This window comes from Nicotiana tomentosiformis, chromosome 2, assembly GCF_000390325.3.
Source record: "Nicotiana tomentosiformis chromosome 2, ASM39032v3, whole genome shotgun sequence".
Taxonomy (NCBI): Eukaryota; Viridiplantae; Streptophyta; class Magnoliopsida; order Solanales; family Solanaceae; genus Nicotiana; species Nicotiana tomentosiformis.
The window spans coordinates 98,671,310-98,815,488 of NC_090813.1; the positions used below are offsets into that span (position 1 = coordinate 98,671,310).

The following is a 144,179-nucleotide window of genomic DNA, read 5'->3' on the forward strand; positions in this document are numbered from 1 at the left end:
CTTGAGGGAAGGCGATTTTTGATATATTTTCAAGGAAAACTTGAGGTAAGTCCCTTGTGATCATTTCTACTCCATAATATTGAATTATCATCGAATAATCCGACTAGATTACATGATTTTGAGGTGTAAATCAGAGATTGGAACTTAGAAATTTAGAAATAAGATTTGTAGATTTGAGGGTCGAGTTGAGGTCGGATTTTGGTAAAATTGGTATGGGTAGACTCGTGGTTGAATGGGCTTCCGGATTTTGTAGCTTTTGTCGAGTTTTGAGACGTGGGCCCCAATGGCGATTTTTTAGCTAATTTTTGGATTTTTATGGAAAAATCATTATTATCTTGTGGAATTAATTCCAATGAATTTTATTGACTGAAACGAATTATTTGTGACTAGATTCGAGGTATTTGGAGGCCGATTTACGAGACAAAGGCATAGCAAAGTAAAAAGTTTCACCTTTTGAGGTAAGTAACGATTGTAAATCTAGTCCTGAGGGTATGAAACCCCGGATTTCGTATCATTCTACTATTTTGAAGTGACGCGCATGCTAGGTGACATGCGTTTGGGTGTGCACTGTTGAGGATTTGTGACTTGGTCCGTCCCGTAGCAACTATAAAGTTGCATACTTTGTTGAAACCACTGATACTTATATGTTTTAGAAAGAATTTCTGTAAATTGGGCTAAATGCCATGTTTGGGCCTTGCACAATGCTGTTTGGACCCTTAGGGGCTATTTTTTACCATCCTCTCACTGTTTTCGATTAAAAATCTATACTCAGTCATGTTTATACTTGTTTACCGCATAACTCAGTTTTATGACTCTATTTTGATGCATATAAATGTTTTGGGCCGAATGCCCTGTTTTACTAAAATGCCCGAGTGGCTTGAGATATTTATGATTGAGTGAGGCCGAGGGCCTGATTGTGAGGATGAGTGTGGATCGGGGCTTCCCGCCTGCAGCATACTTTATGACTGAGTGAGGCCGAGGGCCTGATTTGTGAGGATGAGTGTGGATCGGGGCTGCCCGCATGCAACATACTTTATTATTATCGCACGTGAGTTATCCGTGCAGATTATAGTGCTTGGGCTGAAGGAGTCCCTCCGGAGTCTGTACACACCCCCAGTGAGCGCAGGTACCTACTAAGTGTGAGTGCCGAGTACCGAGTGCTGAGTGACTGGGAGGAAAGAGTTATTGTTATGTATGCCCGTGTGGCAAGAGTAATTGTGAGGTATGCCCAAGTGGCACGAGTGATTGTGAGGTTTGCCCGAGGGGCTGTATATGAGTGATGTTTTGCCCGAGGGGCTGTTTATGATTTCATCATTTTGCTCACCTTTGCATTGAGCCTTTGTTTGAAAAATTATTGGAAAAATGTCTTTAAATTATTTTTTTTACTGGAACTAGGTTTAAACGAGATATTTGATTCAAATCCTGATTTTTAAGAGCATGTAGTATTTTACTGAGATTTCCTGATATGAACGTTATATGCTTTATTGCTCGTCACTACTGCTCAGTCTTTATTTATTATTGTTACTTAGTGATTTTTAAGAACATGTGGTATTTTATTGAGATTTTAGTGATTTTTAAGAGCATGTGGTACTCACGTTACTCCCTGCACCTTCCGTGCAGATTCAGGTGTAGCTGGACACGGTAGCGGTTATTGAGTGTTCTGGTTGTAGATTTTCTTGGAGATAACAAGGTAGTTGTTTGGCGATCGCAACTCCCTACTCTTCTCCCTCTTATCTTCCTCTAGTTGTACTTAGCTATTTTTCAGGCTTGAGTTAGCCTTGATATTGTTAGACAGATTGTAGTATATGCTCATGACTAGTGACACCCCGATGTCGGGCTTTTCTTTTTCGCACTTCTGTTTTTCTTTGATTTGAACTCTTTAAATGGAGGTTTTATGTTAAATAACCTTGAAATTATCTTTGAAATGAAAATATCGGTTTGTTTTGGAAATGTGTCAGCTTGCCTAGTTTCACGATAGGCGCCATCATGACAGATGTTAGTTTGGGTCGTGACAGATTGGTATCAGAGCCTAGGTTACATAGGTCTCACGAGTCATGAGCGGGTTTAGTAGAGTCTTGGGATAGGTACAAAGACGTTTGTACTTATCTTCAGGAGACTGCAGAACCTTTAGGAAACTCCACATTCTTGAATTCTTGTCGTGTGAATCTGTTATTTCTAGTAACTAAACATCCGTTGTTTCATTCTCTCATAGATGGTGAGGACTCGTGCTACTGGTCAGGAGGGTCAGCTACCAGTACCACCAGCCAGGGCCGCGAGAGGCTGAGGCTATAGTAGGGGCAGAGGTGCAGCCCGTACAACAGTTGGGGCAGTACCTACAAATCCACCGGTTGTCCCAGATCAGGACCAAGTTCCAGTTGTCGATGCACCAACTCAGATACCACCTGTGCCTATTGTGATTCCAGGCCTTCAGGAGGTCCTAGCTCAGATTTTGACAGCGTGTACTGGCCTTGCTCAGGCGGTCTCTATTTCGACGGCCGCAGCCACTTCTCAGGCCATGGGGAGGCACTTAGACTCCCGTCGCTCGCACACCCGAGCAGATTATTCAGGGACTTCAGACACCAGAGGCACCACCAGCCCAGCCGATTGTTGTTGCTTAGGATTATGTGGTTCATGCTATGCCTGAGGATGATCAGCGCAGGTTGGAGAGGTTTGGGAGACTTCATCCACCACGTTTTAGTGGCACAGAGAGAGAGGATGCTCAGGACTTTTTGGACAGGTGTCAGAGAATACTCCGTACTGCTGGTATTTTGGAGACTTGTGGGGTCTCATTCACTACCTTTCAGTTTTCTGGGGCTATACTCAGATGGTGGGAGACTTACGAGAGGCGTAGGCCTGTTGGCGTAACACTCCTTACTTGGCAGCAGTTCTTTGTGGTTTTTTTGGCGAAGTTCGTGCCTCGATCCCGCAGAGAGGAGCTGCATAGACAGTTTGAGCAGCTTCGCCAGGGTGATATGTCAGTGATGCAGTATGAGATGCGATTCTCCGAGTTGGCCCATCATGCTATCTGGTTGGTTCCCACGGACAGAGAGAGGATCATGAGGTTTATTGATGGCCTCACTTATCAGCTACAGTTGCTCATGACCATGGAGCGGGTTTCGGGTGCTACCTTTGATGAGGTTGTCGACATTGCTAGGCAGATTGAGATGGTTCGCGGTCAGGAGAGGGTTGATCGGGAGGCCAAGAGGCATCGTGGTCAGGGTGGATTCAGCGGTGCTCCTTTTGGGGGTCAGTTCCAGCATGGTAGAGGTCGTCATTTCAGACAGGCTCAGTCAGCTCGGTCATTTCATCAGGGTGCATCATCTGGCCATGGTTCTCACAGTTCTCATCAGGGCCACTCATCACTTAGTTCCCTTACAGTTCAGAGTTCGTCCCGTGCTCCACCTGTTCAGGGCTTTTCCATGCCAGGTTCTTTTACCAGTCATCCCGGTGCTAGGGGTTCCCTTCAGTTTCCGCCGCTAGTACCAGGGAGTTGCTTTGAGTGTGGGGATCTTGGGCATATGTGGAGGCAGTGTCCTCGTCGTCATGGAGGTCTATCTCAGTAGAGGAGTCAGCCTCCAACTACAGCACCAGCTACCTCACCACCCGCCCAGTCAGCTCGGGGTGGAGGTCAGTCTGCTAGGGGTCGCCCTAGAGGGGGAGGCAGATCAGGGGGTGGTCAGGCCCATTTCTATGCTCTCTCTGCCAGACTAGATGCTATTGCTTCAGATGCTATGATTACAGGTATTGTCTCAATTTTCCACATAGATGCCTCAGTATTATTTGACCCTGGTTCCACGTATTCATATGTTTCCTCGTATTTCGCCCATTTTCTGGATATGCCCCGTGAGTCCTTAGTTTCATCTATACATGTATCTACTCTTGTGGGCAATACTATTATTGTGGACCGCATATATCGGTCATGTGTGGTGACTATTGGGGGTCTGGAGACCGAGTAGATCTATTGTTGCTCAGTATGGTTGACTTTGATGTGATATTGGGTATGGATTGGTTATCTCCATGTCATGTTGTTCTAGATTGTCACGCTAAGACGGTGACGTTGGCTATGCCGGGAATTTCGAGGGTTGAGTGGAGCGGTTCTGTAGATTATGTACCACGTAGGGTGATTTCATATTTGAAGGCTCAGCGCATGGTTGAGAAGGGTTGCCTATCTTATTTGGCTTTTGTGAGGGATGTTAGTGTAGAGACTCCTGTCATTTATTCTGTTCCGGTGGTATGTGATTTTCCAGATGTATTTCCTGCAGACCTACCGGGCATACCGCCTGACAGGGATATTGACTTTGGTATTGATTGGTGCCGGGCACTCAGCCCATTTCTATTCCACCGTATCGTATGGCACCGACGGAGTTGAAGGAATTGAAAGAATAGCTTCAAGAACTCCTCGATAAGGGGTTTATTCGGCCTAGTGTGTCACCTTGGGGTGAACCGGTTCTATTTGTGAAAAAGAAGGATGGTTCCATGAGAATGTGTATTGATTACAGGCAGTTGAACAAGGTCACAGTCAAGAACAAGTATCCTTTGCCTCGTATTGATGATTTATTCGACCAGCTTCAGGGAGCGAAGGTGTTCTCCAAGATTGATTTGAGGTCCGGTTATCACCAGCTGAAGCTTCAGGATTCAGATATTCTCAAGACAGCTTTCAGGACCCGATATGGCCATTATGAGTTCTTGGTGATGTCTTTTGGGTTGACCAATGCCCCAACAGCGTTCATGCATTTGATGAACAGTGTATTCTGGCCCTATTTGGACTCATTCATCGTTGTATTCATTGACGACATCCTGGTGTACTCTTGTAGCCATGAGGAGCACGCTCAGCATTTGAGGGTTGTATTGTAGAGATTGAGGGAGGAGAAGCTTTATGCGAAGTTCTCCAAATGTGAGTTTTGGCTTAGTTCAGTAGCATTCTTGGGGCATGTGGTGTCCAGCGAGGGTATTCAGGTGGATCCGAAGAAGATAGAGACAGTGCAGAGTTGGCCCAGACCGTCCTCAGCCACGGAGATTAGGAGCTTTCTTGGTTTGGCGGGTTACTACCGTCGCTTTGTGGAGGGATTTTCATCTATTGCATCGCCCTTGACCAAATTGACCCAAAAGGTTCTCCATTCAGGTGGTCGGGTGAATGTGAAGAGAGCTTTCAAAAGCTCAAGACTGCTTTGACCACAGCTCTAGTGTTAGTTTTGCCATCAGCTTCAGGTTCTTACACCGTGTATTGTGATGCCTCGAGGATAGGCATTGGTTGTGTTTTAATGCAGGAGGGTAGGGTGATTACATATGCCTCGTGCCAGTTGAAGACCCATGAGAAGAACTATCCTATCCATGATCTTGAGTTAGCAGCCATTGTTCATGCCTTGAAGATTTGGCGTCATTATTTGTATAGGGTTCATTGTGAGATCTATACTGATCACCGAAGTCTGCAGTATCTGTTAAAGCAGAAGGGTCTTAATTTGCGACAGCGGAGATGGTTGGAGCTTCTCAAGGACTATGATATCACTATTTTGTACCATCCGGGGAAGGCCAATGTGGTGGCCGATGCTTTGAGTCGCCAGGCAGAGAGTTTGGGGAGTTTAGCATATCTTCCAGCAACAGAGAGGCCTTTGGCATTAGATGTTCAGACCTTAGCAGGCCAGCTTGTCAGATTGGATATTTCGGAGCCTAGTCGGGTATTGGCTTGTGTGGTCTCCATGTCTTCTCTTTATGACCGTATCAGGGAGCATCAGTATGATGACCCTCACTTGCTCATTCTTCAGGACAGGGTTCGGAGAGGTGATGCTAGGGATGTGACTATTGGTAATGACGGGGTGCTGAGAATACAGGGCCGGATATGTGTGCCTAATGTAGATGGGCTTCGAGAGTTGATTCTTGAGGAGGCCCACAACTCGCAGTATTCCATCCATCCGGGTGCCGCGATGATGTACCAGGATTTGAGGCAGCACTATTGGTGGAGGCGGATAAAGAAGGATATAGTTGGGTTTATGGCTCGGTGTCTAAACTGTCAGCAGGTTAAGTATGAGCATCAGAGACCGGGTGGCTTGCTTCAGAGGTTAGAGATCCCAGAGTGGAAGTGGGAGCGGATCACTATGGACTTTGTAGTTGTGCTCCCACGGACTTTGAGGAAGTTCGACACTATTTGGGTTATTGTGGATCGGTTGACCAAGTCCGCGCACTTCATTCCATTTGGTACTACTTACCCTTCAGAGCGGTTGGCTGAAATTTACATCCGAGAGATCGTTCGCCTGCATGGTGTCCAAGTTTCCATCATTTCAGATAGGGGTACTCAGTTCACATCGCAATTTTGGAGGGTCGTGCAGCGAGAGTTGGGTACTCAGGTTGAGTTAAGCACATCTTTTCACCCTCAGACGGACGGGCAGTCCGAGCGCACTACTCAGATATTGGAGGACATGTTGCGTGCTTGTGTCATTGACTTTTGGGGTTCATAGGACCAGTTTCTGCCACTCGCGGAGTTTGCATATAACAACAGTTATCAGTCGAGTATTCAGATGGCTCCATACGAGGCTTTGTATGGGAGGAGGTATAGATCTCCAGTTGGATTGTTTGAGCCGGGTGAGGCTAGGCTATTAGGTACAGACTTGGTCCACGACACATTAGATAAGGTGAAATTGATTTAGGAACGGTTTCGCATGGCGCAGTCCAGGCAGAAGAGCTACGCAGATAGGAAGGTCCGTGATGTGTCTTTTATGGTTGGGGAGAAGGTTTTGCTAAAGGTATCACCCGTGAAGGGTGTTATGAGGTTTGGGAAGAGGGGCAAGTTGAGCCCCCGGTTCATTGGGCCTTTTGAGGTGCTTCAGAGGATAGGAGAGGTGGATTATAAGCTTGCTTTGCCACCCAGCTTGTCGAGTGTGCATCCAGTGTTTCATGTTTCCATGCTCCGGAAGTATATTGGAGATCCGTCCCATGTTTTGGATTTCTGCACGGTCCAGTTGGAGGGTGATATGACTTATGATGTGGAGCCGGTGGCTATTTTAGATCGGCAGGTTCGAAGGTTGAGGTCAAAGGATATAGCTTCAGTGAAGGTGCAATGGAGAGGTCAGTCTGTGGAAGAGGCCACCTGGGAGACCGAGCAGGAGATGCGGAGCAGATATCCACGCCTATTCAAGACTCCAGGTATATTTCTAGACCCGTTCGAGGACGAACAAATGTTTAAGAGGGGGAGGATGTAACGACCTGGCCGGTCATTTCGAGAGTTATAACCCCGTTTTCCCCATTCCTACTTCTTTTTGTGTTATTCAGTTATATTATGTTATATCAGGTTAGTGGGTTCAAGTTCGGAAGGAACTCGGAGTGAAAAGAGACACTTAGTCTCATAATTGAAAAATTGAGTTAGAAAAGTGTACCTGATATGGACCTATGTGTAACCGATCTCAGATTTAAATTTTGATGATTCCAATAGCTCTGTATGGTAATTTTGAGCTTAGGAGCGTGTCCGGAATATTATTTGGAAGTTCGTAGAGGAATTAGGCTTCAAATGCCGAAAGTTTTATTTTTGAGAAGTTTGACCGGGGGGTTGACTTTTTGATATCAGGGTCGGAATCCGATTCTGAAAATTGGAATACCTCTGTTATGTCATTTATGACTTGTATGCAGAATTTGAGGTCAATCGGACGTGATTTGATAGGTTCCGGAATTGTTTGTAGAAATTAAAATTTTCAAAGTTCATTAGGCTTGAATTGGGGTGTGATTCATGGTTTTAGCATTGATTGAGGTGATTTGAGGATTCGACTAAGTTCGTATGATGTTTTAGGACTTGTTGGTATATTTGGTTGAGGTCCCGAGGGCCTCGTGTAAGTTTCGGATGGTTAACGGATCAAAAATTGAACTAGAACAGCTGCTGCAATTTCCTTCTGTTGGAAATTTGCTTCTGCCCAAAAATTGAGCCTAGATGTGAGCCCAGATCGAGCTCAGGGTCGAGGGCCACGATCGAAGCCCAGATCGAGCTCAGGGTCGAGGGCCACGATCGAGCTCAGGGTCGAGGACACGATCGAAGCCATGATCGAGCCCAGAGTCGAAGGCCACGATCAAGAGCCATGATCGATCCCAGAGTCGAGGGCCACGATCGAAGGCATGATCGAGCCCAGGATCGAGGGCCACGATCGAGAACCAGGATCGAGGACCAGGATCGAAGGCCAATATCGAAGGCCAAGATTGAGGCAGAACCGAGGATGTCTGAGCAGAATTATAAAAATAAAGACTTCGTCCCATTGGCCATTTTTCACAAATTGGAGCTTGAGGGGAGGCGATTTTTGATATATTTTCAAGGAAAACTTGAGGTAAGTCCCTTGTGATCATTTCTACTCCATAATATTAAATTATCATCGAATAATCCGACTAGATTACATGATTTTGAGGTGTAAATCGGAGATTGGAACTTAGAAATTTGGAAATAAGATTTGTAGATTTGAGTGTCAAGTTGAGGTCAGATTTTGGTACAATTGGTATGGGTAGACTCGTGGTTGAATGGGCTTTCGGATTTTGTAACTTTTGTCGAGTTTTGAGATGTGGGCCCCACGAGCGATTTTTGAGCTAATTTTCGGATGTTTATGGAAAAATCATTATTATCTTGTGGAATTAATTCCAATGAATTTTATTGACTGACACAAATTATTTGTGACTAGATTCGAGGCATTCGGAGGCCGAGCGAGGCAAAGGCATAGCAGAGTAAAAAGTTTCACGTTTTGAGGTAAGTAACGATTGCAAATCTAGTCCTGAGGGTATGAAACCTCGGATTTCGTATCATTCTACTATTTTGAAGTGACGCACATGCTAGGTGACGGGCGTGTGGGCGTGCACTATTGAGGATTTGTGACTTGGTCTGTCCCATAGCAACTATAAAGTTGCATACTTTGTTGAAACCACTGATACTTATATGTTTTAGAAAGAATTTCTGTAAATTGGACTGAATGCCATGTTTGGGCCTTGCGTCAATGCTGTTTGGACCCTTTAGGGCTATTTCTTACCATCCTCTTACTGTTTTCAATTAAAAATCTATACTCAGTCATGTTTATACTTGTTTACCGCATAACTCAGTTTTATGACTCTATTTTGATGCATATAAATGTTTTGGCCCGAATGCCCTGTTTTACTAAAATGCCTGAGTGGCTTGAGATATTTATGACTGAGTGAGGCCGAGGGCCTAATTGTGAGGATGAGTGTGGATCGGGGCTGCCCGCCTGCAACATACTTTATGACTGAGTGAGGCCAAGGGCCTGATTTGTGAGGATGAGTGTGGATCGGGGTTGCCCGCCTGCAGCATACTTTATTATTATCGCACGTGAGTTGTCCGTGCAGATTATAGCGCTTGGACTGAAGGAGCCCCTCCGGAGTTTGTATACACCCCCAGTGAGCGCAGGTACCTACTGAGTGCGAGTGTCGAGTGCCGAGTGCTGAGTGACTGGGAGACAAGAGTGATTGTGAGGTATGCCTGAGTGGCAAGAATGATTATGAGGTATGCCCGAGTGGCACGAGTGACTGTGAGGTTTGCCCGAGGGGCTATATATGAGTGATGTTATGCCCGAGGGGCTGTTTATGAATTCATCATTTTGCTTACCTTTGCATTGAGCCTTTGTTTGAAAAATTGTTAGAAAAATGTCTTTAAATGATTTTTTTTTACTGGAACTGGGTTTAAACGAGATGTTTGATTCAAATTCTGATTTTTAAGAGCATGTGGTATTTTACTGAGATTTTCTGATATGAACGTTATATGCTTTATTGCTCGTCACTATTGCTCAGTCTTTATTTATTGTTGTTACTTACTGAGTTGGCATACTCACGTTATTCCCTGCACCTTGTGTGCAAATTCAGGTGTAGCTGGACACGGTAGCGGTTATTGAGTATTCCGATTGCAGATTTTCTTGGAGATAGCAAGGTAGTTGTTTGGCGATCGCAGCCCCCTGCTCTTCTCCCTCTTATCTTTCTCTAGTTGTATTTAGCTATTTTTCGGGCTGAGTTATCCTTGATATTGTTAGATAGATTGTAGTATATGCTCATGACTAGTGACACCCCGATGTCGGGCTTTTCTTTTCCAGACTTTTATTTTTCTTTGATTTGAACTCTTTAAATGGAGGTTTTATGTTAAATAATCTTGAAATTATCTTTGAAATGAAAATATCGGTTTGTTTTGGAAATGAGTCGGCTTGCCTAATTCCACGATAGGCACCATCACGACAGAGGTTAGTTTGGGTCGTGACACACAGTTTTCAAATTTACTCGTATTTTGGCATATTCGATAAAAAATTTGAGTTTTCAGTGAGATACCGCTTTTATTAGTATTATGCTGTTATGAACTATTATGGAATATTGGTACTGTACCCGACCTTGTGTTAGCTCGTCACTACTTTCAACCTAAGGTTAGGTTTGTTACTTACTGAGTACATGAGGTCGGTTGTACTCATACTACACTTCTGCACTTTGTGTGTAGATGTTGGCTGCTGATATTGCTGTGTTCGATGGGAGCTGGATTGAAGATGTACCTGCGTCCCGGTTGTAGCTGCCTCTTGTTCGTGGTAGCCTTAGATCTATAAAACCCTTTTTATGTACTTTTCAAACAGACTATGTATTTATCTCACTTCAACTTTGTAAACTTTATTCTTAAAAACTCATGATTTGTACTACCAGTCCTTGGTGAATGTATAAGATTCAGATATTTCTTTACTTAATCACTTTATTAATTGTTATTTAAATTGGTTAGTGGTTAATTAGCTTACCTAGCGGGTTGGGTTAGGTGCCATCACGACTAGTGGATTTGGATTCGTGACAAATATATTCCGATCATACCTATTTTTTTTTTAGTCTTTTGGATATTGCATATAATTGATAACTTTTTGTTGGTCAAATATAATAAATGATATTCTATGGATAAATAGCAATTTTTATTCTGGTACATTTCCATAACGTTCCCTACTTTCTACTCCAGTATTTATCAATAGGACAAAATAAAATGGGCGTAATGGCTTCCTTCCAACTTAAATTTGTCGGGTTTTTAAAAGTCGATACATTAACTTTCAACTTTCCCATTTGAACACTCGAACTCATTTTTCCCTTAATTAATAAACACATTTAACCATTAACCATGTGCGCGTGTATTAAACATACACATACGTGTCCATCCAGTCAGCAAATGACCAATTAATGTCTTACTTAGGTCCTCCCCTCTTTTATTCCATAGACCAACCCCTCTCATCTCATTTTACCTCTCTCCAACCAAACCCTTGACTGTTAAACCTAGGTTAGGAATGGCCTGAAAAATCACTCACCCTCTTCCAAAATCGGTCATAATCACTCACCCATTTATTTGTTTTCGTTTATTATCCGTTAATCTCGATCTGATCGAGCTTCGTTTGGTCCGTGCTTTCGATTCCAGTGTCGTTATAGGATCTGAAGGTTCGTTTGTCTCTTTTGATGTCGTTTTCTCTTTTGTCATCTAATTTCTTATAAATTATGCTTGATAGTCAAAGCTATTTTTTGTCTTCATGCACAAATTATTTTGTTATTTGGGATTTTAAATTATGGTTTTTGGGAAAAGCAGTCGAATCTTAACTTTACTTTATGGATTTTGTCTTTTCATGATTGATCTGGCATTTAGGGTTAAAAAATTTAGGGCTTTTTGGCATATCAAAATATTCTTGTCTTCCATTGTGATAAAGTATGGCTTTTTAGGGTTAAAGTGTATCTGACTTGGCTTTTTCTTCTTTTTTATAGGTTTCAATAGATGTATATGTCAAATTACAGTTTCACAATCTAGGGTGGTTGGTGGTTGGTGGCTGGCCCATTTATGAGGTATGTAAATTGGCAAATTTGGCCAGTTATTCTACAAGCTGACATAGATGAATTACATATAATTCGTTTTAATGAGTGGGCTAAGGATAAAGGGAACTTAACAGTAGATAAATATGCATGTAAAATTAACAAAAAAGGATAATTTCGATTTCTGAAATATGATGCTGATGTATTAGCTTTGTGTAAAGACCTTAAGGATGGATATTTTATTAATGTGTATCTATGTCATACAATTAATACACTAAATGTTGATTTGGACCTGGATGAAATGTTGAGTAGTGGTGGTTTAAATATGGACACCACCGATGTTCAGACATATGGCTTTAATGAAACGCACATGGGCAAACAAGTGGTGTTAATGCTAGGGCTACAAATTTACCTAACAATGATATAAATAGGGGTGATAACACGAATGGGAAGGGTAAAGAGAGGGTTGGTGGTATAGAAGAGTTAGTGAGGATAAAGTAAGTTCTACAACTTTCATTTAGCAACTGATTCTGAGGGTGATGAGAGAAGTTATGAGAGTGAAGATGGTGATCATGAGGCTATTTCTAATGATGATGATGACGATGATACGGATGAGTCATTATATGGTGCTGATGAGGATATTCTTGGAGAGACAAGTAATTTAGAACCTGAAGTTGTTGCTGCTAGACAGGCTAAAGCGAATCAAAAGAGTAGTAAATTAAGATATAGTGAAGTTAATACTGATGAGATACCTAGTGGACATGTAGGTATAAACCCTGGTTTTGAAGACATGTACAAAGATGTGGGTTCCAAATATGCTGGGAAGTTGGGAGGGGATTATCAATACCTGGACAGTTCAGATCCAGGTAGTGAGGATACAGATGATGAAATACTCGAAGAATATAGTGTACATAACCCTTATCTAAGAAGATCCAGCAGGGCTATACATTGATCATGCTTGCAAGGAAATTTGTTTCCAGCTGGAAATGGTTTTTGAAAGTATTAAACAGTTCAGAACTGCTTTGCAAAATTATGTTGTACAAACGAGAGTTCAAATTAAGCTGAGGCCTAATGAGAAACATAGGGTTAGGGCAACATGTGCGAACTCAATAAGATGCGGATGGCATATTTTGGGAATCTTGGAGGGACACACAGGGAATTTCATTATCAACAACTACTATCATATTCATAAGTGTTTCAGAGCAACAAGAAACAAGATGGCTAATACAACATGGGTAGCTAAACATTTAGGACAAGATTATCAATTAACATGACATAAAGCTTAGGAAGTTGGAGGGTTTGATTAGGATAAATTACAATGTGTATGGGGGAAAATTCATCTGTGCCAAGGCTAAACATCAGGTTATGGGTAAGTATCTGGGTATTATAACCTGGAGTTTGCTAAGTATCTGGCAGCACTGTTGTGTTGAAGACTTCAAAGAAAATAATACATGGTAAAGAGATTTTTGTGGGGATTTACATTTGTCTACATGCTTGCAGAGTAGGCTGGTTGAAGGATATAGAAATATTATTGAATTTAATGGAGCTTTTATGAATGAGGTGTGTAAAGGTGAGGTACTATCATATATTGGCAATGATGGTAACAACCTAATATACCATGTTGATTGGGCAGTGGTTGAAAAGGAGATAAAGAACACATGGTCATGGGTTTTTAGGTGCCTCATACATGATTTGTAGCTCACAAAATCTCAAGGTGAAAGGTTGGCCATCATTTATGATATGCAAAAGGTATATATTTCTTTTTATTCTTAATACATGACTTTATATATGTTTCTGATATAGTAACTCTTTTTCTTGTTGCTTAAGGGACTTGTTCAATTTGTAGCTGTGTTGATGCCAAATGCTGAAAAGACACATATGGAGCACCTGGGAACAAAATGGAAAGGTGAGGAATGAAGGAAGAAGTTCTGGGCATGTACAAAAGCTTCATTTGAAGCATAACTCAAGGCTAAGATATATGAGTTGGCAGAATTGGGTGACGTAAGATAATTAAGGATTTACTAAAATACCCCAAACAATATTGGTGTAGAGCATTCTTTAAATATTGGAGTAAATATGAATCCGTGAAGAACAACATGTATGAGACTTTCAATAATTTGATCGTGTCTGCTAGGCGCAAGTCTATCATAACTATATTAAAAGAGATTAGAGTGAAGGTTATGGAGAGGATGACTACCATGAGAGAATTTGCAACAAGGTGGTTTTTTGATATATCTCCTAGCAGTGGGATACATAGAGGAACAATCTTAACAAGCAGTTAGGCATGAATTTAAATGGACTGGGGACACTGGGTATGATATACAACATGGAGTATACAAACATATTGTTAACTTTGTCAATAGAGAGTGCACATGCAAATCATGGCATCGCGAAGGAATACCATGCTCCCATGCAATATGTGCAATGATTTTTAGGAAATTTGAGCCTGCTGACTATGTTGTTCACTGTACAGGAAAGAAACATACCTTAAGGCTTTCAGCTGTTACATTCAACCATTAACCAACATGGAGACGTGGCCATCAACTCATAATCCCACCATTGAGCCTCATGCATGGTAGACCTAAGAAAAATAGAAGAAAAACTCAAGATGAACCTAAAAAAAAGTTTGGTAAGAGATCAAGGAAAGGGACACCAATGACATGCTCTCATTGTAAGACAGTAGGCCATAACAAGAAGGGGTGTTATATCCTGGTAAAAGATCACATAATGCATTCATATGTTTTGTGTTTGTAACTTCTATTTTGTTTCTTTAACTCATTTTTTTTGGAAATTTCTGAAAGGACAAGGATCTAGAACAGCTAGCACCAGAAATGATAATGCTACTCAAGGAACAACTCAGCCATCAACTACTGCAAGTAGATCTGGAACTGCTGGTAGCAGAAATACTCAAGCTACTGAAGCTGCTCAAAGAACAATTCAACCATCAGCTGTTGCAAGTGGATCTGGAACTGCTGGTACCAGAAATACTCAATTATCAGCTATTGCAAGTGCATCTGTAAGTATTTATTTTTTACTTTAGTTAAGCTGTAACTCAACCATCATTTTTTACATTATTAGATAGCAACTTAGCCTATACATTATACTAGAGTATGAGATCAAGGACTTCTGAGGATATTCTATCTAGTGTTAGAGGAAGAACAAGAGCTACTGGACTTCAAGAAAAACTAAGAACTGCTGGATTTGGTATCTTGTTTAATGATTCAGGGACAATGATAGAAAGTACAAGTGATTTGGATTTAGAGTTTTATTTAGAAATTAGTAGTTTTGGTGCTAATTTGACTTTCTATGCAGTGTGGATCAAGAGATAGGGTATTTAATATTCCTACAAAAATAGTGGATGCTAGTCAGACTAATATTGATCTTGGATACAATGCACATGGACTAAGGTAGCAAGAAAGAAATGCAATAATACAAAGGCAACTTCAACAAAAATTGAGGAGAAGACAAACTCAAACAAGCCTTAGCCAACCTCAAGTCCATTCCCCATCTCAACCAAGCCAGTCTCCATGTCCCAACTTAAGCCAATCTCACCAAAACATCAACCACTCTCAACCATAATGATCTGCTAAATGTTTGTTTTTGTGATAACTTAAGTCTGTTAGTTGCATAACTTAATTTGTAGGTTATCTATGGATGTTTAAGTATGGCTTTTATTTTGGCCCAATATTTAAACTGTTTATGCTACTAGACAACTTTCAGCAGCTAATTTTGTCAACCAAGATGGTTGATCGAACTTAGTTGTTTATATATGTGTCACGCCCCAAACTCAGGGAGCGCGACCGACACTCAACCGAGAGAACCCGGCCGAGCAAGCCTATTAGACTTACTTCTACCCAAACTCATCTATGAATAAAGAGGATATGTACTCCATTAATCAATCACTGAAAAGATTTTATTAACAACTTCCTTTTCATTCCCATTAGTAGCTTCATTCATAATTTCTAAAATATTATAAGTTTATAGAATTAATGAAAAATATAATTTCCAAGTACCAACATTTCTAGTTCAATTTCCAACATCAACCATAACCCACAACCTGTATACGGAGCCTCTAAATACAATAGAAGAGTAATATAGAAATGCTGGCAACAAGGCCCCGGCTATACCACAAAATATTGTACATAAGAAACAAAATATACATGACCCCGAAATAAAGTGGAGCTCACCAAATCAGCTGAAAAGAGTGTAATGCTACCACTGATCAATGCCGCCTGCTGAAGAACCACCTGCATCCATTAAAGATGCAGTGCCCCCGACAAAAGGGACGTTAGTACTGTCGAATAGCACTAGTATGTATAGCTAAAAATCCTCTTTCAAAATAGAATGCCCATATAAGAAAAGACAACAAATAGAAACAGCAAGTCACAATCAACAATATCCAAACGTCAAGTTAAAACATAATAATTTTCAAAATACGAACTTCATATATAATTTTGGTTGGGAGATCATTAGTACCGATATACCACCGTCTTTGTTAGCACGGAGTTCGATCACGCCCGATCGGGTAGGCCATCTCCCCACGAACAATGTGGTTTGATATGTGATGCGAAATAAAGTTGTTACCAAGAGTAGTACCACCATATGCGCAATATGGCGTCTAATCTCCACTCGATCAGCTAGGCCGCCTTCCCACATATGCCGTGCGGGTTGAATTTTTCAATCCACAAAGGTTCTAGTTTCAACCCAATTAAAAGGAATAATATCACAATCAACCCCTACACCGGCACGTGTAGTTTCAGGTGTGGGCCTTATGACCCACCCTTCCTCGATATCGCTAATGATGCTCCCAAAAATAGTTTTGATTTGATTTGCAAACAGAAATATCATAAATACAATTGTACTCACCTAAACATCTTTCACATTGTATGAATTCTCATTAGTATTTTCAGTCATTCACAACGACAATATTTCCTTGGCTCATTAGGCCATTCATAAGATTCGTTATTCCTGGCACGATGGCCGTATTTCATATTCCACACTTTCACCTCTTTCAATTTCAAAGATCACCATCAAGTATCAACATATAGGATATTTTAGAAATCATATACTTCAAATCCATTTGAAATGAAAACTTCAAACACAAATGATTTTTTCCCAAAGAATGAAGCATACCAACCAACAATAGAAATACACATGAAAAATCATAAACAGTCAATACACCATTTACTCTTGCAATACTCTCCCCCAGAAATGACAATGTACAATTTCAATACATGAGTATATAGAACTCGAATCACACTGGATATATTTATAAATCAAAGCATTAGTTAAAGCAGCCACTAATGGGTATGAATTTAGTACAAAAGCTTTTAGACAATTCTATCTTTCATTGAAACACGACTCAAAGCCATAACCTTTTAATACGTAACCCACACTTTGAAACTTACAGAAACATTATGGAATTCAATTCCAAGAGAGAAAGTTTAGCCAACATACCTCAATCGCGCTTCTTTAGACTCTTCAATTATCCAAAACCCTTAGCAACCTCAATCTATTTTATCAATATACAAATTAAACCCAAAATTAGGAAAACGTTCATGGTTCTAGTTCACTTTTTATTTTTCCCACACTCTTTATCACATGCATGTAAGATGAACCACCCTCGTACCCATGAAGTATCATACTAATACCCCATTATAGCTATGTTTGATATTAAGAGGTGGGGTGATGAAGCCTTACCTTTTAGGGTGAAGAATTTTGGTGCTCTATTTCAATATTTCCAAGGCTTTGAGTGATGGTTGAAGATCAATTGATGAAAATTAGGCCCTCCCTCTAGAACCCCCTCTCTATCACACTAGAAATATCAGAAATGAGCTTCAAAATAGACTAAGGGGTTGTTTTAACGGAATGGGGGTCGGATTTTAAATTAACAAAATGGGTGCCCCGGCACAGGTCTGCAGTCGCATATGCGACCGCATAATAGTTATGCGGTCCGCAAAGTGACCGCAGAAATGGCCCTCAGGGGCCTAAACTTTCGGCCCAGGTATGCGACCAGTATGTGGTCCACATACTCGTTCTGCGGTCGCATAATGCACCGTAGAACTCCCTCCACAAAAACCCAAGAGGGATTATGCGACCGATATGCGGTCGCATAATCGACCGCAAAACGGACCTCAAGTTGGCCAAACTTACTACTTCACTCTGCGGCCATTATGCGGTCTGCAGAGTGATTATTCGGCCGCATAATGGGCCGCATAAACGCGCTTTTCTGCCAAATATTTTTCTTTACTTTTCGGTACATTGTTCAACCCAAAAAGTCCAAACCGCGGCGAGCAAGCTCGCCATGAAGATCTTATACCATCCTCAAACACGTAAGCCTACTCCGGCACCACGAAAACCTTGAATTCACTTGCGAAAATTACGTGGGTTTACACTGAAATACTTCAAAATTTTGCAGGGTGTTACATTCTCCCCCGCTTAGGATCATTCTTCCTCGAATGAGGGTCAAAATCCGTCATTAGCATTCAGTGTGGTTCAACTGTTGGTTCACACACATCAGTAGTTTCAAAATTTGGCTAACTCCTTAAATTTCCAAAAAAAAAAATCGCCAGAGTCTCCCCTGTAACTGGGCCTATCCACCTGCTAGAGCAACACCAAAATAATTCCTAACAACACATCCGCAACTTGACAAAACATCATCATGTATAACAACATCACTAATCTCATCATTACAGGTATTATACTATCAAGAGTGGTATCTGGACATGAGCTGCACATATTTAAATTATAACACACAGAAGTACCTTTCAAATCACAATCATTTAACTATACATTCAAGTGGGAACATTTTATTTCCTTTAACACGTTTTTTTCCTCCATGTGGTATGCTCAACTTACACATTTCGCCATAACATATTAGCGGACACAATCTCAACTCCCGGACTTTTCTAACACGAATAGCAAATAGTTGCTCCTCACAATCCCATTATTCCTTATCTTCACCTTATTAGACATAGACATATGAAACACCGGGTACACGAAGAACAATAATAGGGAAACATCATACTCATAGTTTTGCTTATTTCCTTTCAAAATTTTATAAGGCCTAATATGACTTCACATACTTTACCTTTATTGACAATTCACATAGCATCCTCATGCAGAAAATATTTAGAATAACCCATTTAATTTTATTCAACTCTAAATCTCCACGCCGAACACCCAAACTAAACCTTTGGCAACTTTCAACAATTTCTCTAAGATGTGTTAGCTTGACTATGACCATAAAATTTCCTATCCCATATATTTGATCATAGGATGATGCTTCTTGTTTGGCATGCCTGAACCTACAATACTCGATAGATTTGCTACAAACAGGAACAACGAGGTTCGAGATTTCGCTGGAAATATTCAAGAATCCATCAACGTACTGAGCACGACATTTCAGGAGGTTATATCCTAAGAGACATGAAGGTCACTACCAATAGCGCTGACATGGTGATTCGTTGTGGTGACACTATCGGTTCAACACACGAGTCATAGAGTTGCCTAGTAGGCATAGATAATGTAGGGATCAGGTTCATGATTAGGAGATTTAAATAAATGAGTCATTTTAGACATGTGGCATATGAGAGGCATGGTTTGGAGGATAAAGACATTAGCGTCAGTTATTCTTGGAATACTATGAGCCAGGAAAAGGACAACAACAATTGTTTCATTCCATACATGCCTTGTTTGGCAATAGTAAGCCTTAAAGAGAGATAACACTTATGTGACACCAGTCGCCTCTTGGTATGTAGGGAAAAATCAGTTTAACTCGAAATGAGAATATTCTAGCACCCTGAATATGATATGGGTTTCAAGATACACAAAGTTGCATTACACTCTTAACAGTAACTAGCACAAGGAATCTATGCCACAAGCTTACGAGGATGAAAAGAAGTTGAACACTTGTGAGATTATTATCATTCCCACAACTTAACCTTTGCCAATATTTGATCCTATGTGAGAGTACTAGAGATATGATGAGTTTGTCTTTCAATTCAATATGCTCATCATAAGGCTGTTCAACTTTCAATCTCACACAAGTGGAATCATATAACTAGGACATCTTAATATTGGATGAAATCATGTATTAGTTAGAGAGAATGAACACTTTGCCGTGAGCTAGACATGTTTTTGCCATAACAACTCTCAAGTTGCCACATCAGGCCAATTCATGGGCAACCATAATACTGAGAACAAGGTGAGTTACTCACTGAGGCATGATCTAGGTGGACATGAAAGTCATACTGAGATGGGTAAACAACAAGACCTCCCTGTGACAAATTTGTGATAAATCTCAAGTTGCTCAAAAACTTTTATGCGGATAAGTGGCCCCTTTCAATTGGCATGTACGCATATGATAAGTGCTAAGATATACTCTCATGTTACTAGACAATGAAAAGGATTCATGATTCTATTCATAAAGGAGTAAAATAATTGTTCCAACCATAGAAGTCACATATACCAGAGAGAAAAATAGTGACTCAAGAAGGATCTCAGCACTAGGCTGCTTTCCATTGGATATCATACCGCATAGGTAAATATTACGGTGATGCATGTATAGGCACAAATGAGCAGCTGTTATCCATTTGAATCAAAAGGTTCTGTACGAAATTCATCAGGTATTGTCCCTTGTTGAGAATTTAGGGAAGCAGTAGGAAGTATTAACCTAGGGTTATAACGCAATTCAGGGAACCCATTATAGAACTCAATTTCTCAAGAGGTTGTAAATATAAGAAATTGTGATAAAAAGGCTTCACGAATATTGTGCCTCGTTCTAAGAGTAGATACAGAGAACGACTCATAAAGTTATTTCGGTTCTATCCCAACTTCCATAGTAACATAAGAGGTGACATATGATAAAGTGGAACCGGGATCAATAAGAACATACACATCATGAGATCGGGCACTCAATATACCTGTAACCACATCTGGAGAAGCCTCAAACTTTTGACGTCTCCTCATAGCATAAAATTTGTTGGGCCCTCCCGAGCTCTGAATACCACCCCTAGCTATTCCACGCCCTGCAGGCGTTATAGTGCCTCTATCTGGGGGAGGCGTTGTGGATGTAGAAGCTACAGAACTGGCTGGCTGTGCCATACCCTTGCCCATGCTCTGGCGAGACAAATACAATCTCTTTGAAAGTGGCCCATCATACCACACTTGTAGCATACTTTTGTACCATAGTGACACACTCTTGGATGGCATCTCCCACACTTCGCACAACGGGGATGAGGTCCGCTGAACTGACTCGTCTCACTGACCTGATATTTACCCTTTTTGCATACATCATAAGCATACCCCTTATCCTTCCTCCAAGCTTCCAATGCAGGATTAACAATTCCAGCACCGGATTGCTGTGTGGGCCTTTGGAATTGCCCAAAGATACCACCTCTAGCGTGCTGCTAAGCATACTCACAACACGATACCAAATGTTCCTCCCCGCATGATGGACATAACTGGATGGGTGTACCCAACCTAGGGCATTTCCTCTTCTTGTGCCCCTTCTTTCCATAACCATAACATATTTCAAGGGTCATCCAACATGTTCCTAAGTGTCACTTCTTGCAAATCACACAATCTGGTTCATTAGCACCAACAACCTTCTTTCGTTTCCTAGATTCTCTCACCACTCGATCTGGTGGTGCGGTGACAGTGGTAGGAATAAGGACACTTCCCTTAGCAACAAGTTCTTCCAACCCCTCCACGCCCCCCCACGGCTCGACGCATTCTCCCAACGAACTCTTGTGTAATCTCCCCCAGATTCAATGGAGCGGTCACTCCTTCCTCGTTGTTTTGAACTCGTGGATTACTCATCTGAAAAATATCATGAGACATACTGAGGAAATTATCTTCCTATCTTGAGCTCTATCACACGATTCTGGAGTATCAAAGAAGTGTGAAATTCCTAAATGTCCAAGTAGCCTCCTCATTATAGATGTGGTCGACAACACACTGATAAGAATGACTCTACTAGACACGGATCCGAGACATCCTAGGACACTTTAAAACCTTAGGCTCTGATACCAAGTTTGTCACGCCCCAAACTCAGGGAGCGCAACCGGCGCTCAACCGAGAGAACCCGGCCGAGCAAGCCTATTAGACTTACTTCTACCCAAACTCATCCATGAATAAAGAAGAGATGTACTCCATTAGTCAATCACTGAAAAGATTTTATTAACAACTTCCTTTTCATTCCCATTAGTAGCTTCATTCATAATTTCCAAAATATTACGAGTTTATAGAATTAATAAAAAATATAATTTCCATGTACCAACATTTCTAGTTCAATTCCCAACATCAACCATAACCCACAACCTGTCTACGGAGCATCTACATACAATAGAAGAGTAATATGAAAATGCCGTCAACAAAGCCCCGGTTATACCTTAAAATATTGTACATGAGAAACAAAAGATACATGACCCCGAAATGAAGTGGGGCTCACCAAATTAGCTGAAAAGAGTGTACTACTACCACTGATCAATGCCGCTTGCTGAAGAACCACCTGCATCCATTAAAGATGCAGTGCCCCCGGCAAAAGGGACGTTAGTACTGTCGAATAGCACTAGTATGTATAGCTAAAAATCCTTTTTCAAAATAGAATGCCCATATAAGAAAAGGCAACAAATAGAAACAACAAGTCATAATCAACAATATCCAAACGTCAAGTTAAAATATAATAATTTTCAAAATACGAACTTCATATATAAATTTGGTTGGGAGATCATTAGCACCGATATACCACCGTCTTTGTTAGCACGGAGTTCGATCACGCTCGATCGGCTAGGCCATCTCCCCACAAACAATGTGGTTTGACATGTGATGCGAAAGAAAGTTGTTACCAAGAGTAGTACCACCATATGCGCAATATGGCGTCTGATCTCCACCCGGTCAGCTAGGCCGCTTTCCCACATATGCCGTGCGGGTTGACTTTTTCAATCCACAAAGATTCCAGTTTCATCCCAATTAAGGGGAATAATATCATAATCCACCCCGACACCGGCACGTGTAGTTTCAGGTGTGGGCCTTATGATCCATCCTTCCTCGGTATTGCTAATGATGCTCCCAAAAATAGTTTTGATTTGATTTGCAAACAGAAATATCATACATACAATTGTACTCACCTCAACATATTTCACATTGTATGAATTCTCATTAGTATTTCCAGTCATTCACAACGACAATATTTCCTTGGCTCATTAGGCCATTCACAAAATTCTTTATTCCTGGCACGATGGCCGTATTTCATATTCTACACTGTCACCTTTTTCAATTTCAAAGATCACCATCAAGTATCAACATATAGGATATTTTAGAAATCATATACTTCAAATCTATTTGAAATGGAAACTTCAAACACAAATGGTTTCTTCCCAAAGAATGAAGCATACCAATCAACAATAGAAACACACATGAAAAATTATAAACAGTCAATACACCATTTACTCTTGCAATACTCTCCCCCAGAAATGACAATGTACAATTTCAATACATGAGTATATAGAACTCGAATCACACTGGATATATTTATAAATTAAAACATTAGATAAAGCATCCACTAATGGGCATAAATTTAGTACAAAAGCTTTTAGACAATTCTATCTTTCATTGAAACACGACTCAAAGCCATAACCTTTTAATACGTAACCCACACTTTGAAACTTACATAAACATTATGGAATTCAATTCCAAGAGAGAAAGTTTAGCCAACATACCTCAATCGCGCTTCTTTAGACTCTACAATTATCCGGAACCCTTAGCAACCTCAATCTATTTTATCAATATACAAATTGAACCCAAAATTAGGAAAACGTTCATGGTTCTAGTTCACTTTTTATTTTTCCCACACTCTTTATCACATGCATGCAAGATGAACCACCCTCGTACCCATGAAGTATCATACTAATACCCCATTATAACTATGTTTGATATTAAGAGGTGGGGTGATGAAGCCTTACCTTTTAGGGTGAAGAATTTTGGTGCTCTACTTCAATATTTCCAAGGCTTTGAGTGATGGTTGAAGATCAATTGATGAAAATTAGGCCCTCCCTCTAGAACACCCTCTCTATCATACTAGAAATATCAGAAATGAGCTTCAAAATAGACTAAGGGGTTGTTTTAACGGAATGGGGGTCGGGTTTTAAATTAAGAAAATGGGTGCCCCGGCACAGGTCTGCGGTCGCATATGCGACCGCATAATAGTTATGCGGTCCGCAAAGTGACCGCAGAAATGGCTCTCAGGGGCCTGAACTTTCGGCCCAGGTATGCGACCATTTGCGGTCCGCATACTCATTCTGCGGTCGCATAATGCACCGCAGAACTCCCTCCTTGGCCAAATTTACTGCTTCACTCTGCGGCCATTATGCGGTCCGCAGAGTGATTATGCGGCCGGATAATGGGCCGCATAAATGTGCTTTTCCGCCAAATATTTTTTTTTATTTTCTGGTGCATTGTTCAACTCAAAAAGTCTGAACCACGGCTCGCAAGCTCGCTGCGAAGATCTTATACCATCCTCAAACACGTAAGCCTACTCCGGCACCACGAAACCTTGAATTCACTTGCGAAAATTATGGGGCTTTACACTAAAATACTTCAAAATTTTTCGGGGTGTTACAATATGCTGCTTGTTTATGTCAAACATTGCTTTTCATTCCACAAAAGTTCGTCATACATTTTGTCATTTTCATTGTACATAGGGTTATGAAGAAACATAAAATATACGTTGATAACTAACTAGACTAAGAAGGAAATTACAATGATTAGTACCAATACAACAACTAAAGTTACAATGTTCTTCACCCCTCTCCCTATGTAGCCGATCTCTCTCTCTCTAGTTCTTGATAACAACCCTGACATCACTTATTTATAGTGATCTGGAAGAGGTGGGTCAAACTACCTAAAAATATTGCAACAATTTCTTCGACCATAATTTGAGCACTCATAAAACCTTATTACTGGATTTATTAGCTTCCAAGTGATGCAAAACTTAGATTCAACTTCACAATGATAAAATATACGACTTTCCGTCATTTTCATGGTCTGGAAAAAGAAAAAAGAAAAAAAATTAGGAATGAAGCTTCAGATTTTACAAACTGAAGGAATGGAGCTTCAGATTTTTAAAAATGTAGGAGTAAGATATTTTAGAATGAATGAATAAGAACCCACTTAAATACAAGGTATTTTGTACCGTTGGGCGTTGGTAAGATGACTTTCATACTCTTGTGCATCGTGTTCCTCACGCAACCTGTTGATTAAAACTAGAGGTGGCAAAATGGTTAAAAGAAAATAGTTATCCACCCATATTATCCATTAAAAAATGGGTTGGATAATGAACTTTTTAAAAACTGGTCGAATATGGATAAGAACCATATTATCCACTTAGAAAATGGTTAACCAAATGGATAACCAATGGATAACTAATGTGTTTAACTTTTACATTTGTAAAGCCTCAAATTGGGGGTTCCTCAAGTTTTGGGAGACTAGAAATTCTCCTATAAGTGATCATATTCAAGAAGTTATGGATAATATGGATATCCATATTATTCGCCGGATAATTTATTTTTTATCCGTCTCAAATACGGATCGGGTCGGATAATTTATTCGTTTTTTGAATTACCCTAACGCCACATGAGCAGGTCAACAGTCAAATGTGTTTATTAATTAAAGGAAAAAATGAGTTCAAGTTTTCAAATAGAAAAGTTGAAAGTTCGTATATCGGCTTTTAAATACCCTACAAGTTTACATGACAAGGAAGCCATTACGCCAATAAAATAAAACGAGGAACTACGAAACTGGACCGACCTAGTTGGACTGGATCATTTTAGTCAAGCCCGTTTATATCCACCGATCATTCATATTTCTAACCCGTACCCCTCGAAAAGGTAACCCCACAAAAAGAGAAAAGTAGTAGAAATATAAAGCTGTGAATTCAAGAGAGGAAAGAGGCAGAGGCGAATTCGTGGGGATTAATTTTGCTTCTTTGGGTAATGAGAGTTGATTCTACACCTGCTTCAAAGCGTCAGAGATTCATAACCGTTGATCCAATGGAGTTGGAATCAGCTAAGGTATTCCTCTCAATCTCTTTCTTCTACTGTTTTTTTCAATTTCTGGGTTTTACCATATGGTTCAATTGAACCTCTTGTTTGTACCAATCTTGCCCAACCCTGTTAATTTCATGGTGAGTAAAGAGGCGATTCCTTTCTTGATTTCTTATAAAGAAACTTTTTAAAAAAAAAAAAAAAAAAATCTTTTAAAAAAGTTTGTATAAAGACTTACTCCAGTTGAAGCAATATTTCCTTTAAAATCTAAACTTAAAAAGGTGCCAGTTGTATCTGTTGTAGTTAGCTTACTTGGACATGTTGCTATAACCGAGCTGCTTCTTGTTAACCTTTAAACCAGTTTACATACATTCAATTGTTGAGTTGATGAGAATTGAGAAGTGTAGCTAGAACTTAGAATATCAGTAGATGCAAATTATATGATCTTTTGGCGCTCTCTTTTTCCGTGCACGAATGGCATACATTCGTGAAATCCATGCATAATTGGCAATAAAGACATGATATATATATATATATATATATATATATATGATCCGCCACATCATCATGCCACGTAGGTGCCATTTGGCATATATTAATGCCATGTGGAAGCTTACATAGGAGGAAGGCTAGCATTTGTGAGGTGATTGTAGATAAGTATGGACATTTAGATCCCTATGGATATGCTAGGAAAGTCCTTGGAATATTCTAGACTTGTAGAGAATTCTAGAGAAAGCCCTTATCTTGTAAATATTAAGTACTTGTGTACAGAGGCGGAGCCAGGATTTGAAGCTTATGGGTTCAGAATTCTAGCTGTTTTAAGTTACTGGGTTCTAAAATAATAATTTGTACATATTGCATGAATTTCACAAAACAAATACAGAGTCTGCACAAAAGATACTGGTTCGGCCGAGCCCGTAAGCAGAGGACTAGCTCCTCCCCTGGTTACAACAACAACAACAACAACATACCCAATATTATCTCACACCGTGGGGTCGGGAGGGTAATGTGTACGCAGACCTTACCCCTACCTTGCGAGGATAGAGAGGCTGTTTCCAATAGACTCTCGGCTCAGGAAAGTATAAGCACCATATTAATGAAAATATAGACAAGAAGGGACAGTAACAAAAAGCCATATAAAAGAAGGATAAAACAACAAGATAATAAGGTGGTCAACAATGAAAGAAAATAACAGAAACCTACTACCAACAGAAAGCGAGACTGCGTGCCAATACTACTGTTATGAAAACTCTGGACTACCTACTCTACTACCCTAATCCTCGACCTCTATACCTTCCTATCAAGGGTCATGCCCTCGGTCAGCTGAAGTTGCGCCATGTCTTGCCTAATCACCTCTCCCCACTTCTTCTTTGGCCTACCTCTACCTCTCCGTAGGCCCTCCAATGTCAACCTCTCACACCTCCTCGCCGGGGCGTTTGTGCTCCTCCTCCTCACATGACCAAACCACCTAAGCCGCGCTTCCCGCATCTTGTCCTCAATAGGGGCCACACCCACCTTGTCGCGAATAACCTCATTTCTGATCCTATCTAACCTGGTGTGCCCGCACATCCATCTCAACATCCTCATCTCTGCTACCTTCATCTTCTGGACATGAGCGATCTTGATTGGCCAACACTCAGCCCCATACAACATCGTTGGTCTGACCACCACTCTGTAGAACTTACCCTTAAGTTTCGGTGGCACCTTTTTGTCACACAAAACACCGGAAGCGAGTCTCCATTTCATCCATCCCGCCCCAATACGATGTGTGACATCTTCATCAATCTCCCCATCCCCCTGAATAATAGACCCAAGGTACTTAAAACTCCCTCTCCTAGGGATGACCTGCGAGTCCAGCCTCACCTCTCCTTCCCCTTCTTGAGTCTCGCCACTGAATTTACACTCCAAGTATTCTGTCTTGGTCCTGCTCATCTTGAAACCATTAGATTCCAAGGTCTGCCTCCATACCTCTAATTGCGCATTCACACCGTCTCGCGTCTCGTCAATCAATACAATATCATCTACAAATAACATGCACCACGACACCTACTCTTGGATGTGGCGCGTCAGTACGTCCATCACTAGAGCAAACAAAAAAGGCTGAGTGCCGACCCCTGATGCAACCCCATCATAACCGGAAAATGGTCCGAGTCCCTACCCATCGTCCTCACTCGGGTCTTTACTCCATCATACATGTCCTTAATCAACCTAACGTAGGCAACAAGTACACCTCTAGCTTCCAAACATCTCCACAAAACCTCTCTCGGAACTTTATCGTACGCCTTTTCTAAGTCGATGAACACCATATGTAAGTCCTTCTTTCTTTCCCTATACTGCTCCATCAATCTCCTAACAAGGTGGATGACTTCTGTAGTCGAACGCCCCGACATAAAACCCAAACTGGTTCTCGGAAATAGACACACTCCTCTTCATCCTTAGCTCTACCACTCTCTCCAGACTTTCATAGTATGGCTAAGTAGCTTGATACCCCGATAGTTATTGCAATTTTGGATATCACCCTTGTTCTTGTATATAGGAACCATCGTGCTCCACCTCCACTCTTCGGGCATCTTCTTCGTTCTAAAAATGACATTAAATATCCTGGTGAGCCACTCCAAGCCTGCCTTACCCGCACTCTTCCAAAACTCCACCGGAATTTCATCCGGCCCGGTCGCTTTGCCCCTTCTCATCTTACATATAGCCCCCTCAACTTCATCAACTCTAATCCGCCTACAATACCCAAAGTCACAACGACTCCCGGATAGTTCCAAATCACCCAGTATAATGCTCCTGTCACCCACTCCAAGCCTGCCTTACCCGCACTCTTCCACAACTCCACCGGAATTTCATCCGGCCCAGTCGCTTTGCCCCTTCTCATCTTACGCATAGCCCCCTCAACTTCATCAACTCTAATCCGCCTATAATACCCAAAGTCACAAAGACTCCCGGATAGTTCCAAATCACCCAATACAATGCTTCGGTCCCCCTCCTCGTTCAAGAGACTATGGAAGTAGGTATGCCATCTCCGACGGATAAGCCCCTCATCCAACAAAACTCTACCTTCTTCGTCCTTGATGCACTTTACTTGGTCCAAGTCACGCGCCTTCCTTTCTCGCGCCTTGGCTAACCTGAACAACCTCTTATCCCCGCCTCGGCCCTCGAGTTCCTCATACAAACGACTAAAAGATGCAGTCTTGGCCGCCGTAACTGCTAGCTTTGCCTCTTTCTTAGCCAACTTATAATGCTCCCTACTCGCTCTCTTCTCCTCCTCGTCTACACTTTCCACTAGCTCCAGATACGCTGCTTTCTTGGTTTCCACTTTTCCTTGCACCTCTCCATTCCACCACCAGTCTCCCCTGTGACCACCAGAGTAACCCTTTGAGACCCCTAATACCTCTTCTCGGCTTCCCTAATGCACTGCGCAGTCGTGGTCCACATAACGCTTGTGTCCCTACTACTGCTCCAAGCCCCCATAGTCACCAGCTTGACCCCCAATTCCTGCGCTTTAGTTTCCGTCAAGGCTTCCCACTTGATCCTATGTTGACTATATATTGCCCTCTTCCTTCTCTTCCTCGTGATCTCAAGGTCCATGACCAGGAGCCTAGGTTCTCACTCGTGATGACCTTGCAATCCGTGCAAAGTCCTCTATCGGACTTCCTGCAGAGTAAATAATCAATCTGAGTCTCGGCCACCGAACTCCGGAAGGTGACCAAGTGCTCCCTCTTCTTCGGGAAACTCGAGTTTGCTATCACCAAATCCAATGCTCTAGCAAAGTCCAGCAGAGACGTTCCTCCTCTGTTTCTATCTCCAAAACCAAAGCCACCATGCACATCATCATACCCCCCGACGTCGCTCCAATATGGCCGCTGAAATCTCCTCCTATAAAAAGCTTTTCGGTATGCGGGATACCACGCACCATCTCATTCAAATCCTTCCAGAAACGCCTCTTGATTTCCTCATCCAAGCCTGCTTGGGGTGCGTACGCACTGATTATGTTCAAAGTAAAACCTCCAACAACTAGCTTAATAGTCTTCAGCCTGTCATTCACCCTCCTAACCTCCACCACTAGTTCACAGAGGTCCTTATCAACCAAGATACCTACCCTGTTCCTGTCCCCCACCCTCCCAGAATACCAAAGTTTGAAACTGCCCACATCCCGCGCCTTATCTCCTACCCACCTAGTCTCCTGTACACAAGCTATATTAATCTTCATTTTCTCGAGAATCTTCGCTAACTCTACAGATTTTCCAGTCAAAGTTCCTATGTTTCAAGACCCCACTCTCAGCCTAGTAGCTCCCTTATCCCTCTTACCCCCCCTTCCCCACGCTGACACCCCCGGGGACAAGACCTTACCTTACCATCGTTCACCAAAGCCACTATAATCTAGGAGTCACTACTAGATTTACACACTAGCCCCTAGGAGACTAGTATATAAAGGGGGCAATTCCTTTGTAATTCATCAAGCAAAACAATCAAGTTCTCTCTAATACAAAAGCTTCCTTTGGCAATTCTCCTGTGTTCAAACATTCCTTAGCGATCTTGAGTGTAGTAAGGCTGACTTGACATAGCAAGAACGTGAGCAAATTGTGCAAAATCGTGAGCGAGTTGTCAAGTGCCGCACGTGTACTTAGTCAAAGACTAAGGACGTGACAACGTGGTATCAGAGCTGTGGTGTACCTCTTAGAGATCGCCGCGCTGTGGCGGTCGAAAGTGTGCTGACATAGAGAAGGGGCTATGCAAGATTGAGACGTAGGAGCAGTTCAAGAAGGAGTTGAAGAAGCAATTCTACTCGGTGAATGTGGTGTATGAAGCTAGGCGGAAGCTAAGGGAGCTCCGACAGACGGCCACAGTTCGAGAGTATGTGCGCGAGTTCACTACCTTAATGCTGCAAATCCCGTCATTGTCCGAGGAAGATTCCCTCTTCTACTTCATGGATGGGTTGGAAAATTGGGCAAAACAGGAGTTAAGAAGACATGAAATAGCCAACGTGGACGAGGCCATAGCGGTAGTCGAGTTGCTCATTGACTTCAAGATGGAGCCTGCCATCTTCAAAGAAGGTAACGCCGAGAGGGGTGGAGGAGATCATGACAAGGACAACGAGAAAGGCAAAGCCGAGGTATACAAGGTTAATGGCAAGGGGCCATCCCATAACGGACAGGGGTCCAAGAGAAACGGCAAGGGGCCGGATAGCGAGTACGTGCCTAAGGGAGGGTGCTACTTCTGTAAAGGATCACATCCGGCAAGTGAATGTCCAGAGTTGGGGAAGCTTGCAACAATAATAGGGAACTTTGCTCAGGCACACAAGGGCGACACAGGAGGGACCGCCTGCATTGGGGGGATGCGCTGGAATCTAAGCCGAAAGTAGGAGATTTCAAAGCCTATCTTGGCACCATGCAAATGGAGCATGGTGGTAACAAGAAATGTTGGGCGGACATAGTTGAAGGGGATGGCGAGTTACAAAGTGATAGCACGCTAACGGACTTAGGCGATGCACCAAGCACAAGGGTCAAGTTTGCTAGCAAGGCTGGAACCATGGAGGGCAGCCAAATAGGGAGCGGAAGCATGGACCCGATGCTTGAGAAACTGCTAGACTTGGCCGAGTCACAGAGAGATTCTGGTCAAGAGCAAGGAGAGGTATCAGATGAGTGGGGGATCAAGGCCATCATTGCTAGCCGTCCAAAGTACAAACGGGACAAGAAGAAAGGTGACAAGTACCTTATGAGTTGTGACATGGGAAGGCGAACCGCTCCATGGAGCATCATGGCCAATGGACAAAAATCTTTGGCGACATCAAGGCGAGGTGCGCGCGTACCTGTCGATGCTTTGTGCCGAGGGCGGCACAAAATTGGATGGGGGAGTGTCATGGCCGGCAATATCATCATGCCACATAGGTTCCACTTGTCATATATTTTTACCATGTGAAAAGCTTACATATGAAATAGACTAGCACATGTAGGAAGGTTTTAGAGAAATATGGAGATTTCTCATGGAAAATCTTAGAACTCTATAGAATTGCTAGGAAAATCCTTAGAAGATTCTAGCTATCTATAGAATTCTAGAGAAAAGACTTGTAAATAATAAGGGACTTGTGTAATAATTTTTATTTACACACTAGCCCCTAGGAGACTAGTATATAAAGGGGATATTCATTTGTAATTCACCAAGCAAACAATTCAAATTCTCTCTAATACAGAGCTTCCTTTGGCAAATTTCTCGTGTTCTTTCTACCATTCCCTTAGCGATCGTGAGCGAGTTGTCAAGTGCCACATGTGTACTTAGTTCAAGACTAAGGACGTGATATATATATACTAGTTTCTAAACACGTGCGTTGCACGTGTATTCCAAATAATATTTAAAGAGTTTAGCAATTAGATTTGGGTAAGAAAATAAAAGAATAAATTAAACATGCTGAAATCTTCTAACAAAACTAAGTAATGAGTGCGAACAATCCATGAAATCACTTCTTAATTAAAAGAAAAAAAAGCAAAAGGAGATGGCTGTATAATAATTCAAATTAATATTGTGTCATGATTAGTTCTCTCAAACAAGATCACTACATAAGATAATATGAAGAACAATTTCACATTCCTACTCCATATTACATAGAATTGGCTAAAGATAAATGAATGCTAACTTTGACGCTTACAAGAAATGAAAAGAAAATAAAGTTACTATTTGTTTTTAACTTTTCCAACAGAAGAAACAAGACTACAATGACTTTAAAATAGTTTCAAATACCTTTATGTTGTTGTGTCCCACCAACGTTATCTCCTAGTGATTTGGTCAGAGTCTAAGAAGCTGAAAAGTTTTGCAAAAAATTCACCTAGCTCCTAATGATTCCAATTAAGCTGAAAGGTTTTGGCAAGAGTGAGTTTTATCAGCAGGCTTTGATATAGTAAAACCGGAAGAAAATAAGCCTTTTAATGGTAACGCTTATAGATATCATTGATCACAATTTAAATAACTATCGAATACTGCAACAGATAAAATAATTCTTCGCTATTTATTACGTTTTCATTCTTTGGGATACAAAAAGGCATATGGACTTTATGATGTAATATGAATTTTGTAATCAGACCATTACCCTTTATTTGATAAAGCAACTGAACTTCCACGTATGACTCTTTTACCTTTATTAATGAGATGTTTCATGTTTGAATTTGACAAGAAAACCAAAAGCTAAATTGACATTAAAAGCTGGCCAAGTAAATATATTGCACATTTGTGGTCATCAACGGTTTCCCACGTTCTTTTTTTCAGATTTTACTTTTACTTTTTGGTTATTTTTATTTAAAAAAAGTTTTATTATCTTGATAGAATGTATATTAAGAATTAATTTAGAATGCATAAAAACTTGAAAGGTCAAGATAAGAGAAAATAAAAAAGATAGACTATGGAGACAGTTAAAATTAGCTCTAACATATACATGTATTGCAGCTAATTGAAGAGACTCTAACACCATTATTATAGTGCTTAATAATTACTATTTATTATGCAATATCTTTATATTTTAGTTATTTTATTAGAATGTAAAGTTTACTTTTTTGTACAAAGTTTTATGTAGAGTTGTATTTGATTGAAAGAAAAAATTGTCACTCATTTTTTAATGGGCATTTTCGTAATCTAACTTTAACTTTAGGGGCTTTCCACGTATAATATTATATAATAATATGATATATATATATATATATATATAAAATATAGGGAGCTCCTAGTACTTTTTATTTATATTTGTGTGTAATATTGGTATGAGATGAACTAAAGCGACATGGTCAGTGATGATTTATATAGCTGACCACTGTTTAAGTTGGGATTGAGGTAGTGGCATTGCTGTAATTTGTATCGCTGGCTTCCCTTTCGGGTTTTGCCGTACTTAGTCTCATTCTTTAGAAGTGCCTTACAATAATTGTCATGCTATTGCGGATTGTTACTTAGCTTATGTTTCAAATATCTATTTCTTAATTCCAAGTTTTGCTCTTATTACTGGGAGAGTTGCTACCATTACATAGATACATCTTGAACAGTTTCATGCAGATCTTCAATTTGGTACTTTCATAGGGTTTAGAGCATAGTATTGAGTAGAATTTCTAAAATGGAAGAGCAGAAAGTCTTTGGATGAAGTCTAAGACGAGAAAATATTAACAACAAAAACAAACGTAGTGAAATCCCACATGTGGGGTTAAGGGAGGATAGTATGTGTACGGTCCTTACCCCTACCTTGAGAAAGTAGAGAGGCTGTTTCCGGTAGACCCTCGACTCAAAAAAAATACAAAGGTAAAGAGGATAAAAAGGCTTAGGAAAGGTAAAAAGCAAGGAATTACCTAAAGCAACAATACCAGCAAAGCAATCAGAAAACCAAAGCCCAAGAACCAACAGGTAATAACATAAATCTGTAATAACATAAATCTGAGAACAAGAAATACAAGTCTAGCGCTAAATAGTGCACTAAAACTACCGGTATGAACACGGTAGACGCTCGACTACCTAACCTTCTACCCTAATTCTCGATTTTCTCACCTTCCTAGCAAGGGCCATATCCTCAATAAACTGGAGCATCGCCATGTCTTGCTTAATCAACTCTCTCAATACTTCTTCGGCCTACCCTTACCTCTCCTTAGGCCCTCCAAGACCAACCTCTCACACCTCCTTACTGGGGCATCAACGCCTCTCCTCGTCACATGTCCGAACTATCTAAGTCTCGCTTCCCGCATTTTGTCCTGCACAGGGGCCACTCCTACCTTATCCCGAATAACTTCATTCCTATTCCTATCTACCATGGTGTGTTTGCACATCCATCTCAATATCGTATCAGTTGAAAATTCCAATAAATTTCAATTTAATTTAAGTAGAAAATTCTCTTTCTTCCTCCGTTCATACGTATTTCATACATTCCAGATATGGAGTTGGGTAAAATTTTATGTGATTCGGTAAACAAAATAGAAATGCCATCATTGCTAGATCATTTATCTAATCTATCTAATTAGATGAAGAATGAACCAATAGTGGTATTTTTTGATAAATGGAAAATTAAAAATGCTCAGGGATGGAAATGAGGGACTGCCACCTTCATCTTCTGGACATGAGAGTTCTTCACTGGTCAACACTCAGCCTCATGCAACATAGTTGGTTTTAATAATTCAAATGCGGTAATCCTTCTCAAAAAAAAATAATAATTCAAATGCAGTAAAGGAGTTCAAGGATTATTGTGATTTATTTCCTCTTATTGAAGGCTCGTGCAAGTATAGCATTAGAACAAAAGAATAAGGAAATAGTTTCATCCTGGGAAATATTCGTAGACTTCAATAACTGAGAGCACCCAAAATGAGCTTTAAAAAAAGGCTCATAGACTAAACGAATGATTTAACTCGTTAAGGGAAAACAGAGACTGCAGAGGTGTTTGTAGGCCATAAAACAGTTAAGGTACTGGCTTCAGACATTTGTAACAGCTCGATTTGTAGCTAGCAGGAAAACATATTAAGGTTTAAAAAAAAAATACACTGCTCAGGGTGAAGAGCATGGATCGGCACTTATTTAAAATTATTGAACTTACAGAATAATGAAACATAGTGAATCTAACTTCATCTGTAAAGGTAAAGAATATTAAACAAATCATAAACAAAAAGCTCCCAAAATAGGTTCTAGTGTCTGATGAGTAAAATTAGCTATTCTCCTTGAGTAAATTCTTTTGGCTTTACTTCAGTTACTCCCTCAGAAGCTAAATCCGCGGAAAGCTCTGTCTGTTACTCCAGCACGGAAATACTCTTTTCGGGTAATGGATTGTAACTTTTCTGTTTTGCTGGGTAAATTCAGGCGAAGCTTGCAGCTGCAAAAGAAAAGTTTGGACGTGAAATCCGTGTGTTTGAAATATCAACAGCTTCTTCAACGCCTTCTGATGTTTCCAGCACTGGTACTTCCTGCTTGATATAGACAGCATCACTGATACAACTTCCTAAACATGATTTTATTGTCTATTTTTCATATATGCTCATTTTATTTTGTCGTGACCCTTTCTAATCGTCTTGTGCAGTGTCAGAGGAGCCAGAAGGCTTCTATGAGTTCACACCAGAGGATTATTATCGACTTTTGGCAACAAAAAAAGAAGGTGAGATACTCAGATTAAAAATGCTTTAAGTATTTGCTAAATTGGGATTCCTAGTTGACCTCCAATAGAAAAAGTAAGAAAATTGTCAATTAGTATTCTGTGGAATTAATTGACAAATGCTCTAAAACTTTCAATGGTTCTTTCCATTCCCTCTGGCTATTCTTGTAATCTTGTTTATTTACTATAGGTCTGCGGAAAAGTATATAGGTGTTTGGTTATTTTTTGATGCTGCGCATTCTAACTGGTATGATGAAATTTTTCGACAGATAAGCATTTGAAGACAAAGAAACTTCGCGAGGCAGAACAAGCTGCACGCAGAGCAAGGATAACTAAGGTTTCAGATCCTTCTCTCCAGAAGATCTTTTCACTTGTGTCAAGTATGCATATTTTTGGTGTTAGTCGTTCGGTAAATTAAGTTTTCATCAGTATTGGTAAAGGCATGCTTGAACTCTGAAGCTAGGTGCAGCTGAGGCTGAACGCTTCATCTTGCTTGGGCAGTTCTTTAGTGCCTAAATAAGGCTCTAAGGTGTATGCCTCATTGTTGGCTCTCTTGAAGGGGGGGACGATAAACAATAAATATAGCTGGCAAAATGATATACTAAAGGTTTAGAAAATGTTATGAATGAATATGACAGCAAATAGGAAGAAAATTAAAAATTTTGCTTAAGAAAACTAGTCAGAAAGATTGAATTAAAGCTTAAAACTGCAATTTACATTTGCATTAGAAGTTTAAAAGAATTTTTGACCTTAATTGACATGATTTGGTATTCTTATGTTTCACTTAATTGCAGATGTTTTTTTCAAATTTCTTTGTACATACAACTTCTTGTCCTTATATTGATTTTTCTTCATCATTCATATGTCTTTTTTTTGGTTTTCTTTCTTCATTTGCACCTTTCTTTGGGGCATTGGCTTTGCGCTTACAAGTCACAGGGGACCTTGACACTTTTCAACACCTTTGCGTTTGACATTGTTGGTTTTCATATCACATGCTGGTCTATGTTGTTCAGGCTGTAATCAGAGTACGCTTTCCGGATAATTATACATTGGAGGCCACTTTTCATCCATCAGAGACAATCCAGAGCTTATTTGACCTCCTTATGAAAGTGATTGCTCATCCTGAACTGCCTTTCTATATCTGTAAGAGTATCCTAAACAGTTGATACATTTTACTTTTCCTATATATTGCTCACGTGAGCAGTTTATAATAGCGTTGCGTTGCTGAAGATGGATGCTTGTCCATAATTTCAGATACTACTCCTCCGAAGAAGCAAATAAAAGATGTATCTCAGGATTTCTATTCTGCTGGATTTATTCCTGGTGCTATTGTCTATTTCTCTTACGATCTACCCAAAGGTTAGTGCAAACTATTTACTGTCTGAATCCTCTGCTCTTTCGTAACTTTAGTCTTTGAAAATCTCTATTATATTTGGGCATAGAACCTGCAACAACTTGCATACTTAATATACTTCAGCGGTGATTTAATGATGTTTAATGTTTTCGGTGATCCTTCTAAGAAACATTGCAACGGGGAGGTGTGAGGGACTACAGTATCTTTAGCTTTAAGAGAATCTTTCTCCTTGAGCCAATCATGACGAATACACTTTATCTTTGAGAAGAAAATCATAACAAATTCACGTCTAGTTAGTACTTGTCCTTTTAGATGGAAGGTTTACATTTGTTAATCAATAACCTGCTATGCCATCTCTTTTCATCATTGGAACCCTGTATCTCATATCTGATTGAAAGCTGTCAGCATTTAATTTCTAAGAATAACTATCATCACTCGTCTTCCTTAGCTCTTTATAGGGCGTGTTATGTAAATCCTCGGCTGTAATATCATTAGCAGGACCCTCTTAATGCTGGTTTTCATCAATAAGAGTTGTACTTACAAGATAAACGAAAAACAAAAACCAAGGTCTTCGTCGCCCAGCTCCCTAAATGCTAATATACATACTCTTTTCGCCTACTTATTTACGTCGTTTCTTATCTTATTTATGATTGGTAAAACACCTAAGCAGGTATATGTACTCTTACCAATGAATGCACATAAGACACCACAAATATTTGGTTTACGTCAACAGGCACTTGCCTTGCTAGATCATGGCTGTCCATTTGGAAATGGGAGGCTAGAGATCGCTGTGTGCTCGCATTGATTTGAGATCAAGCAAACACTTCTGTGAGAGAGAAGCAAAAGGAGTTCCTCCCAACAGTCTCTGTCTCTCTTTGAGCTTCCCTTGTGGCTTTAGGCTGCTTTAGGCTTTTAATATGCTTTCTTATTTCCAAACACTTCTTGCGCACACAATAAGTAGACAAGGTAGCTATGCTTGGTAAGTGCAAGAGCTAGCTCGATGATGGCGACAATATTTTGCAAGGCTGAACTTGGTTTCTGCCCAGAGAGCAGTTCGGAGAAGCGAGCATTGCAAAGTATACAAGAATGTGACACATGGCTCTACAATGACCACTTCAATTAGATTCTTTTTTCAGATTTTGGAGGGGATTCTCTTTTTGCCAAAATGGATTTCTTTGGGGGCTGATTTTGGTACAAGGGATAATGAAGCAGGAGAACTTTGTTGATCAGCAATGGTGGTTGGTGGGAGTTGCTAGAGGTAGAAGGTTTTAGGTTGGGTGACAGGATTATCTTCTCTCTTTCTTCTCCTTTCTCTATGGTTGGGGGTGGAGGTTTGCTATATGTCGCATGGCTAAGATTTGTTCTTCCGTATTTTATTTTTTTTTTGGCAAAATACATAGTTTACCCATTGACGTTGCACCCAAATCCCTCTTACATACCTCTCCATCACGGGCAACCTTTTACACACCCAACCTTTATAGAGTGTGTCTAAGACACACCACTTTGCCCACGTGGTCAATGCGTATCTTTACCATCAAATGAAGCTCGTGAATTAGAGAATTTTTGTATCAGATGTCAATTTTTTAGGTTTTTTTTTTAAAATTTTAAATAGGGTCATCTTCTTCCTTGTTTAAAAATCACCAAACCTACCATGGCTGCTCCTTGACACTTAGACCCACTTCTCTCCACCCGATCTACTCTTCTCAAATAGATCTACCAAGATTTTTCATATCCCTTCTTGTTGATCATTAGTCTTTAGTTTTGTAGATTTTTTTGTTAAGAAATTATAATTAGAATTCAACAATTAAAACTCTTCGTAGCTCCACCAACCATTAAAGCTTGGCTCAAGCGTATGTACAGAAAATTCTTTTCTTTTCTAGAAAAGCTTAGCTTGAGCTTTTGTCGTGGCTAAGTTAAAATTTTCGAAAGGGTGGATTTTTCGAAAATATCCCCAGCCATTAAAGCTTACCTCAAGCTTTTGCAGATAAGCATATTCTTTAAATTTGTTAATGGGTAAATTTACAAATAATTAAATTGTAAAATTCTTAATCTTCTTCGCTAAGAAATGCACATTCCTCTTTATTATTACTATTTACTACCTCGCTGCTTCAGTTGTGGAAATCGAAAGAGCACGAACAGAAATTGAAAGCATGGTGATGGCAGTTATGGTGGATAGGATGAAGAAGATATGGATATAATTGTAATTTTGTGTGCTATCTTTTTATTATTAGTCAGTGACACGTGTCACGACTTTATTGGCGCGTGACAATACACATGCTTTGAAAATCTTGTGAAGAAAAAAGTGGTGTGTCTTAGACACACTCGACAAAGGTTGGGTGTGTAAAAGGTTGCCCGTGGTGGAGAGATGTGTAACAGGGATTTGGATGCAAGGTCGATGGGTAAACTATGTATTTTGCCTTTATTTTTTGATAAATAAGATTTGTTCTTCCATATTGATGCTCTTGGGAAACTCCAGAATCAAAGGTTAAGTGTAACTAGTAAATTTTGGCATTCTTTTCTCCAATATGTCTTAGTCCATGGAGATGGACAACATGGTTTTAAGTAACTTGGGCACGTCATATATTTAGTAGAGGTACGTGTAAGCATTCATGTAGACACATTCAGTTTTTATCATATCTTAATTTTGAAGGATCTGCACAAAAGTACCATACTGAGATTATCCTATCAGATATTTTAGTACGTCAAGGCAATGAGAAGTCCATTAATGTGAATCCCTTCTCGATATCCACTGCTGGATGTTCATCTTCTGTTTCGTTTGGTACATATGCCCAGTTCTAATGAATCTTCTGCTGACGTCTTTTGTGTTTTAATTAGAGTTTTGTTCGTTCATGTGCGGCCTCACCTCTCTTAAGATTATTTTTATTCAAATTAATCTTATGTCTTATCTTATTCTCAGGTGATGATGGTGCTGCAGCATCAGGACCTTACCTTCAAGAAGAGGTCATGTCTTTGCAAGGATTGGATTCTATGATAGAGATGGAGCCTGGTGAACCTAGCAGAGATGAACCTCCCAAAACCAACCCCCCTACTTCAGTACCAGATCAAAAGCCTGGTGATAAGAAGAAGATTAAGCCAAAGTGGTTGAAACTGTGATATCGTTGATTTCAAGGTTATGCTATAGTCTACTCTAATCCGTGTTATTTGTAATCGTTGCTGGTTCTGTGATCAGTTTGTCACTAGAGGCGAAAACAAATGTACATGGTCCTCTTTGCTTCAACTTTCTGGAGTTGTACGCCACAAGAGGAGGTTGGAATTTGGAAATATGTTCCTCATCTAAATAATGGTTTCCCTTGATCCTTGATTCAATTGGCATATAGGTTGAAAATGAGCTTTTAGATATTTCTTTACTGGACCTGTCAATATATTCTCAAATATTGAAAATGATAGAACTTGACTGTAAAGTGTAAACACTATGGTCCCTTCCATTACTGAATATGAAAACTGGTTTCATGGATAACCAAATAAGTATAAAAGTTTTACCATCTATTGCTAAATTTGAGCTTCTGCTACTTGCTTCATCCCTCTAGCAAGAAAGAATTAGTGAAACTTGATTTTAGTTAATCAACTGTTAGATAGTGGTTGAAGATTTGATTGCCTGACCCTGACGTTCAAAGTCAAGTGGACATAAATAGGAGAAAAAAAGGAAAGAAAGACTGGTTTAGAACTTAGAAGACATTTCCAGTTTCAGAAATGACAATTCATGGTCTCCACTCATCAGAAAATGAGAAAAAAGAGAGGAGGAAATGGCAAAGAATTTCGGCCTTGTTAATGACAACTAGTAGTAATTCTGGACAACTTGTTATAAAAAGAAAAATTCCACAAAAGCTCCTAAATAGTATAAGAAAAGAATTCCATAGTCTGTCTCTCTCGGTCAAAATAAGCAGCCTCTATCATGCTCATAGTATATAGCAAATAAAGATTTATTTTGACTCGTGGAGATTGGAGAATAAAATCAGCTTCGTAGTATAACAAAATGTCACCAGATCTGCCTCATTCTATTGTTGGGCTAGCAAATGAAATGAAATCTCCCTCAGGCTACAGAAAAGTTGGTGACCTACATGTGACATCAATTATGTTACGCGACACCTTAGATTTCTTGGAAGGGTGACGTAAGGTTAAGCAACGGACAGTCCGTGTAGTCACTATCCGCCAACTGGAGTCCCCTCCGTACGCTAGACGAGATTGTCAGTTCCGTACGGGAAAACCTATGTCAAGAGCAATTGAGAGAACAGAAAAGAGAATTGAGAATGAAAGAAAACTTGATTGCATTAATGAAAGCTATTACAGAAAAGCAACACGGTGTCGAGGGGGAGAGACACCAGTACAGCGAATTGTTTGCTTGCTAGAAAGTTTGATTGCTTGATCCCCTAATAGTACTTAAAAAAAATAAACCAAAGTTACAAGACCTGACATAACTAAGCTAGAGAGACTAATGGAAATACATTAAGTAAAACTACTCTATATTTACAAAAGAAATGACTTAGATTCCTTCAAAGCAGAAGCAGGTTTGTTGGCAGCAACCTTGTCTTTAGCATCAGAGTCTGCGCGCGTGGCGCTGTTGGCACCTGCCTGCGGCTGGGCGCTGGCGAGAGCTATCGGTGAGGCGACATAGGCACAAGCGCACTTGTCACTTGGCGCGACCAAGACCACGGGGCCGTCCATGGCGCTAGGCGTTGAGAGGCTAATAATAATTTAATTTAAATTTATTATTTTATTTTTAATGATAAGCTCTTATAGGCATGTACATAAATATTATGGCACATTTAGGATATAAATTTCAAAACCTTTATAATTATACAAATGTTATGCATTATTTAAAACAATAAATTTTAAAAACTTTCTTTTCTCTTTTAAGTTTAAATTTTCGATCAAACTATGTCATATACCTTGAAACTAAAAGTCATATACATTGAAATTAAAGGCCTGTAATTTTTTCTCACTTTCTGTTAAATCTTGAGAACATCAAATGGTCCACCCACTTTTGACTATGGCAGTGCGTAAATTTTATAAAATCCTAGTACCATAAATTGTTTCAATTGACACTTTTACTAACAGTTCATGATTTTACAGGTGTGGCAATCAGAAATTACAATAATCTTTTTTTGTTTTGTTTTTACAGTCCAAATTAGACTTCTGAAATGTGAAGAAGTGTAAAATGGAGAAAGGCGTTAAAAAGTGGTTGGTCGGAAAATTAAAAAGACGTAGCAACAATGAGAGTCGTCCAAACTACGGCGGCTCTATAGATCGTATAATTGTATAATTCAATATGCAAGTCAAAAAAAGTGGTAGGTGAAGGGCATCTCTATAATACTTATATATTATGATTTAAAATTACTATATACTAGTATCTTACAAAAATCCTTTAAATCACCGAAAACTTCGTTTCGCTTTTTGCCTCTCTTTTGCTCCTTGTAGTCTGTTGTTGCTTTTTTCTTTTTGTCTCTCACAATTTCTTCAGGTTTGATCCAACCCCTTTTCAATACCTAAAAAGTTGGTTTCTTGTCGCTATTCTGCTTAATTTCTGTGTCTAAGTTGGGTGAATTATTACTTCTTCTCATAATTTGGTAATTCCATCTGCTTAGTTCATTGCTTGCTTAATCAGTTCTAGTATATTGATCTTTCTTATGTCTAATTCTGGTTTAATTTTGCTCATATTATCACCAACTGCTTTTCACTGTATATTCTTTTAGGTATCTTTCTTGGATCCTCCGCCTTCTTTCTGAATATTTGTAGTCAAAATTAGCAAAGTTGATAACTTTTTGCAGCTATATCAAATCTTGTTAACTTCTCATTTTTCAGAATCTTCCACATTAGTGAATTTTACCATTTTCAAAGAAGAAAGAAAAAGCTTGAATGTTTGTGTTCGATCTAATACTGTTGTTTTAATCACAAACTCACAAGGTTCACATGTTATATGCTAGTTTTTGATTGAGTAGTTATTAATTTATAGATCAGAACTCACAAGGTTGAAGCGATCATACTTGGCTGAATTGAGTATTGTCTTCTTTGTGAATACTACTAGTCAATATTAGCAAAGTTGATTACTTTGTCCAGCAGTATCAAATCTTGTTAACTTCCCACATTCAGAATCTTTCATGTTAGTGTTTAATCAAATGAACACTGTTATTTTAATCACAAATTAGCAAAAGTTGATTACTTTGTGCAGCCTTATCAAATCTTGTTAACTTCCCACTTCTCAGAATCTTTCGTGTTAGTGTTTAATCGAATGAATACTGTTATTTTAATCACAAATTAGAAAAGTTGATTACCTTTTGGAGCCATATCAAATCTTATTAACTTCCCACTTCTCAGAATCTTTCATATTAGTGTTTGATTGAATGAACACTGTTGTTTTAATCAAAACTCACAAGGTTCAGATGTTATATGTTAGTGTTTGATCGACTGATTATTGATTTACGGATCAGAAATCACAAGGTTCAGATGTTATATGTTAGTGTTTGATCGACTGATTATTGATTTACGGATCAGAAATCACAAGGTTGGATTGATCATACTTCGCTGAGTTGAGGGTGAGCTGGTTGTGAGGCCTTGAAGATGGCAGCATCATGGTGCATTGAAAAAAGGGGTTCTATTCGGCTCGACTCTTTTAGAGATAATGATAATATACCTGAAACTGGGTGTCTTTCCATTATTGTTCTTGGTGCTTCTGGTGATCTTGCCAAGAAGAAAACTTTTCCTGCGCTCTTCAACCTCTACCGGCAGGTGAAGTTCACGTCTCATAACTTTTACTCCTTACTAGATTGACATTTTGTGTTTTCTCTTTGATTTCTATATTTACAACCTAATCATAGAAAAAATATAGCTAATCGTACCTAGTTATACTACTAGTTAAACAGTCGTATGGAGCTCATTCTGGCAATATGCTAACTTTTGGCATTGGGCTGGGTACTCTCAGGGATTTCTGCAATCCAATGAAGTTCACATTTTTGGCTATGCAAGGACCAAAATTTCTGACGACGACTTGAGAGGCCGTATCCGTGGGTGAGTGCAATATCTTTTGCATTTTCCAGTTTCCATTTTGTGATGAAGTATTTTGTTGTTCACCTCGTCTCTATTGATGTAAATGTTCTTCAGATACTTTTTGTCTTGGTCTCCTCAATATGGGAAAGCAAGGATGTACCACAGCTTTGAATTATTCTTTTTTTTTTTTTTTTTTTAAAAAAAACTAAGGTTTCAAGCTCATCTGTTCTTATGTAGAATGGTTTGTTTGCCACCATGTGCCACTAATTTTCCCCAAACAGAAAGAGCTTTTCGTTAAACTTTAGCTGCTTTCTGATTAGAGTATTCTTCTACTAGTATAGTTTCACTTTGCTGCGTCTCTTGCAAACCTGGCGAGAGTTTCTTGTGCTTAACAACCTTCTCTGATTGCAGGTATCTTTCTCAGGGGAAAGAAAATGAAGAAGAAGTATCAGAGTTTCTGCAGCTGGTGAGTGGAAAGATTTTTCATAATCTTTTCACCATTTAACTGATGTGCTATTTGCTCACTCGCCATTGTTCTTTCAGATTAAATACGTCAGTGGCTCTTATGATTCTGGGGAGGGCTTTAGTTTACTGGACAAGGCTATAGCTGAGCACGAAATTGCAAAAAATAGCACAGAAGGATCATCCAGAAGACTCTTCTACTTTGCTCTTCCTCCATCAGTATATCCCTCCGTTTGCAGAATGATAAAAAATTACTGTATGAACAAATGTATGTATTTCTTCTCATAGTGAGTTCCACTTGACTGATTACTAATGCAATTCTCATTCTGTTGGTCTTTCATTAGTAGGCTTCAAAGTCGGCTTTAAACATTTCTGCATGGTTATATTGGATATATGCTACTGTGCTAATGTGAATTAAAAGTTACGAATATGTGGTACCATCTCGGTATTTTAATAAAATCTTACCTTATCAAAAAAAAACTATGAATATGTGTTACTGTTTTCTTACCTTCCTTTCTGGAAAAAAAAATATTCCTTTTTAAGGTTGAATAATTGTCACAAATAAATGATAGATTATACGTTTTATAAAGAGGAAGCTCAAATTTAGTGCTATCATCATCTATTTTTGAAGAAGTAAAATGGAACGAATAAACTTGACTTGTACAAGAAAAGAAAAATCTCCTTTTCAGCAAACAAATAATTCTAATTTGTGCAAATTGATAAACCCTTGTGTTAAGTTTTCATTAGTTTGGGATGTTTTCTATTGTATAGTTTACAGCTTGGATGTTCTGTTGAATTTTTACATTCTAATTTTGATTTTGAAAAAAAATATTCCAGCTAACCTAACGAGTTATGACTTATGTAAGATGTCCTCAAGTCATCGTACTTGGTCAGATTGAGTGTGAATGAGTAGCTGTTTTCATTTTTGCTTGCGATGCTTTTGAATACTCAACAGAAATTGTTAAAGATTTTCTTGCAACATTCCAGCTGATCTTGGTGGTTGGACTCGCATTGTTGTTGAGAAGCCCTTCGGCAAGGATTTAGCTTCAGCTGAGCAACTAAGTTCTCAGATAGGAGAACTATTTGATGAACCACAAATTTACCGTATTGACCATTATTTGGGAAAGGAGTTGGTGCAGAATTTGGTACTTTCCAAAACACATATTTTGTTGAGTATGAGTTCTAATGAGTACGTATATTTATGTCATACTGTATGAAAACTACTGCAGTTGGTGCTGCGTTTTGCAAATCGCTTCTTTTTGCCGCTCTGGAATCGTGACAACATTGATAATATACAGGTATATTTCTCCCTTTAAGATACATGTTACAATACTAATTTCTTATGAAATAACCTATAAAGAAAATTAATGGCGTGTCATATTTGAAATCATTACAAAAAGTTAGGTACTCATATCCTATTAATGAAAATACAAAAGGTGCATATTACCTACAGGGCAGGAAAGGAGGCCTTCCTCTTAGCATATAATGAGATATGTCTGGCACCACTTAAATTGGTTTGCTTAGCTTGTTACTCAAGGGTCAGGTTCATGCCTCTCACAAATCGTAATGAGAAGAATAGTCTGTTGAGTGAGTTGTCTTGCCATTATCTGATGTATGGAGAAGAAACAACACAATGAGCCAATACAATGGCTAAGATCACGAAGGGAAATCTCAGTAGCCAATATTAGATCAATTTTTTGATATTGGTATCAGCTAACTTACCACATTAGTTTCCTTTCTTCTTTCTGTTTTCTCATTCCCATGTTTTATCAGATTTTTTTAGTTGTGATGTCTGTCACCTCCAAATGGTCACTTTATGTCTCCACTTTTGCAGATTGTCTTTAGGGAGGACTTTGGAACTGAAGGTCGCGGTGGATATTTTGATGAATATGGGTATGCCTATGTCTCCTAGATGAGCTTGAGAACTTACTTTATTTTCTCTGTCCACCTTTTCTTATTGTTGGACTTTAAAGATACTCTGTCTCCAATGTAATCCTTTGAAATATAATAACATTGAGTGCTAGATGATTGATGACCGGCGTAGTTGTCGATTGACTATGAGTTCAGGTTAGAGAGTAGAATGACCTGCTGGAGGCAGAAAGAGAACAGAAATTCCACCATAATATGTCGAATGATGTTCTCAAAATTTAGTAAGTCGATTGGCACACCGTTCATACAAGTCGTGTCATGATGTGATTACAGAGATGGATTACTAGTTGTTGTTTTGGAGAGGGTTTGAGGTTGAACAACAGAGCCAGCCAAATCTAGCTATTGGGTACAGTCTAGTTCGCAGGTTCCTCTAGTTTTTAGCAGGTTTAGTGATTTTTAATGCCATTTGGGAAGTGATTTAGCATAACCAAATGAAGGCTTATCCAACTTCCAGTTAAACTATTCCTTTTTCTTGAAAATAGTGGCTTCTGCTCCCCTAACTTGAAGGATCAGATAGTCTTAGCAGATGTTCCAAATGAAGCCTAAAAGTTTTTCCTTCTCTGTACTTTACTAAGCTGCATTTTGAAAATTTCTGTAATAATTAACCTTGTTCTTTCTTCCATTTTGCAGGATTATACGTGACATTATTCAGAATCATCTATTGCAGGTGACCATCAATATTTTGACTTTAAAGCTAATAAGTGCTATCTACTTCTTATATTTTTTATTGTATAATATTGACTTGAATGAGTTTAAATGGAGTAACATGGTCAGTGAGGGTTCATATAGCCGACTCCAACTTGTTTGGGATTGAGGTGTAGTAGTTGTTGAAATGTCCAAATCATCATCATAGCTTTGTTAGTTAGAAACTTAAAATTTGAAGGTTTACTATTCTTCACAGATTCTCTCCTGAAAGTACATTATACGAAGCCAGTTCTTGACTATGTCTCAGGATAGTGGTAAAACTTATGCCTGCACATATTCATTCAGATCTGGAAAATCCATCAGCGTATTAAACTTTTGATAGATCCAATTATTTCCTTGCGTAGGCTTGTCCTTGTATTAATTCAAAACATCGGGGTTGGGGTGGGGTTGGAATACATTACCTCGCCCATCTTTTCCTGCTATTCTGAGTTTCAATTGCTCGAACCATTGAATAGTTGAACTCTGCACTGTGCTTGGGTACGTTTAGAATGCTTACCATTAGCGGCCTTCCAACTGCAGGTCCTTTGCCTTGTTGCCATGGAGAAGCCTGTTTCCCAGAAGCCCGAACACATCCGGGATGAGAAAGTTAAGGTATGTATCAGGTTAACACTGTGACAAAATCAATGTGGTTGCTTGCTTCTTTGTAGGATAAATAAGACAAGATAATCACTGTAACTACACTTTGCTCTTTCTTCTTTCCTGTGGCTTCTGCTTTTCATCTAGGTATTAGTTAGCTGAATCTGTGGTCTACCAGGAATTACAAAATAAATGACTGGAAGAACCAAAACACTATTTCCTGTACACTTTAGCGGTGCTGAAGTATTAAATTTGAATCAAAAACTTTCGAGCCGCTACAGTCTCGAATACTTGGTGATACTCCATTTTCCCATGGTTGTTTCACTTATTTTTTTCCCCTTATCCACACAGGTTCTTCAATCAATGCTTCCAATTAAAGATGAAGAGGTTGTTCTTGGACAATATGATGGCTATAAGGATGACCCAACGGTTCCTGACAACTCAAATACTCCTACTTTTGCAACTATGGTTTTACGCATACACAATGAAAGATGGGAAGGTTAGATAATAATTTCACAAGTTAAAAATAGGTGTTTTAACTTTTGATCTCAGCCTTAGATTCCCTTATTATCTGTTGTTTCAGAGATGTACTTTGGCTACTCACCTTTATCTGTATCTTGGGTATCTTATATAGTTATGTGGCTTACCTGCTGCAGGTGTGCCCTTTATAATGAAGGCTGGAAAAGCACTAAATTCAAGAAAAGCAGAAATACGAGTGCAGTTTAAGGATGTTCCTGGTGATATATTTAGATGTATGTTTCAGGATCTCTCTAAGGATAATATCATTTTTTTCCTACTCTCTAACATTTTTCTAGATGTTTGTTTGTGACTTTATTGCTGTATATCAGATTTTCAGTCAGTTCAATGATGAAAATACCTTCTGTGACATATTAAGCAGGTAAAAAGCAGGGGAGAAATGAGTTTGTTATACGCCTCCAGCCTTCAGAAGCCATGTACATGAAGCTTACGGTAATGATAATAATTCTGTGCAACTCGTTCTGTTCAAGCTACTAGTTTGGTCATTCATCAAATAGTTTCAGAGTTTTCGTGGCCAGGAAGTGTTCAAATTACAATGTTACCCACTAGACATTTTCAAATAGAACTTAGGATATGTTGTACTTATTTATTTTTTGACAATTATGTTGCACTTATTTATCCCTCTTAAATTTTCTGTTTCTGTTCCGTCTTGGACTTCTCACGTGGATTAACATGTAAGAGAGAGAGAGAGAGAGAGAGCCGCTATTTTATTCATTTGCTAAATTTAAGATAGGAGTTTCACCTATCAATTTTGTTCATTTGTTTCAAGGAGAGAGAAGAGAAGAAAAGGAACACTTCTTCTGCTTGTGTTCCTAGCTCAGTGACGTATTTTTTGTTACTCTAATGCAGGTCAAGAAGCCTGGGCTTGAAATGTCAACTGTTCAAAGTGAATTAGACCTGTCATATAGGCAGCGTTATCAAGGGGTTGTCATTCCAGAGGCTTATGAACGTCTGATTCTCGACACGTATGGTTCTCTGCCTTTGTGCATGTTGCCTTTGTTTGACTTATTTGGTTCTTTCATTACGCAGCCTGGCACTTATTGCATTGATACTATATAGTAGTATCACAACTTACAGATAACCATATCGTGCTTGGATTTACAATGTTTTCTTATTTTGTACAGAATAAGAGGGGATCAGCAGCATTTTGTGCGCAGAGATGAGCTCAAGGTATGTAGTGCATTTTCTTTTTAGTATGTTGCGCACTGTTACATAAACGCGGTTGGTAATAATTCTTATTCTGTTAAAATATAGGCCGCTTGGGAGATTTTTACCCCACTTTTGCATAGAATTGACGATGGAGAGGTCAAGCCAATTCCATACAAGCCAGGCAGCAGAGGTCCTGCTGAAGCAGATGAGTTGCTGCAAAATGTCGGTTACGTTCAAACTCATGGCTATATATGGATTCCTCCCACTTTATAAGTTTGCAAGGAGTGTTGCGGATTACATTCTACTGTCCCCTAAATATGAGTATTACCTTGTAACTTTTGCCATGTATGATCCTGCCTATGTGCAAACTCGATGAGAAGTAAGATTTTAGTCGGTATAGGAGAAATATATCTGCATGTAATAATGTCATCTTTTTTAAGCTAATGCATGGAAGTTTGAATATATCTTAAGTTTTTCCAATACTGAAAACAGAATTCCTCCTCAACCCCCTAGCCAAACCCTCCACCCCCCCCCCCCCCAAAAAAAAAAAAAAAAACACACTCTAGTTTGCCAAAGATATCCATGTGTTAGCAGTACGTAACAAATCTTGGGACCTAGATCTGGTGAATATTATTATCTGGCTTTTCCTCACTGTAGCAACATGGATACAGACCTAATTTAGTGATGGAGAAGGATCACTGCCCACGAGAAGAGACTGGCAAAAGAGAATAACGTCCAAATAACATAGTAAGAAACAATTTTATTTGTTTTCGAAAATTTTATTTAATTCCATCCATGTGAACTTCACACAGCATGTTGATATAGCTGTTTCAGTCTAGATAAAGGAGGAGGGTTGTGATAGGTCGACAGTCACCATAAAATTAGTCAATTTATGATGAAATCTCGTAGTAATTAAAACATTAAGACATGCTCACTTAGACACCTAAATAAAATGACATGAACAGTGAGGATTCATGTAATAAATTTTAACTAATTTGTGATTAAAGCATAATTATTGTTGTTGTTGTATCCTATCAACTCTCTAATGACAGGGACAATTAGGCTAATGACTCAACAGGCGAAAGGAATTCATAATTGCTTTGTAGTTTGCTCTCTTTTCTTGTTTGACTATTATTCCATCCCTCTTTTTCCAAAAAGGACTTTTTGAACTACTCCTTAAAGAAAGGAAGTGTTGAAATCGTCAAGGAAAGAACACCTTGGAAGCCAAGTTTTTACCCCACAGCCCCACAAATGTAGACTGAAATATCCATAGTTTTTCTTCTTATTCTTTTAGCATAACTTTTATCTTCTTCTTACCATAGATTCCCTAGGCATCAAAACCTAAAAAGAAAATGTATATAAATTTTTACACCATCACGTAAACTTAACCTACAACTCACAACAATATGTAAATTTTCTTGGCAAATTTGACATGATAATCTAAAAAATAGAGTAGCCGACTCGCTTGCACTAATATTGTAAAATATTTTACAACAACAACAATCCAGTATAATCTCACTAATGAGGTCTGGGAAGGGTAGTGTGTACTATATACGCAGACCTTTACATTATTAGTATATATAATTTAAATTTAAAACGAACAAATATTGTAACTCAAATCTGATAGAATGTATGAGTCCACCAAACTGTATAGAGACCTGGTCCTATACCAGTTCCCACAGAATAGCTAATGAACCAGTAAGTAAATGACACATGAGATTTTACGTGGAAAAATCCCTGCTTAAGGGGATAAAAAACCACGACCTACACTTGTAGGATTTCAACTTCACTACTTGAGTAATCTTTAGATTACAACCTATTGTAACCTAGGAATTAAACTCTTAATCCCTCACTAACTTGTAATACACCTATTACAAAGCCACTTTGCAATAGACCTATTACAAAGACTTAAACTCATGATTAACTCTAGTAACGATACAAACTCTACGAGTTTGTGATTTTTGAGGTTCCTAATTTAAGCTTCTAGATAAGCAAAGTAGGAATTACAATAAATAACCAATACAAAGATACAACTCAACTAAGGACATACAAAAGACTTGTTATGGAACTGGTCCGTAGTAGTATTGCACTTTGTTCTTAATGCACTTGTGACTTCAATGCTTGCTTATCAGATCTTGAGTGCTTGAATTGTTTCACAAGTGTTCAAGTGATGTTTTGTTGTAATGCTTCTTGTTAATATCCTTTGGATGACATCACTTGGATGATGTAAACACTTGGTTGGTAAAAAGCCCTTCCCAATGGGAAGTGACTGCTGTACTATTTCTACACTGTAGCATGTACAGTGCAGGCAGTCATTTTTTAACTGTAGAGTTGACTTCGTACTGCTGTCAGGGAAGCTCCAAGGGATCAGGTCCCTGAGTTAGTTCTTTTCTATCCGAAGTCATACATCTCACATTAGCTTAAGTCCATTGATGGATAAATATACCAAGTGTGCATCAGGTCCTTTATCTGGTTCTTGACAATAAATTTGTTAGATCGTCAAAACATAAATCTAAGATACTTTAAACCCATCAATTTCCCCCTTTTTGATGATGACAAACTTTAAAAATTGATAACCATTTGCAGAGCACAATAAACCAGATAAAGTACCAGGAACTTCCCAAGTTCTCCCGGACTCTATGCTTCCCCCTTAATCAGATCCCCCTGCTTCAATTTATCTTCCCCCTTTTGGCATCATTAAAAATACACAAGCAAGCAATCAACATAAAGAAGTCTAGCCTAGCTAACTCATGCCACATGTGTGCACACAACATGATAAAAAAGAGAAGCAGAAAAAGACAAGCATTTAACAACAAAAGAGAGTCTTCATTGATTTTTATAAAACATAAGCCTTTGCCATTACAGCAAAGGCAAGTTTGGACTGTTGAAAGCGGGAGCAGTACAGGTGAAATCCATTCACATCACAAAAAAGACAAAAATAACTACCACAAGTCATCAAAACAAAAGATAAAAACTTGACACTGGTCACTGGAAGATTTTCTTAGGGGGCACTAAAGGAGGAAGGCTTAGAGGAGGCAACAAGAGTGTTGAGAACAAGGTCAATCCGAGCATTTGCGGACATTTGCTCTGCGAGCAGTTTCTCTCTCAGGTTCTCCACCTGTTGCCTGAGCTCAGCATTTTCTTTAGACAGATGAGCAACCTCTTCACTTGATGAACTGGAGGGTCCCGGTGCTGCTATAGCTTGACTAAGCTGAGTCTCAAGAATGGCGTTCCTTACCTTCAGCTTCCCGATCTCCTCTGTGGCACTCTTCTGGGCATTGATTAGCTGTGAGATCGTCAAAGTGCTTCTCATTCCTCCAACCTTTTCAATACATTCACATTCCTCCAGTGTAGTTTTAAAAGAAGGTTTGTTTCCTGGTCCCCATCTTGGGATTTCCTAAGGGTACATCAAATAACTTGAAGACACGCGTGAGAAGAAATCCATACGGAAGTCCATGGTTCCCATCTTTGAAAGCTATCACTTTCTGTATATGTTCAATCATAATGGCAAGCAAGTTGATAGAACGGAACTCATCTAGTGCTTCCATTAAGTATAGATCAGACTTGGAAGTAATGGATCTTCTTTCAGCACGAGGGAGCAGAACCTTGTTAACCAACTCGAACAACAGTTGGTACACAGGAAGTAGAGCCTTCTTGTGTACCCGTTCCCCATGCTGGACAACTTTTTCTTTCACAATGGCGCGCCTAAAATTAGAGCCACAAGCACCTCTCACAGATGACAACCCTTCAGATGGAACTCCAATACCATATCCACTCCATTCACTAAAACACAGATGTGGTCATCTTCAACAGTGAAGAGGTCGTCATAAAAGCTTTTGACCTCATCCTCATATACTTTGGCCACATCCTCTTTGAACAGATGGCCCCACTACTGAAATTCCACTATCTCAGGAATTTGTCTCATACCCGCCATTTTAGAAATCTCTGGGTCAAAAGTGCGACCCCGCAGTACCTTTTGATGTCTCAACCTTTCTTGCCCTAATACACTTACACTTTTCACCTTTTTTGCAGAACCGGGTTCCCCAACAGTTTCCAACTTCCTTTTGCCAGACCTGCCAATGGACTTGCCCTTACCACTTGATTTAACCAGAATATCATCATCAGACACAAATTCTTCCTCCACAACTTGCTTAGACTTGACACTACCTTTCACAGGCTTTTTACTTGGTTTTTCAACAACTTCCTTTGAAGCACTCTCAACAGATTGTTTCTTTTTCTAAGATTTCTCAACCAGCGAACTTGGTTCCTCCTGAGCATCCTCATCCACTTCCACTACAAGTATACTTTTGTCACGCATAATTTCCACGTCCTTCACCAGCCTCTTCTTCTTTTTCTTGTTACTCCTTTTGCTTTTCTTCAAGGCACACTCAAAAGCCTCCTTATGTTGCAACCTTGTGGTAGGTCGCTTAGGAGGGGGCTCAGGAGTGACCACGGGCTTTCTAATCTTAAAGCATGCACTGAAAACCATATCATCCTGTTCATCTTCATCACTAGATCTCACATCGGGAGAGATAGACTCCAACGGCTCAGCGTCAAAGTGAGGAGAAGGAGTAGGGTAAAAGCTGACCTGGGAAGATGATTCCTGACATGTTTCCTCATGGAGGGGATCGGGTTCATCAACAGGGTTCCCAGTAGCTTCTTCAGGTGCAGCTGGTTCAAAGAGCACCATTGTTCCTTTTTCTCCTAAGAGCGGAGTCCCTTCCCCCTGAGACTCAGGCATGGTAGAAGGTCCTTCATTCACCAGTCCCTCAGCAGCAATGGACAACATGTTTTCGATGGCCTCCTTTTCCTGAGGTTCCATAGCAGTAGCAGTAACCAAAGAAATAGCACACTGATCAGTATCTTCCTCGGACACCCATTTTCCTTGTTGAGTTTCACCCTTTTCTTCATCCTTGTTCTGTTCTTTGAGAGTATCAGGCAACAGAGAAGAAACACTATCTATTTTGGGTGCTTCTGAGTCCTCAACACTTAAGGAAGGAGTATGACAGAGGGAGTGATGAGAGAGATAGGGGGTGAAAGGGAATCAGGTTTGGGTGTTTCTGGGTCAGCAATGGTGGAAGAGGGGACGTTTGGTGGTGTTTCTAATATGGCGGATGAGTCAAGGGTTTTCTCTTCAGAGGTGGGTAGGTTTGCTTGCTCTTCAGCCATGGTAGATAGTTGGGTAGACGGTTCTGGAAGAGTGGAAAGAGAGAAGGATGATCGCTTAAGGTTAGGAGGTGTAGGGGTTTTAAGGAGGGAAAAGATAATTTTGAGGGAAGAGAAACGGGTTCTGAAACGGCTGTAGGTTTATGGGAAGATGCAATGTTGCAGAGGGAAGTGAACAGATTTGAAAGAAAAGACGTGATATACAGGGTCTGAAAAGGTGGATGACGTGGAAGTTAATTTTGTTTCTTTTGAGATATGCATGAAAAAAACACAAGACTACTAACCTGTGGTACAAGAACCAGGTTCTTGACCGGTTTTTCGGAAAAGATTTTTCAACTCTCTTTTACCGCTCATGCATTATTTTTTCAGCTTCTATAATCATCATGCGTGTCTACCTGCAACGGTATAGAGGCAAGTTAGGCTTGGCCGGAAAACACTTTATCTAGATTTACCTGAATGTAACTTTCATATCCATATGGAAGGGAATCAGGTTCTCAAATAGGCTTGATTAACCCCAGTGCCATCCTGTTTTTCTCAAAATGTTCCCTGCTCAGAGCTTTGGTGAAGATGTCTGCAATTTGGTCTTCTGTACTACAGAACTTCATGCAAATAAGCCCCTTTCTCCACATTGTCTCTGAGAAAATGATGTCTCACATCAATGTGCTTGGTTCTCTTAAGCTGGACCGGGTTCATTGCCATGTTGAGTGCACTGGTGTTGTCATATAGAAGAGGTACACAGTCAGTGTATACTCCAAAAATCCTCTAGTTGTTGTTTGATCCACAAGAGCTGAGCACAGCAGGATGCTGCAGCAACATATTCTGCTTCAGCTGTTGAGAGAGCTACTGAATTTTGCTTCCTTGTACCCCATGAAATCAGACATGATCATAGGAAATGAGCCATTCCAGATGTGCTCTTCTTGTCCACAAGGTAACCTGCATAGTCAGCGTCAGCATAACCAACAAGATTAAAGTTGTCACCTGAAGGGTAATATAGAACCAGGTCCTGTGTTCCCATAAGATATCTCAGAATCCTTTTAGCAGCTTTTAGATGAGATTCCTTAAGATTTGATTGAAACCTTGAACATAAACCTACATTGAATATAATATATGGCCTGCTGACAGTGAGGTAGAGGAGTGATCCAATAATGCCTCGATACATTATTTGATTTACATGAGAGCCAGTTCATCCATGTCTAGCTTAGCGGCAGTGTCAATCACCTTTGATGCTTCCATATCAAACCTCTTCAAAATCTCCTTGATATATTTCTGCTGACTAATACAAGTTCCCTTCGTGGACTGCTTCACTTGAAGACCCAAGAAAAAGTTCAGCTCCCCCATCATGCTCGTCTCAAACTCACTTCCTATGAGTTTTGCAAATTCCTCACAAAGTGAGTCAGCTGTTGCCCCGAAGATAATATCATCAACATATACATGAACAATGAGCAGGTTCCTTCCTCGTTTCTTCAGAAACAGAGTGTTGTCAATTTTTCCTCTTGTAAATCCATTTTCTAAGAGAAACTTTGACAACCTTTCATATCAAGCTCGAGGAGCCTGCTTCAAACCATATAGTGCCTTGTCCAATTTGAACACATATTCAGGATGTTTATGACATTCAAAACCTGGAGGTTGCTTAACATAGACTTCTTCCTTTAGAAAACCATTTAGAAATGCACTTTTGACATCCATTTGGAACAAGGTGAATTCCATATGTGATGCAAAGGCAATGAGAATTCTGATGGCTTCCATACGAGCAACTGGAGTGAAAGTCTCATCATAATCAATCCCTTCCTCCTGATTGTAACCTTGGACAACCAACATTGCCTTGTTCATTGTAGTGTTTCCATGCTCATCAAGCTTATTTCTGAACACCCACCTGGTCCCTATGATGGTTCTATCTGAGGGTCTAGGTACCAGGTGCCATACTTTGTGCTCTTTCAACTTTGAACTTGGCAAGCCACGAACCAGGTCCTTCTGTATCAGCTTGTTCAGAAGAGAGAAGCTTGCATGTCCCAGCCTTCTGTGCCACAGCTTGGCATCATCATCAATAGCTTTCAGGCAGCTCATGTCACCACATTGTAGGGACTCGAAATCAGCAACGTAGATGTTCTTGTATCTTTTGGCCATAGATACCACTTCACCCGTTACTAGAGTAGTAATTGTGCATATCTTTGACAAAAACTCCATTTTGTTTCCCTTATCACAAATTTGAGAAACACTCAAGAGATTGTACTTCAAATCATTGACATAATACACGTTCTCGATTGAGTGTGAGAGAGACTTTCCAATTTTTCCAACACCAAGAATGTACCCTTTTTTCCTATTTCCAAAGGATACATTCCCTCCTTAAAGGACTTTCAGTGAAAGGAAGTCCATGGTATTCCCAGTCATGTGCTTAGAGCATCCACTGTCCATGATCCATTGTTGACTGCTTTCTCTCACTGTTCCCTGCACAAGGAATTCAAGGGTTAAATTTAGGAACCCAAACAAGTTTGGGTCCCTTGTAATGAGAAAAGGGATGAATGAGAGCTTTTCTAGTCCATGCAGGCAACATGCATTTTTTGTGAGTAGCACCTGGTTCTCTTCCAGTAGTTACTTTTTCAGCAAAAACTTTATTTTTCTGAATAGACTGGACTCTGGCTTGGCAATTTTCCTTGAAATGCCCATTGTTCCTACAGTTGGTACAAAGCCAGTTATCAGGTACAGTGACATACTTGCTATGAGGGTTATAGGGAACTTTCTCCCTTTGGAACCCTATTCCCTGCCTGTTTCCACCATTGTTAAAATACATGGCAGTAATAGCATTTGAGGACCAGGTCCACTTAAGAGATTTCTCAAGATCATTTTTTACTTTTTCCAATTCTGCTTGAAGCTGCCTATTTTTCTCAAGCTCAACACATAAACTAGTTTTTACAATATTCAGCTCATTTTCAAGTTTAGTATGTGCCTCACTAGCAATTTCCTTTCCCTTTTCAGAATTTCCAGGCCTAGAGTCTGCTTTAAGTTCCTCAATTATTTCCTCTAGGTCTGCAATTACCACTAGGAGATCATATCTTTCTTGCTCAGTGATAGCAACTTTCTCCACTAAGGCATTCTTTTCTTTACTAAGGTTCTCAGTGGTTTCTTTCAAGTCAACTACAATTACCATCAAATCATCTCTTTCATGTTCTACACTAGCAATTTTTTCTGTTAGAACCTCCTTTTCATTTTTCATATTTTCTATGGTTTCCTTCAGGTCAACTATACAAACAACCAAGTCATCTCTAGTCTGCCCAGCATCTCCTAACTCTATGGTTAAGGCATCCTTATCACTCACCAGAATATGATATGCATCAATCAATACAGTAGCTAATGACATAAGTTTTTTAGGAGAATAGGATTTCAGATTTCTCTGAACATCCCTAAAATTTACGTCATCATTGTCATCGTCTTCATTATCGTCTGACTGAGCAATCAAGGCGAATATTGAATCATATTCAGTTGCTTCACTTTCAACTGCCAACATGGAGCTATCACCTACAGTATTTTCTTCTTCAGACTCACTGGAGGAGTCTCCCCATGCTGCAAGAGCTTGTTTCACAACATTGTCGGCTGCGCTTTTTCTTTTGAAGCGTTTGTCAGGAACCGGGTTCCTCTTGGCTGCTTTATCAGAGTTGTGCTTGAAATGTTCTTGCTTCAAAAGATGACAGTCTTTGATGAAATGCCCTGGCTGTCCACACTTATGATAGAGGTCATAATTCTTTGGTTTGCTGGAAATACCTTTTTTTGGTATATCTCCATTTCTTCGAACCATTTTCTGAAACCTTCTGGTAAGGTATGCCATGTCACTATCCTCCTCGCTCGAATCATTGTTTTCAGCTTTGAGTACCAGATTCTTCTCCTTCTTTGGTTATCTTCTTTCACTGTCCTTCTTTCTCCTCATCTCGTAGGTTTTCAGATTCCCAACTAGCTCGTTTATAGTCAATGTGTGTAGATCCTTGGCTTCAGTGATAGCATTCACCTTACTTTCCCAGGAGCTAGGTAAAATGCTAAGAACTTTCCTCACGAGCTTGTTCCTAGGAATGATTTCTCCAAGAGAGTGTAGCTCATTTATAATGGAAGTGAATCGAGTATGCATGTCTTGAATGGATTCATCATCCTTCATTCTAAATAGCTCATACTCAGTGGTGAGCATATCGATCTTGGACTGCTTTACTTGAGTAGTTCCTTCATGTGCCATTTGTAAAGCTTCCCATATCTCTTGGCAGACTGACAGGCTGAAATCCTGTTATATTCATTAGGTCCTATACCACACACCAAAATCTTTTTGGCGCGAAAGTTCTTCTCTATAACTTTCCTGTCGGCATCATTGTACTCTTTCCTGGTTTTTGGCACCATTACAGCAGGTTCTCCTACCTTCTTTGTTGGGACGTATGGACCATCACAAATAACATCCCATAACTCGGAGTCTTCTGCCATTATGAAGTCATGCATTCGAGTTTTCCACCAGCCATAGTATTGGTCGTTGAATCTCTGGGGCCTGTAGGTTGATTGTCCTTCCTCGAAGTTTGGTGGAGAATCCATGGTGAGGATCCTCTCTAGGTGTTAACCTTTTAGAAAGAACCCGCTCTGATACCAATTGATATAATGTATGAGTCCACCAAACTGTATAGAGACCTGGTCCTATACCAGTAAGTAAATGACACAGGAGATTTTACGTGAAAAAATTCCTGCTCAAGGGGATAAAAAACTACGACCTTCACTTGTAGGATTTCAACTTCACTACTTGAGCAATCTTTAGATTACAACCTATTGTAACCTAGGAATTAAACTCTTAATCCCTCACTAACTTGTAATACACCTATTACAAGCCACTTTGCAATACACCTATTACAAAAACTTCAACTTATGACTAACTCTAGTCACGACAAAAACTCTACGAGTTTGTGGTTTTTGAGGTTCCTAATTTAAGCTTCTAGATAAGCAAAGTAGGAATTACAATAAATAACCAATACAAAGATACAACTCAACTAAGGACATACAAAAGACTTGTTATGGAACTGGTCCGTAGTAGTATTGCACTTTGTTCTTGATGCACTTGTAACTTCAATGCTTGATTATCAGATCTTGAGTGCTTGAATTGTTTCACAAGTGTTCAAGTGATGTTTTGTTGTAATGCTTCTTGTTAATATCCTTTGGATGACATTAGTTGGATGATGTAAATACTTGGTTGGTAAAAAGTCCTTCCCAATGGGAAGTGACTGTTGCACTGTTTCTGCACTGTAGCATGTATAGTGCAGGCAGTCACTTTCCATCTGTAGAGTTGACTTCGTACTGCAGTTAGGGAAGCTCCAAGGGATCAGGTCCCTGAGTTGGTTCTTTTCTATCTGAAGTCATACAGCTCACATTAGCTTAAGTCCATTGATGGATAAATATACCAAGTATGCATCAGGTCCTTTATCTGGTTCTTGATAATAAGTTTGTTAGATCATCAAAATATAAATCTAAGATACTTTAAACCCATCAAAATCCAAAATGAAAAATATCCTATTGATTCACTGGTACTTTATTTTAAAAAATTTGCCTTGGTAGCAAGATGAAGGCTTTTATATTAAATTGATGTGCAAAATTGTATTGAGATCTGATAATGACGGATACCAGAGGCAATTAGTATTAGATTACCAACCGAATTGTTAATTGGCAATGTCTTGGAAAAAAAAAAAATCACTTGTATTGGTCCCTTACGAAATTCATTACTCGACAAGAGAAGCCAAAATTAAGGTACTAATTGGGTACACTTTCACAAATAATTTGAAATGATGAGAAAGTGACCAAAAATAAATTTAATAGAGAAAAGTGAATGAGACATGATCGAAAGCAATATATAAAACATTATACATATCTTGTTGGCGTACAAAATTAGCCTTGCTTTGTAACCTTCTTCCTAATGAAAAATCATGTGATTCCATACTAACTATTCTATATTCTTAAAATTATCATTAAAATTTAAAATAATGGAAAAAAGTAAAGATGGTGGGGAGATAATAAATAGTTTTTTAGCTTCAATCTTGTAAAGAAATACTAGTAATTTAACAGAATTTAACATTACAACTTTCGTTATTGTTTTGCAACCAAAATAACTAAATTATGTTTTACTCATGGCATTGATAATAGTGAAAAAAACTTTGGAAACAACTCAAATGTTTGGATTATGTTGTGCGTCGAAACATAATATTGAGGAGAGAGTACATTTATTGGGACATTAGTTACTTTCGAAGAAGACGATATTATACACGTGAATCATATTTATACACATGAATCTTATTTTCAAAGGAAACTATATTTTTCAAGTTTGGAAAAGATGGCAATTGATTAACGACTAGTGTAAGAATAATTATAATGAACCTTTGAACATAAAATGATAAAAAATATTCATATAGTAAACTTTCTATAGGGGTTTACTATTATACTTAGGTTCCTAGCTATGCTGATACTTTTGTCAAATCCTAAAACTCTAGCTCATTGGTCATAAATGTTCATTTTGATCTCGCTGGACATGCTGATCTTGACTCTACGATATGTCAGCTTCCATCTTTTTAGACGGAGTTTGGCACTTTAATTGTGTGTCTTATCTTTACATGGCTGATCTTTGTTATTTTTCAATCGATAGATCTTTTTGACGTGCTATTAAGCTACTATTTTAATTAATTTGAGATTGAGATCTAGTTGATTGAGTTTTTTTTTTTTCACTTTTAGTCCCCGTCAAAAACTATTTACATTCGATAGTCGAAAAAGTATATAAAGTTTGTAAAAATTTTGTATATAACATACAGAATGTATATATACAAAAAGTATTTTTTTTCCCGGCTATTATTTTGAGAGCGGCTATACAGTAAACCTTGATTGAGCAATAAGGCCCAAGCGAATAAAATAGGCCCAAAAAGTAGAGTAGAAAAAGTCCAGGCCCAAAGTAAGCCCTAATATATAGGAGGTAGTCCAAAGGAACAAGTCTCTCGCGCCACACCAACCCCCTACCAATCGACACCTATAGCGTAGAGAGAGACACCTATACATACCACATTACACAAACCCTTTCTCTCTCCTCTTTCTCTCTCCCCCAATCAAAATTAGCGATTCTTATAGAAACACAGTATGTAGATACAGAAAATTACCTATACATTCCACCCAGATTATTGTATAGGTTTTATATTGTACATACATATTAACTGCGCATCATTACTCTCTGGTAATCCGGTTAAAAAACCTTTTATCATCACCTCTCTCATATTAGTTTACATTTGATTTGTGCAATCTAACCCTAGATTTGTGTAATACACCGTAAATATGTGCATCACGTAGCTGGGATATGTTCTTTCTATTGGGTATTTAGATTAATTACTGTTTAAATATCGGAATGTGGGGTTTGATCGGAACAATCTGGTTTAATTTTGATTGACCCATTAGGGTTTTTTTTCACAAGAAACTCTGTGAAATCTTTGGGTGCTTTTATTTTAGTATGCATTCGAGAATTGAGGGTTTTCTTGTAGAATCGGGTGAATATATTTAGAGTAGAAAGCTATGGCCTTGAATCAACACGAACGATTTTTAGCTGGGCTCGAGTTTGATAGGTGTAATAGGTATTTTGACAGAGAATGCCCAAATGAGAAGCTTGATTGTTCTGGTGATTTTTGGGGTTTGAATTGTGAAGTTGAAAACTTTCATGATCACAACAAAACTGGAAAAACTAAGATGGTTTCTGATGATATTAGTGATTTTTGGGGTTTGAAAAATTGTGAAAAGGGCAGCTTTCGGGATCCCGAAGATGAAGAAACTAAGATGGTTTCTGATGATGATATTGTTGATTTGTTGCCTCAGGATCCTTTTGGTATGGGTATTAGTACCAAAGTCACGGCCATCACGGGTTGGTTAGAGGATTTTGACAAGGATTTTGGGTTAAAGAATCTTGGTTTCCACGCAGATGAGATTGAGGTTGACGCTCAAATGTTTGCGGAACTGAATATCGTTCTAAATGGGGCTATGAGAATTCACCAGGATGTGGGGGTCCAGAACATAGGTGAAAACTCCTATGCTTCTGAGATTGATATAGGAGAGGGATTGTGCGATTCTTTTGGTTGTATGGACGTTGAGATGGAGGAGATTATAAATTCTAGTTATTGGGTTTTTAGAGATGCAGCTCAGAAAGATCAGTCGGGCATGAATGATCATCGTAATGGAGATGGAGGTACTCCTTCAGATGCACTGTTTTTGGCCCTTAGCTATCTGTGCTTGAGAGACCTTCTTTCTGTTGAAAGAGTTTGCAAACCTTTACGAGATGTGGTGCGCGGTGATCCTCTTCTGTGGAGAAATATTCACGTTGATCATCCATTGAGTTGTAAGATCACAGATGAAATTCTTACAAAGTTGACAGAAAGAGCTCAAGGTCATCTTCATTCTCTGAGTCTTGTGCACTGCTCAAAGATCACTGATAGTGGTTTGAATTGTGTGCTTGAAAGGAATCCTAGCCTGAAAAAGGTCAGCTATTATCTTTTGCTGGTTACTTATCTATGTTTGATACTTTTGCTCATTGTAGTTTCTTATTAGACGTTATCTTGTGTTACCAAAAGTACAATTACTATGGTTCGTAGAGTCTCATAATGAATGTAAGGCTTGCACTACAGATGTATTTGGCGTATAATGAATGTAAGGCTTGCACTACAGATGTATTTGGCGTTCTTATTATTGGTCAATTACTTGTTCTACTCTCACCTTATTTGCCTCACGTAACAGAGTTTCAAGGTGTCGTTGCAAAAATTGTAATTGATTGATCTTGGATAACTGTGAGTGTTTCAGATGTAATGCTTTAGTATTTAACTGTTCATGAAAGTGGATATTAGGATCCTTCACTATTGCATTCCTTTGTTTCTTCCCTTTTCAGTGCTCGTGTTAGTCTACTTTTCTGGTATCTACTGCATCTGATGCTGCCTCTACAATGCAATTATGCTGCTAGATATCATAGTACAGTTGTAGTTCAAACTCTTGAAAAGATATTATAATTCCTTATTAAAATATTTATTGCTGAAAATAAAAACATGTATTGCTAAAAATATCATTTGAAAAAAGTTTTTAGAGGCCTTTTAGCAGAATTTAAAGGACTGGAGATAGTGGGTTGAAAAGCAGGACAGTTGGTATAGTGGATAAGCCTATTTAGCCTTGTATTACTGAAATTAGTTGTCTTTATAAAAAATTACAGAAACGAGTGGTGCAATTTGGGGGCAGTTCTGATAGACCAAGAGACCAATAGACTTGTTCTTGGAGGTGGGGCTGTGTGCATAATTTTTATTGATATATTTTATTAAGGAGCAAATTATTTTTGTTCTTCATGTCATACTGGACGTGGTATCAACGGCTTCATGCACAGTAAATTTGATGAGCAATGAATTGTGAGAGAAATAGTGAGACACAATGTCTAACTAATTTTTCCCTTGTTTTCCAATCAAATAAGCTGCTATTCCTCTTGGTTTTACCTTTTCAGGGAGTTCATTAAATTTTTTGAATACCTTAGTATATTCTTCATTTCCTATGTTTAATATTTCATGTGTTTATTCTTATTATAGTTTTCTGATGTCTTGTGTTTACTTTCTCAATGCAGCTTAGTGTCCCAGGATGTGGGAGACTCACAGCTGATGGTGTTCTCGGTAACTTAAAGGTCTTCAAGCCTGCAGGAAAACCCAGCCTTAAGTACCTAGGTATTGATGGGTTATTTGGTATGACAAACCAACACTTCGAAGAGTTCAAGGTCTTGTTAGATGTCGATAGCAGCAAGCTGCCAACTAATCGTAAACCACGGTTTTTCCAAGGCGGCCAGTTATCTGTGTTGTCTGATGATGATCAAGCTATTGATATTGAAATATGCCCGAAATGCCAGCAACTTAGACTAGTCTATGATTGCCCCTCAGAGAGTTGCCAAAAGAAGCAATCTACCACTCAGTTGTGCAGGGCTTGTACTATCTGCATTAAACGTTGTATCAACTGTGGGCGGTGCCTAAATAATTGTGAATATGAGGAATTATTCAGTTTCGACTTGGTTTGTTTAGATTGCTGTAGGCAACTTTTGGATCACCAAGAGAGCCTGGAGAGTATGACTGTTCCGCTGGAAAATCCTATTCTTCATAAGCAGGCAAGTTGCCATTTCTTCCTCTGTGGCTAGAATGCACGGTAGGTAATACTTTTATCTTTAAGCATCAAATCAAATCCAGCTCTCGAGTATTGATTAGTGACTGGTCGTGGTGTCATTGAAATCTGATGAATGTGGAATTGGTAGGAGAAAATGGCAGCTGTGAAGCTGATCTCCTTCCAGGGAGGCTTTGTCAGTAAGAATATCGTGATTTAAAGAAAATGCGGGCTGGGTGGAGCTCGGCAGAGGGTTTGACTCCTTACAACTCGCACCAATTGCGGCATTTGCGGTTAGTTGAGAGAGCGATGTGATTGTATTGTGTCAGAACACAACTAATCCCCACTAGGCGATTGAGAGGAGGAAGTCTGGTGAAGGCTGAACAACTACCTCCGTAGCTGAATTGTGCTTATTTCGAGAAAAAAAAAACTGGGTTGTGCTAGACAGCGTCACTAGTTGTGTTTGTATGCGGACTAGGGCATCAATCACCAGCGAGATCCGCAATATTAGAAAGTAAACCCTACTTCTTGGCGAGGAGAAGGAAGAAGTTTATCGTATGTCTTGAGGTGAAGGGAGGCAGCGTGCATTTGCTTCCAAATAATGGCTGGAATAGCTGGATTGTGCTATTGGTGTCACTAATTTTGTTTGTATGCGGACTAGGGCATCGATCACCAGCTAGATCTGCAATTCCAGGAAATAAAACCTACTTGGTGACGGGAAAAAAGAAATTTGTCATTGTAGGGATGCAGTGTGCATTTGCTTCCAGTTTCAGTGTTCTATTTTACAACTTAAGTAATCAACTCACAGCTTATGAAACAGTTCTTGATCTGAATATTCGGGTACTAAATGATATATTGCTATTGCAAATTCTGTGTTTTTTCTTGCTTGCATTTTTAGTTGTAATATAGTAGTTGCTGAATTCTGTGATCAAACAGAGCAATGTGTATCATGGTCGTTTTCTATTGTCATGTGTTGCTTCAGTATTCTCATTTCTTGTGAGACTTACGATTACTTTGATCGGATTGCCCAAATGCTATCCAGTTAACCAGATAAGATTAGTACTAGTTAATCCATTTAATGAGTAATATTTATATTCGGAAGGAGTTTATTTAAATAAAACTATCGCCTAAATCCTATCCAAGAAGAAAAAAGAAATAAAATAAAGCTACCATCTTTGTTTTCCTTTTCCTCTTAACCCTTTCCTTTTCTTTTTTCTGTAGTGAAATAACAGCAATATAGCAAGAACTAAGTATATTTAACAAGAGCTTAAAATGTAAAGAAAATGATAACAGCAAGAGAGCAAATACTATCACTCGTTTTCTTCTATCAATTGTGTGCTCCCTATATGATTTACAAGTCAATTAGGGCTAAAAAGTGAAATTTTATATATAAAAAAAAATCCTTCCATGATAGGGATGATGTCCATAACATAGCATGGGCGGATATCCATTCTCATGAATAATTTACAACTTCTAACACATTGATTCTACTCCGAACATGCTTGGGTGTTTTTCCTACCTCCAGCAGGTTGCGAAAATCCCATTACCTCCGTTACAATGTCAATTAATCTATATATCTGCTCGACAGGGGCACATGAGCAGACGGGCCAAATTATGGAATAACAGGAAAAGGCAGACATTCTAGTTCTAGGGTATAAAAAGAACCCAATGGTTCACGGCAATGTAGCTGCTGCATGCCCTCAATCTTCTGTCTATGGTCATCCAGCTCCCGTACTACCTCACCCACCAAACCTCTGTCTCAGATTATTGTAGGTTCGAGAAACTAGTTCAGTCTTGGATCATCAGCTGGTATATCCAGAATCTGAAATGGATTACCAAAAATTATGACCACATACATCAGAACGAAAGTGTCCTATTTCCAGATGCATCTCGCCTGGAGAAGTTAAAAACACAAAATAGTGGTGGACTAGCTCACAGCTTTTGCATCATTCTATCTCAACCTTTCAACGAAATCAAATTGAAAGAATGCAAGTACATGCAGTTTAGTGCTGATCCAGACAAACCATAAGACAAGAATATACTTGGGAATGAATCCTAATTGGTTATCAGGTAGAGTTGGTAAAACAGGATGCTTGGATTGTTTGGTTCAAGAGCAGCAAATGACTTTGTCACAGCATCTAAGAGCTGCTTGCAATCTACAAACCTTAGCATTATCTAATAATTGCCCTTCCTAAGGTGATAGAAGAACCAATGGATTTGTCATCAAGTAAGGAAAACTCACCTTCAAGCGAGAAGCCATCAAAATATGCTTGAACAGCAGGAAACGATGGTGTAATTTTAGGAGCTCGCATCATCTCCCATATCAGATTGGCACTAGTATTTCCACCAGTCTGCAAACAGTTACGAAATTAAATGACTCAAGACATATGTGATGAGAAAAGAGAAATAACAGAAAGCAAAAAAGGGTATGGAAATGCAATATCTGTGCATTTCAGATTACGAAATGCAATGTAACTCATCAACATCTTCAATAACTTTTACATAGGAGGGAAAATAGTAAATTCAATACTGAGGTTTTCTTCAAACGATTGAATTCAATCTTCAAACAAGGCTTATTTCCCTAGTAGAAAGCATCTCTGCAGAGGACTTCTGATATAAACATTCGACCAGACATATTACAAGAGTGACCTTTTAATAACAGAGTGCTAGGCTTGAATGTGTTAAATTTACTTCACATTCAAACAACTAATAACTTTAGGTCTATCTTATCTTACGAATTCAATAGAAAAATAAACCACAGAACATCAAGTTTTAGAAAGATTGAATGAAACATCTAGGTTACTAAACCTGAATGTAAAGACTGCAACCTTCTTTGGCTCCTAGAGAATACTCTTTACACTTCAAATCCAAAGTTTATTCCTTTAAAATGTCAAAAAATGCAATCATAAATTACTCACCATTGTTAGGCTCGAACGACATGCCCTTCTCAAAATAGACTTTAATGGAATTTGACGTTGAATAATATAATTAATTTTAGGTACCTAAAAATTAGATGGGAGATTTCCTTTACTTTAATCAAACCCAAAATTGCCAAAATGTTGTATCTTATTAAACCAATTTAAAATTATGTATAACACTACTTCCCAAAGTTTTTCAGAATACTCGAATGTTTCCAAAGAAAAATAATATCGATTTTTGAAAATACTCAAAGCTAAAATGTTCTAACGATTTCGATTTCCATAGCCTAGAAGTAAATGATGATTTCACAACACAAGAGAGTTGTATCCATACCTCTAGATTTTACTCGCCAGTCCAAAGTTTGATTTTTGTAAGATTGTCATTATAAACAACATGATAACATTAACTATGTGACCTTTGATCACATAGTTACATGTTACCATGTTGTTAATAAATGCCACTCTATATCATGTAAAACTTCGGTATATTTTGACTATGTAAGATGGTATTGAAGGATTGATATTCAAGTATTTTCGGAATCGGAAAGCTAAGAGTTTCTTGTTGAGAAAAAACCCTCTAATTTTCACTCAATTGATCGGAGAAATGAGAGAAATGGAGAGTCAATCGAAGAAAAAGAGGATATAGGGTTTCAGACAAAACATGGGTCTTCGGAGATATCTAGAAGAGATAAGGTTTTATTTGCACAATTAGACCTTACACGTGGAGCACCCTCAGCAATTGATATGGTGTATGACCGTCCAGATCAAAGTGGACTCATTAAATCATCATATTATTCTCACATGGGTGAGACATGTGATTAGGCATTGTAAATAATAATAGTGGTTAGTTAGTTATTCTCATAGCCTATAGAAATTAGACAAGTGTACAACTCTTTATTCTTTCTAGATAGGATAATTTGTATATATAGATTGATGACTACACAATGGAATGCAACAGAGAAAATTCCTAAATACGTCTTCTTCCTTTTAAAATCTTTCATGGTATCAGAGCAGTGAAGCTCGATCTAATCATCTCTCTGTTCTATCTCACTTTCTTTTCTCTTCATCTTCCTCACCATGCATGATAATACAGAAACATCTATCATCCAAACTGGATCTAGAAGTGGAGTAACCTTCGATCCAAATCATCCCTACTTCCTCCATTCTTCTGATGCACCTGGAATGACCCTAGTCAATACAATATTCACTGGCAGAGGTTTTCAGGGATGGAGGAGGTCTGTGCTAATTGCACTTTTAGCCAAGAATAAATTAGGCTTCATCAATGGAACCTGTCCAGCTCCAGCTGCTACTTCCAAGGATTTTCAGCCTTGGAGTAGATGCAATGACATGGTGACCTCTTGGCTTATAAGCTCACTCTCCAAAGACATTGGAGATAGTGTTATCTACTCAAAGTATGCCAAGGACACTATCTCCAATGTCTTTGGAGAGTGAGCTTATAAGCCAAGAGGTCACCATGTCATACTTTGAGTAGATAACACTATCTACTCAAAGTATGCCAAGGATCTGTGGAACAGTCTTGAACATAGGTTTGGACAGTCAAGTGGTGCCAAACTCTATCACCTGCGCAAAGAATTATCAGGGTTAGTTCAAGGAACAACTAACATAGCAGGATACTTTACAAAGCTCAAATGATTATGGGATGAGCTGGATTCTTTGAACTGTGATGTCAAGTGCCTATGCACTTGTGTCTGTGATGGAAAGTAAAAGCTAGAGAAGTCCTTAGAGGATGAAATACTTATTCAATTCCTCATGGTATTGAATGATTGCTATGGAAAAGCTAGGGGAAATATCTTGATAATGAACCCTTTATCCAACATCTACCATGCTTATTCCTTGATTCTACAAGATGAAAATCAGAGAGAAATCTATGCAAACCCTCTAATCTCTACTGATTCTTCATCTTTCATGGTGGGGAACCAAGGAAGTTTTGTAGCTCAAAGTAACTACACACAGAAAAATGAAAAACAGACACAAAGGAACTATGGACAATTCCAGAAAACTCCCATGCAGAAACTTGAAAACCCAACACAGAAGAACCCAACCTACAAAGGAAAGAAAACCAAATTCAATCCTAATGCATCTTGTACCTATTTTAAGAAGATAGGTCACACAATCAATGATTGTTATAGAATCATAGGGTTTCCTGAGGACTTTGAATTTACCAATACCAAAGGAATTCAGTTTCAAGTTAGGGAAAATGAGGTTTTTCCAGCTGAGCCAACAGAAGAAAACAACAACAACTACAATGAGCCTTTAACTCAGCACCTCTCCAAAGATCAATTTTCACAGTTAGTGCAGCTGATCAAGCAGGTTAAGGTTGGGGATGCAGGAACTTCTAATTCAGAGATCAATGCAAATGTTGTGGCTGGTACTATTATCAAGTACAATGGTTCATATTTTTCAGTTTTTAATTCTAGTACTTGGATTATTGATTAAGGGGCTTCAGAACATATGTGCTTTGACTCAAATGCCTTTCTATCTCTGACCCCTTTACCCACTCCATTGCATATAAATCTTCCTAATTCTTTCAAGTTAACAGTCACTCATACAGGCAGAATTCCTATATCTCCAGAATTCATTTTGAAAAATATTATGCATGTCCCTAGCTTTAGATATAATCTACTATCGTTCAATAGGTTCTGTCTACAGTTTCATTGCATTATTTTACTCACATCTAGTCAATGTCTATTGCATGCCCCTTTAATGAAGAGGCCTCAAATTTTTGGTGAAGCAAAAGAAGGGCTATATATGTTGGAGCCTACTGGAGTTAGAGATAGTTCACAACCTAATGTAGTTTCCTTTTCTAATCATAATGATGTTAGTCAAGTTTCAGTTTCCTTTTCCTTTTCTGCAAGTGCAGTCTCTAATGTAACTCTTTGGCACAATAGATTGGGGCATTTGCCTTTTCCTTCAATAAAATAGTTCAATTTTATTTCAATCTCTTCTGATTCTGATTGTTTTTGTGATGTATGTCCTAGAGCTAGACAAACTAGACTCTCTTTTCCTTTTAGTCAAATAACATCCAAAAGAGCATTTGAGTTGATTCATGTTGATACCTGGGGCCCTTATAAGATTCCTACCTATAATGGTTTCAAATATTTCCTAACCATAGGGGATGATTTTAGCAGAGGTATCTCGACATTTCTGCTAAGTACCAAAGGAAATGCATTTGCAGTTTTAAAGAACTTTTTCATCATGGTTGAAAGACAATTTGGTGTTAAAGTGCAGAAGTTAAGGATTGACAATGCTTTTGAACTAGGAAAAAGTTCATAGGAAGCAACATTTCTAAGTTCTCAAGGCATCATCCATCAGACAAGTTGTGTGGAAACCCCTCAACAAAATGACATTATTGATTGGAAACACAAATATCTATTGAAAATAGCAAGGGCTCTATTGTTTCAATCACATGTTCCTATCTTTTACTGGGGAGAGTGTTTGTTGACTGCCACCTCTACTTAATCAATAGGTTGCCTTCTAAAGTTTTCAAAGGACAGATACCCTACTCTATTCTATTCAATAAGTTACATGCTTACAAGTTTCTTAAAAGTTTTGGATGTCTTTGTTATGTGTCCACATTGTCTAGTGGGAGAAACAAGTTTGAGCCCAGGGCAAAAGCTTGTGTGTTTTTGGGATACCCTTTAGGGCAGAAAGGATACAATGTATTGGAGCTAGATTCAAGGAAGGTACTTGTCTACAGAGATGTAGTTTTTCATGAAGACAAGTACCATTTTTGCCTCAATCAGTTCAACTCCATCACCCATATTTCCTTATCCTAAGCCTGCAAAATTCACCTCTGTTGATCCCTCACCAACTCAAAAACCTACTGAACATGTTCTTCCCATTTCACCAGATTCTCACTCATCTTTTTCTCCCTCTCATCTCACTACGCCTTCCTTTCAATCCATTACCAACAAGATACGATAGAGCTTAGCCAAAAAAGGTGAGCGCCTAGCGTGAGCCTTATTGAAAACGGCCCAGCTATCTCCTATACACATACCTTCCAGTTCTCACACACCATCACCATCACCAGTAATCAGAAAATCCCTTGGGATCTCCAAATGGCCTACACATCTAAATGATTACATCTGCAACAGTGTGTACTTGACATACCTTACCTCCTCTTGCTTTGCTCAACCTAGTCACCCTACTATCTATTCTTTTGGAGCTTTATCTCATCAGAATCAACATATTATGCAATCCATCTCAGAAATCTCAGAACCTACTAGTTTTTCCTAGGCTTTTGCACACCCAGGATGGAAATAAACTATGCATTCTGAAATTGAAGCTTTGGACAGAAACCACACTTGGGATGTGGTTCCATTACCAACAGGTAAAAAGGCTTTACCTTGTAAGCGGGTATACAAAGTAAAGCACAATTCAGATAGAACTATAGAAAAATTAAAGGCCAGATTGGTGGTGAGGGTGGATATACAAAGAGAGGGTATTGACTACACATAAATATTTTCACCTGTAGTCAAAATGACTACTATCAGATGTTTACTGGCAGTAGCCACCAAGAAACATTAGCCTATTTATCAACTAGATGCCAGCAATGCTTTCCTACATGGGGATTTATAAGAAGAAGTTTACATGAGGTTTCCACCAGGCCTATCTCATCCCAGTACTAATCATGTGTGTCTTCTCAAAAAGTCTTTGTATGGGCTTAAACAAGCTTCTCGGCAATGGTATGCCAGGCTTGCTGGTGCCTTAAGCTTCAAAGACTATTCCTCCTCTATGAATGACTTATTCCCTATTTTTTAAACGACAAGGCAATTTGACATCTATTGTTGCAGTATATGTGAACGATATTCTCATTAGTGGGAATGACTCAGTCGAGATTGCAAGTCTTAAATCATTTTTGCACACATAATTCAAAGTGAAGGACCTAGGAAACTACATTACTTTCTAGGTGTGGAGATTTTATGTAAGAAAAAAGGCATAATTGTGTCAAAGGAAATTCACCTTAGATTTGCTGAAGGAATTTGATATTGCAGCAACTCCTCATGTGTCTTCCCCATTATAACCATCTTCAAAACTTCATTCAGATGCAGACCCTCTTCTTCCAAATCATACTGTATATCGACATCTTGTGGGTAAGCTGAATTACCTCACCCATACCAGACCTGATTTGTCGTTTGCAGTCCTCAAGCTCAGTCAATACATGCAAAGTCCTCGCCTTTCTCACTTCAATGTAGCTCTCCAAGTATTGTGTTACCTCAGATTAGATCCAGGCCAGGGAATTATCTTGAACTCTCAACCCTATCTCAATTTAATTGCCTTTTGTTATGCCGACTGGGGCTCTTGCCCTGAAACTCGCTATTCTGTGAGCAGATTTTATATCTCCCTTGGTGGCTCTATTATTTCTTGGAAGTCTAAGAAACAAGACTCCATTAGTATTTCCTCTATAGAAGAAGAGTATCGTTCAATGCGTCGAGTTGTCGCCGAATTGACTTGGCTCACCCGTTTACTTGAAGATCTCTCCATTTCTCCCTCCTTACTAGTCCCCGTTCTCTCCGATAGTAAAGCAGCCATCAATATTGCCCGAAACCCCATTTTTCATGAATGAACCAAACATGTCGAACTTGACTGCCACTTTGTCCGGCAACAATTCCTCTCCGGTCTCATCACTCTCTCTTTCATTCCTTCCTCCTCTCAGTTAGCTGATTTGTTCACCAAATAGCTTTCCGGGCCTTCACATAGTTCCATTCTATGCAAGTTGGGGGTAACTTCTTTACCCTCCAACTTAAGGGGGGTTGTTGAGAAGAAACCCTCTAATTTTCACTCAATTGATCGGAGAAATGAGAGAAATGGAGAGTCAATCGAAGAAGAAGAGGATATAGGATTTCAAACAAAATATGGATCTTCGGAGATATCTAGAAAAGATAAGGTTTTATTTGCACAATTAGACTTTACAAAATAATAGTAAATACAAAATAATAGTAGTAATATAATAATAGTAGTGACAATAATAGTAATACAAAATAACAATGATAATATTTATAATATCTTCTATCTATATGTAATAGGAGAGGCAAAGACACCATAGTAAGCCAAGTGACAACATAATAAAAAGCCACTTGGCAATTTTAGGACAAAATTAGTTAGGTTAGATAATAATTAATTTTTTTTAATTAAATTTAAAATAAATAAATTATGCACTATGTGTTATTAATAATTAGTTACTATTTTTGATATTTAAATTTAAACATAAAAGAAAAGTCTACTTTAAATTCGAAACAATTACAAGCAATATAGTAAAAAATTATAAATATCAAAACTTTCTATTGAAAATAAAATAGAAAAAAGCCTGATTGCTTATTCCATATAATGTGAAAACAATCTAAAAATATTGATATATTTTATATAAAATAATAAAATAACCTATATTTTGGACGAAGTAAAAATGTAAAAATCGATACTTTATATTGAAAATAAAATAGAAAAAAATTCTAATTGCTTAATCTATATAATGCAGCAAAAAATAATTAAAATATTGATACATTTTATACAAAATAATCAAAGAACATATTTTAGACGAAGTAAGAAATCTATATTATCTATGTTATATTAAATGAGGTACCTATGTATTATATATTATATTATCTATACATAATAAAAGGAGAGGCAAAGATACCATATTAAGTCAAGTGACATCATAATTAAAAGTCACTAATTGGCAATTTTAGGATTAAATATTGTTTTTCATTAGATTAAGCTAAATGTCAAGGTACTATAAAGTCACTTGATAAATTTTACAATTATTCATAAAAAATTTTAAAAACCAAAAAAAAAAAAAACCAATACACAATAATAAAGTCACTGAATAATACACAGAAGTATTATTTATAAATCTAGACAACGTGACGAATGTAAATAATAGAAGGCTTCTCTCTTTAGACTTTTGAACAAAATAATAAAAGGCTTCTCTCTTTATAATTTTAATGAATTTAAAATTATAATTTAATTTAAAAAAATAAGGGTATTTAAATTATATGTAAAATACTAAATGGAAAAACTAATCAAATGTAGCAGTAGAAAAATATACCAAAAGAGAATAAATATAATGTTAGGATATGTATAATTTGAATTAATTGGAAAAATAATTTAAATAATATTACTCAAAAAATTTATTGGTAAATTTAGACAATTCCTAGAAAACACTTAACCACAAAACCCTCATCTTTTTCAAACAAAAAAACTACTGCCCTTAACTCCATCACCAATATTTTCTTAATTAAAAATCTATTATTCTCAAAATTTTTATTTTATCTAACTATGCCATCAGATTTCAGCATTCTAACAAACAGTGATAATTATTACAAATAATATATAAATAAAATTGCGTACAACAACAAAGGTTTCTTGGTCGGCCAAAATATTCTCCAAGGGATATCTATCTATCAATCAAATTAGGCGACTTTTCAACATACTAATTATATCATGACTCATCTATTTTCATATTGTTGTACATTATTTATCAGTCGACGGGTTTGTATAATAGTATTATCTACTATTTCATGAAGAAAATAAAAAGATGATAAATATTTCAAAATATTTTAAATAAAAATTTCATCCTGATTTTTTTTCAATTTCTTCAAGTACATAAATAACAAAATTGTAATTCAAGAAAAATAGTAGAATTTGGATAGACTTGAATGTATGAATATCCAGTGTATTTACATGTTCATAAAATAATACCATTTACATGCTTTTTTGCGTCGTAGTTTTCAAGTAATATTTTTTAATGAAAAATTATATTTAATATTCTTCACGCAACGCGCGGATATGAATACAAGTTAATAGTAATAGTAATGATAAAATTAATAATAATAATTATTTATAATAATACAATCGGACCCATCAACAATTGATTATGATAACACAACAACATATCGTTACGATCGGACCCATCGAAATTCAAGTGCATGCGTTTACGGCTGGGATGTTAAGAAAGCCCAATTTGTTGTTACAATCAGAATTCAGATGTCAAAGATATGAATTATGTTCATATTATTTTCTTTGATGATTGCCACTGGCCACTGGGTTATGCTCCGATGCTCCTCTCTAATATTATGCTTATTTCCTCTTTAATATGTTGATAAGGTTGGAGAAAAGGATAAGGTTAATAAATAAATGACTGATATTTGATTGGTGAGGTGAAAGGTTTAGCTTACTAGTCTGAGATTGCACCCTAATTGGTAATTAGAGTGGAATGTGCATGTAATCACTAAGTTTCGAATTAGTTACATCACGTGGAATGAAAGATTCATACAAATTACAATTATACGGAGCACTTTTTCAGGAAAGTTCAACATATTGAAGAACAAACTAGATAAATATAAAAAGTCGAATTAAGGCCCGAAGAATAGAAAGAAGGCTTAACACATTATGTTAAGAACGAACCAGCCTTAAAGTTAAAAACAATTTATGCTTAGGCCGAAAGCAGAGAAAATGGTTATGAAAATGAATTAGCGATTGAGAACACAAGTTTATAAAGGTTTATAATTCTAATACTAGGTAAAGGAATCTAAACATTTATTTGAAAATCTTAAGATAGTACGTAGTATAACTGTAACAAGACAAGTACAACAAAACATTGAAATTCTTTACGGTTAATTAATGTGAGATATATGTTGTATATCGCTCTCTCTATTTTCAGCTCTTTTTATGTGCCCATGCTATAATGTTGCTTTCTAACTGAACACATAAAAGGGGGGGAAAAAACAGGACTTGTGAAAATGTGACAGTGGAAAAGGTAGTATAAGCACTGAGCTAAAATTTGGGCAATCTCACATGCATTATTATTGCTGCTAGAAAGCTACAAGTATAACCAAATAGGAGTATCTCTCTTTACTTTTGATCAATACTACTTTTAGTTTCGGAAAAGCTAAATTAAAAGCTGCTTTTTCACATGGGCAATCTCTTCTTTTAGAGTGTTGATTAGGTTTTGGAACAGCGATTGGTGGTCCATTATGTCGTGTTTGGTATAGTTTCAAGTCTCTGACTTTGGCAAAGAACTAATACGGCAAGTCGCAACCTCTAACTTAGGCATGGGAGATTTGCGCAAAATGGCCAACTTTTCTTCTTCTTTGGTTCTTGGACAGAGAAGACATGAATTAAGCACTCATTTTGTAGATAATACATTTTCCGGAAATAACTTATAGCCAGTTCGTCAATCTTTTAAAATCAGTTTATATTGAGAAATATTTTTAATTTTTTTTTCTCAATTGGTAAAAAACAATTTATATTTGACAAATTAATTTGAAAAAATATTTATGAGCAGCAATTAGAGTTTTATCAAACTTTTAAAAAGTGTTTCTAAGTATATTTTTTTCAAAATTGCTTTTCAAAAAAGTAATTTTAGGGAGAAACTACATTTTTCTCTTCTCCAAAACTGCTTGTGTTTCTACTCAAAAACACTTTTTTCCTTCTAAAAACTTGACTAAACACTTCAACTTTGAATTTTTTTGGCCTTGTAGAAGCTTGGCCAAATATCTATTAATCAAATCCACTCATTGTGAGATATTTTTCAATATCAAATGTTATTTTTTTTGTTTTGAAAAATTAACTCCGCTTGCTAAGTAAGACATTTCTTGGGCGATTTTAATGTGTAATTGCCTGCAAATAAATGCCGCTAAAAGTCATTTATTTACTGGAAATTATTGAAATTTTTATGAACACTCTTTTTTTTGTTGCTAAATCGTCAGTGTCTATCAATACAGTTGCAAGTAACTAATTGCCTATAAAATTTTATGCAACATTTTTTATTGTCGTCGGTAGCTAAGAACCTATCTTAGTTTTACGAATCCTGTTAATTTCAACTGTGTAATTGCCCCTATGAAAACTGAAAAGTAAAAGAGAACCTAATTACTACCTTAGTCATGTCAGCTAATTTTCTATGCAAAGGAAAAGTACTTTTGGTTAGGTGGTCACCTGGTGTCTAGTAATCAAATAATTTGGCTCTAAGGGCTCGTTTGAGTACGAGAAATAAAAGATAATTAATCTCATGATTAAAATTGAGATGAGTTTATACTATTTTTGGTTGTGATAAAATCGTGGTATAATTAATTTCGAAATTAATTATCTCGAAATTATAGTATTTTTTATCCTTATGGAAGAATAAGATAATTAATCCTGGAATAATTAATCATGGAATAACTTGTTTCCAACCAAACGACCCCTAAAAGATCAAAGATGACCAAATGAAAAATCTCTGAAATAATCCAAGTTTATTCGATAAAGTGACGTAAAGAAAATTTCAAGGGAGGTTGTTATTACAAAATATAGATCCTCCAACAATTAATGCCACAAATTCTTTTTTGGTGTATTAGTTATATACAGTAAAACTATCATTTGAAACTGATCTCAGTAAAACAGACGAATAATGAATACGCTGTAATATTTATAATCATATATAAAGGGGATCAATTTTGAAAATGCAGATTTGGAAAGAAATCTTTGATATTTTCTCTACTACATTAATACTAATTACATGCACTAATTCTGCCCTCCTTAAAATTAGTACCGACATGAAGAAAAGAAGTTAAAAATGGGGCATGATTGGTAATACTAATTACCAATTTACCATAGTTCCGCGGAATCAGTTTTGGCGCTTTCTTTCACTTCTGAATTAGCAGCCTTTTCACTCAGAGTCACAATTCCTTATTCACTCAATTAAAAAAGATCTATACTATTCAATATTTGTATCAAATAATAAATATAAAATATTTCAGTAAATAATTTTATTTAAGACCTTTAATATAAACTACTTTTGATTTAGATACAAAAATTGGCCTAGATAAATACTTTTCCTTCACCTAACTCTTGCATTCGCTTGCACTTCCCTATTCCATATTTCTATGAAGAATCTCTCCTCCTTTTCATGAATTGGTACGTATTTACTCTTGCACTTCCAATAACTTTGTTCATTCTTTCCATGAATTTTATTCTCTTAATTATGTGAGAAACTACCTCTGAACATTTCTTAGTGGTAGAGTACACATCAATTTTTACAGGACTAACTAATGATGGTCTCAATCTATCTTCTCTCTCATATATCAAACCTTTTCTGGTTTTTGTCTTCTCTTTTTTATAACTAAATGATTCTTTATCCATGTGTTTCTCCTGTCATTCTTCACATTTTTGTACCATTTTCTTGGATATTTTAGTTAGTATTCGTATACTTGGAGGTAGTTCAACTATTTTGTAACCAATTATTTGATCATTGTGTGTACTCTAAGCTTAAAGATAACTCATTTACTCCATTGCGTCTCTTCTTGAATACATGTTTATTGCTTGTATCTCAGTAGGGTCTTACTCATAATTGTTGCTTTGTGGGTCAAATTCCTTTATGTCATTCATTCCTATCTCTTTGTGATAGTTAACTGTTTAGTTTTCTTGTTGCAGAATCTTTAATTTTCCCTCTCGAAGCTGTTGAAAAGAGCAATCTTGGACATTTTTCAGTTAGAAAAATTCTATCTTTGTGGCTCAAGTTCTCTCTGTATATTGAAAAACTGTTTGTTTAAAATGCCTCCAACATATTTTCCTCTTCGTTGGGAGAGTACAGGGGACCAATGGTGGTATGCTTCACCAATTGATTATGCAGCTGCTAATGGTCATTATGATTTGGTCCGTGAGCTTCTTAGATTAGATGGTAATCACCTTATTAAGCTCACTTCACTACGTAGGATTAGAAGGCTTGAATCTGTTTGGGATGATGAAGAACAGTTTGATGATGTGGCTAGATGCCGGTCACAAGTTGCAAGAAAATTGATGCTTGAATGTGATACTAAGAAAGGGAAAAATTCCCTACTTAAAGCTGGATATGGTGGATGGCTTTTATATACCGCTGCCTCTGCTGGAGACTTGGGTTTTGTTCAAGAATTGTTAGAAAGGAACTCACTTTTGGTTTTTGGAGAAGGGGAATATGGTGTTACTGATATATTATATGCTGCTGCTAGGAGTAAAAGTTGTGATCTTTTTAGGGTTTTGTTTGATTTTGCTGTATCACCGAGGTTTTTGGCGCGTGATGGTGGAGAATTGGATAATAAACATAGTGGTGAGGTTCCATCTGCTTATAAATGGGAGATGATGAATAGAGGAATTCATGCTGCTGCTAGAGGAGGTAATTTGCAGGTACTAAAGGAGCTTCTTGCTGATTGTTGTGATGATATTTTGACTTATAGAGATATTCAGGGCGCGACGCCTTTGCATGCAGCTGCTGGAAAGGGCCAAGTTGAGGTATGACTTGCTTTGCTTGTGTACTAATTTCAGCATTTTGCATTATATGTTCGTTATATGAAGGAGAAAATAACTGCTTAGTACAAAACTACTAAATTTGATGGTCTGCATGCCAACTAAACTCAGCACTTCTCTTTCTCAGCCAGCAATTCTTTACCATTGATTGTATGAGGCTCTTGTTCTAGCCGCTTTATCGAGTCAGTCTTAATTTGAGGCTTTGAAATGAGAACACTATTCTTATAATGTTATACTGTATGTTAGTAGAGTGTTGTAGAACTTTGACAATCATCTATTTTGCCTTACTGCTTCATAGAGTCTTGATTAGTTAATATGTCTACTTTAGAAAGTACTCCTGTTCAGAAATCTGTGTATCAGATTTCCCTAGCTTGTGATTTCCAATTCAAGACGCGATATATCAAACTGATATGATCAATTGTGTAATTGACTTACAATTTAAGAGGGTTTTGTCTAAATAGTGATTCACATTTCTATGTGGTGAGCAAATTAACTTTTCTTTGCACTGATGTTTGCTTTTGGTCAGGGTCTACCTACGTCTTTTTAAAACAGTAAAAAGATGAGTTGAATTTTTGGATCGTATTATCATCTAATAATAAATGGTTTACTTCTCATTTGGTGTTACCTCTCTTTTGTGTGTTTCTCATGTTGGAAGAATACCTTCAGAACAAGCTTTGATGTTGTAATTGATGTGATCAGGAAATCTTGTGTATTTGAAAGAGCTAATATTAATGTTAGCAGTTAGGTTAATATTTTCTTAGTGCCTTAATTCAGTCTGTTCATGTATGTAGGTTGTCAAACATCTTATAAAATGTTTTGATATTATCAACTCCACAGACAATCAAGGCAACACTGCATTACATATTGCTGCTTCTAGAGGCCAATTAGCTGTTGTTGAAGCTTTAATTGTTGCACTGCCCTCATTGGTCTGTTTAAGGAACAATGCTGGTGAAACATTTCTCCATGTCGCGATTACTGGTTTCGAAACTCCTTGTTTCCGTAGATTGGACCATCAAATCCAGCTCATGAAACAGTTAGTTTGTGGGAAGTTTTTCAACATTGAAGAAATTGTTAATGCTGAAAATAATGATGGTAGAACCGCGCTTCATTTAGCTGTCACTGGAAACATTCATTCTGAACTTGTGGAATTACTAATGACTGTCCCTGCTGTTAATGTCAACACTCGCGATAAGGATGGAATGACACCACTTGATATCCTCAGGCAACGGCCACTTTCTGCTTCATCAGAACTCCTTACGAAACAGTTGATCTCTGCTGGAGGAATTTTAAGTCATCACGATTATTCAGCAAGGAGAGCCGTAGCATCACACTTAAAAATGCAAAACATAGGTAGCAGTCCTGGCACTTCATTCAGACTATCTGACACTGAAATATTCTTATACACGGGGATTGAGCGCGATGGCTATGAAAGCTCAGAGCCGAGCATCCCAACAGGACAAAGTCAACACAATTTGAGTACTGAAAGTTGTTGTCCTGGAAATGGGAGTAAACCAAGTTCTGCAAATAATGCTGCACAAAGGCTGAAAAGCTTTTTCCATTGGCCAAAAATAAGGAAAGGAGACAAGAGATTTGTGGATCATAGTTCTGCTAGAAATTCAGAAGCAGCACCTGTTCCTCTTCGACAAAGATTCTCCAAGCCTTCATCTCTTCCAAACAACAAACGAACACTCTCCGTTAGGAGTAACGTTCCAAGTCCAACAGCGAAAAAGAAACTTGCGTCGGGGCTAGTAAATGGTGTTATGCTGGCAATACCACATCTTAGTGTCCGTCGTAGATCATCTTGCTCTAGTTCATTCTCAGTTTCGTCAATATCTTCACTTACTTCTTTGGACCAACAAAAAGCCACCCAAATTGAGAATGAGCTTGCTAGAGCTTCTTGTTCTAATCACGTACGAGCTAAATCATCAGATTCGACGTTCAAACACATCACTGGAAACAAAAGTTTGGTGAACCAATACTTGTGTTTTGGTGCTTCAGAACAAACTGTCGAAGCTACTTCAAGTAGGCTGCAGCCATATGCAATTTATGAGCGTTCTGTTCTATCCACAGCTTGATCTTTTAGACTGGGACTTCAGTAATTTGGCAGTTTCGTGAGCTCTTAGTTTCATCCTTAAGAAATCTACATGTCCCTATAGTTTAGTAGTAGCTACTAAAACTTCCATGTAGTAGTCTCTTTGCTCTAGAAGAAATGTAAATCTGTTTGATGTTTTAATTACATTGTGTAACTCCTCTATGAGTTGTAACTTAAAGAAATTTCCTGGACCTTTAGAACTGATTTATGAAGCTTTCTTAGTTGTGTGCAAGTTTTCCTTGAAAAAAGTTGTATAATAAACATGCTTTAAGAATATGCATAAGTGAGACTAACAAAGTTGTCTATTCCTTTAAGAATAAAGCACCAAATCGACTATAAATATTTCGGTTTGCTTTACGTTCATTGAGATTGGGATGTAAGTTGCAACAGTAATGCAGCTTTCTTCGTAGTTCACTCTCGTATCTGGGCCTGAATACACATATAATATACATATTTTATCATATTTTTGATATATTTGGCTAGCGAATATAATTATTTTTGGTCAATCGGTCAAATGTGTCCTGATCTTGGGGCCACTATTGAACTTATACCCGCATTGCACAAAAATGATAACTTAACCCCCATTGGAATACACTTTAAACGACATCTAAAGTTCCAAAAATTCGCGTTTGAAGTTAGAAATTTCGAGTAGTTCTGTGTTTGAAGTTCTCCTCGTGACAGTACAAACTTCAGATCGAAGTAACAAAATTTCGGGTAATGTTCGCGTCTGAAGTTCTCCCCCAACAGTGCAAACTTCAGAAAATCGCGTGTAAAGTTATGTAGTGTAAACTTCAAAGCGTAAAATTGCTCTTAAGGTGCACTTAAGATTAATTACTCTGAAGTGCAGCCAATTTTTTGCATACACTTGAGACGTTTTCATCTGAAGTTCAAACTCCCAGAAATAAAACTTGTTTTTCGAGTTTCAACAATTTAACACATGATTCAACGCCCAAATCTTCTCCAAATAAGCTCAAATTTGAAACAAAAGTTTCAAATATCATAAAGAATAAACCCCAATCATTAATTTGTCGAAACAATAATAAATCTAACAAACCATTTTATCATCTTCAAGAATCTCTCTTTTTGTCGCACTATTGTGTTGGCTTTATAAGATGATAATAAATCAGTTGTACCTTGACACCCATTAGAACCCAAAGTTATTCGTGGCAAAAATTTACCCCAAGAAATAAATGATGGAATATTACACTTAGAAAGGCCGAGAATGACATACAACATAGTGAAAATAGTGTATATGCAGTAATTCCATTCATGAAACGAAAGAATAGAAAATGAACTTGTAATTCGATTGAAAACACAAACAGCCTAGTTGCTGAAATTATTTGTTGAATGAGATGAAGAAGAAGAAAAAGAAACAAGTGAAGAGGAGTAGCGTTTTTGTCCGAAAGTATGTAATATTGGGCATCCATTAATAATTTTTAAAAATTAAGTACAAATTAAATAGTAGCTACCAAATAGGGCGTCTCGTGAAATTTTTATAATAGAATTACGGTCTATAATTTTCCTACGCACAATTAGGAATAAGACCTTTTGTATTTAGAATTTGCATATCGGTATCTTTTCAAGTTATAACGGATAAATATAAAGTTCAAATTCCAACAGTTGATTTCTGGAATATTGGTTTGGAAATTTGATTCCAATTTTAAACAAATTTATAAAATGCACATTCTGATCATATTAAAAGACATTATTTCTGCTGTAAGTTCCATGAAACACTACACCTTTTCAAGATTTTATTTTTCAAAGTCTTGCATCTTTAGCAAACAGAGACTAATACACACTGTTATCACTTTGCGTATCTTTTGAGTTTTGTAAATTTACTTCTATTTGTTTATTTCTTTATGACTTTAATGAAGTCCAATCTACCACATAATTCTCAATGACCTGAGAAATAAAAAAGATATTTACTTCATTAGTTACAAAACTACTTAGAAGAAAAGGAAAAGAAAGTGGTTCAGAATTATTGGTGAGGAAGTTCGTGGCTACACGTCACGACAAAGAATTTAGGGTTATTATCACTTTTATTTCGCGGCAGAAATTATTTATATCTGGTAGTCGAAAAAGTGTATAAGACTTGTATAATTTTTGTATATAACATACATAATGTATATATATACAAAAGATATACAAATTTTATACATCTTTTTGGCTATTATTTTTACATTGTTATTTTTCCAAGATTGAATTTACAAACTTTGACCAAGTAAAAATCCAGTAGCTCAACCAAGCTTAGTTACCCATTTACAAACTAATTTCAAGCAGACTTTACAAAAATACCAAAGTGATCTATATCTTCCTTCAAGGCCATTCATTTGAAAAAATTTGCTTGCACCTAGAATTTATAGTAAGGTAAAAAAAATGAATAATATGTATTAATATATAAATTTATATTATTAAATTATAATTGATTAATATATATTTTTATTTAGCACTTATCATTTTAAGTTAGTATAATTTGATGTATACATTGACGTAAGTAAGCACTTTTCGTTCGTTACGTGGTACCACAACTATTTAAGACTTCGTACCCCAAAAAAAACAACTATTTAAGACTTGGACTTAAATGTAAAAATAATAAATTCCACGAGTAAATTCGTCACGGCATTTTGGAATTTCTAAACCTTTGAAAATCGATAATCCTTTCCGTTTTCTCTTTTGCCATTATCCTCGTTTGGATAAAGACAGTGATGAAGCCTGCGATATAAGTAATTGAACATTTATATTTTATCAGCATTATCAGAACTTGGACATTTAAGCAACTAACAAAATAATAATAATAATAATAATAATAATAATAATAATAATAATAATAATAATAATAACAACAAGTGAGCAGTGGCGGATCTAGAGTGGTGTTACTGAGTTTTCGGGAATTCAGTTACTTTTGGATATACGTTATATTTCTATTATGAAATCTACTAAATATTTATAAATATTTAATTGTGATTACGGTAGGAACCCATAAATTTTAAATTTTGGATCCGCCTATGCAAGTGAGAGCGAAAATCAATTAGACTGCAATAACCAGAGGCCAGTGGAAAGTTAAACTCGTGACATTCTGGTTCAAAATATAATTTCTTGATCATCAGACTAGCTATCTTATAACTGTTCCATGGAATGTGAACATAATTGGGAGAAATTCTGTTTTTGCACTACTTTTAGAATTTAGAAACAAAAGTGGAAAGATGGGGACAATTTTTCTAAGTGAACCAATGGCGGAGGAAAAGTCAGACATCTGAATTCTGAACACAAATCAAAAGGGGCCTAAGTTGCGTCTAAGTTTATCTAGTTGCAGTAATTCTAGTTCCATGGAAGATGCTTAGTTGACTTGTATTAAACCAGTCTGACCAACAAGTTTGACAAGTCCACAATTGTTAGCAACTAGAAATATCTGCTTCCCTTGTACGACCGAGTACTTAGAGTCGGAAGTCGGATTCAAGATTTGAAACTTTTGAGTTTCTACCACGATCCCAAGTCAATATATAATAATAATTAAATTTATAATTAAATATTTATAAATATTTAGTAAGTTTCGCAATATATATATATATAGTTTGAATACAAAACTGTTGAGTCCTTGTGAACATTTAGTTTATGCTCTAGATCCTCATAGTAGGAACCAAAACAAGAAAAAGGGAATTTATCTATACAACAAACATCATTTTTCATATTTCTTTGCCTTTCCAAAGTTCTTCTTTTCTCTAGGATTTATTTCAGTTGTCTTCTTTCTTTTTTTCGTGGGCAATTAATTGTGTCATTAAAGAGTAAAATCAAGAATGAGACAATGTGAGGAAACTTACAAAAAGGCATATGTTACACTCACACTGAACTGTCAATGATATACTATAGGAAGATGGGAATGACTAGAGCAAAGGTGAATATATACAAACAAATTTCTTTCCTTCTTATTCCTTGAAATCGCTATACAATGAGCAATCACTTACATAGATGTTATTAACGAAAGGTAGCAAATTAAAGTCAATACAGACGTATTTTTTGGGCAGGGCTGCTGTCGCTATCTTTTAGAATACAAGAACTCTAGTCTAAAGTTAATTTTGCAATTAGCACGTTATCTTGACCCTGACTAATATAATTTTTACTCAAAAATCATTTGTGTAGGTAGTGGATGTTTTGACTTTTAAACCAAAAATATTATTAGGCGTTTGAACATAAAAATTATAATTGTTGAAAAAAATAGTATTTGAAATCTGAAATTATATTTGGATATGCATTTCACTTGAAAAAATATTGCAATTTTGTGAGTGTGGAAAAAAAAAATCTGAAAATTTTGAAATTTCTAAAAACTTTCAAAATTTTATGGACAAATCAAAATAAAAATTTAATGGATAAACGGTCCTTAGTATAACAAAACCAAAATGGAGCAAACGGCCTTTTTGGCAAAATGTTATGTCGGCTCCCTTTTTCTCTTAAACAATTTCTTTCTTCAATTTTCGAGAAGTATGTTGAGTATCAACTAACAATTCTCTCCTTTTTTTTTCCTTCAATTTTAACTGATTTATTTTGACAAGTATAAAATGCATCAAGAATATTTGTTGGTTGTTTTTTTAACTCCCAATTGGACTAGCGAATTTGGGATAAAGAACATAAACTAAAAAGCAACTGCTACTTTGAGATGATGACTGACGAGCCTAATTCAAGATTTCCCCACACTCAAACGTCATTACTTGTACAACTTCTTGGAAAATTCCGCCTATGCTCTTTACGGAGTATGAACGCACGCAATTTTCCACATTTCGGTTTCATATTACAATCTTTTTTGTGTCCATTATTCGTATTGGGCTTAAATTCGGATTCGTACAAAAAAAATTATATTTGGGAGTAAAAACACTTCCTAACAAACACAACTTTATATCCAAGGCTCGAATTCAAAATATCTGATTTAGAATAAAGAAATACAAATTTGATCTCCACTTTTCACTTGAGAAGTTGACTTGTAAACTTGCTACCTAATTGTGAAAAAGCAAAACTGCAATACAAAGAGCTATACGCTGCAAGTAGTAGGTAACTCAATATTTCGTGTGCGGCAGCCTTGAGATTATGCTCACACTATATTCCAGCTTGGTTGGTCCTTAATTATAATTAGCAATATAAATAGACGTGATCAAATTACTAACTAAAGTGATGTTACGTTTCAAAATTAAAGCTTTGGAAAACAAATTCTAGGAAGACCATGTTAAGTTTCAAATGCCTAAATATTTCATTTTGCAAACTACTTGTTTAAGAATAAATGATTTAATTTTATTTAAAAATAGTAAAACAACAACTACTACTATGTCAATTTCGTATAACCTAATCTCAAGCCAATATTCTGTACTATAATAACATAAAATAAATGGAAAAAAGAGAAATTCATTTCCCTGATTCAAGGGAATCTGGGTGGGCTAAGGGCAGATTCCGTCAATATATGATTCAAAAAAATAAATAAGAAGTCAACGAGAGCACAATTATCAGAAGATGACAGCAAAACAAAGCTAGATGCCAACTTTAATGGCGTCACATGTGTACACTCGATCTGGAGTTTTTTTAAATTGGATGCCGTTTATTTTCATATTCATATGCTTTGAATTTAGATGTCATGACTACCACTAAAAGATCCTTAGTCAAACTGATCAACAAAAAGAACGAAGCTGGTAGAGTATATTATATTGCAAGTATATATTCATTAAAACCTAACTTTATTAACCGATATCCAATACTGATACGAAGTTAGAGACACAATTTTTTTAAAAAAAAAACTTATTCCGTCATGCAAGTTTTCTTATATTCACTATAAAGTTATTTCGTAACATTAATAAGAAGGAGGGGTTAATTTCACTGATCATCCAACTTATTATTTATTTCAAAAAAGTCACTTATTTATTTTTCATCACTTAAAAGTTGTTCAATTTTACCTTTGTAACTTAAAAAAGTCATTCTAGTTCAAAACCTATAAAATATCCTATAAAAATATGGCATAACATTAAATTTAATTAAAAAATCTAATTATAGTGCCCCATAGACATTAGCAGATAAATTAGCAGGAAATAAAGAAGAAGCTTAGATAACCATACCCAATTTAGACCCATTTCATCCACAATTTGATTTGACCCATACCCCAAATAGGTTTTAATATTTTGACCATTAGAAGGAAAAGAAGAGAACAATTATTTTGTGTAAAAATATCTTACTTTATTTGTTACGTAATAACCTTAATGCCACCACCTATAATTTCATTAAAAATGTAAACAGAACTAGTACAAAACCAGTTTTTGCATCCGTCATATCATTTTATAATTTTTCATGAAGTTAAAATATACTACCATATCAATTTCACATAACATATAAATGTACCACTAAAAGACAAGAATAACAAGCTAATAAGAACCTATTTTTACAAATTACTATTCCATTAAAATCAAAATATTGCTTATTAATCAATACTAACAGACAAAAATACTGCTCAGTAAGAAACACCCACAATGAAATTGCATAGTAGAAGTTTTCAATACACACCGTAATCGTAGACAACCTATAGCGATAGTTTGGACAAAAGAAAGAGATAACGTATTGTGTCATTGACCGTAAATGTACAACCAAAACTTAAATATAAATTAAAAAAACTTAATTTTTCTTAAATTTCTTAGACTTCTTTTTCTACAAATTAACCACAAAATCAAAGTGCTAGTCCAGTTAATTGTTCAAATATTAATAACTCATTTTGGTTATAGGTCAAATCGGGAAGAGATGGGTCTAACTTAGATATGGTCTATTTAAGCTTATGTGACACTATTGTTAGATTTTTTAATTAAATGTAATGACATGTCATATTTTTTATTGGATATTTTATAGGTCCATGCCATGTCTAATGTTCAAAATATTTAAACCCATTTGAGTTATGGGTCAAATCAAATAGTGGATGAAATGGGTCTAAATTGGGTATGGTCCATTTAAGCTTATGTGGCACTATAATTAGATTTTTTAATTAAATTTAACGTTATGTCATATTTTTATAGGATATTTTATAGGGTTTGAACTAAAATGACTTTTAAGTTACAAAAGTAAAGTTGAGTGACTTTTTAGTGATGAAAAATAGATAAGTGATTTTTGTGAAATAAATGATAAGTTGGATAACCATCAGTGAAATTAACCCTGAGAAGAAGTACTTCGCTAAATTATTATTTATCTCTTTTTTTTTTCTAAATGAGTAATCAATAACTACCGTATATTCTTCAGGAGAAGTAAGCTTGGACCATTTTTTTAATATCTTGTACGGGAAACGCACTTCAATAAATTAAATAGGTTATTAAGATGGATAGAAAGGATGGCGTGAATACGATGAACAACTTAAATAAGGTTGACTACGAGAAATAGATAATACTCCCTAATAGAGGCCGACCTATATTATAAAATATGGAGTCATCGACGCTCGTAAAGTTCGGTAAAAATTTTATTTATATATTTATCTTTTTAAAAAATAGTGATATATTAGTACTGACGCCTTATATACAAAGCAAATTTTGATTTAATGTAAATGTGCATCTACAATCTCTAATCTGCTCCCTAAGCAATGCCAAAGGTATATCCAAAAGATCACTACAGTGATTTTTCATTTTGATCCTAAGTTTTTAGAAGAGAAAAGTCACATTTCATACTTGTGTTTGGTTAAAGAGAGTAAACTGCATGCCACATTCGTATAAATTATATATATAGTAATACTATATAGGACCTTTTTCTTATCCTTTTGGCTGAGGCTAAGGTTAAAATCGTAAATAAAGAAAAATAAATTCATATAAACATGTAGTATACGTACGACCACAAAGAATGAAAATCGAAAGATGTGTAGCCACTTGGAAATAGCCGATCCAAAAAGAATCAGACCGCATTGCTTTAATTAAGCTACAATATTCTTGTTTGGACCGTCATGCAAATTGATTTGCTGTCTCAATAAAATTACAACACATGCACTCATATCTAAATCAAAATTTAAAGTTTATGAGTTCTGAACTTGTTATGCAACTTGTTGCTCGTCATAGTTATTAAATTTAAAATTAAGTATTTATACATATTTTGTCACGAAGCTTCAGCTATGGCGGTGAGAAAAAGGAAATGAGAGAAAGAAGAAGGAAGCAGTTACTTCGTAGCAATGCACAAAACATAATTCATCATTGTTGTGTTGATCTGAGTATCTAAACTACTATATATACATGTGTCTGTTATAACTAACTCAACAACTTACTATAGTATAGTGTAATATTAACTACTCGTCTAACTGTAGTCTAGTTAAATAGGTGGGACCTATAGCTCTCAACACTCCCTCTCAAGCATAGAGATAAAATACATTCTTCATTCCCAGCTTGCTTAGTAAGTAGTCATGTTGTGGTTTGCACAGAGCCTTTATCAACACATCTGCTATCTGTTCTGTTGTTCCAACATGCTAGGTTTGAATTAGACCTTACACTAGCTTTTCTCTTATAAAGTGACAGTCAATTTCTATGTGCTTAGTCCGTTCATGAAATATTAGATGTGCAACAATTTAGATTGTTGCTTTACTGTCACAGTGTAGAGGCACATGCAAGACAATATCCACTCCTAACTCCTTGAATAGTCCTACCAGCCACACAATTTCAGCTACTATGGTTGCCATGCTTCTAAACTCCGCCTCAGCTTAACTCCTAGATATTGTCCCTTGTTTCTTTGACTTCCATGAGATCAACGCTTCTCCAAATTTAACTACATATCCAGTGACTGACCTCCACATATGCTCCCCAATCAGAATCACAAGAGGCTATTAGTTGATTGCAACTTCCAGTTGGCATAAACAGACCAAGTCCAGGTGTAGACTTGATGTATTTCACTACTCTTCTAGCAGACTCCATATGAGAAGCTTTAGGTACATGCATATACTGACTGAGTACATGAACTACAAAGGCTATATATGGCCTTGTCATCGTTAGATGCATGAGCCTCCCAACTAACCTTTGACAATTTCCCTTCTCTTCAATTTGCACATCATCAGAGTCATTGTCTTTTACTACTTGATCAAATTCAACAGAAGTGAGTTTCTAATTAAACTAAAGAGGTGTAGGAGCTGGTAAGCCAAGTTCAGACACCAATTCTAGGGCATATGTCACGACCCAAACCGATGGGCCGCAACGGGCACCGGGTACCTTACTCAACCGAGTACCAATGTAACGTATCTTTCGTATCATACTATCATAGGTAAATGAGCCGGAGAGGCTGTCGTGAGATAAGTAGAATAAAACATGAGGAAACACTCAACATTGGATGATCCAACATGTAATACAAACTTATACATATGACATACGAGCCTATAAGACCAAAATAATCACTCGTATACTGAACATAGGTCGATAAGGCCATACAATCTTTCACGTACATGACATATGTCTACAAGCCTCTAAGAGTAGATAAATACCATAAAGGTCGGGACAGGGCCCCGCCATACTAATCAATATATGACCAAATTATACTGACCAAATAAGCAACTCCGGAGCAAATAGAGCGTACAACACCTTCCGCTGAGCTGATAGCCTACTTGGAGGACTCTCAACCTGTCTTTCGGGACTTGCGGGCATGAAATGTTGCGTCCCCAAGAAAAAGAGACGTCAGTACAAATAATGTACCGAGTATGTAAGGGATGAAAATCAGTAAATAATAGACATGAGAGGAATCTGGAGTAAAAGACTCGACATGTACGTCTGAATAGCTCTATGAATCATTTAATGTTTATAATGTCATACCATGCATAGGTATATGCATTCATAACATCATCAAGCCTCTGACAGCATCCCATCATATCATCTCGGCCACTGTGGGCAAATCATCAACGTATACCAGCTGATCAGGTGGTGGTGCGTATATAACGCCATAACCTTTTTCCATATCCCATATACATAAAATATACGCGTATATAACGCCATCTGGTCATGGGTCAATGTACATGTATAAATGCATGAAATGCATAAGAAATACATTAATAAGATTTCTCGGACTATCGTAAAATCAATATGCCTTTCGGATAAACTTTATCAAATACGTATTTTCTGAGACCCATGAACAGAAGATATAATAATAATTCACATGGGGAATCAAGAATATAGACACACATAGTATTTCTATGAATAGAGTCATTTATAAAAATTATGCGTTTACTCGTTTCGTTTGTATCGTATGGATCATGCCAAAAAAGAAAGAAGAGATAGCCTTAACATACCTCAGCCGATTCTCTTGACAATCCCTCTAACACACGTCTTTTGTGATAAAACACATAACGACGAAACGAAGTAAGGAAAATCCGTATGATGTTCTTGAGAAAGATTATACCGGACTCCCTTAGAATTGTAAATCCCGTAACTATTACGTCATATAACTTCCCATGAATTCCTTTGCTGAAGATCGTTACTTGGTAGATGTAAAACATCTCCATTTTTGTGAATTTGATCACATTCTTGTATGACTTTTCTTACTAAAGCTCATCTGTTACTTAGAAGATATAAGTATCTTCATTTTGTGAATTAGAGAAGTTTTTAAGTCTTGGTGGTGTGGGGCCCACTTTGATAAGGATGACTTGGCCAAATAATGTCCAAATTATGCCACCTAATCTCTCTTAATGTGCATCTTGCTTCATAGAATAAGACTCATTGTATATGATTTGATCAAGACATTATGGGCTGCCACGTTAAGGCTTATCCAAAGCCTTAATTAATCACCCACCAATTCCTTCATTAACTAGTTAATCTCCCATTAGCCAATAATTAATCAATTACTCACATAATTAAGAATTATCTCAATTTACTTAAAATACTACTCACTTTTAACACACTTTATACATCTTACTATCATGGTCATGTGGTACCTTGTATGGCACTAGTCCATAAATATGGGGTATTGTAGCTTGGACCGTATTTTATCTCAAAATGTCAAACTTCGACAAAATTCATTTTCTTCGATTTGCTTACCCTCTCACCTTCCCGAATTTACTCATCACTTGTTTGAAATATCATAATACTTATAATCTCAAAATAATCTCATTCCCGAGTTTACGTCGATTAACTTACGATGAAACTTTAACGTATGAAAATACGGGATGTAATATCTCATTTTCGAGCGTTCATCAATTTACTTATGGTATATTTTCACGTATGAAAACATGGGATATAACAACATATTTCCTTTGGCACATTAGAATACCTTCCTGAAATCTTGAGGATTCAATACCAAGGAAATACTTCAGCTCCCCTAGATCCTTCATTTTGAACTTCTCCTGCAAATCCTTTCTGACCTGCTGGATGAGAAGTAAATTGCTGCCAGTTACCAACAAATTATCCACATAGACTAAGATGATCACAAGATCAACACCTATCATTTTGGTGAACAAGGAATAGTCATAGTGACTTTAAGCAAAGTCCATGTCTAGAAGTGCCTCTGTTAGTTTAAGATTCCACTGCATGGGTGCTTGCTTCAATCCATACAAAGACATATGTAGCTTACACACCTTCTGATTCTCCCCCTGGCTTAAAAAGCCATCAGGAACTTGTATGTAGACCTCTTCTAGAAGGTCACCCTGAAGGAATGCATTATGGACATCCATCTGAAAAATGTACCAGCTAGAGGCAACAACTAGAGCAACTACAACCCTCACTGTGACCATCTTGGCCACATGAGAGAATGTTTCTGTATAATCCATGCCTTCTTCTTTACTGTAGTCTTTGGCTATTAGTCTAGCTTTATTTCTTTACACCCCACTATTAGACTTATACTTAACCTTGAAGACCCACTTGTACCCTATAGGAACTTTCCCTTGAGGCAGATCAACTAAGGACCAGGTGTTATTGTCTTGCAAGGCTGAAATCTCAGCTTGTATAGCTTCAATCCACTTTGGATCAGCACTGGCTTCTTTGAAAGTTCTAGGTTCAACAATAGCTGAATATGTCGTAAGAGAAGCCCTGTAGTCTGAAGACAGCTGATTTTAAGAGACATGATGTGATACATGATAGTGACAAGTGGTTTTCTTGGGCTATACTACATAGTCAATATGAGGTTTAGAAGGCCTAGAAGATCTTCAGAGCCCTTCAGGAAAGGAAGGGGGTGCAGAAGAAGAAATAGAGGGGCCTGGTGCAGAATGAGCATCATATAGAGGACTAGGAGAAGAAGGCAAACACTGAATACCTGGAGTAGACAAATCTGAGACTGATGCAGGGTGACTAGTACTCTTTTTAATCTGTGCATCTGTGAACTCTAGTATAAGGAATAAAGGAGAGACTCCAGACTGCATATGCTTAAAAGGAAAAATATCTTCCTTGAAGACAACATCTCTACTGACAAAGAAGCCCTTGGAGTGTAGATCATAGAGAATGTAGCCCTTTTGAGAAAATGAGTATCCCATATGGACTGCTGGGATTTCCCTGGGACTGAACTTATCCCCTTTCTGCACTCTTTTGGCATAGAATAAGCTACCAAACACTCTAAGATGTTGTATAAAATGTATCTTCTGAAATAGGGCTTCAAATAGAGACTTGCCTTTAAGAAGTCCAGCAGGCAATCTATTCAGTAAGTACATTGTTGTGGACACACACTCATCCCAAAATCTCAGAGGTATAAAGGCTGAAATCTGAGTGCTCTAGCTATATCTAAGATAGTATTATTCTCTCCATCGCCCTATTTTGTTGGGGTCTATAAACACAAAAACTTTGATGAAGGATTCCCAGACTTTACAACAGAGAATGAACTTGATCATTCACAAATTCAGTGCCATTGTCAGTTATGAGGCACTTTATTGCAGTCCTAAACTGATTTGACACTATTGTAAGAAAGTTCCTCAATACTACAATAGTATCTGCCTTAGTAGTCCAGATATATTCAAAAAAATCATCCACCAAGGTTAAAAATATCTCTAGTTGTCATGAGTTGGTAGTCTATATGGACCCCAAACATCTGTATGCACAAGATCAAAAATAGAAGTAGAACAAGTGGTTCTAAGAGGAATGGGTAACCTTGATTGCTTTGCAATAGGATATACCGTACAATACTAATGATCAGTTAGATGTAACTCATGAAGACTATGTAGTTTCTGCAGTACCTTTAGAGGAGCATGTCCTTGCCCCCTATGCCACAAAGATAAATCATTACAAAGACTTGTATTATTCAGTCTAACATTCTTATTTATACTAACAATGGTATTTACAATTGGGGGTATATGATGTTCAGGGATTTGTCTATCTGCAGCCTTGAGGATGTAGAGTCCAAGTTCTTCTCTACCAATCCCTAATACCTTCGCACTGAAGAGTTCCTGAAAGACACAAAAGCCAGGAAAGACACTGGGAGTTCCCCAATACCTTAACTCTTTTGTGATTTTAGACACTGGGAGCAAGTTATACTTAAAGTCTGGACTATGAAGTATATTCTGAATTTTCTTATTTCTGAAGAAAGAATCAATCCCAGTGTGTGTAATAGAAGCTTGTTCACCAGTAGACAAATGTACTTTATTTTTATCCTTCTCTGATACTTCTTCATAGGAATCCAATAAAGTTAAACTATGTACCATGTGGTTAGATGCTCCTATGTCTACTATCTAATTATGATACACCAATGTAGACATGAAAGCATGTAGTATACATGTTGTCCCTGCAGTAGCTGAGTTAGCAATAGGTTTAGTATCCATGCCCTTTTTCAGCATCTGCATAATTTACTGGTATTGTTCTAGAGTAAAGAACTGAGCTGGAGTAGCACAGTTCAACTGGTTGCCTTGTGTTTTTGAGGCTAGATTCCTATAGTTGTTCTCATTGTGATTCACATTGTTTGTTTGAGCATTAAAACCTCCTCATCTTTTCTTGTTCTTGAAATCATTAGGATATCCATGGAGCTTGAAACCGTTTTTCTTTGTATGGCCTTTACACTTACAGTAGTCACACTGAATTGTTGATTTGTTGAAGAAATTCTTAGGTTTGTAACCTTCAGAATAGCTAGTGTTGGTAAAACCTCTATAATTGTTAAATCCTCCATTGTTGTTGAATCCTCCATTGTGACCACCATTTCGAGCTTTATTACTCATCATAGCAACAACTTCATTGTTATCATTAGAACCATACACACTTTTTCCAATAATCCTTTGACTTTCTACATTGATTATCATGGCATATGCTTGATTTAGGTTAGGTAATTGTCGAGTCATTAGCACATAATTTTTGGCATTCTCATAAGAGTCATTAAGACATGTAAGAAACTGATAAAGCTTTTGAAACTAATAGTGTTCTACATGCTTCTTTGACTCAAGACAACCACATGTAGGTAGAGGAGTGAGTGTTTCATACTCATCGCAGAGTTTCCATAGTCGAGAGAAGTACACAGATACAGAGGATACTCCTTTAGTTAAGGTAGCAATTTAATTATGTAAATAAGCTGCTCTAGATGCATTTACTTTGTCAAATCGTTCCCTTAGGTCTTCCCAAACAGTATAAGCATCAGAGGCATAAATGACAATGCTAATCAAGTTTGGTGTCACTGTGTTCATAATCCATGCTAACATTATTGCATTGCACCTAACCCATCATTCATGAAGACTAACATCATAGTTACTCTTTCTGCAAGTGCCTAAGACAAAGCCTAATTTGTTCTTACCATGCAACACGATTTTCAACGATTTTCAGAACCTTGTAGCTGAATAGAGATGAGAACTGAACCTTATGTATAGTATGTGTGAATGTACAGATGATGATGATGGTCGACTTGATCAATTGATTGTGCGAAGGTCTGAGTGGTGAACTGATTATCAGCATCTTCTTCATTAACCAACATTGTTGCAGAAATTGAAGGAGAAACTCTGAGATTTTTGAAATTGAAAGAAATGCATCTATTTACAGTTAATCAAGGCACAATCAAACAAATCCCCAAACCCTAGCTTGTGAGGAGTGAGATTCAAATTGAGAATTGGCCCAATTGATCAATTTGATTTAGGAAATACAGACGAGGCTTAAGAAATCCGTCACATCTTAGCTCTAACACTCATTTAACCGAGCTCTGATACCATGTCACGAAGCTTCAGTTATGGTGGTGAGAAGAAGGAAATGAGAGAAAGAAGAAGGAAGCAGCTACTTCATAGTGATGCACAAAAAAGAATTCATCAATGTTATGTTGATCTGATTATCTAAGCTTCTATTTATACATGTGTCTGTTATAACGAATTCAACAACTAACTATAGTATAGTCTAATACTAGCTACTCTTCTTACTATAGTCTAGTCAAATAGGTGGGGCCTATAGCTCTCAACATATTTAATGAATTTTTAAGCAAAAGCTACTGAATTCGAACAAACACATAGCTACTTTAGCTCCAACCTTGCATGCAACCAAATGCATAGGACTAGAAAAACTTGAAAAGAAATACTCTTGTTCCTCATTTATACTTTGTGGAGCACAATATACTGGTGAAAAACTGATAGAATGTTCTCTTGATTCATAAATAATTACATACTATATAACTTGAGCTGGAACAAAATTAAACTAAACGAAGATAACAAAGTAAAACAATATTGATGCAACCACAAATGTATAATATCCAGAGAATTAAATGTCGTGGTCTTTTTTTTTTTCTACTTGTGAGGTGAGTGTCTTTATTAAACTCTATACGTATATGGTGTAGGATAGAGCTATAACACTATAACAATAATATTTGTGACAAAAAATTCGCTACAGTTTTGCCACAAATTCATGTGCCAGAAAAATTGTGACGTAAGAATAAAATCGAAACAACTCTGTCAACTCCGTCTCAAATTGATGATTTTGTCACTAAGTTAAAATTGTCGCAAATCCATCACAAATATTTTTTAATAAATTTATGATTTTCTTGTAGTTTATCACTCCACTGCAACTCTATTTTGTCCTCATCGAATTAACTGGAGTAAATTAACTGTTAAGGAAATAGAAAAAAAGGGAAAAAAGGAAAATTAACATTTAAGAGGCAACTACGAAGAAAATAAAAAAGAAAAAAAAATTAACATTTAAGAGGGAGAGGCAACTACGAAGAAACTTACGTTGATAAGATATTATCAACTAAGGTTGAATAAGCGAGAAAATACAAGGAAAACGAGATTTTGAATTGGGGGTGTACGCGTACAATACATACTAATAAGTAGCACTGCAATTTCAGTCTCAAGCTTCGACATCTTCCTCATTTGAATAACTATTAATGAGAGGAGTGAGGACCAATAGATAAGGGTCACGAGTATGCCTCAGTGACTAACAAATTACTGCATTAATCGGAGAACATTCAACTTTTCATTTTTCTAATAAAGTCTTCATTACTGTAAAAGATTGAAAGGAGAGGAACTACAAATATGACGAAAGTTTTGTAGAGAGAAAATGCTTCAATACATTTTCAGAATGTGATATCTTTTATAGTAGATCGAAGGCAAATTACAAAAGGATCCAAAGGAGTTAATGCGATTATTTCTTAATAACGTTCTATATATGTGCGCTTTTTTCTTTTAATTAATTGATTATAACTATATAATATGTTATTTTATAATGTAACGACCATACCGGTCGTTTTGGAAATTAGCATCTCGTTCGGTGGCGTAAGGTCTCGAGCAACTTCATATTATGTACTATGACTTGCGTATGTGGTTGAGTTCAGTTTTTGATGATTTCAATAGCTTTGCATGGTGATTTCAGACTTAGGCGTGCGTCTATATTTGAATTTGGAGGTCCGTAGGTTAATTTGAAGCATTTTGGCGAAAATTAGAAAGTTAAAATTTTGATATATTCATAAGTTTGACCGGGAGTTGACTTTGATGATATCAGGCTCGGATTTTGATTCCGAAAATTTGAATAGCTTCGTTATGTCATTTATGACTTGTGTGCAAAATTTGAGGTTATTCCGAATCAATTTGATATGTTTCAGCGCAAATTATAGAAGTTGAAAGATTTAAAAATTCATAAGTTCGATTCGAAGTGCAATTCATAATTTCACGTTATTTGCTGTGATTTGAGGCTTCGAGTAGGTATGTGTTATGTTACGGAACTTGTTGGTATATTCAAACGGGATCCCAAGTAGCTCGCGTGAGTTTTGGACGAGGTTCGGATCGATGGGATCATTTTGGCTAAGGCTCGGCACGCCTATTCTGGTGTGTCCGCATCTGCGAAGGGTTGGTCGCAGATGCGGCATACTGGTCACAGAAGCAAAAGTGGACTGCAAGGGTAAAGCTCGCAGAAGCGAGCAATTGTGCGCACCTACGACATCGTAGGTGCGATGAATGAAAACGCATGAGCGGAAGGTTACACATAAGCGGGAAATAGCCTCGCACCTCCAACGTCGTAAAAGTGAAATTTTTCCGCAGGTGCAAGGGTTGCTAGGCCAAGCTGTTTTCGCATAAGCAAGAAAATTGCCGCAGACGCGACCTACTATTTGCAAAGACGAACAGTGCTGGGCAGAACATATATTCGAAGGTTTAGTATTTTTGTTCATTATTGGATTTTGGAGCTCGATTTTGGGCGATTCTGGAGGAGTTCTTCACGAGTTTGATTTGGTTAAGTGTACTATATTCGAAAGTAATTATATTTAATGATTTCATGGTTATATTCATCATTTATTTGTGAATGTAATGGAAGAAATTGAGAAAAAAATGTTAAACCTTTCAAAGATGTAAAATGAAGATTTGAAAGGTGATCCGATATCAGAATTTAATAAATTTGATATGGCTGGACTCGTATCAGAATGAGTGTTTGAATTTCGTGAATTTTTATCGGGTTCCGAGATGCGGGTCCGGGGTTGACTTTTTAGTATAAAATTAAAAGTCGACGTTTTATTATCCGAAATTATTTCCTATGAATTTTAATTATTTTATGATATTATTTTAGCTAGATTTGATCCGTCCGGAGGCCGCTTCACGCGAGAAGGCCATTTTAGAGTATCGGCCTAATTTTTTTTTTTTTTGGGGGGGGGGGGGGGGGGAGGGAGGAGGGAGGGGGACTACCCCTTATGATTTGAGATAATTGTGTTATTTGTGTTATGTGAAAGCCATGTACGCGAGGTGATAAGTGGGTACCCAACCTATATGTGGTAATTGACCGGCTTTCGAGTATCTATATACTTTACATACCTTTACTTGATATTTTGCATTCTTATGCTTTAGTTGAAGATGCTGCCTTCCTTATTGTATCACGGCCTCTTAATTTTTGAGTTAATTCTATGACTCTGTGCTTATCTGCTACCTGCCATAATTGTTGTGATTGTACACCTTAGTTATCACGTACTTTACTTGTCTTGTCATTTTTGTAAAGTTTGTTGTATTCCTTTGATTTTACGTGGTTCCTTTATTGTCGTGTACACAAACCCTTGATTGTAGAAATTCCTGTAAATTGAGTTATTGAATTGTTGTTGTTGATTTAAATTATGGTGGATCAGGTTGCATGCCGCAACAAGTGAAATAAGGGAGGACATTTATATTGTGATATTGATATTGTACGATGGGAGCGGGTTGCATGCCGCAACATGTGAAATAAGGGAGAATTAATATGGTGAAATAAGGGTGAATTATGATATTGACTCTGATGATATGGTGGGATAGGGTTGCGCGCTGCAACATATATTTATTTATTATTATTGATATTTACATGGTGGAATAAGGGTGGATAGTGATGTACGGTGGGATCGGGTTGCACGTCGCAATATTTTATGTGTTTTGTATTCCTTGTTGTATTGTGTTGGTTTCAGTTCTTTCGTATGAGATTCTGATGATTGGTATTTCTGGTTTTTACTGATTTTTGAGGATTGTGCTATTTTCATTGATTTACCGCCTTGGCGTCATTTCCTGATTTCTTTTCGTATTACTATTATTTTGATGAATTAAATTTTTAAGATGAATTTATTACGCTGAGTCATTATCTCATGTCTTGCTGAGTTGTTAGTAACATAACAGTTTTAAATAAAAGAATTTAATAACATACTTACCTTATGTGGCTCTTAGGTTATAACTCGTTGTTTCATTCGATACCTTACTATTTTTAATAGTCGCCATTTTCACATTAATCGATTTCTCAACTAAATCTCCTTACCCAATCTGATGTTTCTACCTTACTTGAAAATGAATTGTTATTATGTTTTAATTTAATAAATTCTATATTCAATGAGTATCTTACCCAATGCTTTATTTTAATTGAAAATATTATTTCCTTCACACAAATGATTTCAAAAAAAATAAACTCATTTTTCTCAATTGATTTCCTACTTATTACTAGGTGTTATTGTGCTTTAATGTATGCGATTAAATCTCATAAATATTTAAAAGTAGTATTTGATACGGGCACAAGATACATGGTAGCACGTGAATTTTGCCGTGCGAAAGTGATTCGAAAAAATATGGGCACAAATTGCCATGTGTGTAAGGCTTGGAAGTTGTGACTAAAAATCTGAGATTACAAGCTGTAATACACGAGGTAATTCTTATTGAAATTTGTGCATTTAGAATGATTTGATTGACTGAGTTGTCATCGGTTGCCCTTACTTGAACACATTCATATTTCATCTATACCCCGACTATGTTGTTGCTTAATTACTTGGTTGTTCTCGTTGCCATTCATGTTCCCCTTATTTTCATTATGGATGGTGATTTGAAATCTTTATGTTTTTGGCATTATATTGATATTCCTTCCTTGTTAGTTTTACGTCATATCCTGCACAGGTTTTATCATGTCCGGTAGGTATCTTGACCTGGCCTCGTAACTACTTTACCGAGGTTAGGCTTGATACTTACTTGGTACCGCTGTGGTGTACTCATGCTACGCTTCTGCACATTTTTGTGCAGATCCAGGTACTTATGATTGAGTTGGTTGGAGACCTATGTCTGCATTGTTGGAGACTTCGAGGTATACTTGTTCGACGTTCACTGACCCCGAAGTCACTTTCTGTTGTATTTTATTTTCATTGTCTCCTATTATTCCGGAACAATAATGTACTCCTTATTTATATTTACCCTTAGAAGGCTTGTGACTTGTACTACTGGTTTTGGAATTTTTTAACTGAGGTTGATTTGACTATGTTCCCAGACCCCACGGTGTGGGATAATACTGGGTATGTTGTTGTTGTTTGTTGTTGGTTTGACTATGTTGTTACGGAAATTATTTAATTTATTGTAGTTAAGTTAGTTAAATTCCATTAGTGCCCAGCATGTGTTAGGATTACCTAATTTTAGATACTAAGTGTCATCATGACTTACTCGGAGAAATTTTGGGTCGTGACATGTAATTAAGAAATTGGAGACTAAGAAAATTATGATTTTGTATATATATATATATATTCTATTTTCTTTGCGTTTAAAAATATCAAAACTGAATTTTTGAGGCATGATGTGTATATCTCAGTTATTTATTAAATTGAGTATGAACGCAGGAATTTCTCCTTCATTATCACGGAATCACCTGTATATTGTAAAGGCAATAATTAATTGAGTTAGTATGAATATATTTTTTGTAACATACAAAACATTATATGATACAACTTGTAACAAATAGTTGCAGGCCGGAGAATAAAATGAGTAATGCAAAGTTCGTGGAATTTTCGTAGGAGACTTATACAGAAAACAACTCTTGAGTCAAAATAGTTAGTATAAGCAAATAGCAAAGAGACTGATGGCAACTTGTAGTATATAGTAGTATCAAATTCATCGCCTTCGTTAATGACTACTAGTATTTTTTTCTAAAATTCAAAGTCAAACAAAAACGTCACCTTCAATCTCTACTTGTTAATTTATATATAGCAGGTCCTCCTATCTGGATTTATTTTCCCCATTTTAAATACTCGAAACCAGCTAACGACTGAGAATTCATAATAATTTTGACAGCTAAGAGTATATGCAGTTTTGTTTATATAAGACACACAGCTTCGATATTTTTCGTAGTGTTCCGTTTTTCATTCTATAGTCTTCAGTTTTCTGTCCCCTTCGTCTCCTCGGTTTCTTCCCTTTTTAAATTTTGGGAAGTTTAATTTCTACAATCACAATTCCACAACCTGTAGCCATGGGAACTCAAGCTCCCTCAGATCCCAACTACAACAATGACAAGGTAAGTCTCTCTCTTTAATTTTCTCTGTGTCTCTCTGCAAAACATGTACGAATTTAACTTATATACATTTTTATACTTAAGTATATTTTACCTGTTAGCTTTCCTTATTTTTGATTATTCTTCCTACATTTTCGACATGATCGAGTTACATGTAGTTATATATCATTTAGTTTATTTGATAGATAAAAAAATCTTATATAAAAATTTATATGACGTGGATATCAAGAATTTACATAAATATTGTTTGAGATTTGCTAAATATTTGAAAAACTTGGTTGAGTTTTTTTAGATCTTGAAGTAAACCTGTCTCTAATTTCTGTGTTCATTTATTGTTTCCAGCTTTTTCTCTGTTCGGGTTACGAAATAAAGATGCTTTGGTTAATGAGAAAAATGTGAACTTTCCTACCTTTTTCTTGTTTGTTTGGTGGTCTAGAATCAATTTTGAACCAGTCAAACTTATATCATTTCTATTTTTTTTTTCCTTCAAATATGGTGATTTAATTTCGACCTTTAAATTAAGTTTAAGCTATGTGTTAAATGGTTGACGTGCATGTGTGTACATCACGTTAGATGAGTAGGGTACTTCAAAAAAAAAAAAATTAATAACGACGTTAAATACACGGCAAATTGGTAGAGACGTGCGATAAGCAAATCATTTCAACTTTTCAGTTGACTTTCCATACTATACAAACTGCTAATAAGAAGCACTATTAGTTTATTACTAGTGGGTCACATGGATTATGGATTTAAAATCCGTTTGTCTTTTTCCAGAATGTTAAGCCGAATTTCACGTTGCTTTGCATCTGTATCCATTTGCAACAATCAGAATTGGGGAAATTTTTATTTATTTTTTCTTAGATGAAAAAATGGTTTAAAAAATGGAATAGGAAAAACTGAAACAAAGTTATCTGTTACTTAGGTTTGAATATCACGAAAATATCCTTTGAGTGGCTCTGCAGTCTGCAAACTACATACCTATGAAGTCTTGGGAAGTTTCTTTCTCATTGCATTTATTGTTTAAAGCAATTACTTTTCAAACTTAAGTTATATGCACAGACAATGTAAAAATAAATTGATACGCAATAGTGTAATTAACTGATTGTAGTAAATTACTTGCCATATTTTTTACTATATTTTTTGGTGTGCTACTGCACTGTGTTTATCGTCTTCAGCTTTATGTTCAAATCTTTGTAAAATTCAACTTAGAATTGGAACTATAATCAAATGACAGGTCGATACAAGAACTGCAGAAGAGAAGGCAATCGATGCGTGGCTCCCTATTACTTCCTCTAGGAATGCGAAATGGTGGTATTCCGCATTTCACAATGTTACTGCTATGGTTGGAGCTGGCGTTCTCAGTCTTCCTTATGCCATGGCAGAGCTTGGATGGTACAATACTCTCTTTTTATCTTTTTTAACATTTAAAAGTTACCAACATTGCTATACGATATCAACATTGGATTTAAGTTATATACACTGACAGTACTGTAATTTCAGGGGACCTGGTGTAACAGTGATGGTAGTATCTTGGATTATTACTTTGTACACACTATGGCAAATGGTTGAGATGCACGAAATGGTTCCAGGGAAACGTTTCGATAGATATCATGAATTGGGACAACATGCTTTTGGAGAAAAACTTGGCCTATGGATTGTTGTGCCACAACAATTAATTGTTGAAGTTGGTGTTGACATTGTTTATATGGTAACCGGAGGAAGATCACTAATGAAGGTCCACGAATTGGTTTGCACAAAAAACGAAGACAATATCCATTGCACCAAAGATATTAAACTTTCCTACTTCATCATGATCTTTGCCTCTGTTCATTTTGTGCTCTCCCATCTTCCCAATTTCAATTCCATATCTGGTGTCTCTTTGGCAGCTGCAGTAATGTCCCTAAGGTATAGAAATTTATCTTTAGCTTACTGTTTCTTCTTCTTCTTTTTTTCATTAACATTTCAATCATGTATAAGATAGGTATAATATGCGTATAACCATGTATGATCAATGTATATTTTATGTATATTGGGTAGGAAAAATAAACGGTGAACCCACTGACCTCCTCTAGAATAAGATTCGACTAAACCAAATAGGCAGTGGGGAATCCAGAAATTTTTTCCAAGGTTGTTCAGACTTTAAAGAAGTAAAAAAAAAAATCCCAGCAAAGGGTGTCAATATATGTTTTATACATCTAAAAATTAATACTTTACTTATATACATAGTGTAATTTTTCATAATATTTCGACGAAGGGTGATCATTAGCAAAAGGTGGCTTCGCCCCTGCCAGTAGACAAAAGGCCCTACATAAAAGCTACTAAAATAAGTTAGAAATTCGCTTATTTGTTCACTTCTTTAAATGTTGATACTTTTATTAACGTGTTTTTTTTTTTGTGTCGGACGATGAAGTTATTCTACAATTGCTTGGGGGGCATCAGTAAAGAAGGGTGTACAACCGGATGTAGATTACGGGTACAAGGCTCACAGCACGTCAGGAACTGTTTTCAACTTTCTGAGTGGATTGGGAGAAGTGGCTTTTGCATATGCGGGTCATAACGTGGTTTTGGAGATTCAAGCTACGATCCCTTCAACACCTGAGAAACCTTCGAAAATACCTATGTGGAGAGGAGTTGTTGTTGCTTACATAGTTGTGGCTCTCTGTTACTTCCCTGTTGCTTTTATTGGCTATTGGATGTTTGGGAATTCTGTAGAAGACAACATTCTCGTGTCTTTGAACAAACCTACATGGCTAATTGCCATGGCTAACATGTTTGTCGTCGTTCACGTTATTGGGAGCTATCAGGTATGATCAATGTTCTGATCTGAGTCGGAAAGTTTCAGTTATGTTTAGTTGCACGAGTACACCTTTACCTAACAAAATGTTTTTGTTTATCTTATGATGTTGTAGATCTATGCAATGCCAGTGTTTGACATGCTCGAGACTGTGCTTGTTAAGAAACTTAGGTTCAGTCCTACTTGGTACCTGCGATTTGTTACCAGAAACATTTATGTTGGTATGTTACTTGCCTTCATTTACTACAAAAATTTTAAGTACTTAGAACTTATATTAATGCCTTTGGACTTATTGCAGCTTTCACAATGTTTGTTGGAATCACCTTCCCTTTCTTCGGGGGGCTTCTTGGATTTTTTGGAGGATTTGCTTTTGCACCAACAACATATTTTGTACGTAATTTACAAAAGATTTTTTCCAATCTCTTTGTAGTGTAGATTTCAGATGTCTTATTGGGAAACTTTGTTTTTTGTTTCTTCAGCTCCCTTGCATTATGTGGCTTGCAATCTACAAGCCAAGGAGATGGAGTCTCTCTTGGATTGCTAATTGGGTATGGTGCAACTTAATTAATCTGCCGTTGGTAGTTTCAATTTTGTGATTTTGCCTTTTATACACTTGAAAATGACAATTACTATGTTCTTTTTATGACAGATTTGCATAATTTTTGGAGTTTTATTGATGGTTTTAGCACCAATTGGTGGTTTGAGATCCATCATAGTACAAGCCAAGACCTACAAATTTTACAATTAGGCATCTCCTTCTTGGTAAGGAGAAGTTTGTATCATTATTCAAGTCCAAGAAAATGGCGACGATTATGCCAAACGAGAGGAAACTGATTAAATTTCTTATATAGAAGTGGAGTATGTTTTATTATCGGAAAGAAATTTCTGGCTAGATACTGCGTTGGTGTGTTTTGGCTTAAACCTTTTACAGTATAGGTTTTCTTCATGTGTAAAGTTATGGTTAATATCATATTGATATCGAAATCATTGTCAAATGGCATCTTAGGGTGTCTCAATTTCTCTCTTTCTTTCTAATAAATCATCTAAGATATCGTAGGCATTCTAGACTTTGGATTCAATCTTTAGTCTTTTAAGCCAAGATTTACCAATTAAGTTCGTCTAGCATCCCTTGTAGGAAGACTTTTGTGCGAATAATCCAATCTCTACTGAGTTAATTCAATCTCTACGAAGGTAATCCAAATCTCTATTCTAGTAATTCGATATGTACTTTAGTATTTTATCGTTCTCAACGATTCTTGGTATTACACTCATCCAATGTGGTATCACCTCAATCTCAAAACTAGTTACATGGAAATCTGATTGTTCCTTTCCTCCTCCATTCTGCTATAACATACTCAACAAGTCAAAAAATTCAACTAATGGATGCTGCGTGTCTTTCTTGATTAATAAATGTCAAGAATACAAGAACTTAGACTTCAAGCCCATTCCCCTACGTAAGAAACAGAAACCAGGGACGGTAGGGGACTCTTAAGATGAACTTGTCAACACCAAATCTATATCAAGTTAAAGATATCCAAGTAAGTTGATTGAAGTGGTCAAAGGATCCTGCCGGTAAAAACTTACCTGCACTACAACAATTTATGCTAATCTACTATAGTAAGTGTTAAATTAAGGTGAAAATGTATATGAATTAACTTTGATTTATTGATAATAATAATAATAATTGTGAAAATATGTGTCAAGTATTTATTAGATTAATGTAAACCCTAAGTGTAAATAAATTTTTATCATGCTTCAACCTTAGATCCTATGTCTAAGAAAGCAGTACACATAAACAAGCAGTCCTAATTCACAAAGAAAACAGGGGACATCAACATGCTTTGTATATTTGTATATCATTTATCAAAGTAACGTTTAATTTATATACGCGGTGATTTTTTGTATACACATTATGATTTTTCGGTGAAATGTGTTCAACTGACCACCATTCCATGTACGTGGCTACGCCACTGAATACAGCTTACATTCTCCATTTGTGTAAATGCGTGGGCTTTCATTTATTTACTTGTCCACATTAACATGCATTTTCATGATTTGTTGATTCTTAAGTTCAATTATTTAATTAGGTGTAAACACACATGTGGATAAAAAAATATCTATATCATGTCCATCAAATAACATATTTTTGGGATCTTTACACGAATAGCCCACTATTTACTTTTTCCAGTCAGTAATCCTAGATTATACATGGAGTATATATAGTTATACACATATTATACATATATTTTATTACTTTAAGCAGTCTGGTGGACGGCTATTATACATATAATTGTGATCCTTACATAAATAATCGGCTGAATTTACTATTTACTTTTTCTACTCAATATTCGTAAATTGTACACTGTTATACACCGTTATAGTACACATGCATAAGTCAATAAATAAGTGACCAAAGGTGAAAAAAGGCACCATTGAAACCTAATGAGTACACAACAAGTCAACATTAAAAATAAAAACTGAAGGGCTTATGTGTCAATTAGCACCCAAAATTAGCCATTACAAACTACTTAGACAATTGGAAAATTTTAACATATAAAATTTTTTCTCTATCTCCTGTTACATAATTCAGCCACTTGATTCTTTTTCCTTTTTTACCACTTTTTAATTGATCCTAATTCCTAAACATAAATGTAGATATGAATACTGAACATGCTTTCAGTTTAATTTTTTTGTTGCAAGAATTTCTCCAAGTACATAGAATAAAATTTAAACGGTGTGAAAATTTGAAATGCTTAAAGTAACTTTCTTTATAGAGCCACAGATTAATTGATACTTTTCCTAACCTATAATGATCAATAAACTAAAATATTGCATTTGTACATCAAAAATCGTACCGAAAAGGGCCAAAACTGTCTCTAACCTATTCGCTTTGATTTAAAATACTCCTAGTCCAACTATTTTGTAAAAAATGCCCCTAACGTAAACTTTCTGACCCGGTCATACCCTGTAAACTAACAGCCCTAATTTGATTAAGAAAAAGTTTTATTACTTATTATATGTCAATTTTCTATTAGCTTAAATGAAAACCCACCCCACATCCACTTATTAGCCCACCCCATGACCCAAAATATCTATACCCGACCCATGACCCACTTTTTAAAAGAGTGAAGTTCATTTGTAGCTACTAGGGCCAAACTTATATCATCTAATAGCCACAAAATAGCCCTTTACAAGTCATAGCCTAAAAATAATAATAATGGCTAGCAAGTGAAAAAGCTGAAACCATACGCTCAACTCAAACGAAAAGGAAAGCATTCCTAATTGATTTTGTTACCTAAATTCACGCGTTCAGTATGGGATCTTCAATCTCCAAACACTATAAAAGTCTCCCAATTATTCACATTGTCAAAAAAATTCTAGGGTTTCTGAAGATTAAACCCAGAGAAGAGCTTCAAAAAATTCACGGTGAAATTCAAAGTTTTTGCTCAATTGCTGCCTACAATCAGCTTAATAGAGTTGAGATTTTGATCTTAAATTGTGAAATTGATACAAAATCGACAAACTCAACTAATGTCTATGGAGATTGTGAATGTTGGAACTACTGTTCTAATTTTGATTTTGATTTTACTTCAACACAGTGGTGAATGGGTAAGTGAAAGTAAATTTATTAATTTCCTTTTTAATGGCGTGCTGATCAATTCAGGATATAGCTATGAGTATTTTATTGATGAGATATACAAGCAATTGGATATAGATTCAATTACAAGTGCGATGGAGATAAAATATAAAGTGAAGGATGGCTATATAGCAATTTCAATATATAATGATATGGGTGTGCGCTTGTATATGGAGATGAAAAAGAAAAATCTGGATATCACTGAATATCCATTATGCATAACGTTGAAAACTTTGTATTCAAGTGCTAAATGCTCATATTCAAGTTCATACTTGGGTGGCAACTTACTCGTAACAACTTCAGCTGGTTTACTATGTCAGAACGTAGAAGAAGTACACGGAACTAATATTGTTGAGATGATGGATAATCATGGAAAAGAAGACAAATTTGAAATAATAAAGGGAAATTGTATAATAGACTATCCACAACATGAAGAAATTGCAGAAGGTCAGTTATATTGGGACAAAGATACACTTATTAGTGTAATGAAGCATACGCAATACGAGAAAAATATCAATTTATATTGGATAGATCATCTACAACAAGGTATGATTTCTACGTATGAGATTGAACTTCTCTGTAATTGTGTGTATACTGCTTGTATTATTGTATAATGAGATTGCATATACATACTGCTTGTTTATTAGAGACACAAGTGTAAAAATCTGAAGAAGTGCATTATCATAACACTATATATTAAATAGGTATTGTCTTAAATGCGTGGATAAAAGTTATAAATGGAGTCTTAGATCGTCAAGTCTACACAAATCAAATTTCTTCAAGGTTAGACGGTCCAATGATGTTCACACTTGCCCAGAGATGAGTAGACTGTTTTTACAACGTCATGCTACTTCGTCAGCCATTGCAAAAATGATTTGTAATAAATATGCCAATCCAAAAACAATATACACTCCGTCAGACATCATGAGCGACATGAAACAATAGTATGGGATTAATATGAGTTACGTAAAAGCTTATAGAACAAAGGAAAAGGCGTTTGAACTGCTAAGAGGGATACCACGCGAATCTTATAGTAAACTGTCGGGTCACTTGTATATGATAAATATGACAAATCCTGGTTCTGTCACAATATTACATAAATCAGAGAACGGGCGCTTCATGTATATTTTTGTCGCACTAAATGCATCAATCATAGGATGAAAATACTGCTATCCTATTGTAGTGGTTGACGGGACATTCCTCAAATCATCACACAGGGGAACAATGTTAACAGCTAGCGCACAAAATGCGGCAGGTGAATATGTCGCAGACTAATATAATAATTATATATGGTATAGATAGCTCTTATCCGTATATAACAAAAATAACATGTGGATGCTTTCTTATTTGCCTAACCAGGTAAAATTTTTCCATTAGCATATGCTGTTGTCGATTCTGAAAATGATACTTCCTGGGGATGGTTTTTTGAAATGTTTAGACAGGCTTTTGGGGAAAGAGAAAGCATGTGCATCGTATCCGTTCATCATGCAAGCATATTGAGGGGTGCTTCAATTGTGTATCCAGAGGTATCTCACTGTGTATGCATCTTTCATCTTTGGAATAACATAAAGAAGCAGTTCAAGAAGAACCATGACCGGCTGAGAGAAGTTTTTTTTTGCAATGGCCAGAGCATACAAAATTGAAGATTTTAATCACCTCATGCAAGATATGGACAGCATTGATAAGAGGGTAAGGGGTTACCTGTTCCAAGTTGGTTTTGAAAAATGGTCCATAGCGCATTCCACTGTTAATAGATCCATGGCGATGACTTCAAATATTGTCGAGTTACTCAATGCAAGAAACAGAGAGGCAAGAGAGCTACCAATCATGAGTTTGCTAGATTACATGATGAATTTGGTTATGGAATGGAATAATACAAATAGAATGACTGCAATGAGTACATTTACTGGCCTAGAAAAAAAATATAACGAAGTACTGAAGGAAAATAACTATTTGTCGCAGAAGATGACGGTAAATATTCTTTTATCATGTCTTACTTCATACATTAATACTTGTCATATCCCTATTTTACTAATGATGTTTATTTAAATTTAGGTGAGGCCTTCAACCGATTATGTATATGTAGTAATAGATGCTGAACAAAGGCGGAACATAGTATGCTTGCAAAAAAGAGAATGCTCGTATAAACAATTTCAAGTGGATGAGATTCCTTGTCCATATGCTATGGCAGTATTGGACTATACACACATAGAAGCACCCAAATATTGTTCTTCCTATTACACCAACCAATACTTTAAGAAGACATATGAAGTGCCAGTTAATCCACTTCCAGATGAAACTACATGGGACCTTCCAACAGAAGTGTTAGATAATGTGGTGCTACCACCGATAGTAAAGGGAAAATCAGGAAGACCGACGAAGTCGCGACGCAAGGGACTTTATGAATATCTGTATACTGAAACAGTTATCCGTGGACTGTGTGGAAAATAAGAACACAATAGAAGAACATGCAGGAATACTCAAGACAACTAGTAGATGACCATCAATAATTTAGTATTTTGTAACATTTTTCCTTGTGAATATTACAATTAGAATAATAAAAAAATAATGAGATTTGCAATCAGATTCTCTCTGATGTATGAATAAAGATGCTACTTTTTGTCGTAATGAAAGTATTGGTAGAAATTTTATTCCAAATACTATTATGGATGTCATTATACAAAAACTTATACAAAATAGATAAAAATATACAAAATATATACAAAAAAAAATATCACTTTACAAATAATATACAAAATAGACTGTAATTATATAATTTATATATAATATTTTATTCCTATACAAAAAATAAAAAAATAAATTGTCGCTATACAAAATATATACAAAATAGATGTCACTATACAAAAAAATATACAAAAAATACTGTCACTATACAAAGAATATACAAAATAGAACTTGTATATTTATACAAAAAAATAATATATAAAATAGACTGTAACTATATAATTTATATATAATATTTTATTCATATACAAAAAATAAAAAAATAAACTGTCGCTATACAAAACATATACAAAATAAATGTCACTATACAAAAAATATACAAAAACGATTGTCACTATACAAAAAAATATACAAAATAGAACTTGTATATTTATACAAAAAAATAAAAAATAGATCGTCACTATTGTATATACAATTTACATACAATAGACTGTGACTATACAAAAAATATACAGAATAGATATCACTATACAAAAAATATACAAAAATAGATGTCACTATACAAAATAGATGTCACTATACAAAACATATACAAAAAGACTGTTACTATACAAAATTATACAAAATAGACTGTCGCTATACAATTTATATACAGTTTAGCTGCCCCCCAAACTTCATTCATAAAACTTCCTATAACAACTTAGCAACACCAGCTAAATTTGCAAAACCTATCGAAATAAATTATCTGTATAAATTACAAAACTAAAACTGTAGAAAAGTCAAAACTACACAAAATCTTAAACTTACATAATTTCACTATTAACTGAAAACAAACAAGTCGCAATTAAAAGTAATATTCAACATTAGCATTTCAAACATATTGTTCAAAAACATCCCAAATAAAAAGCACAAAATGTGATATAAGTATGCAACTGTATCCAATCATAAGACAATATCATAACCAAACTACTTCGTCTTAAAACTACATGTGAATTTTCTGCTAAACTATCCCAAACTACTTTTTCTTGCCCTTCAACTTGCCCTTTTTCTTGATATCCTTCAAAGTCTCGTCATCACCAACGGCACGCGTCTTGCCCTTTCTCTTGTTATCTTTCAAAGCCTTGTCATCAACAACGGAATGCGACTTGACCTTTTTCTTGTTATCCTTCAAATCCTTGTCATCAACAACGGAATGCGACTTGCCCTTTTTCTTGTTATCCTTTTTGGCCAGACCCTTCAATCTACCAGTAGACTCGTCATCACTAAGTGCATGTGCTCTTTGTTTCTTCACTCCATAATCCCATAGCAATATACCATATTGGTTCCGTATCCCATCAATATCAATAGCTTCAGGAATACTGCTGCCTTGAATGATGTACTCAGCAAATGCAGCAACATAAACACTACAGTCACTACATACAAGGTCGCACATAAACGAATAAGTTAGTATAATATCCAAATAGGAATTCATGTACAAAAAAATGAATAATAATCAGAAATATTCAATAATAATTTACGTGTTATCTTGCGTTGGCAACCCATCAATGACATGAATCTCAAACGGATCTATGGTGGGGATTCCCATAGGATTCTCCTTTGTGTCCCAAAAACCAATACGATGAAGGAAATATGGGAGCAACACTGAGTATGGATCAATTAATCTCCGAACTGTAATATTCTGCAGCGCGCCACTCATAGAATCGTATATATAAATGCGCAGATCTTTGAATGACAGTCTCGCCAATATCCAGTGCCACTTATCAGACAGATTTATAGGGAAAATGACTTCATCAACAGTACACCAAGGAATATTACATCTTAAAAAATACCCAAGTATATATTCAACAATTGGATCTGTTTCAGTAATCAAATTCATGTCTCTCTTTTTCTCCAAAAACCTCTTGTACAAATTCGAAATCAAGCAGTTAAACCAACAGTCGGTAATTGTGAATGTAACTGGAGCATCAACACCGTACTTCTCTTTCTTTCTCAAATAGTAAAAAATAACATCAATATGCTGAAATATGAAGAATAAACACACATTGTCAGAAAATTACAGTATGAGAAAACTAAAATGTATATTTTATATATAAACCGATTATACATTTTATAGAAGATACTGCAAATATACATAAAAAGATACTCTTCCAAGTTGATACTATATTTTTTATTGCCATTATTGTTCTAGTCCTTTCTTCCGCCTACTATCCATGGGTTACCAAGTCCCATTTCTCATTTTATTATAGATATAATCTATATGTAATTACAACATGGATAAAAGAAAAAGAAATGTCATTTATGCTAACAAATTAACATCAATATGCTGAAAATATGAAGAACCATTATAACGTTGACTTACTGAATCACACAAGGGTAGGCCGGGATATGCAAATGTGAAGAATCATTTTTTTTCTCCAATATCATCAACTCCAAATTCAAAGATTTTATTTAGCTTATTGCTAATCTCTGTATAAACACCGTCCCTGATGAATCAGGATAAGAAGATATGGTTCATAACACGAAACACGAAAAATAAACAAGAAAAAAAAAAGAAAAAAAATTGAAACATAAAACTTACGGTGCATTAGTCCTTAAGTCTCTATCGATGAAAGTGTTCCACTTATACAATATTCTAACATCAACAGGATTGTCAACATTTCCCTGAAAAGGATACTTTATAGTGAAGATGGACTTATTTGTCAAGAAGGGCTTCTTTGACTTAGTCGGCTTATCTTGAGCAACTTAGATGGTGCCACCAGAGTCAAATTTGTCATGAATGGTGACTTCATGACCCCTGCTGGTTTCCTTTCTCTAGGGATCATTTCATGTGTGTCATGATCAACAACAACTATACGATCTTCCTGCATAGTAGCAATATTTGTATCCACTCCTAAACAATCACCATGTACAATATTTTTATTGAAATACTTTTGGGTGATTGCAGTTATTTGAGCCTCAGCATCACTAGTCCAACCATTGTCCTCACCAATTTCCTCACAACTGTTTTTACTAACAACTTGTACAGAATCCTCCACCAATAACTTGTCACAAAACTTATGGGTAATTGCAGTGATTTTAGGCTCGGCATCCTCAATCAAGACTTCGTCATCATCAACTCCGTCACTACTTTTACCAGCTTCTATAGAATCCTTCACCACACCCTCCATAACAACAACAGTTTGCTTTAGACTTACCTCAGTGTCAACATTTTTCTTTACAACTTCCTCACTGCCATTATTTCTCTCCATAACTGATGTTTGGCATATTTCGATATGTGTTGATGTTACTTTGCCCATGTTTTAACCACTTTTTGATGTTATTTAATCTTTAAAACACCCAACATGGTATAATTATTGGTTTGATGACTAATTAAGTTATGTGTGACGATTTAAGGTGTTCGGAGTGCAAAATATAAAGAAAAGGTGGTTTAGCCAGAGGAAGAAGGGTTGGATGTGTCGCATCCAACCTAGGAAAACATCATCCTGCATGCAACCTTAGCAGTGAAGTTGGGCCATAGCGTCCACCATCGCGTGCAAAGCTGAGAAATAGAGGACAAGGTGGATGCGTCGCATCCACCTTCCCAGGCAAAATTGAAATGGAGGACGAGGTGGATGCGTCGCATCCACCTTAGCATCAATCCCTGAAGCCGATTTGGACTAGGAATAGGAGAGCTTTGGCCCACGACTTTTGTACGCAATATATAAGCCAAAAACGCCTCCTTTAGGTTATCTAACATATTGGGAAGGGGGAAAAAGCCACGACAAAGCTGTGGAGGCCGGAATTCATCAAGTTTCATTTTTCTCCCACCAAACTTAGTAATTTTTATGTTTCTTTATATGATTTGTTGTTTGGCTACCATGTCTATGTGGAGCTAAACTTCACGTTCTAGGGTTGTGGTTCTTTCATGACTATTATTATTCGGATATTGATTTTGACTACTTGATTTATCATATTAGTTTATTTATTCAATCTTGCACTTAATTATTTAATTGCTTGATCATCAATTGAATATTATCTACGAATCTAGAATTGAACTCGAAAGTGGGAATTCTATATTGCATATAGGATTGAGTAGGGCAAGTTCTTGAACTCGGGCATCGGGGAACGGATTCGTGGTTAGGATAGACATATACCTAATTGCCTTGCTTGGTTGATTTACAGGAATTATAAATGCGTTCTTGTTGATTCTCACTCCATAGACATATAGGCGTTAAGTTAGCTGGAATAGGCGAGTAAGAACTCGACAGATTCTTATGAGCAATATTAACCCTGTCAACCAATAAGCTAGATAAATTAGTCGGTCAATTCAATTGAAGAATACAATAGGATTGTTAGATAGACCATAACCCTAGATCGTTTTCATTACATTGATATCATTAAAATCTGCTCTTTCTCTGTTCAAAGTTTATTATTTATATTTTTCTTATTTAATTAGTTGGAATAAAATATTTTTAGATTTAATTCTTGTTTAGATAATTAGGATAGTCTAATTTAGTTAATAGTTAATCATAAGTCCTCGTGGGTTCGACATCCGACTTTTAGTCACTTTATTACTTGACGACCGCGTATACTTGCGTGAGTGTGTTTGGTCGCAACAAGTTTTTGGCGCCGTTGCCGGGGGCTTAGAAATTAGCTACGTGACTAAGTTAAGCTTTTATTAGATATTTGTTTTCAAGTTTTAATTTTCAGTTTGCCTGGTTTGTGTCAACGCAGGGTCTTCTCTCGAATGCAGAGGAGTAGAAGTGCAAACAACCTCATTCCTCTTGATCCAGAAATCGAACGAACACTACATAGAGTGAGAAGGGAACACGAAGCTAGAACGAGAATAGAAAGAGATTTGGACATCGCAGTCCAACCACAGCCAATAGATATGGCAGGCAATGAAGAGCGTCCGGTAATTGAAGCCGCAAGGCCCAATCTTGCGAATATGACTCAGGCTATTGTGAAGCCTGATATCACTGGGCATTTTGAACTCAAACAGTACATGGTACAGCTGATTCAGTCCACAGGACAATATGTGGGTCTATCTCATGAGGACCCGCAGAGGCATATTCAGAACTTCTTGGAAATCACGGACACTTACAATTATCCGAACGTCTCCAAGGACTATGTCAGGCTGACACTATTCCCTTTTTCACTGTTGGGGGAAGCTAAAGAATGGTTGCAAAAGGAGCCCGCGAACTCTATCCACACTTGGGATGATCTAGCAAGGAAATTCCTGATCAAGTTTTTCCCAACTAAGAAGACAAAGTCGTTGAGGAGCCAAATTCTTGGGTTCCAACAACGGGATGGCGAGACACTTCGTCAAGCTTGGGAAAGATACAAGAAGCTACTCAGAGACTGCCCGCATCATTGTCAAACTGATGAGGTATTGGGTCACACTTTTGTTGATGGGTTAGATGAAGCATCAAAGATGAATCTTGACTCAGCTTGTGGGGGTAGTTGCATGGCAAGACCGTATAGTGAAATACAACTCTTGCTAAATAATTTCACTGCTAATGACCATAATTGGCAAGGAGAGGGGGATTCACGAAGGGGAATTAAACAGAAGGCCGCCGGTTCAGAGGTCCTATGAATCAACATGCGCAATATGGGAACACTTACAACCCAAACTGGAGGAATCATCCTAACTTCTCATGGGGCGGAAGTCAACAGAATCAGTATAGGCCTCAAGGGAATTTTACTCAACCTCAGAAGCCACCCCAACAAATGGAAGAAAGTACGAATGACTTGCTGAAAAAGTTGTTACTAGACAATCAACAGCTCAGGACCGATTTCAGAAATCTTGAGAGGCAAATGGGGCAGTTAGCAGCAAACCAAAATACTAGACCTACAGGCTCACTTCCCAGTGATACAGAGAAGAACCCTCAAATTAATGCAGTTACACTTAGAAACGGGAGGGAACTAGAGGAAGTGCCAAGGAAGATAAAAGAAAAACCTATACCTGGGGGGAGTTGACACCTAAGGCAACACAAGAGTCAAAGGAAGATGATGCAAGTTCAGAGCGAATGGAGGTTACAAGGCCACCACCACCTTTCCCCCAAAGATTGCAGAAAAGGAATGACGATCGCATGTTCAACAAATTTCTCTCCATGTTGAGTCAGGTTCAATTAAATATTCCATTAGTGGTTGCACTTCGTGAAATTCCAAAGTACGCTAAGTACATAAAAGACATAGTGGCTCATAAGAGGAAATTGACTGAGTTCGAGACGGTTGCACTTACTGAGGAGTGCACATCAAGGGTCCAAAACAAGCTTCCCCAAAAGCTTAAGGACCCTGGCAGCTTCACCATTCCAGTACAAATCGGTAATATTAACGTGGGACGTGCTCTGTGTGATTTGGGTGCAAGCATAAATCTGATGCCTTTATCCTTGTTTAAGCAATTAGGTCTGGGAGCTCCGAGACCAACCACCGTGATGTTGCAATTAGCTGATAGGTCCATAGCCTACCCCGAAGGAGTGATTGAAGATGTGCTGCTGCAAATTGGAAAATTCATCTTCCCAGCTGACTTCATTATTCTAGACTTCGAGGCTGATGAACAAGTTCCAATCATATTGGGACGACCTCTCTTGGCTACTGGCGATGCAATAATTAAAGTGAGAGAAGGGAAAATGATTATGAGAGTGGACAACGAGGAGGCAGTCTTCAATGTCTACAAAGCAATCCAACTCCCCCGCCACTATGAGGAGCTCTCTATGATATCTGTGGTGGAGGTGGATGAGAAACTTCTTGACACGAGTGTATATCTAGGCGACTGTTTAGAAAAAGCAATCATGATGTTTGATAGCTTGGAGATGGATGATGAGGTTGAGGAGATGATGCATATCCTAGATACATCATGTGGTTACATGCAAGGAATAATCCCGTTTGAGCCCCTGAATAGGCCAAGTGGCCCCCCACCAAAGCCGTCAATTGAAAAAGCTCCAAATTTGGAACTTAAACCCCTAACCCCTCACCTTCAATATGCTTATTTGGGAAGTTCTGACACTTTACCTGTTATTATTTCTGCTCACTTGTCTAAATTACAGGAAGAAAAGCTATTAAGGGTGCTACGTGAGCACAAGCGAGCAATTGGGTGGACAATGTCTGACATTAAAGGCATTAGTCCAGCTTTCTGCATGCACAAAATCCTCATGGAGGACGGACACAAGCCAAGTGTAGAACACCAACACCGACTAAATCCAATCATGAAAGAAGTGGTAAGAAAAGAAGTGATTAAGTGGCTTGATGCAGGTATTGTATTTCCAATCTCTGATAGTAAATGGGTAAGCCCCGTTCAATGTGTGCCGAAGAAAGGGGGGATAACCGTAGTAGTTAATGAAAATAATGACTTAATTCCTACAAGAACTGTAACTGGATGGAGAATTTGCATAGATTACAGAAAACTGAACAATGCCACCCGGAAAGACCACTTTCCCCTTCCTTTTATTGACCAAATGCTTGATAGATTAGCTGGCCAGGAATACTACTGTTTCCTGGACGGTTATTCGGGGTATAATCAGATTGCTATAGCCCCAGAAGACCAAGAGAAAACTACATTTACATGTCCTTATGGCACGTATGCGTTCAAGAGAATGCCCTTCGGTCTTTGTAATGCACCTGCGACTTTTCAAAGGTGTATGATGGCTATTTTCACTGACATGGTTGAAAGATATGTAGAAGTATTCATGGACGATTTTTCTGTGTTTGGATGTTCTTTTGATAGTTGTTTGATGAACCTTGATAAAGTGCTAGCTAGGTGTGAAGAGACGAACTTGGTGCTAAACTGGGAAAAGTGCCATTTCATGGTACGTGAAGGTATAGTTTTGGGGCACAAGGTTTCAAAAGATGGTCTACAGGTGGATAAAGCAAAGGTGGAGACGATCGAAAAATTGCCCCCGCCGACATCCATCAAAGGCATTCGCAGTTTCTTGGGTCATGCAGGTTTTTATCGTCGTTTCATTAAAGATTTTTCGAAAATTTCTTCCCCTTTGTGCAGGCTTCTAGAGAAAGACGTTACCTTCAAGTTTGATAATGCATGTCTGAAAGCATTTGAGGAGCTGAAGGGAAGATTGGTGACTGCACCAATTATCATTGGCCCCGATTGGGCACAACCATTTGAGTTGATGTGCGATGCAAGTGACATAGCAATTGGAGCGGTGTTGGGGCAAAGGAGGGATAAAATCTTTCACTCCATTTATTATGCAAGCAAAACTATGAATCCAGCTCAGATGAATTATACAGTGACTGAAAAGGAGTTGCTTGCAGTGGTGTGGGCGTTTGACAAGTTCAGATCCTATCTAGTGGGAACCAAAGTCATCGTCTACACAGATCATTCAGCTATCAGATACCTATTTGAAAAGAAAGACGCCAAGCCGAGGCTGATTCGTTGGGTCCTCCTCTTGCAAGAATTTGACTTAGAGATCCGAGATCGAAAAGGGACAGAAAATCAAGTGGCCGATCATTTGTCCAGATTAGAGAGTCGGAACCATGTAGCTGAAGGAGGGTCAATTAAAGAAACATTTCCGGATGAGCAAATATTAGCAATCACCTCAGGTGAAGCCCCATGGTATGCAGATTATGTGAATTTTATCGCAAGTGGGGTGACGCCACTAGAATGGACAGCTGACAATAGAAGAAGATTCCTACATGATGTAAGGTTCTACGTGTGGGATGAGCCATTCCTATATAGGCAGTGTGCAGATCAGTTGGTGAGAAGGTGTGTTCCTGAGGAAGAGATGAAGGCTATACTACATGACTGCCATGCGTCACCATATGGAGGTCATCACGGCGGGGATAGAACCGCCCAAAAAGTGCTACAATCAGGTTTTTATTGGCCAAAATTGTTTAAGGATGCACATGCCTTCGTTAAAAATTGTGATAGATGCCAAAGAACTGGAACTATCACGAGGAAGCACGAGATGCCCTTGCAAAATATACTGGCGGTAGAACTTTTTGATGTTTGGGGGATTGATTTTATGGGACCATTCCCATATTCTAACGGACACAGATACATCTTGGTGGCGGTCGACTATGTTTCTAAGTGGGTAGAGGCCATAGCTCTTCCTACTAACGACGCAAAGGTTGTGGTAGGCTTTGTAAAGAAGCACATCTTCACACGTTTTGGGACCCCAAGAGTGTTGATAAGCGACGGGGGAACTCACTTTTGTAACAAACTGCTGAATAATATTCTTGCAAAATACGGAGTCAAGCACAAAGTTTCCACTGCCTATCATCCCCAAACGAGTGGTCAAGTAGAAGTTTCCAACAGAGAGGTCAAGCAGATTTTGGAAAAGACAGTAAGTATGAATAGAAAGGACTGGGCCGGGAAGCTGGATGACGCATTATGGGCATATCGCACTGCGTACAAGACCCCAATAGGCACTTCTCCGTACAGGTTGGTTTATGGGAAGGCCTGCCATCTGCCCGTCGAGCTTGAACACAAAGCATATTGGGCGATTAAAAAGCTAAATATGGAGATGGACTTGGCCGGTGAGAAGAGATTGCTACAACTCAACGAGCTTGATGAGTTTCGATTGCATGCGTATGAAAATGCCAAATTGTATAAAGAGAAGACCAAAAGATGGCATGATAAGCATATCCAACATCGTGAGTTTGAACCAGGTCAAGAAATTCTACTGTTTAATTCAAGGCTAAAGCTTTTTCCAGGAAAGCTTAAATCTCGATGGTCGGGTCCGTTTGAAGTGGTTAGTGTGAAACCTCATGGTGCGATAGAATTGTGTGATAAGGGGTCCAATACGACATTCTTGGTAAATGGCCAAAGAGTAAAACACTATTGGGGTGGTGACATTGCACGTCACAAGACCACAATGGATTTAGTGGAGGCATGAAGAACATGTTGCGTCGTGCCGCGACGTTAAATCAGGCGCTTCTTGGGAGGCCACCCAAGTTAGTTAGTTTATTTTTATTTTTATTTTTAAATTTTTTTTTTCTTTCTTTTCGTAGGACATAGATCTTATTCAAAAAATAATAATAATAAAACTAAAAAGTTCCCCAGATATGAGAAAACGAGGCGGATGCGTCGCGTCCCCCTCAGCAAAAAAAAAAAAAAAAATTTTTGACGGGCCAATTGCTTAAGGCAGTGAAGTCTGCCTATCGCGCCCGTATCGCGTCCAAAAATTTTTGAAGGAAGACAAGGGGATGCGTCGCGTCAAAGCTCGCACGCACAGGTAAGTAATATATATTTTAACACATCTTAAGATAACCTATTCGAAAAAAAAACGTTTCTTGCGACGCATCCACTCGTCTCTTTTTGGCGACGCCTACGAATGCAGAACAGAATTCTCTCATCGAAATTGTAACGCATACAAACGCAATAAGCTCAAACGCGATAGGTACGCATCATCCTCTTCGTTCTTCCGTTGGCTTCTCTCCTAATTCGTCTCTCCTCCCTCCTTCAATGATAGCAACAAGTAGGTTTTGCAATTTCAAAATTTTTAGGGCTGTCGTTCTTGGTAGTTGTAATGGTTGCGAGATGATAAACTATAATTCCCTTCATCTCGTCCAACTTTGGGAGGGTAGTTGCATTGCTCAACTGATAGAATGAACTAGGCACACTTGTTGCATACCACATGTTCGACGAATTGTCCCTGAGGAAAATTTAGGCGTCGGTGAAGTCTGAGTAACCGAGCAACATTGGTGTATGCTTGAGAATAAGTGTGGGGTCGAGTGAGGGGCTATGTGAAATTGAATTTTTGAAGAGAGTTATCACATACTTGCTGAAAGTCATGAGCTACAATTCCATGAAGAGTGAATGGCATGACTTTACGAATAAATTGAAGTCTGCAAGCTGTTGCAATTGCTTTCAAGCTGAACTTCGCTGTTTCATCTGCTAATTGTTGAATTCTTTGCATTGCAGGTACTTAGATTCGTAAAATGACAGCAGTGAGTAAACCATCCAAGCAACAAGACAAAGATGGTAACAAGCAACCGCCCAAAAAGCCTACCGGAAGGGCAGCGGGCGGTCCAAATCCACAGAAAAAAAGGAAGCGGACGGAGAAGGAAATGGAACTGCTGCCTAGGCAGTTAAGTGATGATTCAGAGCAAGAGGAGGAGGAAACATTGGTCAGGAGGACAGTGAAGAAGGGTATTACACCAAGCAAAGGAATAGAGATAAGAGAGCCTGTGACATACCAAAGAAAAGCTTCGAGAATGAGTGCTCCGACTGATAAAGGGAAGGAGAAGATTACTACAGAATCTGAATCCGATTCCGATTCGGACAATGACCACCTACAGGTCAACATGAGTGATGAAGACGAGGGTGAACCCATAGACCGAGTTGATTGGGAGAAATACTTTGTTAATGAGAAGGCATTCCGAGCCTATAAGAAGATACTGGTTTCAAAGAAGTATATTCCGGAAAAGCCGATAAACATCGGACCACTTAAGACAAAGTACTCAGAGTTTCTAAAGTCAATTCGAGAGGTGCAAAAATGGGACCCATTCTGAAAGGTCACGGCAAAGCCAACCTCACCATTGTTAGAGAGCTCTACGCCAATTGGCGTCACGCAAGGGGAAACATTGTGCGAGTAAGAGGGGTAGATATTAATGTGTCAGCTGAAGCTCTGAATAACTTCTTAAGGGTGCCACACACACTTACAGACAGGTTTGACGCCATATGCAAAACACCAGATTATGCACACATTAAGTCTGTCCTATGCCCTACCAGGAAGGATGCAGAATGGAAGCATGGGAGTATGGAGTACCACTCTATAGCAAAGGAATTCATGAGTGCGTTAGCACGTGTGGCTCTAAATTTCATTTGTAACCGCCTGCTGCCATGCCAACATAAAACTGATGTCCCTCGTTACCGCGCACTCGTATTATATGCTTTATTAGAGGGGATACCACTCAACTTCGGAGCCATCATGCATGATCAAATGCAGCGAACCAGGATGAATTACAAGTGGAGGTTGTTCTTTGCTAATACCCTAACGGCTTTTTTAACAGAGAGGGGAGTACTATGGGACAAGGAGAATGACGACATTGAGGCTAAAGCTCCAGGACCATATGATGTCACTCATGTTCTAGAGCCGAACAAGGGAAGGTCTTCTAAGCTCACCATCCAACAATTATTTGAGCATATGCAAGCAGATATGCAAGAGAACAGGGCTGAGCTGATAGCGACTCGTGTCGAGTTGAGTGCCACCAGGGATGAGTTGAGACAGACTCGTGCGGATCTAAGCCGAGTTCAGACCGAGCAGGCCACGATGATGAAGGAGATATCATTACTCCTCAGAGCTCTGGTTCAATGTGCAGGTACAGACATCTCCCAGCTGATTGCATCATCCACTGCCGGACCATCCACTCCTGTTCCTCCCATAGTCACCGAGGCTCCACTCAACAGGCCTACTGAGGTCGCTGTAACACCTGATACAGAATCCGCACCAGTTGTTGATGATAGGAATGCTATGGATGCAGATGCTCCTCCACAGACTGCGGATGAGCCCTCCACCTTGACTTGAGGGAGTTCTTCTCACCCTACTTTACCTTGTTTGTGTGCGTTGGGGACAACGCACAGTCCTAAGTGTGGGGTGGGGGTGATTCATGTTAGATGTATGGATGAATGTACTAAAATATTCACTGGATTAATGGCATAAAATAGCAGTAAATTCATCTATATGGAGTAACTATCAGTTTATCTATCAGTTTATCATTATGAAAAAAAAATAAAAATAAAAAAATAAAAATAAAAGAAAAATAAATATATATATATATATATATATATATATATATATATATATATATAGTATCTTTGTAGATAGTAATAATCCCCTGTGGTTTTTCTTTGTGCCTCGGTTCTTTTTCATGGGATGTAGTTTGAACCGGGTAATTTTGTTTTCTTTTTAGAGTAGAGTAGGAATGTAGGGAATAAAAGGAGGAAGAATGATGAACCTAGGTGACCTTGACTTGGTTGATAATGGCATATTTAGGCTTTTACATATGTAATATCTTCCCTTCTCACTCTGAAATTATTGATGATGCCTTGTTAAAACGGATAGCATGTTTTGTGGTGCCTATTTCTCATTTTCTTGACTTGTGTTCACTTTGCGCTTAATGCTTAATATCTCGTTGCTCCGTGAATACTTGCATTGTTTGAGAGTCGGAATGTGACCGTCCTTAGCGAGTCATGTGCCATGTATGGTGAGGTTTTTGTGTAGTCCATGTAGTGTACTTGTGTCTAGAACTTGCCCGGTATGTGAGTTGAAGCGAAATTTTAGGTGATGCTCGGTTTGAAAAATAATTTTAGGCTTTCTTTGATCTTTTTGAGCTTATTGCTTATCACAAATAAAATCTATCCCTAGTTAAACCTTTTGAGCCTGTAGACCTTTTATTTGGTACCCACATTACAAGCCTACACCCTTTTTATTCTTAATTGACATTATTTTGATCCTTTTACCTCTTAAAGCACTTTAATTGTTAGATGAGCGCTAAAAGAAGTAAGAAGGGACTAAGTGTGGGGTGACTTTTGAGTGGAACCAATGAAAGAAAGAAGGGTACACTTATTTTGTAAAATAATACACCACTAGCGGAAATTAAAAAAAAAAAAAAAAGAAAGAAAAATATAGAGGAATAAATTGTTGTCTTATTCTTGCTAGTGGGAATGAATTAAAGTAGTGCTTAAAGAAAGAGGAAATATTGTTGGGGTGATATTATTTGTGAAATTGAAGTGGTGTTGAAGAATTTGCGCTTAAGTTATTTGATGATGTGTTAAAGTGCTTAGGAGGTTGAGCCACTATTCCTAAAATATATCCTACCTTTCCCTTAGCCCACATTACAACCATGAAAAAGTCCTAATTGATTTTAGATCGAGCGAGCTTACATTAGTAGAGATTTACATTAAGGGCAAGCCTATGGTACCAACTACATGCATGTGACTTCTTTTGTGAGAGTGAGCGATTTTCTTTGTGAGCATGAGATTCGAATGTGTGGATTGATTCTACTCTCTCTGCTTTTGTTGTGAGGGCACATGGTTTCACGAGGGATAGGTAACGTTATTAGACTTCTCTATGATGTTGGTTGTTCAAGCCATGAGTGCATTGTGACATTGAGTCGGTTTTTGAGGTTAGGATTGTTGTGAGCATGTTGTCTTTGTTCGAATATGTTTAAAGAAGGGCATAAGAAAAGGGAAGTGTGTTGATGCATAGTCTAGAGCCTAATTGTAGCAAATAACCATGGTCATAGATGTAGTGTGCTTTGAATGATAAGAGCTTAATTTTATTTTGTTTACTATAGTGATGGTTTGTTCGAGGACGAACAAAGGTTTAAGTGTGGGGTAGTGATGTTTGGCATATTTCGATATGTGTTGATGTTACTTTGCCCATGTTTTAACCACTTTTTGATGTTATTTAATCTTTAAAACACCCAACATGGTGTAATTATTGGTTTGATGACTAATTAAGTTATGTGTGACGATTTAAGGTGTTCGGAGTGCAAAATATGAAGAAAAGGTGGTTTAGCCAGAGGAAGAAGGGTTGGATGCGTCGCATCCAACCTAGGAAAACATCATCCTGCATGCAACCTTAGCAGTGAAGTTGGGCCATAGCGTTCGCCATCGCGTGCGAAACTGGGAAGTAGAAGAGAAGGCTGGATGCGTCGCGTCCACCCTCGCATGCAAAGCTGAGAAATAGAGGACAAGGTGGATGCGTCGCATCCACCTTAGCATCAATCCCTGAAGCCGATTTGGACTAGGAATAGGAGAGCTTTGGCCCACGACTTTTATACGCAATATATAAGCCAAAAACGTCTCCTTTAGGTTATCTAACATATTGGGAAGGGGGAAAAAGCCACGACAAAGCTGTGGAGGCCGGAATTCATCAAGTTTCATTTTTCTCCCACCAAACTTAGTAATTTTTATGTTTCTTTATATGATTTGTTGTTTGGCTACCATGTCTATGTGGAGCTAAACTTCACGTTCTAGGGTTGTGGTTCTTTCATGACTATTGTTATTCGGATATTGATTTTGACTACTTGATTTATCATATTAGTTTATTTATTCAATCTTGCACTTAATTATTTAATTGCTTGATCACCAATTGAATATTATCTACGAATCTAGAATTGAACTCGAAAGTGGGAATTCTATATTGCATATAGGATTGAGTAGGGCAAGTTCTTGAACTCGGGCATCGGGGAACGGATTCGTGGTTAGGATAGACATATACCTAATTGCCTTGCTTGGTTGATTTACAGGAATTATAAATGCGTTCTTGTTGATTCTCACTCCATAGACATATAGGCGTTAAGTTAGCTGGAATAGGCGAGTAAGAACTCGACAGATTCTTATGAGCAATATTAACCCTGTCAACCAATAAGCTAGATAAATTAGTCGGTCAATTCAATTGAAGAATACAATAGGATTGTTAGATAGACCATAACCCTAGATCGTTTTCATTACATTGATATCATTAAAATCTGCTCTTTCTCTGTTCAAAGTTTATTATTTATATTTTTCTTATTTAATTAGTTAGAATAAAATATTTTTAGATTTAATTCTTGTTTAGATAATTAAGATAGGCTAATTTAGTTAATAGCTAATCATAAGTCCTCGTGGGTTCGACATCCGACTTTTAGTCACTTTATTACTTGACGACCGCGTATACTTGCGTGAGTGTGTTTGGTCGCAACAAGTTTTTGGCGCCGTTGCCGGGGACTTAGAAATTAGCTACGTGACTAAGTTAAGCTTTTATTAGATATTTGTTTTCAAGTTTTAATTTTCAGTTTGCCTGGTTTGTGTCAACGCAGGGTCAAAATAGAACTGTACCGTGTTGATTTCACTTCTCAGAAGTTTCAGCTCATTCTCGCTTGAACTCAAGTTACTAGGTTGTGGATCCATATTCTCATTGTTAATAGGTTGTGATTCCAGCTTATTTTTGGGGTGCTTCTTAGCATTTTTTTTAGGTTGAGTATTGAAATCATCAACATCATCTCTTGGATTAACTTCAGCATTTTGATCTTCATACACAGGGACAAAATCATACAATTCAAGCCTTGTTTGTTCGGCATTTGTTGGGGCAATATTATCAAACACCAACTACAAATAAAAAAAAATTTAGCAATCATGAAATTTTTAAAAAATAAAAGACAAGCAATATATTACTTGTAGAAACTACACATCATACAGTTAATTGATATTATGTATTAGAAATATATAATTTATGTATCAGAAATGCATAATTTATGTATCAAAAGTAGATTCATATGTATTGCTACAAAATGTTGTAAACTAAACAAAAATGTTTTTTACCTGCTCTTGACTTAAAAGAAAAAATTCTTTCCTCAACCTCTTGAAGGTCACCTTCTTCTTTACAGTCCAGTTTAGTATGCGTGGCACAAGATCTCCAATCCGGTAAGCGAGATTTTTGTGAGTATAGAGGCAGCATTCATAAAACCAACACTGGAATGCCAAAGGCAAACCACCATATCGGTACATCTCTCTCCTGCTACGAACCTTATTCTTCATTGACTCCAACGTAGCATTAAAAACCACTTTTTCCCAAGGAAAAGTCTCAAAATCACTAGAATCAACCAACAGAAAATCATTCTTTGTTATCAAATCATCATTCGTAATAGAAAATAGAAAACTGTGAATGAAATACAATACTACAATCTTTAATGTGTCCTCATCAGATTTCCACATATTTTTTAAGAAACAGTCACTTAACAATTTCTTAGACACTTTCGACATTCTTGGAAAGTACAATTCCATCAACCGACTCGACTTGACAAATTCATAATCCTTATTGGGATCACCATTACACTTTAAACCTGTGATAATACAAAACTCTGCAAGTCCAAAGTGCAACTTGATGCTATTCACTTTAATCCATAACTCATCATCTTTAGGTGACACCACTTCCCTAAGCAATAGTGAATGGATAAGTTGGTTCTGTATCAAAAATTCGGGCAAGTTCACAAAATAACCAAAACATGTTCTTCTAAACATCTCAATCTGTTGATCATCCAAAGTATCTTTCAAATGTTTCACTATACTACAGTTTGTATGCACACTGATACGAGTACTATAATGATCACCCAAAGGAACATAGTAATCCCAAATCTGCAGACAACACAAAAATATAAATATATATAAGCTTCATAACAATCACAAATACGCACTTTAAACATTACTTATACACTATGTGGATAGATGATATACTTTATATACAAATTGCACATTACTTATTGACTTGATACAAATTATATGCAATATAAAAAAGAATGATACATTTTATATTCAAATCTGGAATATAACTACTATATTGGATAAATTTTCTACATACTAAAATAAACTAAGCGCACACAAGTCAGAGTTATATCATTAGAAAATACCTTCAAATCAGATGAGCTAGAACATTTTTGATCAACATGAACTTTTCTCTTTTTTGATGGAACATCATCCCCATCTGTTTTAGCCTTCCTTTTAGAACCTTTACTCTTTTATCCTTCACAACATCCTTTCCCACCATTTTGATCTTTCTTTTTGAACTTGTGCCTTTTTCAACAACTACTCGTTGATCAATTTGTGACCTCGTTACTCAATCGCTGGGAGTCCCGCTATGTGAACGAGTCCTTCTATCAATAGGGGTTCTTTGCATTCCTTCAATAGGGGTATTTTGCCTTGCTTCACAGATTGAGGGATTGCATGCCCCAAATCGCACCCAAACTCTGGTAAATCTTCAAAATCGTCATCATCATTCCTAATAAAACTAGGGTTATATTTTACTAATTTATCAGCTAATTTCATAGAATGTGGAGATGCCCTCAACTTCCTATTTTTCTTCAAAGACTTCTTTTCCTCTATTATAGAATCGACTATGAACAAAAATTGGAAAACCTACTAAAATTTTTACTTACATTGAGAGCAAGAGTAAACATGGAGAAGCTGTGTTTGAGAAGAAATGGTGTTTCGAGAGGCGGGTCAGTGCATTAAGAGCCGAGTGCAATAGAAAAATGAGTTAAGAGGCGGGTGAGTGTATTATGGATTATGGGCCATTAGATGTAATATGTTTGGGACGGAGGGACATTTCGGGTGCAGGAGAAAATATGGGCTATTAAAATTTTTAGGGGCTATACAGGGTAGTTTACTCTTTTTAAAATGCCCTAACTTCACCTCTCAACTTCTCTGCCCTCCCACTCTATATTTTGCCTAATCATCCTCCTCCATGGCTAAAATACAATAACTCACCATTGCCGACGAAGGACCACCATCGGCTATTTTCAGATCTTCACCCTTTAGCACCCACAGATCTCCCTCTCCCACTCAGATTTTTAGGCCTTAATTTAATTTTTAAATTAATATTTTTTTGTAAAATTAATCTGAGTAAATCTGGTATTCTTTGGAATTAAATTAATGATTTAATTAAAAATTTTATGGTTTGATAAGTTATCTTTCTGCCAAAGTTATATTTATTGTGCCACCATGTAGCTTTTTAGGATTAATTGAAATCATGAGAGCAAATTAGCTTCACAGTTCGTCGGCGGTGATTTGGTTGGGAAACTGTTGGCGGTTAAGTTGGGGAAGATAAACAGGGAAAGGGATAGGGTACCAAATAATAAATTAATAAAAAAAAATATGAAATTTTGAAAAATGAAACCTAAATAGCGATTGGATCGTGAGTTGGATATGGAAGAAAAGGGTTTGACGGGTTGGAACGATTAAGATGGATCGTGAGTAGGTTATTTACGGACTAGATTTGGGTTAAAGTGTGATTTTTTAATTTTGACCAATAAGCAATTGCCAAGTCATATATAATAAAATATTTTTTCATTCAGTAAAGGTCCGTCAGAAATAAGGGCATGAATGCGCCAGATTTTTAACAGCGAGGCCAGTTTTTACAAAGAGAAATTTTCAGAAACCACTATTGTTTAGTGGCTATTAACTTCCTATAGCTACTATTCAGTTGTTACGATAGTGTATTCATTGTATTCGCGCTGCGGTATTCATTAATACAGCAGCAAAAAGTGCCTAAAAATTAGGGGGTTCAGTTGTACTCGCATGTATTCACATGTATTCGTATTGTTGTATTCATGAATACAGCAGTAAAAAGCGCCTAAATCAGGGAAGTCCAGCTATATGCGCATGTATTCGCGCTGCTGTATTCATGAATACAACAGTAAAAAGAGCCTAAAATCAGGCAGTCCAGCTGTATGCGCATGTATTCACATGTATTCGCGCCATGAATTCATGAATACAGCAGCAAAAATGTTACATCCCGTAATTTTGTACGTTGGATTTGTCGTAAGATAATTGACATAGGTTCAAGGATAAGACTATTTTTGAGGTTATAATTATTTATGCTATTTTAAACAAGTGATAAGTATGTGTTGTGAAGGTCATAGGGTAAACGAGTTAAAAAAAAGTTTCGTCGAAGTTTGACAATTTGGGATAAAATACGGTCTAAGCTATAATACCCGATATTTATGAACTTGTGCCATATAAGGTACCACATGACCATGATAGTATGATGTATAAAGTAGTATTTTAAGTAATTTGAGATAATTCTTATTTATGTGGGTAATTGGTTAATTATTGGATTAATAGGGATTAATAAGTTGATTAAGGAAAATGGGTAAAAATTTGAATAAGTTTAAGTGCATTAACGTGGCACCATGGGCTATTCAACCAAATGACTCATTAGTCTTTATAAATTGGTGGCATGTTAGGAGAAGTTTTGGATAAAATAATCCCCACATGTGGGGCCCACACCCACTAATATACAAAGCTTCTCTAAACTACAAACATTGAGATGCCTACTACAAAGTAACGTATGGGATTTATCAAAGAAGGAATTCATATGAATCCTTTACAAGGCTTAGATGGCAACGTAATTTTCTTCAGTAAACTTATACAAAAGTATGTCCAAGACAAGCAATTTAAAGCCATGAAATTCATACAAGATTAGACGATAACAACGTGATTTGCTATAACAAAATTTCATACAAAGTTATACTACGAAATAGCAAGAGGATTTGCAATTCTAAGGGAGCCTGGTATAATCTTTCTCAAGAGAATCGATTCAGGTATGTTAAGGCTATCCCTTCTTTCCTTTTGGCATGATCCAAGTAACGATACGTAAACATAATATTATTCCATAAATGGTTCTACTCTTAGCTGTTAAGGATTTCTATGTTATTCATTCATGTAAAGTGATATTCAAGCATGTCTAAGTATGTTCCTAAGTTTCTATTGAGGTATTTGATAAAGATGTTAATTTTTATAATATTGTGATAAATGCATCTTTATTTACCACCGTGCTACGGCCGGTCGGGCAGTTATCACCGGTTGGGCAGTTATGTATTATTATTTACCACCGGTTGGGCAGTTATGCATTTACCATCGTGCTACGTCCGGTTGGGCAGTTACACACTTACCACCAAGCTACGGCCGGTCGGACAGTCATGCATTTACCACCGCGCTACGGTCGGTCGGGTACTACTGATTAGTTGGGCAGTTATGTATAATTATTTACCACCGGTTGGGCAGTTATGCATTTACCACCGTGTTATGGCCGGTTGGGCAGTTACACATTTACCACCAAGCTACGGCCGGTCGGGCAGTCATGTATTTACCATCACGCTACGGCTGGTCGGGCAGTTACCACTGATTAGTTGGAGAGTTATGTATCATTATTTACCACCGATTGGGCAGTTATACATTTATCACTGTGCTACAGCCGGTTGGGCAGTTACACATTTACCATCGAGTTACGGCCGGTCGGGCAGTCATGCATTTACCACCGTGCTACGGTCGGTCGGGCAGTTACCTCTAATTAGTTAGGCAGTCGTGCATCATAAGATATGGACAATAGTCTCAAAGAGAAGAATTATATATATCTAAGTATATTAAGTATGCACATACGGTGGCACTTCAGAGATTCAGGTATAGATAATCAGTTAGACGAGCCCTCATAGTAGACGAGGTTAGCATTCAGCGAAGGATCGGTAAGACTCCACTTCATTCGGAGTGCAGCTGAGTCTATAAGTCATCATGTCAGAGGTTTGCTACAGATTTATGGGTAGGCCGGTACCCTGTCCCATTTGATATCAAATAATCTTAGAGGCTTTGTAGACATAGGTTCATTTTGTATAGTATGTCAGAGGCCTTGACGGCCCATATGTATTCATATTTTAAGAAAGATAGTTCATTGTTACAGTGTTTTCCCACTTACAGTTGTACATTATGAGTGGTGGTCATGTAGACCCATGATACTTACAAAAGGAATGAGTTCAGTTAACTCGACCTATGTATGTTCTAGTTTTGGTCGAACGATCATGAGTTACAGAGTTGTTCGCTCTGGCCAACACGGCACCGGGTGCCAGCCACGCCTCCCCAGGTTTGGGGCGTGACAAAGTGGTATCAGATCCAGGTTGTGTCCTAAAGAGTCTACAAAGTCGTGCCTAGTAGAGTCTCAGTTATGGGTGTGTTGTATGCCACATTTATAACTGAGAGGTTATAGGGCATTTAGGAAATGTTACCCATCTTTTGTTTCCAGATCGTGCCATATATCGAAGTCGTAAGAAGTTAGTATGAAGCTTCCACCGAATTTTGTATGCACTAGAGGTTCAGGTATCACAGTAGAGCTTTAAGGTGTAATTTTGACCTATATGGAAGGGAGGTTATGAAAGAACAGAAGATACGATGCGAGATTGAAAAGTAAGTAAGGTAAAGGTGAAGAAGATATGAGATACTCAAGTACAAAAGGTTGTGAATAGCCGAGACTTAAGATATAGTTTGGGTTTTAGTTTAGTTTACAAAGGATACCTTAGCAAAAATTTTATAAATCTCTAAGAGTTAACATTCGAGGATGAATATTTCTAAAGGGGGAAGAATGTTACATCCCGTAATTTTGTACGTTAGATTTGTCGTAAGATAATTGACATAGGTTTAAGAATAAGACTATTTTTGAGGTTATAATTATTTATGCTATTTATAACAAGTGATAAGTATGTGTTGTGAAGGTCATAGGGTAAACGAGTTAAAAAAAAGTTTCGTCGAAGTTTGACAATTTGGGATAAAATACGGTCTAAGCTATAATACTCGATATTGATGAACTTGTGCAATACAAGGTACCACATGACCATGATAGTATGATGTATAAAGTAGTATTTTAAGTAATTTGAGATAATTCTTATTTATGTGGGTAATCGGTTAATTATTGGATTAGTGGGGATTAATAAGTTAATTAAGGAAAATGGGTGAAAATTTGGATAATTTTAAGTGCATTAACCTAGCAACATGGGCTATTCAACCAAATGACTCATTAGTCTTTATAAAATGGTGGCATGTTAGGAGAATTTTTGGATAAAATAATCCCCACAAGTGGGGTCCACACCCACTAATATACAAAGATTCTCTAAACTACAAACATTGAGATGCCTACTACAAAGTAACGTATGGGATTTATCAAAGAAGGAATTCATATGAATCATTTACAAGGCTTAGATGGCAACGTGATTTTCTTCAGCAAACTTATACAAAAGTATGTCCAAGACAAGCAATAAGAAGCCACGAAATTCATACAAGATTAGACGATAGCAACGTGATTTGCTACAACAAAATTTCATACCAAGTTCTACTATACAATAGCAACGGGATTTACAATTCTAAGGGAGCCCGGTATAATCTTTCTCAAGAGAATCGGTTCAGGTATGTTAAGGCTATCCCTTCTTTCCTTTTGGCATGATCCAAGTAATGATACGTAAACGTAATATTATTCCATAAATGATTCTACTCTTAGCAGTTAAGGATGTCTATGTTATTCATTCATGTAAAGTGATATTCAAGCATGTCTAAGTACCTTCCTAAGTTTCTATTGAGGTATTTAATAAAGATGTTAATGTTTATAATATAGTGATACATGCATCTTCATTTACCACCGTGTTACGGCCAGTCGGGCAGTTATCACCGGTTGGGCAGTTATGTAGCATTATTTTACCACCAGTTGGACAGTTATGCATTTACCACCGTGCTACGGCCGGTTGGGCAGTTACACATTTACCACCGAGCTACGGCCGGTCGGGCAGTCATGCATTTACCACCGCGCTACGGTCGGTCGGGTACCAATGATTAGTTGGGCAGTTATGTATAATTATTTACCACCGATTGGGCAGTTATGCATTTATCACGGTGTTATGGCCGGTTGGGCAGTTACACATTTACCACCGAGCTACGGCCGGTCGGGCAGTCATGCATTTACCATCGCGCTACGGCTGGTCGGGCAGTTACCACTGATTAGTTGGAGAGTTATGTATCATTATTTACCACCGATTGGGTAGTTATACATTTATCACTGTGCTACAGCCGGTTGGGCAGTTACACATTTACCACCGAGTTACGGCCGGTCGGGCAGTCATGCATTTACCACCGTGCTACGGCCGGTCGGGCAGTTACCTCTAATTAGTTAGGCAGTCGTGCATCATAAGATATGGACAATAGTCTCAAAGAGAAGAATTATATATATCTAAGTATATTAAGTATGCATATACGGTGGCACTTCAGAGATTCAGGTATAGATAATCAGTTGGACGTGCCCTCATAGTAGACGAGGTTAGCATTCAGCGAAGGATCGGTAAGACTCCACTTCATTCGGAGTGCAGCTGATTCTATAAGTCATCGTGTCAGAGTTTTGCTACAGATTTATGGGTAGGCCGGTACCCTGTCCCATTTGATATCAAATAATCTTAGAGGCTTTGTAGACATAGGTTCATTTTGTATAGTATGTCAGAGGCCTTGACGGCCCATATGTATTCATGTTTTAAGAAAGATAGTTCATTGTTACGGTATTTTCCCACTTACAGTTGTACATTATGAGTGGTGGTCATGTAGGCCCATGATAGTTACAAAAGGAATGAGTTCAGTTAACTCGACCTATGTATGTTCTAGTTTTGGTCGAACGATCATGAGTTACAGAGTGGTTTGCTCGGGCCAGCGCGGCACCAAGTGCCAGCCACGCCTCCCCAGGTTTGGGGCATGACAAAAAAGCGCCTAAAATCAGGGCAATCCAGTTGTACACGCATGTATTCGCGTTGTTGTATTCATGAATACAGCAGTAAAAAGCGCCTAAAATTAGGGCAGTCCAGCTGTATGCGCATGTATTCACATGTATTCGCGCCATGTATTCATGAATATAGTAACGACAATCACCTTAAAATAGGTATGTCCAGTTGTCTAAGAGAGAGGAAAAACATAAATAGCGTATTTCATGCCTTATTTCATGCCCCAATGGTGGTATATACCATAAATATTTATTTTACAATAAAATATAAAGGATAGCTATAGAAAATAATATTTTAAAATTATTTTAATTTATAATAAATAAGGTGTATACCTTTGCTATATGAGGTAAAAGAAAAATTTACAAAATAGATAGACGAGAGGTATTTTTAGACCAAAGCAAATAGGTTATGGGCAATTTTGGCCCTTTCCCGAAAAATCTATTCATTTTTCTTTTCTTTCTTAAAGATCAGATTTTATAATCACCTATACTAACTGATTAAATAATTGCTTTTCACTACGTCTCTCAAAATGAGGTGAGAATGCATATGATTAACCATATTGATCAAGTACTTGAAGTCAATGTACTTATATAAAACACACACACGCACATATATATATATATATATATATATATATATATATATATATATATAGCGTAAACAATATGTTTTTATCTTCCATGTCGTCCAATGTGGGTCTCTTTCCTTGAAATCGACTGAGCACACATTAATTATTAAAGTAAAAAAAAAAAAGGGAACAATTATGATGCAATTGCAAAAGTGTTACTTTCGTTGATGAAGTTGAAAAAAGGCTAAGCAAGACAATTTTTAAATTTAAAAAACAAAACAAAAAAGGAGATTCCAATTTGGATAAATAGAATGACATATTAAGTCACACTGCAATTTCAACGAAGATTCTAATATATATAAATACTAAATAGAATGCCATATTAAGTAGCACTGCATTCATATTCTTTCTAATTTGTAAAACAATTACTATATAGGTTAATGAGATGATCAATAAAAGTTGGAAATGAGTGTGTGAAGCATTGAATGATATTCCTATTTGTCTGTTTTGGTAATAAATTTTCATTGCTGTAAAAGATTACAAAGGCAATCAGCAGAGAAACATATAAGGAAAAACTTTAAAAAAATATATTTTCTTTAATGCATTTTCCATAACAGTAAACCGAAGGCAATATAAAAAAGAAAAGCATTGTTGTTTGGGTGTTCAACCTCTGTTGTGGTTACAAACTAATCAGAGAACTGATTCTCTTATATGAAGAATCACCTTTCTAGCTCTCATCACACAACAATATGGTACTCCATTTCCTTTACTTACTTTTACATGATTTTATATCACAGTTTAATTCCTTCATAACATGTAAAATAACTTATAGTATCTGTTAGTATAATATATTTATTTTTTGTAACGTTTAAATGAGTATACGTAGTTGGTTGAATTTTCTTAAAAGAATATAGCTAGAAAACAAATTTTGGTATATCGCATGTGCAAATATCAATTGCAAGAGATGCAAACTAGTAGGAAAATCCTCAGTGTCCTCTCTGGAATTTAATTAGTGTGAATTAATTAGCATATGTTTGTCGACAAAGTTTTGATACATATTTGTGCATTGATTGAGCGCTCGGATTGCTACTGTATATTCACTTATGAAAAAAAATTAAAGGGGCTATAATCAAATGACAGGCTGATGAAAGATCTGCAGAACAGAAGAAAATAGACGAGTGGCTTCCCATTACTTCTTCTAGGAACGCAAAATGGTGGTATTCAACATTTCACAATGTTACCTCTATGGTTGGAGCTGGTGTTCTCAGTCTCCCTTATGCTATGTCAGAGCTCGGGTGGTACGTACTCTTTTTTATTTTTTATTTTTAGAAACAGCCAGAGACAAATTCAAGATTTAAAATTGATTTATTCGAAATTTCATATCTTAGTGATTATTATACCTATATCGTTACAGCCTTGGCTTCAAATGAACCCATTGTTAACATGTTAGTATGCTACATTCACCCTTGTTAACAGCCTTGATGTATTCAAAATTTCACCTTTTTTAAGATTTTAATGATTATTATACGGTCGTGGGTTCAATTGAACCCATTATTAATATGCCCCCCTTTAACAACCTGATCAAGATGTTATTACTAGATGAGATTAGCCTTAGAAGTAACCACCAGATGGTAATTAAATTGTTTGAACGTAGTACTAGTTTTCAATTCTATGTTATTGATAGTGTGTCAATTTAATTTAACTGATAATTGCATGTTATTGCTCTATGTTTAGATGGCCTAAACGTTCTTTACCTTGTCAGTGCACAAAACATAAACTCAATTATATAGCTCGCTAATTAGTGCAGAGTTTTTGTTCACAAGTATTACTTAATGAGTTTGGGTGCAATTTCAGGGGACCTGGTGTAACAGTACTGGTGTTATCTTGGATTATCACTTTATACACACTATGGCAAATGGTTGAAATGCACGAAATGGTTCCAGGGAAACGTTTCGATAGATATCATGAATTGGGGCAGCATGCTTTTGGAGAAAAGCTCGGGTTATGGATCGTAGTGCCTCAGCAAGTAATCGTTGAAGTTGGCGTCGACATTGTTTATATGGTGACTGGAGGAAAATCTCTCAAGAAAATCCATGATTTATTGTGCAAAGACAATTGCACAAATATGAAACTTAGCCACTTTATCATGATCTTTGCCTCTGTCCATTTTTGTCTCGTCCATCTTCCCAACTTCAATTCAATATCTAGCATTTCTTTGGCAGCAGCTGTTATGTCTTTAAGGTATATATACAAAACTATTAGTATCTGTGGCTTACTGTTTATTTCAAGGTTGTTCTCCTAACTTTTATTGTGTACGTGACAATGAAGTTACTCCACCATTGCTTGGGGGGCTTCAATTAAGAAAGGCGTGCAACCGGATGTGGACTATGGATACAATGCTAAAACCAATATGGGAGCTGTTTTCAACTTTTTCAGCGCGTTAGGAGATGTGGCTTTTGCTTATGCCGGTCACAATGTGGTGTTGGAAATTCAAGCTACGATCCCTTCAACGTCTGAGAAGCCTTCCAAAGGACCAATGTGGAGGGGCGTTGTTGTTGCTTACATTGTTGTCGCTGTGTGTTATTTTCCAGTTGCACTTATTGGATATTGGGTGTTTGGGAATTCTGTGCAAGATAACATTCTCATCTCTTTGGAAAAACCTACTTGGCTCATTGTTATGGCTAACTTTTTCGTTGTTGTCCATGTTATTGGGAGCTACCAGGTACTGAAAAATAACCAGTCTTATTAAGTTAGTACTATAATTTAGATCCTAAGATTTACTAACGCAAACATTGTTGATGTTGTGATGTTGTAGATCTATGCAATGCCAGTGTTTGACATGATTGAGACTGTGCTTGTTAAGAAACTTAAGTTCAAGCCAACTTGGTACTTGCGATTTATTACCAGAAACCTTTACGTTGGTAAGATATTAAAGCTTGTTTTCATCTTTAGTGTTGCTTTTAGTTCAAGAATTGTATGATTTTCTTCGGTTCAATTGCAGCTTTCACAATGTTCGTTGGAATCGCGATCCCTTTCTTTGGTGGGCTTCTTGGATTCTTTGGAGGATTTGCATTTGCCCCAACAACATATTTTGTAAGAGATTTTTGACAATTTTCTCTTAATTTTCTGGTTTTAGACTTTGTAGTGCAAATTTTTGACTATGTTTCCTTCTTCAGCTTCCCTGCATAATGTGGCTTGCAATCTATAAACCAAAGAGATTCAGTCTATCTTGGATTATTAACTGGGTATGTTACAAATTAGTCTATTATTCGCATTTTAAAGTTTTCTGATTCTGCCTTTTATATATACAATGACAACTAAAATGATACTATTAATGACAGATTTGCATAATACTGGGACTTCTGTTGATGGTTATAGCACCAATCGGCGCCTTAAGATCGATCATCTTATCAGCCAAGTCCCTCAAATTTTTCTCTTAGACAATTAATTAAGGAAAAATCTTTTCTGATTAAGTTTCTTAAACTGCTGAAGTGTGTTTTATTATAGAGGACTTTCTAGTAAGGTTGTTTTGGTTGAGCACTTTTTACAATATAGACTTCTGCAGATTTTCATATGATAAATTATTATGATTAAATATGAATATGAGATATTTATGAGCAACATTAGCTCGCAGTTTACATTCCTTTTGATTTTGTGAATTTTGCACTTGAAACGTACCAATTGTTTCCTGTTCACTAATAATACATACAAAAGCAATTATAAAAAACTCTTTCATCTGTCATGTTTAATACCTCTTCTGGCAAGACAAAAGAAAGTTGTTCAGCCTGCAGTTTCTCGCTATCTCATATTGTATTTAGCATTAGACAAACAATCTAAAATATCTCTTGTACATATAATTATAAATTCTTGTTCCTCCATCATGCGTATTAGGTTCATCTGAATTCAATACTCTTGATACAGAGCATAAATTTATACGTAAAAATCTACTAAATTTATAATAAATAGAAGATATAAATTCATAATTTTAAAAATATAGTGAGTTAATGTTAAGAACTTAAAAATTGGAATTCATAGAGCTTAAAGAGATTTAATTATGGTACAATATATAGAATCAGATATTAAGTAGCACTACAATTTCAAATTTTCCTCATTTGGAATATAGCAATTACTATAATTTAATGAGAGAGTGTCTCTGTGATTAATACATTGCTATAAAAGACAACAAAAATTACTAAAAAGTAAAAATGAGAAAAAGTCAAAGTAGCAGAGTAATATAAATATGGCGAAAATTTTGTATCTAGCTCCTCTCTATTTACATTCTTTTAATATATTCTTTTTGGATGTGCCAAGCTTCTATTTGTTCATTTAAATTTAAAAGGTTCAGGATAAGTTAACCTAACATTCTAATAATGGGGAAATAATATCTCATTTCCTCAAAAGTTTGCCAGACATTAGCACCTCCCTTTTTTTCATCATTTATTTTACTTTTGGACTTATCCAATTCAATTGAATTTCTGTTACTCTTCTTTTAGTTATGTTTTTTATCATAACTACGTGGACCAAAACTTGTTGATAGACAATATATTGAATATAGACTTTCTTTCTTTCCTTTTTAATAATATTTTGCTTATAACAGCGTAGCAAAGTCCACCGACCAATTTGTATTAATTTTACCTATATGTTCAATATTCGAACTCCGTTGCTCTTAAATCTAATATGAGCATATGCAATTCTCTACGTGTCTATATATTTATAGTATTCTTAATTTCTTATTTGCCAGATTCAATGTTTCATTCATTAATAATAAATTCTTCTCAAACTTGTTTTATCAAATTGAATTTGTTACGGATCAAACCAGTGGTGGAGCCACCTTTATCCAAACACTCAATAACTCAACGAGAATTACATTGTGTAATTAGGTAAAAAAAAGTTATGTATATGTATATACTATATGTTAAATTCTCTAAAAAATTTTGTGTGTTTACTTTTTTATAATTTGACCCCTTAATAATTGTAGCACCGCCACGGGCCAAACTATCCCTTTAACATCATTTATTCATTTAAATGACAGTTTGCTATTCTTAGGGTGTGTTTGGCATGAAAGAAAATATTTTTCAGAAAAAAAAATTCAATTTTTCCATGTTTTGTTGGCTTAAATGTTTTGGAAAATATTTTTCTCCAATTGGAGAAAAATGTTTTCCCTGTCAAGAGAAGGGAAAATATTTTTCAAAACTCCTTCTCAACCTTCCCCACCCTATTCCCCATCCCCACCAACCCAACCCTAATCCCAACCCCCCACCCCACCTCCACCCTAAATAAAAATATTATTAATAGTACTTTTTTTTCATGTTATAGATAAAAAAAATTCATTTCAACAAATGAATTTTTTTTTCATGATATAAAAAAGTATTTTTATTTTTATTTTAACCAAAAAATACTTTCTTTTCATGCAGAAAAAATATTTTTTTTCATTTCAACAAAATGAGCATTTTCTTTTCATGATATAGAAAAAGTATTTTCTATTATTTCAATAAAATGAGTACTTTATTTTCATGTTGTAGAAAGAATACTTTCTTTTTCAATCAAAAAAAGAATATTTTCTTTTTAGTTATGGAGCACAAATTTCAACGTTACTTTTGCGTAAAAAAAGTAAAGCAACACATTAGTTCCTTTGATTTTTGTGAATTTTTAGAGACTTGGGGGAAGGGAGGAGAGGGGTGAGGAGAGTAGCATAAAAAAATATTTTACTAAAAAAATATTTTCTACTCTCTAACCAATCACTAGAAAATATTTTTCGGAAAAAGTTTTTCACTCACCAACCAAACAAGAAAAAATAAGTGATAAAACCACTCATTTTTCATGCATTTTCCTTCGTACCAAACACACCCTTAGTTCTTAAGAATCTTAAAAGCAATATAGGCTCCCTTTCATATTTTATTTATTTTACGGAAAAGGGTCAGAAATGTCCTTAACGTATTAGAAATGGCTCAAAAATGTCTTCATTCCACCTATGGGTTCAAATTTGCCCTTAATGTTATTTTTAGGCTTAAAAATGCCCCTCTCTTAACGGAAAGATGACATGGCATTGATGAGCATCTTAACATTAAGGGCAAATTTGAACTCATAGGTGAAAGGAGGACATTTTTGAGCCATTTCTAATACGTTAAGGGCATTTCTGACCCTTTTCCGTTTTAATTAAACATGTAGCATTTATTTCGTGTGGAAAAAAGTGAATTATTTTTTACTAAAAACTGGAAAAAAATGAAAATATATTTTTTTCTAGTTTTTACAAAAAAACTGCTTTAAAAAAAGTTGAAAAATATTTTCTAAAATAATATTTTTGTAAAAACTGGAAAAAAAAACTGAAAAGCAATTTTCTAAAGCAATGTTTTTGTAAAAGCTGAAAAAAAAATATTTTCTTTTCTTCCTTCCTTGTTTGTCCATATGCTTTCTGAGTTCATTATATATTTTAGTTCTTCTAATGAGTTAGTACATCAAAACTTTAAAAAAATTGTTTTTTTCAGTTTTTAGTAAAAAAAATTCATTTTTTTCAGACTAAATAAATGCTACATGTTTAATTAAAATATTATTTTTTCAGAACTCAGAAAGTCAATCTATTCCTAAATAAATGCTACATGTTTAACTAAATAAATGCTACATTTTCTGAGACTAATGAATTATTTTTTTACTAAAAACTGGAAAAAAATAAAAATATTTCAGTTTTGATATACTGACTCATTAGAAGAACTAAAATATATTAAAAAAATGAACTCATAAAGCATATGGATAAACAAGGAAGGAAGAAGAAGAGGAAATATTTTTTTTCAGCTTTTACGAAAATATTGCTTTAGAAAATTACTTTTCAGTTTTTTTTTCAGTTTTTACAAAAATATTGTTTTAGAAAATATTTTTCAACTTTTTTTAAAGCAGTTTTTTTGTAAAAACTGGGGAAAAAATATTTTTATTTTTTTCAGCTTTTAGTAAAAAAAAATTCACTTTCTTCCAGACTAAATAAATGCTACATGTTTAATTAAAACGAAAAAGGGTCAGAAATGCCCTTAATGTATTAGAAATGGCTCAAAAATGCCCTCCTTCCACCTATGGATTCAAATTTGCCCTTAATGTTAAAATGCTCATCAATGTTATGTCATCTTTCCGTTAAGAGAGGAGCATTTTTAAGCCTAAAAATAACATTAAGGGTAAATTTGAACCCATAGGTG

The 144,179-nt window shown here is 36.9% G+C and overlaps 10 protein-coding genes and 1 long non-coding RNA gene across 19 annotated transcripts; 7 read left to right on the plus strand and 4 right to left on the minus strand.

Annotated features, from left to right (window-relative positions):
- The first annotated feature begins 25,657 nt into the window (after window positions 1–25,657).
- LOC104097151 (plant UBX domain-containing protein 1) lies at window positions 25,658–40,592 on the plus strand. The gene is made up of 7 exons (XM_009603677.4): window positions 25,658–25,844; window positions 35,628–35,724; window positions 35,845–35,919; window positions 36,186–36,253; window positions 36,930–37,059; window positions 37,171–37,275; window positions 40,188–40,592. The coding sequence occupies exons 1-7, from the start codon at window positions 25,767–25,769 to the stop codon at window positions 40,382–40,384; spliced, it is 750 nt and encodes a 249-aa protein (XP_009601972.1). The 5' UTR covers window positions 25,658–25,766; the 3' UTR covers window positions 40,385–40,592.
- A 1,752-nt stretch (window positions 40,593–42,344) lies between these two features.
- Window positions 42,345–50,092, plus strand: LOC104097150 (glucose-6-phosphate 1-dehydrogenase, cytoplasmic isoform). Of its 6 annotated transcripts, XM_070195896.1 has the most exons (17): window positions 42,651–42,749; window positions 43,242–43,285; window positions 43,821–44,014; window positions 44,208–44,293; window positions 44,684–44,738; window positions 44,816–45,002; window positions 45,722–45,879; window positions 45,964–46,032; window positions 46,569–46,627; window positions 47,294–47,330; window positions 47,888–47,959; window positions 48,296–48,443; window positions 48,601–48,696; window positions 48,843–48,913; window positions 49,331–49,446; window positions 49,606–49,651; window positions 49,736–50,092. In XM_070195896.1, the coding sequence occupies exons 3-17, from the start codon at window positions 43,847–43,849 to the stop codon at window positions 49,901–49,903; spliced, it is 1,536 nt and encodes a 511-aa protein (XP_070051997.1). In that variant the 5' UTR covers window positions 42,651–42,749; window positions 43,242–43,285; window positions 43,821–43,846; the 3' UTR covers window positions 49,904–50,092. The 6 variants fall into 6 exon arrangements, with proteins under 6 accessions (XP_009601970.1, XP_009601968.1, XP_070051997.1 ...); XM_009603675.4 differs by lacking the exons at window positions 42,651–42,749; window positions 43,242–43,285 and adding an exon at window positions 42,345–42,576 and having other exon boundaries at window positions 43,781–44,014; XM_009603673.4 differs by lacking the exon at window positions 43,242–43,285 and having other exon boundaries at window positions 42,587–42,749; window positions 43,781–44,014.
- Window positions 50,093–55,679: 5,587 nt separating this feature from the next.
- On the minus strand, window positions 55,680–58,616 carry LOC138905301 (uncharacterized). The gene is made up of 5 exons (XM_070193813.1): window positions 57,368–58,616; window positions 57,202–57,241; window positions 56,369–57,113; window positions 55,968–56,257; window positions 55,680–55,872 (listed from the first exon to the last, which is right to left on the minus strand). The coding sequence occupies exons 1-5, from the start codon at window positions 58,614–58,616 to the stop codon at window positions 55,680–55,682; spliced, it is 2,517 nt and encodes an 838-aa protein (XP_070049914.1).
- A 3,171-nt stretch (window positions 58,617–61,787) lies between these two features.
- On the plus strand, window positions 61,788–65,249 carry LOC104097149 (F-box protein SKIP14-like). The gene is made up of 2 exons (XM_009603672.4): window positions 61,788–63,304; window positions 64,422–65,249. The coding sequence occupies exons 1-2, from the start codon at window positions 62,351–62,353 to the stop codon at window positions 64,977–64,979; spliced, it is 1,512 nt and encodes a 503-aa protein (XP_009601967.1). The 5' UTR covers window positions 61,788–62,350; the 3' UTR covers window positions 64,980–65,249.
- A 3,519-nt stretch (window positions 65,250–68,768) lies between these two features.
- LOC138906629 (uncharacterized) lies at window positions 68,769–74,149 on the minus strand. Its single transcript, XR_011414123.1, has 2 exons — window positions 72,844–74,149; window positions 68,769–69,441 (listed from the first exon to the last, which is right to left on the minus strand). It is a non-coding gene; the product is annotated as an uncharacterized lncRNA (long non-coding RNA).
- Window positions 74,150–78,674: 4,525 nt separating this feature from the next.
- On the plus strand, window positions 78,675–82,460 carry LOC104097146 (uncharacterized). 4 transcript variants are annotated; one of them, XM_009603669.3, is made up of 3 exons: window positions 78,675–78,771; window positions 79,288–80,121; window positions 80,928–82,460. In XM_009603669.3, exons 2-3 carry the CDS (start codon window positions 79,408–79,410, stop codon window positions 82,209–82,211), a joined length of 1,998 nt encoding a protein of 665 aa, XP_009601964.1. In that variant the 5' UTR covers window positions 78,675–78,771; window positions 79,288–79,407; the 3' UTR covers window positions 82,212–82,460. The 4 variants fall into 4 exon arrangements, with proteins under 4 accessions (XP_009601964.1, XP_009601966.1, XP_009601965.1 ...); XM_009603671.4 differs by lacking the exon at window positions 78,675–78,771 and adding an exon at window positions 78,785–78,911; XM_009603670.4 differs by lacking the exon at window positions 78,675–78,771 and adding an exon at window positions 78,930–79,070.
- An 8,512-nt stretch (window positions 82,461–90,972) lies between these two features.
- On the minus strand, window positions 90,973–93,632 carry LOC108945321 (uncharacterized mitochondrial protein AtMg00810-like). The gene is made up of 2 exons (XM_018771152.1): window positions 93,458–93,632; window positions 90,973–91,277 (listed from the first exon to the last, which is right to left on the minus strand). The coding sequence occupies exons 1-2, from the start codon at window positions 93,630–93,632 to the stop codon at window positions 90,973–90,975; spliced, it is 480 nt and encodes a 159-aa protein (XP_018626668.1).
- Window positions 93,633–103,044: 9,412 nt separating this feature from the next.
- LOC104097145 (lysine histidine transporter 1-like) lies at window positions 103,045–107,127 on the plus strand. Its single transcript, XM_009603668.3, has 8 exons — window positions 103,045–103,320; window positions 104,552–104,709; window positions 104,818–105,222; window positions 105,728–106,121; window positions 106,227–106,332; window positions 106,410–106,501; window positions 106,591–106,659; window positions 106,761–107,127. Exons 1-8 carry the CDS (start codon window positions 103,276–103,278, stop codon window positions 106,857–106,859), a joined length of 1,368 nt encoding a protein of 455 aa, XP_009601963.1. The 5' UTR covers window positions 103,045–103,275; the 3' UTR covers window positions 106,860–107,127.
- A 4,289-nt stretch (window positions 107,128–111,416) lies between these two features.
- Window positions 111,417–112,199, plus strand: LOC138905304 (uncharacterized). The gene is made up of 2 exons (XM_070193815.1): window positions 111,417–111,719; window positions 111,804–112,199. The coding sequence occupies exons 1-2, from the start codon at window positions 111,417–111,419 to the stop codon at window positions 112,197–112,199; spliced, it is 699 nt and encodes a 232-aa protein (XP_070049916.1).
- A 1,249-nt stretch (window positions 112,200–113,448) lies between these two features.
- On the minus strand, window positions 113,449–115,729 carry LOC138905305 (uncharacterized). The gene is made up of 5 exons (XM_070193816.1): window positions 115,190–115,729; window positions 115,012–115,094; window positions 114,862–114,916; window positions 113,951–114,450; window positions 113,449–113,845 (listed from the first exon to the last, which is right to left on the minus strand). Exons 1-5 carry the CDS (start codon window positions 115,727–115,729, stop codon window positions 113,449–113,451), a joined length of 1,575 nt encoding a protein of 524 aa, XP_070049917.1.
- Window positions 115,730–137,677: 21,948 nt separating this feature from the next.
- On the plus strand, window positions 137,678–140,578 carry LOC104097038 (lysine histidine transporter 1-like). The gene is made up of 8 exons (XM_009603543.3): window positions 137,678–137,750; window positions 138,139–138,296; window positions 138,853–139,239; window positions 139,327–139,720; window positions 139,814–139,919; window positions 140,000–140,091; window positions 140,175–140,243; window positions 140,340–140,578. The coding sequence occupies exons 1-8, from the start codon at window positions 137,748–137,750 to the stop codon at window positions 140,436–140,438; spliced, it is 1,308 nt and encodes a 435-aa protein (XP_009601838.1). The 5' UTR covers window positions 137,678–137,747; the 3' UTR covers window positions 140,439–140,578.
- Window positions 140,579–144,179: the final 3,601 nt, after the last annotated feature.

Excerpts from the sequence above, each read along its gene's own strand:
- LOC104097151 (XM_009603677.4), top strand. The coding sequence starts at position 25,767 with ATGAGAGTTGATTCTACACCTGCTTCAAAGCGTCAGAGATTCATAACC. Across the intron at positions 36,254-36,929 it reads GCAGAGCAAGGATAACTAAG|GCTGTAATCAGAGTACGCTT; the intron begins GTTTCAGATCCT and ends TATGTTGTTCAG. Across the intron at positions 37,060-37,170 it reads TGAACTGCCTTTCTATATCT|ATACTACTCCTCCGAAGAAG; the intron begins GTAAGAGTATCC and ends CCATAATTTCAG.
- LOC104097150 (XM_009603675.4), top strand. The coding sequence starts at position 43,847 with ATGGCAGCATCATGGTGCATTGAAAAAAGGGGTTCTATTCGGCTCGAC. Across the intron at positions 48,697-48,842 it reads TCCTGGTGATATATTTAGAT|GTAAAAAGCAGGGGAGAAAT; the intron begins GTATGTTTCAGG and ends CATATTAAGCAG. Across the intron at positions 49,652-49,735 it reads TGCGCAGAGATGAGCTCAAG|GCCGCTTGGGAGATTTTTAC; the intron begins GTATGTAGTGCA and ends GTTAAAATATAG.
- LOC138905301 (XM_070193813.1), bottom strand. The coding sequence starts at position 58,616 with ATGGCATACCTTACCAGAAGGTTTCAGAAAATGGTTCGAAGAAATGGA. Across the intron at positions 57,242-57,367 it reads AACTACTGGAAGAGAACCAG|GGAACAGTGAGAGAAAGCAG; the intron begins GTGCTACTCACA and ends TTCCTTGTGCAG. Across the intron at positions 56,258-56,368 it reads ATGTGTTCAAATTGGACAAG|AAACGAGGAAGGAACCTGCT; the intron begins GCACTATATGGT and ends CTGTTTCTGAAG.
- LOC104097149 (XM_009603672.4), top strand. The coding sequence starts at position 62,351 with ATGGCCTTGAATCAACACGAACGATTTTTAGCTGGGCTCGAGTTTGAT. Across the intron at positions 63,305-64,421 it reads GGAATCCTAGCCTGAAAAAG|CTTAGTGTCCCAGGATGTGG; the intron begins GTCAGCTATTAT and ends TTCTCAATGCAG.
- LOC104097146 (XM_009603669.3), top strand. The coding sequence starts at position 79,408 with ATGCCTCCAACATATTTTCCTCTTCGTTGGGAGAGTACAGGGGACCAA. Across the intron at positions 80,122-80,927 it reads CTGGAAAGGGCCAAGTTGAG|GTTGTCAAACATCTTATAAA; the intron begins GTATGACTTGCT and ends TCATGTATGTAG.
- LOC108945321 (XM_018771152.1), bottom strand. The coding sequence starts at position 93,632 with ATGATAGGTGTTGATCTTGTGATCATCTTAGTCTATGTGGATAATTTG. Across the intron at positions 91,278-93,457 it reads ATCCTCAAGATTTCAGGAAG|TAAAAGACAATGACTCTGAT; the intron begins GTATTCTAATGT and ends TTGATCAAGTAG.
- LOC104097145 (XM_009603668.3), top strand. The coding sequence starts at position 103,276 with ATGGGAACTCAAGCTCCCTCAGATCCCAACTACAACAATGACAAG. Across the intron at positions 105,223-105,727 it reads GCTGCAGTAATGTCCCTAAG|TTATTCTACAATTGCTTGGG; the intron begins GTATAGAAATTT and ends CGGACGATGAAG. Across the intron at positions 106,122-106,226 it reads ACGTTATTGGGAGCTATCAG|ATCTATGCAATGCCAGTGTT; the intron begins GTATGATCAATG and ends ATGATGTTGTAG.
- LOC138905304 (XM_070193815.1), top strand. The coding sequence starts at position 111,417 with ATGGACAGCATTGATAAGAGGGTAAGGGGTTACCTGTTCCAAGTTGGT. Across the intron at positions 111,720-111,803 it reads ATTTGTCGCAGAAGATGACG|GTGAGGCCTTCAACCGATTA; the intron begins GTAAATATTCTT and ends ATTTAAATTTAG.
- LOC138905305 (XM_070193816.1), bottom strand. The coding sequence starts at position 115,729 with ATGGGCAAAGTAACATCAACACATATCGAAATATGCCAAACATCAGTT. Across the intron at positions 115,095-115,189 it reads TCATGACAAATTTGACTCTG|GGAAATGTTGACAATCCTGT; the intron begins GTGGCACCATCT and ends TATCCTTTTCAG. Across the intron at positions 113,846-113,950 it reads TTGCCAACGCAAGATAACAC|TGACTGTAGTGTTTATGTTG; the intron begins GTAAATTATTAT and ends CCTTGTATGTAG.
- LOC104097038 (XM_009603543.3), top strand. Across the intron at positions 138,297-138,852 it reads GCTATGTCAGAGCTCGGGTG|GGGACCTGGTGTAACAGTAC; the intron begins GTACGTACTCTT and ends GTGCAATTTCAG. Across the intron at positions 139,240-139,326 it reads GCAGCTGTTATGTCTTTAAG|TTACTCCACCATTGCTTGGG; the intron begins GTATATATACAA and ends GTGACAATGAAG.